Genomic DNA, 144,179 nt, shown 5'->3' on the forward strand with positions numbered 1-144,179 from the left:
CTCTTAGCACCAGAAATGTATCATCGGAGAAGGCAATGGCACCCCACTCCAGTACTCTTGCCTGGAAAATCCCGTGGACGGAGGAGCCTGGTGGGCTGCAGTCCATGGGGTCGCCAAGAGTCAGACACGACTGAGCGACTTCACTTTCACTTTTCACTTTTCACTTTCATGCATTGGAGAAGGAAATGGCAACCCACTCCAGTGTTCTTGCCTGGAGAACCCCAGGGACGGGGGAGCATGGCGGGCTGCCATCTATGGGGTCACACAGAGTCAGACACGACTGAAGTGACTTAGCAGCAGCAGCAAGGTGATTCCAGGAATCAGAGGTTGTAGTCAGTTGAGTGCTAAACAGACACGAAAGTTTGAGCAAAGTATCCTTGTAAGAAAATTGCACAAGTGTGGAGCTGGCTTTTTTCTCAGCTCATGGTTCTATCTAACTAGGGAATAAATGTGTCTATTATTGTTTTTTAAACGTAATACTTCATATTGCAGACTATAATTCCATTTTCGTTAGAGAGTTAAGTAAAAATCGATGGTGTAGTGAGGGGGTGGGTAGGGAAATAATAGACTAACAATCAGTGACAAACCTGAAAACTTTGTAAAATTTAAGCCTCTTTTTGATAAGGTTTATATCTAGGAATTGACACCTACTTAAGAAAATTAAAATTAGCAATTAGATATTACTGATATATTAGTTTTTAAAAAATTGAACCTATTCTTCAAAAATGTCTTTTTACGGCATCTCTTGGGCAACTTTTATGGATCAATACACACAAAAATGTTTAAATTTGATAATATTTTTGTAAAAACAAAATTGAAATACAATACTAAAGTTTGAGTACTAAACAAATTTTACTGTGAAGATTAGAATACAAAATATAATTTGTTATACTTGAACTATGTGTATTTTTATTTATAGCTGTCATACTCAAATTAGAATTTTAACCTTTACTATTTTAATACAGTGTTATATTAAGCATTGTGTGTCATGCATCAAACTGGAGCATTAGTGAAGTATTACCTGCATATGGAAAAAGGATTATATGTTAACACTGAAGGAAAATGGGTTTTCTTCATTGTGAAGTGTTTTCTTTTTTCTTTGCTTTTGACCAGATGCTTGCACGTACCACCCAGGCGTTCCAGTCTTTCATGATGCATTAAAGGTAGGAGCTTGATACATTTTTGTCATAACATTTATGTAGTAAATTCAGAGGTATAATACTAGATCTTTTTTTTTTTCCTCCTCAGCTTATGCTTTCTTACTGACCATTTTGGAGTGCTTTAAGCAAGTGTTCCACTAGAGTCAAAGGAGACAGTAGACGGCAATCTGAAGGGTTTTTCCAGTTAGAAAATTATTATTTTTATTCCAGCTCTAATTTTCTACGTCCCTCATTTCTTCACCTGACTCTGAGGGGAAATGAAAGCAACTGTACTGATTCTTAGTCTTTCAACATTTCGGGCAGCTGTTGGCTCATAAGAGCAGCTCTGAATGTTAGGGAGGACTGTTACAAACACTTGGCAGTGCGACTCCGGACAGACGCCTAAGTTTAGATAATACAGTGCAGAAGAGAGGTGCCGCCAGTGTTTCTTGGTGTTCTGAAGAATTAGAGACATGACAGAATATTGTTCGACGTGTTGGGTGTATTGGTCTTTTAAAATTTATGATAATGAGGTACATTTTCCATTGTGTATCTCAAAAGAAAATGTTGCAACATGGCTGCTATGGTTTTAGGTTTTCTTAGGAACATAAGCAGTACATCATGTTTGTATTTATCAATGTCCTTTGAATTTCTAATTTTACATTTCATGGAGTAATTAGACCTTGGTGTTCAGCTGTTAGCCAAGTGTAAAAAACAATGATATACAAGCAAATAACAAGCCTATGTTAATCTGGTTACCTCTAAGTGAGAGAAACAGAACAAACGTTCGATACCACAAATTGTGATCTGACTCCTTGCATCTTTGTGTTTTCTGATGATGTTTTTCCTCATATCTTCTAACCATGGGCACACTTCACTTCTCAGTTTGGGCTTCCTTTTTCCCTCTCATTCAGTTTATTTTGTCCTTACTTCACTTCTACAATGTACTTTTCATTTATGTGTGTCATTGGCAACTACAGATGAGTTCTGAAGTGACCCCTTATTCCAAAAATAACCTGCCTTTGCTGCTGCTAGTAATGATACCACTAACATTCTAGTCATTCACTCCATTGCTCCTCTGTTTATATCCAACTGTTAATTGTTCTGATTAAACTTGATGATTTTACTTGGAAGTATTTTTCTTTCTCTGTTCTAATTAGGTTCTGTTTATTATTGTTTTTATAACATTTCTTGAAGACCTAGACTTTCCAATACTACTGAATTTCACAGCCCAGTAGATTTTAAGCAAAATATCTCATCAGTAGATTGTGTACTCTTGTCAGTTTTCTGTTTAGCCAAGTAAAAAATTAAACATTGCATGAGCAAAAGAAAAAAACATTTTACTATTCAAGTTGTACATGCATGTTCCATCATGTCCAACTCTTTGCAACCCCATGGACTGTAGCCCACCAAGCTCCTCTGTCCATGGAATTTTCCAGACAAGAATACTGGAGTGGGTTGCCATTTCCTTTTCCAAATTATTCTTATTAGAAGAGGCACATTCAGGGAAAAGAACAGTTCTTAAGAAAAGACAGTTTGCAGCCCTATACTCGCAAACTTAAATTTTAATTTCCTTTTCACATTTGACTGAGGAACATCTCGGGTGGGCATTGGGAACAACTAGTCTATGTCGTGTGTATATCCCAGTATTCCCAGAATACTTAATTCTTCATATAGAATTAAGATAATAAAACTTTCTACATACAAAATAGCTTTACTGGTGACAATATTATCTATACTAACTAAACCTTTAATTTTGTACTCGTTATTTTTCATCTCAGTTCAGAGTAAAAGAAAATGAAATTTCAGAGTAAAGGAAAATATGAATTATAGAATATTTGGCACTTCTTTTTAAAAAAACTTTTAAGTGTGTATTATGAAAAAAGACACTACCAAATTCTTCATGTATATATTGAGAGAAACAGTGAGGCCCAGGTGGGTATCTGCAAAGCTGGCCTTTAGTCTGGATTTGAGACATCCCAAGCTTTGGGACTACTGCATTTTTATTTCCTTTTTCTTGTACTGTATTGGAATTATAGGTGACAACTTAAAGCAGTGTTTTGGTTAGCTACTTGATACTTTGTTTAGGAATCTCATAGTGCTTTACAGTTTCTATATTTGTATGCTTCTAACTGAAAAGCTCATGTCACCTTGAAAGATCTAAGTGCTTAAGCTGCTACATTAAGTAGTGTTTTTCTGAAAATACAATGCTTATTGTTGAGAAACAACTATGCTGAGTATCTCTTAATTTACTGGATTTTAATCTAACTCACTTTTTAAAGTAAAGCACTTCGCTTGCACCCTAGATTCCTTAAAATATCTAATTTTATAAATTATAAAATGTTTTTGTTCTAAAAGTCAAGTACTATTCTAAATCAGAAGCAATTTCTGTTTCCATATTTTAAGGTGCTTCCTTTTATGATGGATCACAGCCCCATTGGTTAATTCATTTTTTTTAGTCAAAGACTAAACATTTAAATTGATTAATTATTTACAGCACTTTAATACTATAAAATTATATATATACGGGTCACTTTGCGACTCAAGGAGGTAAGTGCAAGTGGTATTTCAGTGAGTTGCGGTTCTTTTACAAAGAGTTTTCACTTTGTTTTCTTCTTTTGGCTCTTACGTTTCCTAGGGTTGGTCTTGCTGTAAGAGAAGAACAACTGATTTTTCTGACTTTTTAAGTATCGTAGTAAGTATTAATGTGTTTTTCTCTTAGATTATCCCCCAAAACGTACATATTACGGGAATCTCCAGATTTGAGGAGTCTGATTTTGGACAGCTTTTGTCTAGTCCTTGTTAACTTACAGATAGTCCCTTTCTTTTAAAATGGAGGTCACCTCCCTTCTGTGGCACTTAAAGTAGGGAATTTATCGGTTTTAGAGATTAGAGTTTCAAGATGTTAATTAACTACTTGTCAATTTATGTTTTTGATGTTAATAGTCCTTTTTTTGTTTTCATTTCTAGTGTACTTATATACATCTAAATTACACTCTAGAATTTTTTTCCTACAGCTTATTTTTTCTTTAGCTTTTTATTTTTTATTTGAAGTATAGCTGATTTATAGTGTTCTTTTAGTTTAAGATATACAGCATAGTGATTCACTTACACATATGTGTACCTCTTCTTATTCAGATTCTTTGCCATTACAGGTTATTATAAGATATTAAATATAGTTCCCTGTGCTATGCAGTAGTTCCTTGTTATTTGATGTTAGCAGTCTTAAATAGAACTCCATGACGAGGCAACAATTTAAATCATATTCAGTTAGGAACAATAAATTATTGTTATCTCACATACCATGAAGTTGCACTATTATTCTGTGTACCCTTAAGAAAGAAGACCAAAGTTGCTAATTAAATGACATACCTTTGACCTTATGATTTCAGGGACGTTAAAATGTATGTCAATGGTATATAGAAAAGGGAGCTAGCATTTATTGACTCTATTGTATTTTTTATGTAATCCTCTCAAAAATTGCCTTAATTTTACTGATGAGGAAACAAGTTTAAAAAAATTAACTTGTTCAAGATCATATAGCTAGGAGCAGGAGAACTGAGATTCAGATTGAGGCCCTTTTGTATAAATAATTTGTAGAATTCTCTGTGAGATCTCCAGAGTTTGTAGCATAGTTTATGCTATTCCTTTAATAGAATAATTAAAGTAGATTATTTGTTAGGTCTAATTTAGAGGCCTCTTTTTAATGCATTATTCTACATGTAGGAACTCATTTACAAATATATTTAGTTTGAAGTTCTGTTTTTAGTTTCTTAAAATAAGTCAGTGTGTTAAAAGTGGAGAAAACATGGACTTGAATTTATGAATTAAGAATTGAAAATTAATATTTGTTACAGCATGTGAAATAGATAATAGGATAATTCTCAGTGAATGAATACCTTTCACCAACAGGGCTGTACGAAAGGAAGGCATAACAGTGAGAAGCCACCTGAGCCAGTCAAACCTGAAGTCAAGACTACTGAGAAGAAAGAATTATCTGAGTTGAAACCCAAATTTCAGGAGCACATCATTCAGGCCCCTAAACCAGTAGAAGCAATAAAAAGGCCAAGGTACACTTTATATAGCTATATACTCATGTTACACTTAATAACAGCATTTGTTCCTGGTATTACCTTTTACAATTTTGCATCATATCATTTGTAGCCTTTGTGTAGTTCACCAACTTTTGAACCATTCGGTTTTTCTCTCAGTTCAGTTGCTCAGTCGTGTCCAACTCTTTGCGACCCCATGGACTGTAGCACGCCAGGCTTCCTTGTCCATCACCAACTCCCAGGGCTTATTCAAACTCTTGTCCATCGAGTCGGTGATGCCATCCAACCATCTCTCATCCTCTGTTGTCCCCTTCTCCTCCTGCCTCCAGTCTTTCTCAGCATCAGGGTCTTTTCAAATGAGTCAGTTCTTCACATCAGGTGGCCAAAGTATTCTGAGTTTCAGCTTTAGCAACAGTCCTTTCCATGAACACCCAGGACTGATCTCCTTTAGGATGAACTGGTTGGATCTCCTTTCAGTCCAAGGGACTCTCAAGAGTCTTCTCCAACACCACAGTTCAAAAGCATCAATTCTTCGGTGCTCAGCTTTCTTTACAGTCCAACTCTCACATCCACACATGACAACTGGAAAAACCATAGCTTTGACTAGAAGTAAGGACTCTACTTCTTAATATGCTGTCTAGGTTTGTCATAGCTTTTCTCCTGAGGAGCAAGCGTCTTTTAATTTCATGGCTGCAGTCACCATCGGCAGTGATTTTGGAGCCCCCAAAAATAAAGTCTGTCACTATTTTCATTTTTTCCCCATCTATTTGCCATAAAGTGATGGGACTGGATGCCATGATCTTAGTTTTCTGAATGTTGAGCTTTAAGCCAACTTTTTCACTCTCCTCTTTCACTTTCATCAAGAGGTTCTTTAGTTCTTCGCTTTCTTCCATAAGGGTGGTGTCATTTGTATATCTGAGGTTATTGATATTTCTCCCAGCAATCTTGATTCCAGCTTGTGCTTCATCCAGTCTGGCATTTCTCATGATGTACTCTGCTTATAAATTCGTTTTCTCATAGATAATACCTTTTCACTTCTATTTCCTTGAGGGCATACACACAGTAAAACTCCAGGGCAGGTTTGTTCACTGTATATGCAGTTATGCTCAGGGTGAGGGAGCCACACGTCTTTCTTGTGCTTTGGCATATATCATTTTCACTGTGGCATAGTGGAATTCTCTAAGGGAATCAATCGTCCGTGTCAGTTTGAATTGAAAAAGAACTTGGTTGCTTTCCTTTCAATTCTACCACTGTTTGTTGAATATTTTTTAAGACATTCTTCACAGAAAAACATTTCCTTTCCTTTCAAAAATTCTAGTGAATTTTAAAGCAGCTCATTTTATCATTACCGAGTATATAAATTTCCCTTGTATTGGGTCAGATTCTATATATTTGTCCATATTTTGCCACTTAGAATAAGCCTAGTCATTCATCTTTTACCCCCAGTTGTCTGAAAACTGTTAGTCTCATTACTGATCAATTTTTAATCTATTTGATTTACATGGCATATCTATTAAAATACTTTAAAAATACATTTTGCTCATTTTGCAGTAGAATTGCACAGATTCTTCATACTTGCTTACCCACTGTACTCTGTTGTATAATCCCACATATGCTGGGATTGTTGGATATCACTGTTATACCAGGTCTTCTTCACATAGCCCTTGAGTACTTAGTTGTTTTAGAATCAAAATACAGGACTTAAAAAAAAAAGATGGTTTTTGGCGTCAAACATGACCTTTGTTGATATTCATACTATGGATTAATGATTTCCCCAATTTTTCTTTATTAATCTTAAATAAATAAGTTTATAGCATCTTGACTAATATCCAACAGAGAAAAAACCCTCAGGGACTTTTTGATGTTTATTTTGTTTATTTAACCAAACTACTTAGAATGATTTTATTGTATATCCACCTTATTCATAATCATGAGAAATTTTATCACATGTCTTACTGATTGGTTTGCCAGTTGTGGGGGAGGGAAGTCATAAAAAGACAAGAATTTTGACATGGATCATTATTAAATATTATAGTTGAGTCTACTGTAATTGACAGTATGAGGTAATATTTTTTAAAATAATAACTTCACTTTAATAACTTCACCTAAGAGAAAGAGAAATTAAGTGTTTTCTCCTAAATTCATTGGATGGTACTACAGAGATTATGAGGATACAAGCTTTTATGTGCTTTGTTAGTGCCTCCTGTGCAGCAGGTTTTTCATTAAGGATGGAGAATGAATAACCTAGGGTTTTTTAGCTTTCTTGTTGCATTTATTAGTATTCTTAACACTTACTGAATGTCTTAAATTCTACATACAGCACTTTACAAAGTGTTGGGGGCACTGTTGGCACTGTTTTTAGCCCTGCTACAGCTGCCTTGGGATGTAACTGCGTGAACAGGCGCGTGTAGTGGTGTCCACGTGACGGGAACTGTCTCCACCAGGAGGGATATGGATTCACTTCGTACATAATATTGCCTTAGTACATAATTATTCAGTTATGTACTGTTGTAATGATAAAATGAGCTGCTTTAAAATAAAATTCTTCTTTATTAGAATTTTTGAAAGGAAAGGAAATGTTTTTCTGTGAAGAATGTCTTAAAAAATATTCAACAAACAGTGGTAGAATGGAAAGGAAAGCCTCCAAGTTCTTTTTCAACTCAAACTGACTCCCTGACAAGGACGATTCCCTTAGAGAATTCCACTATGCCACAGTGAAAACGATACATGCCAAGGCACAAGAAAGACGTGTGGCTCCCTCACCCTGAGCATAACTGCATATACAGTGGACACACCTGCCCTGGAGTTGTGCTGTGTGCACGCCCTGCTGAGTGAATCACTTAGTGCATAATTGTTCACTTGGTCCGTACTTGCATGCTCGGGGTTTTCCTTGGGCAGTTCCTTCACAGTCCCCTCCGTGGAGTTGCTCATCTTGGCAGATTTGGATTCTTAGTCTTTTCTTCCTTCCCATTAGCACAATTTGTGTTGAAAGTAGCATGGTTATTTGATATTTAGTATCAACATTTTTCTGCTAAAACTTAGAAACGTAGCTATATTATAGCAGTTATTGTAAAATACTTTTTTAATTAGAAAGACTTGATTCACAAAGCTTTTGACTTATCATAAGTAGACTCTTAAGTATATTTATTTTTAGTAAAAGAAATGTTTTTGTACCTCAATAATGGTAATAAAGTTTCCAAAATCTCTAGCCCGGATGAACCAATGACAAATTTGGAATTAAAGATATCTGCCTCCCTAAAACAAGCACTTGATAAACTTAAACTGTCATCGGGGAATGAAGAAAATAAGAAAGGTAAGATTTTGCTTTTTATATTTTTCTGTTCAGTTAGCCAGTTATCTAAAAGAAGCAGAAGCAGTATAGTTTATAGCATATAGATATAAAAAAGTAGTACTTTGTAGTAAAGAACTTTTTTGTTTACTGAATGTGTGTTAAACCACAGAATGAATTTGTGATTAATTTCATTTTGTTTTTATTAAAAAGGAGAACCTGTTAATTTTTTTTTATTCTGTTACTCATTACTTTTTAACAGTGAATTAAGCTTTTTTGTAAATGTTTAATTATGCATGATATAAAATATATTCAGCATTCTCTGACCCATACCTGTTATCTGGGGAAAAAGAATCATGATTTCTCTTTTACATAAGATAAATATACTGGATATAGGGTGCATTATAGAATAGAAGTGCATCATGTCCTGTGCCATTTTGGGAATATAGGCAAGATTTAATCACAATAGTTGGCTTCTGATTCATTTTTATGTGTGTTACATGAAAGGTCACACAGAAAACTGTTAAGTAAAATCATGTAAAATAGCAGTTTTTTTGTATTTAGATTTTTTTTTTTAAATACTCATTTTAAGAAAAGGGTACTTTTTAAGAAAGCACTATAGTAAAAATGTTCTATTTTAATGTTTCTATTTTGTTTTTCTTTCTTTTAGAAGAAGACAGTGATGAAATTAAGATTGGAACCTCATGTAAAAATGGAGGGTGTTCAAAGGTATATATTATAAAATTTGTGTTACGTCTGGAAGTAAACTTTTTATTTTGAGAAAAGAGTAATGTACTGACTCAGTTAGATACAAACATTTACGTGCCTGTTATGTGTTGGGCACTATTCCATGGAGCAGGACTATGAGCATGCGCCTGTCCCTGAGGAGTACGTCTGATAGATCACAGGAATAAACAGGTCTAGTTCTGTCAGCATTTACTGAGCACTTCTTGTGTGCCGGAGATGGTTTTAGGGACTGGAAATGTGGTATTAAATAAACCAAAAATCCCTGTTCTTGGGGAGCTGATATTCTGATTTTGGGGAGGACAACAAATAAGTTCTTAACTGCTGTGAATTTAGGTAGACTTGAATAAAGCTGACAAGGAGATACAGAGTAAAACTATTTATGGGCACTTATCAGGGAAGTCCTTTTTGATATGGTGACACTAAGTCAGAAATCTGAATGATGTAGCAGATGAGTTGTGTAAACTTTGGAGTAGATGTGGGAGTAGTATGTTTAGAGGCTTTAGAGCTTGGCTACTCAAGAAATTATAAGAAAAGTCAGTGGAGGATTGATCAAGGGTATGAAACAGGGTATGAAAGGCAGGCAAGATTATGGAGGTCCTTGTACGTCGCAGTGAGGAGTTCGGGCTTTAGTAAGTATAATATAAAGCCGTAGTCTGTTTAAGGAGGGACTTTAAAAGGATATCTTTGGCTGATGAATGGTAAATTTAGTGGTGCAGGAGTGGAATCAAGGGAAGGAAAACCAGCTAGGGTGCTATTTTGAAAAACCAGGCATTGGCGTGTGTTTTAGAGAAGTAGTTACATGTAGGATGTCATCAGACATCTCATTGAGGCTTCTTTCTGCCCACTCTGTGTGATAGTACACCCTCACCACCATTTCCATACTGTCCTTATTTCCCCACAGCACTTACACCTTATTCCATACTACTTATTTTACAGATTTCGCCTCCCTTCTTCACTCATATAAGATTCGAAAGGAAAACATTTTCTCTTTTCTATGTTTTGAGTGCTAGAACAGTGCCAGCACATGACAAGCACGTTAGAATGAATGACACCTGGAAGTATTAGCAGGACCTGCTGATAAACCAGAAATGAAGCATCTCAGTGCACCATTAACTGAGGAGGAGACATTGGAGTTAGGGTTGGGAGCAGGTTTGCAGTCTTCTTTCATGCTGAGTTTGGGATCACCTTGTTCCTTTAGAGATGGAAATACAAATGCATTCCCATGTATTTAAAGTAGATGTAGTAGATAGAGAACGATTAATTCTTTGGGTGCGGGAGGTGCAGTGGAGGTGGTGGGGTCTGTAGGCATGTCAGAGTGAAGGTATCCCAGATGAATTTTGAGAAATGAATGACAGTTCTATAAATGGAAAAGGATATTCCAAGCAGAGAGAGCAGTCATGTACAAAAATCAAAAATGTCAATGATAATGATACAGAATTTGCTGATGTAAAGTTGAGATCAAAAGAAAAGTCGGGCTAGATCCTGAAAGGCTTGCTGCTCACAGCTTAGGCCTTCCTTTAGGTCACGGTGGCCATTGAAGTAATGTTTCTAAAGTTTTTTCACTGAAATACAACATTGAATATATATAAATACAAGTTTATTAGTCAGAGTGCATATGTTTCCTCTCATCCATTATTTCCTTTCCCAAAGGTAACTACTTTTTTCTCTCAACATAGATTAGTTTTACCCACTTCTAAAATTTACTGTAAATAAAATCATAGAACAGGTACTTAAGTCTGTCTTCCTTGCTTAACTGTTTGTGGTTATCTTGGTTTCATGTAGCTGTAATTTATTCCTTTTCATTGCTTTAAAGCATACCATTGTTTGAGTGTGCCAATCAGTTTATCCTTTCTACTGTCCTGTGAAGTTTATTGATTCATGTTATTATGGACATATTTGTGCATGACTTTGGGATACGTTTACACATTTCTTTTAGGTAGATAACTAGAAATAGTGTTGCTTCTTCAGTGTGTGAGTGTGTGTGTGTGTGTGTGTGTGTGTGTGTGTGTGTGTGTCTGCAGCTTTAGCAGGTCCTCCCACCTAATTTTACAAAGTGGTTGTGTTTACACTCTTAGCAGTGATATATGAGGCTGGGTCTATTTGTTCTACAGCTTGGTAACACTTCTGTAATATCAGTCTTTTATATTCAGCCACTCTGGTGAATGTGGAATGTTCCCATTGTGATTTTAATTTGCACTTTGCTGATGATGATGTTGACTGCGCTCTTGTATGCCTGTTGGCCATTTGGATGTCCTCCTTTGTGACACTGTCCAAAATCGGTATCTGTTTTTCTATTAAGTTGACTTTTTCTTAATGATTTTAAGGATTCTTCATCTGTTTTAGCTGCAAGTCCTTTGTCAGAGAGACTATACTTTTTCACCGCCTTAATAATGTCTTCTAATAAACAGTCTCTTTAAATTTAATGAAACTCAGTTTGTTCATCTTTTCCTTCATGATGGGCTTTCTCTATCCTCTTTAGGAAGTCTGTTTCTTTTTGGGCTTAGAGGCACATTTAAATGTGCAGACCACTGGCACTGATTATTGTATATGGTTTGAGGTAGCGGTATTTAAAGGGCTTTAAACAAGAGAGTGGTGCATGTTTAAGTAGATGGTAGAGTCCAGAAACTGAAGGCAGAGAAATTCATCAGAATCTTTTAGCAGAGTTTCATTGCCGAGAATCTGCTAGTGATCTTGAGGAAGTTTAGCAAATTAAACTGGTAAGATTTTTTTTAAAATTCAGGTTGACAGGATTTTGTGATAGACTACATGAGGGTAGAAGGTAAAGAGAACCTGAAGAGGACTTGAAGAATTTTTACTTTGAGAGATTCAGTAGATACGGTGCCATCAGATAAGGTGGGGAAGAAGAGTAGGAGGTCTGGGGAACAGTAGTGATAGAAGTTCAGAATCTTAATGCGCTGGGTTTTGGGTGCCCATGGAATATCTTCAGGAGATACACACCCCGTAATCTGAATTTACAAAAAGTAAATGTACAGAATTTTATTTTCTGTAACTGTAGGATGGTTGCTGTAAATACCAAAGTAGACAGAAAATATACTACTGGCTGCATCTATGTTTTATTAACATAACTTTTTGTGAATTCATCTGTAGAGCCTTCATCTACAGCAGCAATGGGGCCCGGATCTTCCAGACAAACCCTGGATATATATATAGGTCTGCAGCTCATTTTACCCTTTGTAGGGATAAGAAGTCATCACCCTGGACTTCAGAATTGCTTATTCGATTTTCCATTTCAATTCATAATGCTCACAGAGTTTACTGTGTGAGCACATAATCATGCTATAACTATGTTTCTGATGAGAACACTAATTTCTTGGTTTTAGTATTGGCCTGTAAATTTCTAGAACATACCTGAATATGTTTGGAATATGTTGGGATGTGTCCTCATACCCAAAAGTCTAAAAAACATCTGATACATCCTGTTGCCTACTTTAATATTTACCTTTTTCACAGGGAACTGAAATTTAAGCATATCTAAACAGGAATCTTTTTTCATTCCTTATTGGAATGGCCTGAGGTGAATTTATGAATGTTCTAGGTAATTGTTACCTCTTGGGCATTTTCATAGTTCATAGAGGTCACCAGTACTTACAAATACATGTGAAATGTAACATTGAGATATGAAACTAATTTTTTCCCTCTTTTTTTTCTCTTGTAGACATACCAGGGTCCACAGAGTCTAGAAGAAGTCTGTGTATATCATTCTGGAGTACCTATTTTCCACGAAGGGTAACTTAAACCAGACTAATGAAAACTTTATGGTAGATGTTAGAAATGTTAATATGCCTTTAAACATTATTTGCCATGTGACAATATTAGGTATTTTACTTATATTGTCATTTAAACTTTAAAATAACATAGAAATGTGAGTTTGCCTTCTTTTTACAGGTGGGAAAACTGATACAAGGTTACGGTTGAAGTGACCACTGTGATTCAAACCTCATGTGTTTTAATATTCCTTTATATTACAATAGGATACTTTTTTTCTTTAAGCTGAATAGGTGTTTTGTTGAAGAGCTGCCCTGCCCATTGGTAGGACATTTGGAATTTGGGGCCCTGGGACACTAAGACCCCAACATTGTGGCATCTTGAGAAAACCAATACTTTTCCACAGCCCTCAGCTGAGCACCTCTCTCATTATGTTACACTGTAGTTTATAGAAACACAGTACTATGAAAATCTTCCACTCTGTTTCCATATGTTCAGGACACAAACCCAAAGTTTTACTGTAATTTTTGTCTTCCAGTGTTAGATCTTTCTTGAGTAAATAGTGTTAGATTTTTCTCAAGTTAATTTTTTACTTACTTTGGGATTGCCTATCACAGGTTATGTAAACATTCGTTTTTAGATTTTTTGCATGTTCTCACTTTCCTGGTTTATTCAAATATGAAGGTCTTCAATCTTTGATCAACCATTTCATAGTAGCTTCATGAGGAAACTGAGATGCAAACTGTCAGTGAAAAGCTGATTTTGGATTTTGTGATGGTTTTAAGCATCTTCACTCAGGAATGCCAGAATTGCTATACTAAATGGCATTCTGGTTATTGGTCTTCTGGTAGTGTTAACTGTTTAGCAACTTCAGTCACTCAGTCATGTCTGACTCTTTGCAACCCCATCAATTGCAGCATGCCAGGCCTCCCTGTCCATCACCAACTCCTGGAGTTCACTCAGACTCACGTCCATCGAGTCTGTGATGCCATCCTTTAGCAACTTAGACACTTGTAAAATACTAAAGTTACATGCTTACTTTTTTAAGTTACTTATTACTATAACACTTCCAAATTTAATTGACTGTCAGATTTTATTTCTAAAATTTTTCTATGATAATTTAAAGGATGAAATACTGGAGCTGTTGTAGAAGAAAAACTTCTGATTTTAATACATTCTTAGCCCAAGAGGGCTGTACAACAGGGAAACACATGTGGACTAAAAAGGATGCTGTAAGTAATGTTTAAAAAATAGCCTATTGGAGTGTATTTATCTGAGTCATTTTGAAGACATTTGAGATTACTCTGTCTTTAGATTCAAGAAAAAAAAAAAGTTCCTTAGTTTGATGAACCTAACTAAAATCTAAAATTAATCTGAGTCAAGCTCTTAACGCACTGCTCTTTGATCAGAATAACCATTGTGTATATTGATTACAAATATGTAGATTGTTTTGAAATAGTAAGCTAGTCTAAATGGAAGCATATTTTTCTGTAATTGCATACTTTGTTTTGACTTTTTCTGTTTAAAAATCACTTTTCTGGTCATTTGAGTTACCATTGAGACCTCTGATGCTCTTTTGGCCCCTTACTGTCATTCAGCCATTTATACATGACAGACACTCCATCTAGTGGCCAAACGGTAGGATTGTAGACTTGTTTCTTTGGAATTGTTTATGTTTTTGTGTTTTTTAAATTTATTTATTTTAATTGGAGGCTAATTGCTTTACAGTATTGTGGTGGTTTTTGCCATACGTTGACATGAATCAGCCTCTGCTTGCTACCAGAAAACTTAGCAAAAGAAAAGCGAAAGCATCAGTTTCTACTTACCTAACAGCATTTTAAAAGACTTGTAGCTATGCAAATAATCTTGGAAAATCCCATTAAACTGTAAGAAGGCAAGCAACTCATTGCTAAATACATATTTGTTAGTTGTTATTAACGTGTCTTTTAATACATTAAATTAGTTTTATGTGCTGTATTGGCACTAAAAAGTCCAAGACAATGATGTTTTCAGTGTGTGTATCTTTATGTTAGATTACTTTAGGAATTCAGTGTATATTAGCATATATTATTATGTCTGCTTTTTAATAACACTTGGGTTAGATATTGTAAATGTTATCTGTTAAGTTATAATGATTTGTCTACCACAAAACTTCTATGAGTGTTTTATTAGTAAAAAGTGAAATCTCCCTGTATTTTCTCCAAGGTACGAAAATTTGAAAGTTTTGCTTTGAAGAAATAAAATGTTGTTTTGTGTGCTTAAGTTTTCATAGTATAACTCTTGATAAAAAACACGTTTTTATTATTTTTTAATGCATATAGTTGTCAACTATTGAGTGACTAAGCCAGGTGTTTAAGGGCAAAAAAATTTAAGTGGTGTAAGTAATTTAAATTCAGTTGGCGTAATTATACAAAAATATAAATACTGCTTTTTCAAATAATAGTGTCTCACAATCTCATGCATTAAATTACCCTCAGTTATAAGACACATCACACTTCATCTTTCAAGTAGTTATTGTTACAGCAGTGTATCATTCATAGGTAATAATTTATTTCCATAATAGTAATCAAAAGATTATTTCCACAAATTCTTACCTTTTATTCATGTTATTGTAAGAGGAAAATATTCAATAAGAACAGCAGACACTTAAAACTAGTCAATTATTTTTCCTCAAATTTCAGTGTGTAGAAAATAACTGGAAAGTTATTATGCATGAGATTAAGATGTTGTCTGGTTTATATTGTTGAGCAAATATCTCTACTTCAGTCTCAAAAGTATGGTCTTAAGTCATAAAGCTAGTATTTTGTTTTATTGGTCAAACTTCTTGATAGGGGCTTTAGAATTTGTTTATGCTTAAAAATATTAAGGGCTCAATTTTATGTGGTGTTTTTCTCAATTTTAATGGGTCAGATTACTCTTTTTAAGAGGTTAAGACACTTTGTAAATTCAAAGTTTCTCTTATATTGCAGGGGAAAAAGGTTGTTCCGTGTAGACATGACTGGCATCAGACTGGGGGTGAAGTCACCATTTCAGTATATGCGAAAAATTCACTTCCAGAGCTCAGCCAAGTGGTAGCAAATAGCACATTGGTGAGTACACTAGGCAGCTCTGTCCTGTGCGTTGTCCCATTGAAAGTGTGTGTGTCTTCTCTGTGTCAGGTTGCGGCTGCAGCGTGCAGGGCCCTCCATGTTGCTGTGCGGGCACTTGGTAGCCCGGGCCCTCTCCAGCTGCGGCGTGTGTGTCTTAGCTCCCCAGCCAGGGCTTGAACCTTCATCCCTGCATTGGGAGGCGGATTCTTCCAGTGGTGTTCCCTGGAACACCAGGGAAATCACTACACATTATTCTTACTGTATTGTAAAATGTTGATCTTGCTTGAGCTGTTTTAAGATTTTTAAAAGTTTCTCCAATTCAAAAAAATAATTTGAAATTACTTTCCTAGAAACTACTTTAAGTGAACGTTCTCAGCGAGATATTTCTGAAGCATCCTGAAAGTACTGTAGTGGCTTAGAAGATTTATAGATAATAATGCTACTTAGTTCTCAATATGAAATTCCATGTTAATATTTTTTTCACTGTTAACGGTTTTCTCAAAGTATAATATTGGCAGTTCCTTAAAATAACTTAAATGATTTTTATCCGTGTCTTCTTATTTTTATAATCACTGTTTTAATATCATAAATCCTTACTTTGGTTTTGATCCATTAATCTACTTTTTTTTTTTCCAGTTAAATGTACACATTGTATTTGAAGGAGAGAAGGAATTTCATCAAAATGTGAAATTATGGGGTGTAAGTATTATAAATCCAGCAGAATTTTTTCTTAGTATTTAAAATGCCATTTTATAATAAAAGACAGTACTTTAGGTAAGCATTGATGCAGAGTAGATAAATAACTTAGCATTATTTCTTACCCAGGAGTTTACATCTAAGGCTAGAGATGACCTTAGAAGCTTGGAGTTTTGACTGTTAGCAGTAGGCATAGACATGAAATCTTGTGTATCATTTAAACTTATTGCCTCTAAAATTAGTAAAGCCATCCAGAATACTGGCATTTTCTTTAATATGTTACAGGTGATTGATGTAAAGCGAAGCTACGTAACTATGACTGCAACAAAGATTGAGATCACCATGAGAAAAGCTGAACCTATGCAGTGGGCAAGCCTTGAACTGCCTGCAGCCAAAACCGAGGAAAAACAAAAGGAAGAGACAACGGAATGAGTTGGGAAGGGAAGGAAATGTTACTGGCTGTTTCAGAATTCTTGCTATGTGGTCAAGTGGTGGCTTGCCGCTGTGCTCTTGTTTTCTTGTTGTTGTTGAATCTGGCATTTCAGGGTCTGCAGTAGGTTAAAGCCAAAGTTGGTTTATCTTTTTGTGCCTCCCATATCGCTTTTGAGTTACCTAAATTAATTCTTCATTTCTCTTCACTAATAGAACTGTAGTTGTGTCCTATACTTGAAGAAGCTAGAAAATGGCTCATAACAGTTATAATATTTCTTAGCATAATATTACATTAATCAGAGAAATGTAAAGAAACATTTGTTTTTACATCTCTTTCTTTTATCCTATAATTAATCACTAAAACAAGATGGAATGTCAAATTTTTAATTAGCTTTTTCATGAATCTGTGTTCCTATGATACTTGAAAATCTTTAAGGAAGAGATGAAGCTCTGCATTGCTTTTCCACTCAACAATAACATTTTGTAGGGGGATTAACTCATGGTAGTGTCATACTTAAGTAGTAGCAAGGAAATACAAACATTGATTAACAAATCAGAATTCATTTACAACTAATTGGATTAAAAATTACATCAGTACCTGTATACTTGCCAAGCACTGTGATCTAAGAATATAGGAAACATAAATAATTAAAAGGTATCAATTTGATTAAAATTCACCATTTTATAAGACTAAACAGTAGTGTTAACATCTCTTTCCTAATTATTCATAAGGTCTTTATATGGTGTTATGACTGAATTGTACCTAACTTACAGTTTGTGCCTGCCCTCTTAGAATCTTTTATAAGTTATAAAGATAAATTATATATATTATCTGGCCTCCCTGGTGGAAAACTGTCTGTAAAATTGCAGGCTAAAAGACTTTTGGAAATACATAAGGGTATCAGAAAAGTAAATACTTAAACTTTGCTTTATGACAGCTATTACATGTGAAATAAACAAAATAGCTTATTCTTTTGAAGGTTTTTTTTTTTTTTTTAAGTTTTCACAAACAGCTTGACAATTCTAGGTGATACAGTGTTGATTATATATTGTATTGATTAAACATAGGTATCACAGAATTAGATAGTTCATGCTAATTGAACCCATTAAAGGATAATTAGTTTTTGAGGCAGTGCAGAGTTCACAAAGGAAACTGAAATTAAGACATGTTATGAAGGCAGAAACTACGGCAAAACTTAATACATGTGAGTATATATTATGTTTATGTAGATTAAAATAATTATTTCTTAAGCTTCTTGAGTGTTTTTCTTTCTTGGTATTAATGGACTTGAAAAGTTTGCGGAAGTACAGTTTTAGTTAATAGTGTTTCTCAAGTCTATTACCCTTAACAAATAAATAACTATTAGATGTAGTTAGTGTAATTATTAAATGGTTTAGCTGTGTTACGTATAAAGACAGAAAAATTGGCAGCCAGCTTTTATGACACTAAAATACCATGGCAAGAAATTTTTGCACTGGAGATTGGACCCAAACGAAATGCATATTTCTCGTACTTGGGGTTGTATTTAAATTTTTTTAACTTTTCATAATTCTGGAACCTGAGTTCATTTAGAGACATGAAATCTAGAATAAGGATTGATAATTGATTTGATTTGAGATAAGGTTACTAGGCCCTTTACTGATCATTCCTTCCTGAGGTTTTTCCCCCCTAAGCAATACGTGATATGTACCCTTGAACTATTATTTAAAGCAAGAATATTATTCATGTAAGAGTTAGTTACAAACCACTCACCTTTATATATAATGTATTATCTATACATTATATACTCACAATTTATGTATTTAGTCTGATTATACTAGGGACCATTCTATTTCCTTTGTTATTCCTATGAACCTCTGAATTTGTTGCATAAATAAAAATCTAAATATAAACAATTATCTTAGACTCATACGTACAGTTAAAATTAAGTAGAATGAGTTTTAATTATCAATCTGGGTCAAAATTCTGGGTAACTTTATTCAGTTGTTGCTCTAGAAAAGCTTCATCTATCTTAGTGTATTCATAGTAATTACTATAGCAAAATAAAGCTAGGTTTATTGTACACTTGATAACTAATCTGATGGGTAAGTCAACATTTTAGGGAAATTTAAAATAGCATTTTTCTTGCTTGGCACGTTCACTAATATAAAGGAAGAAAAGTGCTGAGAATTTGAACTTTTATTTTTAACCTCTTATTTTCATATAAGTTTAGATTTACAGAAGTTGCAAAAAAGTACAGTTTTTTTTTATGTCCTGTATTAATCTTCCCCAACTGCTAAAATCTTACATATCATTAGAACATTTACAAAACTAAGAATTAGCCTTGGTACGATACCATCAACTAACGTTGAACATTAGTTTTGATTATTTGTTTTTAGTAGAACACGATTTTCCGAGTAGCTCTTGAGACCTAGTATTTTGATAGTAATTAAAACCAGCAATTTATGAGCCATTAAAATATAAATTGAAATCAACCTATCATAGACAAACATTGTAACCAAATATTAGCAGAGTACTGCAGTGATCTATTTTATTAAAATTTATATTTTATGCCAGAGATTTTAATTCTTACTAAGTAAACTTGTTTGGTTTTCTTTAGACGGTTCTTTAGCGATCTAAGGGTGAACAGACCCTTAAGGAGCTCTTGCCAGTATCTTAAGATGACTGGGTTATTGCTCTACCGTCCCTTGCTTTGGGAAAAAAAAATCATTACCCAGATTGAAAATTCATGTTATACATACACCTGTAATAAATAAATTAACAGAAAATCTTGAAAGTGAAAATTCCCTGGTGGTCCAGTGGTTTAGGCTCTGTGTTTCTACTGCAGGGGACGGGTTTGGAGTAAAGAAAAAAAGTTGGAGTAAAGAAAAAAAGGATTAAAAGCTCACTTTATGAGGTCCGTAACCTTTCTTTTTCTTTGTAATGGCCAGGTACTTTTTATTATCAGAAAGTTAAGGAATTTTCTGTTTTGTTTCATTCAAATTATTTTGACCTGGTATTCACTTTTGATACTTATTTTCATTCTTTTGCTTATGTTATAATTCTTTAGCCTCAGTTCTATAATGCAAACTAAGTCCTACCTTGTTTCTAACTAAGTTTCCAAGTTTCATTTCTTTTGTTTTTTGGGTAGCTGGGAAGTTGGTGTTTTACTTGATTGCTTCCTTTCTGCCCAAATCTTTTACAAGTTAAACTCCTCTGGAGTTGTTGCGTGGCTTGGTTTTTTTTTTTTTAAGTACAGATGCATGGTGCTTTATACTTTATACCTTTGACATTATCTCTAAAATACTAGACTTGCAAAGGTTGCTTGTTTGTTTTTTTTTTTTTTGCATAGTTTGATTTTACTTCTTTAAGTTTTTGTATAGCTCTTAGTGTGAAGAATTCCATAAAAAAGTTACTTTTAAAGGGTATGGTTTTATTAAATGCCAGTTAATGCCTTTTCTTATTTTTCCAATTTAGTAGGCCACCTTTAATGTATACTTAAGTGAAAACTTCCAGCCTTAAACATTTTTATGTTGCTTAAAAATTATGTGGCAAAATAATTTTATTTGCTAATCCTTTTTGACTCGGCAGATAACAGTGTCCAGATGATTGTGTTGTTAAATTATGCTTTTAAGACTGCTAAGAAAGATTAAGCCTGGGAGAGGGAATTATCATTCTGTCAAAATGCTTATTACTCCCTGAAGCTGTAATACTTTCTGTTCCAAAAATGAGATTAGATGAGTGTATTAATGTTTTTTTAAAAATATTGTCATCCTTCATGTTGCTTATTTCAGTTTAGAGTTCCATATTTATTATTTATTTATTTGTGTGATTGATTTGTTAATGGTTGTATCCTCTTATAGACCACATATAGCCTTGACTGTGTCTAGGCCAACCATCATACTCCTGTTTTCTAGTGTAGTACTTGGCATGTTGGCTGGCTCTTACAAACATCAAGGCATGCAGCGCTTGTTACGGGCCAGTTTAAGGACTTATGAATATGGACTTAATCCTCATGATACCCTGTGAGGTATATTCTCTTGTTACAGGCAAGGAAACTGATTTATGGCACAAGTTTAATAACTTGCCCGATGGCAAAACTAGTGAGTTGTGGAATAGAGATTTCAAACTCAGGCACCTGGCTTTGTGTTCTGTGCTCCTGACTGTTTTATGCTGCTTGTGTCTGTCAGTTGAATTAATGGGTTCCATGAAACATTGGCGTATACTGCATGGAAAACTAGTACCATTGTGTTTAGTTACCAGGAAAAATCTTACTTTTTCATATGTTTTGTTAGAAAATAAATTTATAAAATAAAGTATGTAGTCCTTTTGTCTGTATGGTTTTGGTTCTAATAATAGCTGGGTTAAAAACGTATCATTTATGATTTAACAACTCTTAAGGATTCTAGTTTCTTTAAACAGCTTCCAAAGAAATTTCAGAGTCCTCCTCAGTTCAAAAAAGTTGCCATTGTCATTTTGATTGTCATGTATTTTGCATATAGCTTGTAGACAGGAATTTATACCTGTGTGTTGGATAAAATATGTTATGAAACCATATTAAACTTACCTTAGTTTTCTCCATTAGTATGAGAATTGGTTGAAACAGTTTAGGTCTGGAGCATAACATGTGCAGAAAAAGATAAGACTGTAAATATAGGGATAAATAGCAAAAGAATTGCTGGCTTTTGAATCTGAATTGTTGGCTTTGATCTTGTAGTCCAGGTTATTGGTCATCAAAATACCACTTCTAGGCCAGCAGTGTCGGCATCTGGGAATCTGTTACAAATGGAAATTCTTGGTCCCCAACATGTCAGACCTACTAAATCAGAGCCTCTGGGAGTGGTGTCCAAAAGTTTGTGGAAGAATTTCCATTTTATTCTATGATGGAAAAACACTAGCAGCGTGGATGTCTAATGAGGCTTGCTTTTTTTCTTTTTATCAGCTTCATTTGTTTTCAATTAACTTTTTGTTTAAGAACCATTTTGGATTTAAAAGTTGTGAAGATAGTACAGAATTCCCATATATTCCACTATTTTTAACATCTTGCATTAGTACGGTACATTTTTACAGTTAATGATCCAGTATTGATCCATTATTATGAACAAAGTCCATACTTCATTCTGATTTCCTTAGTTTCACCTAATGTCTTTCTTTCTGTTGCAGGCTCCCATCCAGGACACCACATTTCATTTAGTCATCATTTGTCCTTGGTCTTTTCTTCTTGACAGTTTCTCAAACTTTCTTGAAAACCTTACCAGTTTGGAGAAGTACTGGTCAGGTATTTTGTAGAATGTCTTATAATCGGGAATTGTCTGATGTTTTCCTTAGGATTAAACATATGTGTTTTGAGAAAGAAAACCCCAGGGGTAAAGTGCCATTCTCATTGGTGGTGTGGAATAGGTACTGTCAAGGTGGCTCACCATTGCAGTCTGGCTGAGGTGTCCGTGAGACTTGTAAGAGGGAAGTTACTCCGTGTCTGGTCTTCTTTCAGTCATGTGCAGCCCACACTTAAAAAAGGCTAGGGAGTTATGCTCCGTCTCTGAAGGGTAGAGTATCTACATACATGATTTAGGATTTTTGTGCACTGGAAGATTTGTTTCCTCCTGGTTTATTTAATCATATATATATATATATATATATATATATATATATATATACACACACACACACACACACCCAGATAGACTCGTTTTTAGACTTTGAGTTATACTCCACGTTGCTTTCTCAAGTTGTCCAGCGTTGGTTCCTGTAGCCTTTCAGTTGCCTCTGTGTTCCTTTGTCACGCCCCTGGCCTGTCACTGTGGGTTTGTTTTCGGTTTGGCTTGGTTTTGGTTTTGTGTTAGCACATTCTTTCTGGCACTTGAGCCTGCTCAAGGCAGTCATTTCTCCAAAGATTCTAGGTTCTTCTTATTGGGAAATTGTCAGGAAGCATTTAACAGGAGGCTTCCTGTGTGCTGTTTTGGATCTGTCAGGAATTCTCTGTTCCTTATTAATTCCTAAATATTCAGGAGTTAAGAGAAGAGGCAAGCCTCTCCTGGGGGCTGAGGAATCCAGATATTTAAGTACCCTCTTCCTTTTTATGAACCATATAGTAAAAGTGATTATTTACAACCCTCTCTCTTTCATATGGATGACCTCTTGTTTCCTTGTAAGTTTTGATTTTATCTCTACTGAAAATAGCTGTCTTGTAAGACAGTATAAATACCTACACAATGTTGAATAAAACACCTTTGCTCCATCAGAGCTTTGGTCCCCTTGTCTTGCTTTCTCTCTCTCTCTCCCTCTCAGGCTATTTCTTTGGAGTGCAGAGGCACTCTGAGTTCACATTCCTGCATGGGCTTCTAAGACCCTCTCAAGAAGGCGCTGTGTGCCTTCACCCCATCGAGAGGGCGCCTGAGGCCTCCGTGAACAGAGAAGCTCTGTTTCAGGGACTTGATTGGCTTTCTGCATAAACCAAGGAATATCAGCCTCTTTCTCTCTCCTTCACTTTCTTATCTGTCGACTGTGGACCACCAGGTTCCGGTCCATTAAAGGACCTCCACAGGAAATGGTGTGTGTCTCCCCACTCCTACAGTAAACAGCCCTGGCTTCTATCATCCACTGTCTGTTTACTTGTTCAGTTTCAGCATACATGTACAGCAGTATCAGAATTTGTAACCTAATCTACCGTGCAAAACAGATCTATCCCTTGGAGCAGTGCTTAGGTAGTTTTCTGTCTGTAGACTTAATCCATTTTTAGACTCCTGCAATCTCAGAGTTAGTTGGACAAATTTTTCCCCTCACTTCTTTCTTTGAGGTTTTTTCATATATTTGAGATTCTTTTTCATTAATTTGTAATAAGACATATTATTTTAGAAAGATCATTGTTAAGGAATTCCCTGGCAGTCCAGTGGTTAGGACTCCCAAGTTTCCAACTGCAGGGGACCCAGTTTTAATCCCTGGTCAGGGAACTCTGATCCCCCAGGTCTAGTGACACGGCCAATGTATATATATATAAAAATTATCTAAATAGATCATTGTAATGAAAGGTACAATTAGAAGTGGTTTAAGGAGAAAGGCCCTTTAGGATGAAGGTGTGAAATACAGCAGAATCAGTAGGAAGAGAAAATAATAGATTTAACTTCAACACAAAGGAATTAGAGATTAGAGGGTGAGATTTTTAACAATAACTCCGAGGTTTATTTCCTTCAGGGGATCTTCCCAACCCAGGGATTGAACCCACATCTCCTCCCTTGGCAGGCGCATTCTTTCCCACCGAGCCACCAGGTTAGTCCATCTAAACAAGATAGGGATTATATAAAAAAGCTTTTGGAAGAAGTGATTTTTCACATAGGACCCTTTGAGTCCAAAGCACGTATTTTTGAAGAAAGTTTTGCTGATCACAAGGAGCAGGTTCATGGTGAAGGAATTTGGTGCTTTTCTAGACAAAGGAGATGCAAAAATTGGACTCATGAAATCAGCTTCTGAACTATCTGAATACATGTACAAGTTTCCCAGAGCACAGAATGCCTCATTCCTGCTCTCTACCCTGAACTCTTTCAGGGTGTGTTGAAACTCAGCAGCTGCAGCAGAATGTAGTTTAATCGTAGTGGTAGATCAGTTCAGTCGCTCAGTCATGTCCAACTCTTTGCAACCCCATGGACTGCAGCTCACTAAGCCTCCCTGTCCGTCACCAACTCCCAAAGTTTACCCAGACTCATGTCCATTGAGTCGGTGATGCCAACCAACCATCTCATCCTCTCTTGTCCCCTTTTCCTCCCACCTTCAATCTTTCCCAGCATCGGAGTCTTTTCCAATGAGTCAGCTCTTCATATCAGGTAGCCAAAGTATTGGAGTTTCAGCTTCAGCATCAGTCCTTCCAATGAATACCCAGGACTGATTTCCTTTAGGATGGACTGGTTGGATCTCCTTGCTGTCCAAGGGACTCTAAAGGGTCTTCTCCAGACCACAGTTCAAAAGCATCAATTTCGTCAGCGCTCAGCTTTCTTTATCCAACTCTCACATCCATATGTGACTACTAGAAAAACAATAGCTTTGACTAGATGGATCTTTGTTGGCAAAGCAATGTCTCTGCATAATATGCTGTCTAGGTTGGTCATAATTTTTCTTCCAAGTAACAAGCGTCTTTTAATTTAATGGCTGCAGTCACCATCTGAAGTGATTTTGGAGCCCCCCAAAAAAAGTCTGCCATTATTTCCACTGTTATCCCATCCACTGGCCATGAACTGATGGGACCAGATGCCATGATCTTAGTTTTCTGAATGTTGAGTTTTAAGCCAGCTTTTTCACTCTTCTACTTTATCAAGAGGTTCTTTAGTAGTTCTTTGCTTTCTGCCATAACGGTGGTGTCATCTGCATATCTGAGGTTATTGATATTTCTCCCAGCAATCTTGATTCCAGCTTGTGCTTCCTCCAGTCCAGCATTTCTCATGATGTACTCTGCATATAAGTTAAATAAGCAGGGTGACAATATACAGCCATGACATACTCCTTTCCCAATTTGGAACCAGTCTGTTGTTCCATGTCCAGTTCTAACTTTCTTCTTGACTTGCACCCAGATTTCTCAGGAGGCAGGACAGGTGGCCTGATATTTTCATCTTTTGAAGAATCTTCCACAGTTTATTGTGATCCACACAAAGTTGAGTTCAGTCACTCAGTCGTGTCCAACTCTTTGCAACCCCATGAACTGCAGCACTCCAGGCCTCCCTGTCCATCATGAACTCCCGGAGTTTACTCAAACTTATGTCTACTGAGTTGGTAATGCGATCCAACCATCTCTTCCTCTGTCGTCCCCTTCTCCTCCTGCCCTCAATCTTTCCCAGCATCAGAGTCTTTTCCAGTGAGTCAACTCTTCGCATCAGGTGGCCAAAGTATTGGAGGTTCAGCTTCAGCATCAATCTTTCCAATGAACACCCAGGACTGATCTCCTTTAGGATGGACTGGTTGGATCTCCTTGCAGTCTAAGGGACTCTGAAGAGTCCTCCAGTGCCACAGTTCAAAAGCATCAGTGGCATAGTCAATAAGTAAGAAGAAGATGTTTTCCTGGAACTCTCTTGCTTTTCGATAATCCAATGGATGTTGGCAGTTTGATCTCTAGTTCCTCTGCATTTTTCTAAATCCAGCTTGAACATGTGGAAGTTCATGGTTCATGTACTTTTGAAGCCCGGCTTAGAGAATTTTGAGCATTACTTTGGTAGCATGTGAGATGAGTGCAATTGTGCGGTAGTTTGAGCATTCTTTGGCATTGCCTTTCTTTGGGATTGGAATGAAAACTGATCTTTTCCAGTCCTTTGGCCACTGCTGAGTTTTCCAAATTGGCTGGAATATTGAATGTAGCACTTTCACAGCATCATCTTTTAGGATTTGAAATAGCTCAACTGCAATTCCATTAACTCCACTAGCTTTGTTCGTCGTGATGCTTCCTAAGGCCCACTTGACTTCACATTCCGGGATGTCTGGCTCTAGGTGAGTGATCACACCATCGTGATTATCTGGGTCATGAAGATCTTTTTTACATAGTTCTGTGTATTCTTGCCACCTCTTCTTAATATCTTCTGCTTAGCTCCATACCATTTCTGTCCTTTATTGAGCCCATCTTTGCATGAAATGTTTCCTTAGTATCTCTAATTTTCTTGAAGACTTCTGTAGTCTTTCCCATTCTATTGTTTTCCTCTGTTCCTTTGCACTGATTACTGAGGAAGGCTTTCTTATCTCTCCTTGCTACTTTTCTCCTTTGCCTCTTGCTTCTCTTCTTTTCATAGCTATTGCAAGGCCTCCTCTGACAACCATTTTCCCTTGTTGCATTTCTTTTTCTTGGGAGTGGTCTTGATCACTGCCTCTTGTACCATGTCATGAACCTCCATCCATAGTTCATCAGGCACTCTGTCTAGCAGATCTAGTTCCTTGAACATATTTTCACTTCCACTGTATAACTGTAAGGTATTTGATTTAAGTCATAACCTGAATGGTCTAGTGGTTTTCCCTACTTTCTTCAATTTATGTCTGAATTTGGCAATAAGGAGTTCATGATCTGAGCCACAGTCAGTTCCCGGTCTTGTTTATGCAGACTGTATAGATCTCCATCTTTGGCTGCAAAGAATATAATCAGTCTAGTTTCGGTGTTGACCATCTGGTGATGTCCATGGGTAGCGTCTTCTCCTGTGTTGTAGGAAGAGGGTGTTTGCCATGACCAGTGCGTTCTCTTGGCAAAACTCTGTTAGCCTTTGCCCTACTTCATTCTGTACTCCAAGGCCAAATTTGCCTGTTACTCCAGATATTGACTTCCTACTCTTGCCTTCCAGTCCCCTATGTTGAAAAGGACATCTATTTTGGGTATTAGTTCTAGAAGGTCTTGTATGTCTTCATAGAACCGTTCAGCTTCTTCACCATTACTGGTCGGAGCATAGACTTGGATTATTATGATTATGAGTGGTTTGCTTTGGAAATGAACAGAAATCATTCTGTCATTTTTGACAGTGTACCCAAGTACTGCATTTTGGACTCTTGTTGACTATGAGGGCTACTCCATTTCTTCTAAGGGATTCTTGCCCACAGCAGTAGATACAATGGTCATCTGAGTTAAATTCACCCATTCCAGTCCATTTTAGTTCACTGATTCCTAAAATGTCACTGTTCACTCTTGCCATCTCCTGTTGACCACTTCGAATTTGCCTTGATTCACGGACCTAACATTCCAGGTTCCTATGCAATATTGCTCTTTCCAGCATCAGACTTGACTTCCATCACCAGTTACATACACAGCTGGGTGTTGTTTTTGCTTTGGCTCCATCTTCATTCTTTCTGGAGTTATTTCTCCACTGATCTCCAGTACCATATTGGGCACCTACCGACCTGGGGAGTTCATCTTTCAGTGTCCTGTCTTTTTGGTTTTTCATACTGTTCATGGGGTTCTCAAGGCAAGAATACTGAAGTGGTTTGCCATTCCTTCTCCAGTGGACCACGTTTTGTCAGAACTCTCCACCATGACCCATCTGTCTTGGGTGGCCTACACAGCATGGCTCATGGTTTTATTGAGTTAGACAAGGCTCTGACCATGTGATGAGATTGGTTAGTTTTCTGTGATAGTGGTTTTCATTCTGCTTGCCCTCTGATGGAGAAGGATAAGAAGCTTATGGAAGCTTCCTGATGGGAGAGACTGACTGAGGGGGAAACTGGGTCTTGTTCTCATGGGTGGGGCCGAGCTCAGTAAATCTTAATCCAGTTTTCTGTTTATGGACAGGGCTGTGTTCCCTCTCTGTTATTTAACCTGAGGCCAAACTATGGTGGAGGTAATGAAGATAATGGCAATCTCCTTCCAAAGATCCCATGCATGTACTGCTACACTCAGTGCCCCCAACCCTGCAGCAGGCCACCTCCGACCCACACCTCTGCCAGAGACTCCTGGACACTCACAGGTAAATCCGGGAGAGTCTTGTGGGGTCACTGCTCCTTTCTCTTGGGTCCTGGTGCACACAGGGTTCTGTTATGCCCTCTAAGAATCTATTTCCCAGTCCAGTGTATGTTCTGACAGCTCTATGATGGGGTTAATGGTGACCTCCTCCTGAGGGCTTATGTCATACCCAGGTCTGCTGCACCCAGAGCTACTGACCCGTACCTCCACAGGAGATGCTCAAACACAGTTCTGGCTCAGGCTCCATGGGGTTCCTGGGTCCTGGTCTGCACAAGGTTTGTTTGAGCCCTCTGAGCGTCTCTGGCAGAAATGGGGTTTGATTCTAAACATGAATTAGCCCCTCCTACCGTCTTGCTGGGGCTTCTCCTTTGCCCTTGAACATTGGGTATCTCCTCACAGCCGCTCTAGCACCACGCAGCCGCTGCTCTAGAGCCTAAAGTCTTGCTGGGGCTTCTCTGCCCTTGGACGGTGGTAGTGCTAGATGGCAACTGCCAATTTGTAGTTGACAAAATCTAAAATTGGCACTGCCATTTCTCTATTAGTGTTTAGTGTTTTCTTTCTTAGTATCAAGTGTATTCATTATTGTGAAAAGATAAATGTAGTTAGTTGAGCTATGAACTTTCTTGATAAGGACCTCTGTAGGGCTGATGGGCTATTAATAAGAATCTGCAGAGCTCAATGAAAGTAAAAGCCCCTTGGCAATTAATTTGTACTTTGTTGGCCTTATTTGGCATCTAGAATCTGGCCTTATCATTTGGGAGTTTTCTAAATCTGTATTCTTAGGTATAAATCATTGGAAAACAATGTTCATCAGCAAATAACATTACTGTAACGGGGTGTCCAGGAGCTTCCGGTGGAGGCATGGGTCAGCGGTGGCCTGCTCCAGCATTGGGTGCTGAGTGTAGCAGTGCATGCATGGGACCTTGTTCATTACCTCCACCATAGTTTGGTGTCAGGTCAAACAACAGGGAGGGAACACAGCCCTGCCCATCAACAGAAAATTGGATTAAAGATTTACTGAGCATGGCCCTGCCCATGAGAACAAGACCCATTTTCCCCCTCACTCAGTCTCTCCCATCAGGAAGATTCCATAAGCCTCTTATCCTTCTCCATCAGACAGTAGACAGAATGAAAACCACAATCACAGAAAACTAACCAATCTGATCACATGGACCACAGGCTTGTCTAACTCAGTGAAACTATGAGCCATCCCGTGCAGGGCCACCCAAGATGGACAGGTCATGCTGGAGAGTTCTGACAAAATGTGGTCCACTGGAGAAGGGAATGGCGAAAGTCGAGTGATACATGGAGTAGCAAGCAAATTTGTCCTCGGAGTACAGAATGAAGCAGGGCAAAGGCTAACAATTTTTCCCAGAAAATGCACTGGTCATAGCAAACAGCCTCTTCCTACAACACAAGAGAAGACTCTACCCATGGACATCACCAGATGGTCAAGACTAAAATCAGACTGATTATATTCTTTGCAGCCAAAGATGGAGAAGTTCTATACAGTCAGCAAAAAGAAGACCAGGAGCTGACTGTGGCTCAGATCACGAACTCCTTATTGCCAAATTCAGGCTTAAGTTGAAGAAAGCAGGGAAAACCACTAGAGCATCTGGGTAATGACCTAAATCAAATCCCTTATGATTATACAGTGGAAGTAACAAATAGATACAAGGGATTAGATCTGACACAGTGCCTGAAGAACTATGGATGGAGGTTCATGACATTGTATAGGAGGCAGGGATCAAGACCATCCTCAAGGAAAAGAAATGCAAAAAGGCCAAATGGTTGTCTGAGGCGGCTTTACAAATAGCTGAGAAAAGAAGAGAAGCTAAAGGCAAAGGAGAAGAGGAAAGATATACCTATTTGAATGCAGAGTTCCAAAGAAGAGCAAAGAGAGATAAGAAAGCCTTCCTCAGAGATCAGTGCAAAGAAACAGAGGAAAACAATAGAATGGGAAAGATTAGCGATCTCTTCAAGAAAATTAGGGATACCAACTGAACATTTCATGCAAAGATGGGCTCATTAAAGGACAAATGGTATGGACCTAACAAACAGAAGATATTAAGAAGAGGTGGCAAGAATACACAGAAGAACTATATGAAAAAGATCTTAATGACCCAAATCACACCCATGGTGTGATCACTCACCTAGAGCCAGACATCCCAGAATGTGAAGTCAAGTGGGCCTTAGGAAGCATCATGATGAACAAAGCTAGTGGAGGTGATAGAATTCCAGTTGAGCTATTTCAAATCCTGAAAGATGATGCTGTGAAAGTGCTGCACTCAATATGCCAGCAAATTTGGAAAACTCAGCAGTGGCCAAAGGACTGGAAAAAATCAGTTTTCATTTCAATCCCAAAGAAAGGCAATGCCAAAGAACGCTCAAACTACCGCACAATTGCACTCATCTCACATGCTACCAAAGTAATGCTCAAAATCCTCCAAGCTAGGCTTCAACAGTACATGAACCGTAAACTTCCAGGTGTTCAAGCTGGATTTAGAAAAGGCAGAGGAAGCGGAGATCAAATTGCCAACATCTGTTGGATCATCAAAAAAGCAAAGAGAGTTCCAGAAAATCATCTGTTTCTGCTTCATTGACTATGCCAAAGCCTTTGACTGTGTGGATCACAATGAACTGTGGAAAATTCTTCAAGAGGTAGAATACCAGACTACCTTACCTCTCTCTTGAGAAATCTGTATGCAGGTCAAGAAGCAACAGTTAGAACTGGACATGGAAGAACAGACTGGTTCCACATTGGGAAAGTACTACGTCAAGGCTGTATATTGTCACCCTGCTTATTTAACTTAAATGCAGAATACATCATGCGAGATGCCAGGCTGGATGAAACACAAACTGGAATAAAGATTGCCAGTAGCAATATCAATAACCTTATATATGCAGATAATACCACCTTTATGGCAGAAAGTGAAGAACTAAAGAGACTCTTAACGAAAGTGAAAAAGAAAAGTGAAAAAGTTGGCTTAAAACTCAACATTTAGAAAACTGAGATCATGGCATCTTGTCCCATCACTTCATGGCTAGTGGATGGGGAAACAGTGGAAACAGTTACAGACATTATTTTGGGGGGCTCCAAAATCACTGCAGATGGTGACTAGCCATGAAATATTTAAAAGACGCTTGCTCCTTGGAAGAAAAGTTATGACCAAACTAGAGAGCAAACTAAAAAGCAGAGACATTATTTTGCCAAGAAAGGTCCGTCTAGTCAAAACTATGGTTTTTCCAGTAGTCACGTATGGATGTGAGAGTTGGACTATAAAGAAAGCTGAAGAATTGATTCTTTTGAACTGTGGTGTTAGAGAAGACTCCTGAGAGTCTCTTGGACTGCAAGGAGATCTAACCAGTCCATCCTAAAGGAAATTAGTCCTTTTTGTTCATTGGAAGGACTGATGCTGAAGCTGAAACTTCTTTGGAAAATACTTTGAAACTTCTTTGAAAATACTTTGGCCACCTGATGCGAAGAAGTGACTCATTGGAAAAGACCCTGATGCTGGGAAAGATTGAAGGTGGGAGGAGAAGGGGGCGACAGAGGATCAGATGGTTGGATGGCATCACCAACTCGATGGACATGAGTTTGAGAAAGCTCCAGAAGTTAGTGATGGACAGAGAGGCCTGGCGTGCTGCAGTCCATGGGGTCGCAAAGAGTCAGACCTGACTGAGTGACTAAACTGTAATGGGATGAAAGAAACCATAAGTTAAAAAGAATTATTAGTGCATTAGGCAAATAAATTCACTCATTTCAGTCATGTAAAGCTAAGATTCTTTGTGAAAAGAGTGCCTGTCTCATCAAATACAGGGAGAAACACTTAAACCTGAGCTTTAGTGTTTTAATGAATCAAGGACCACATGTAAAATTATTGTGTTATAAATTATAGGTCGCTTCTTCCAAACAGAGATCTGTTGCCATGCATGCGTGATCTTTTGTATATTACTATGCTTTGTCAGGTCATCTTAAGGCTAGGTGTCTTAATATTTCTTTCTCCCAAGGAATTGTTCTGTGTTGGTAGTTAATGAAATTTGTAGATTTTATTAAAATTTTTGATAAGATACAAAAGTTTGTGACCACCTTTAAGTATTGTAGCCATTCCTTTGCTTATTTTATTTCATTTAAGGAGGCATTTTTTTAGCCACTTCTTATGTGCTGGGGATAATTGACTAAACACGTGGGCCTCTGCTTCCAGAGAAATTTCCATCAAGGAAAGCAAAAGGTCATCAAATAAAAACTATGCTAAAGATAATACTGTAAAAGAGTGCTTGTGAGAGCATATTTGGTAGATTTTATACATAGATTTTTGGGGGGGCAGACACCAGCGTCCTGAAAAAATGGGCAGGATTTAACCAAATAGAAGAGGGAGGAGAAAGAGATGAAAAGACCTGGAATTGAGGGATAACGATGGTCTCAAGAAAACTCTTGTTAGTCTGCTGAGCCCTCAAGTTTTCTGTCTTGTCCTCACCCCTGAGCAAACATCCCAGCCTTTGGTTTTAGGTTACTCTAGATTCTAGTACATTGTGGTGGTACTAGAATACGATCATTAGAAGCTCTGCTGATGTTCCCTTGTAAAGTGCTTTAATCTAGGCCAAATCTGATCATTAGCTCATAACTAGAATTGGCAAATGCCCCCAGGGAAGTAATCAGTAGTTGTCAGCAGTACTTGGAGAGTTTTAGTATTGAATACATTTAGTCTTCACTGCTTCCACAGCATTTTGATATTTCTAAAAACGTGCATTCAATGAATTTTTTTCTAGTTGTTCGAACTGCAGTGATTGCCTACCAATACCTACTACCTATATCATTCCTGGGAGTGTGGAAGTCCATATTGAAAGGTTTGCTGAGTGCAGCATGATCACATTTAGGAAGTTCACTTGGGCTGAAGTTACTGTAATTGTAGTACAATAGGGGAAAGGAAGTGGGTGATTTGAAAGGAAGTTGTTACATCATTTAAGGGAAAGATATTGTTGGCCTGAATTCAGAATAACTGCCCTTGGTATTGACAGAAGTGGATGAATATAGGAGTTACTGAAATGAGAGGAAACAGAGCAGATGACGCACTCACATTAAAAAGCAACGACAGCACAATGATTAAAATCTATTATAGTACTGTAATTATTTCTGACATTATTGTTTTACTAAACCCATTTCTATACTTTGAAAGTTGACTAGAGGAGAAATAATTGTTTTCTTGTATCTCATTTCCATGTATAAACTTGAAAGTTTGAAAGTCAATTGATAGTTTTAAAATTCTGAGCTAATAAACACCAAAATAGCCCATGTATGCTTCTGTAAATTAGTGTTATTTATGTCCTCAGAATAGAAAAAGTAGTAAATTCCTAAGATACAAAAAAAGTTTCTATCTTTGAACTTCATTGCATCCTGAACGTTACGGACTTTTCTTCAAAATGAGAACAGCATTACTGTAGTTCTTATTATAAGAAATTCTTAAAGCAATACAGAAAGGTGCAAAGAGTAAAAGCCCAGAACCCCAGTGTGAGCTCTGTGGGTATTCAGTGTGGCGTCTTAGCCTTTACTTTTCTCAAGATTTCATTTCCTAACTCAAAAATAACTCATGGACAACTTACAGTAAAAAGGAAAACTGTTTCAGTCTTACGGTTATTATACTGGAAGTTAACCAGTTTCCCATTGATGAATATTTAGTTTACAGTTTTAATATGATGAAATGTTGTAGTACGTATCCTGGTCACATATATTGGCATTCTTTACAATTTTCCCTAGAATAAATTTTTAGAATTTCTAAATTAAACCATATCCCTACCTTTCACATGCTTTTTATTGGTTTACTTCTATGTCATTCAACATAAAAACATGTTTAAATGATGAAATTATTGTAATAGAAATTCATGGCTTTTCTAAGTTTGAATTTAAAAGTCAATAATAGGGTTTGCAAATGATGTGACTCATAAGGGATTAGTCTGCACAATTTATGAGCAGCTATGTCACTTATTAGCATCAAAACAAACAACACTCTCAAAAAATGGGCAGAAGACTTGAATAGACATTTCTCTAAAGAAGAGACATGAAAAGGCACATAAAAAAATGATCAAAACTGCTAGTTATTAGAGAAACGGAAATCAAATGAGATAGTGACCTCATACCACTCAGAATGGCTATCACCAAAAAATTCACAAACGACAAATGCTGGAGAGGGTGTGGAGACAAGGGAACCCTCCTTCACTGTTCGTGGGAATATAGGTTGGTGCAGCCACTGTGAGAGAGCAGCATGGAGGTTTCTTAAAAAACTAAAAATAGAGCTACCCTATGGCCGTGTAATCCCACTCCTGGGCATGTATCCAGAGAAAAACATGTCCCCGAAAGATACTACACCCCAATGTTCATTGCAGCACTGTTTACAATAGCCAACACATGGAAACAACCTAAATGTTCATCAATAGAGGAATGATTTAAGAAGATGTGGTGTATACACACATAGGCACACACCCTGAAATATCACACAGCCGTTAAAAAGAATGAAATAAGGCCATTTGCAACAATATGGATGGACCTAGAGGGGGTCAAACTGAGTGAAGTCAGACAGAAGAGAAATAGCCTATGACATCCCTTAACTGTGGAATCGAAAAAGAAATACAAATGAACTTACAAAACAGAGACTCACAGACTTAGAAAACGGATTTGGCGGATGCTGAGGGGGGAGGGACAGTTAAGGGCTCTGGGAAGGTCATGTACACACTGCTATATTTAAAATGGATAACCAAGAAAAACATATTGGATAGCGCATGGAACTCTGCTCAGGGTCATGTGCCAGCCTGGATGGGAGGGGGTTGGGGGGAGAATGGATGCATGTGTACGTGTGGCTGAGTCACTTCACTGCACACCTGAAACTATCACAATATTGCTAATTGGCTACATCCCAATGCAAGATGTTTTTGGTGTTGGAAAAAAATAATAAAAACCAAAATTTTTTAAGTCAGTAATAGATTCCCTGGCAGTTCAATGGTTTGAATTCAGCACTTTCACTGTCAGGGCTCAGTCTTGATCCCTGGTCCTGGTTGGGGGAACTTAGATCCCACTACCCCCACAGCAAGGCCTTAAAAATATATATAATAATAAAACAGGCAGAATCCCTGCAGATGGTGACGGCAGTCATGAAAGTAAAAAATGCTTACTCCTTGGAAGAAAATTTATGACCAACCTAGACAGACAGAATATTAAAAAGCAGAGACATTACTTTGCCAACACAGGTCCATCTAGTCAAACCTATGGTTTTTCCAGGAGTCAGGTATGGATGTGAGAGTTGGACTACAAAGAAAGTTGAGCGCCGAAGAATTGATGCTTTTGAACTGTGGTGTTGGAGAAGACTCTTGAGAGTCCCTTGGACTGCAAGGAGATCCAACCAGTCCATTCTAAAGGAGATCAGTCCTTTTTGTTCATTGGAAGGACTGATGCTGAAGCTGAAACTCCAATACTTCAGCCACCTGATGTGAAGAGCTGACTCATTGGAAAAGACTTTGATGCTGGGAAAGATTGAAGGCAGGAGGAGAAGGGGACGACAGAGGATGAGATGGTTGGATGGCATCACCGAGTCAATGGACATGAGTTTGAGTAAACTCCAGGAGTTGGTGATGGACAGGGAGGCCTGGTGTGCTGCAGTCCATGGGGTCGCAAAGAGTCGGACACAACTGAGTGACTGAACTGAACTGAATAAAACAGGCAAAACATTTGTAACTAGCAAAATATTTCCTTGCTATTTCAAAAGTATTCTTATGAGAATCTCTTAGCATGTGGACCACTGAATAGGATATGCTTAGGGAAAAAACTTTTTTTTTTCTTTTTGCAGGGGGATGATTCTTTGAGCTGGGAGATAGATAAATGGGAGTTTATTGTATGTTCTTTATGACAGTGTAAGTCTGACAAGGAAGTGCTGTTCTGGGTGTAAAGTACTCAAATCAGGCACTATCCTCTTCTAGAGTGTTTTGTTGTTGTTTTGCTTTTGTTTTTTTAAAACATATCTGAAATGTAACATGTAAATTTAAAGTGTAAAATGTTAATTTGATACATATTGACATTCTAACATGATTGCCATTGTAGTGATAGTTAACACCTCTATCACCTTAGTATCCTTTTTTTTGGAAGTTGGAATAAATTCTCTAACAATTTTGATGATTGTATTATACTGTCAGTTCAGTTGAATTGCTCAGTCATGTCTGACTCTTTATGACCCATGGACTGCACCATGCCAGGCTTCCTTGTCCATCACTAACTTGCGGAGTTTACTCAAAGTCATGTCCATGGGGTCGATGATACCATCCAACCTCTCATCCTCTGTCATCCCCTTCTCCTCCCACCTTCAATCTTTCCTAGCATCAGTGTCTTTTCAAATGAGTCAGTTCTTCGCATCAGGTGGCCAAAGTATTGGAGTTTCCACTTCAGCATCAGTCCTTCCAATGAATATTCAGGACTGATTTCCTTTAGGATGGACTGGTTGGATCTCCTTGCAGCCCAACAGACTCTCAAGTGTCTTCTCCAACACCACAGTTCAAAAGCATCAATTCTTTGACGCTCAGCTTTCCTTATAGTCCAACTCTCACATCCATACATGACTACTGGAAAAACCATAGCCTTGACTAGATAGAGTTTTGTTGGCAAAGTAATGTCTCTGCTTTTGAATATGCTGTCTAAGTTGGTCATAACTTTCCTTCTAAAGAGTAAGTGTCTTTTAATTTTATGGCTGAAATCACCATCTGCAGTGATTTTGGAGCCCAAAAAAATAAAGTCTGTCACTGTTTCTCCATCTATTTGCCATGAAATGATGGGACCAGATGCCATGATATTAGTTTTCTGAATGTTGAGCTTTAAGCCAACTTTTTCACTCTCCTCTTTCACTTTCATCAAGAGGCTCTTTTAGTTCTTCCTCACTTTCTGCCATAAAAGTTGTGTCATCTACATATCTGAGGTTATTGATATCTCTCCTGGCAATCTTTATTCTAGCTTGTGTTTCCTCCAGCCCAGCATTTCTCATGATGTACTCTGCATATAAGTTAAATAAGCAGGGTGACAATATACAGCCTTGACATACTCCTTTTTCTATTTGGAATCAGTCTGTTGTTCCATGTCCAGTTCTAACTGTTGCTTCCTGACCTGCATATAGGTTTCTCAAGAGGCAGGTGAGGTGGTCTGGTATTCCCATCTCTTTCAGAATGTTTCACAATTTATTGTAATCATCACAATTTTGATGATTGTATTGTAATATACTGTAGCATGCATTATATCTCGAGATTTTTGACTATTTATTGTAAATTTGTACCATTGCTTTAACTTGTTGAGTTAATCACCATTTTATTGTGTTTCTGCAAGTTTGACTTTTAAACTTACAAACGTGAGTGATAACATATAGTACTCATCTTTTTCTGTCTGACGTCTCAGGTAGCATAATGTGCCTAGGCCATCCGTGTTTTCACAAATAGCAGTATGCCCTCCTCTTTTGTGGCTGAATAATATTCCATTATATGTGTATTAAATAGCATGTTTTCTTTATTCATCCATTGATGGACACTAAGTTTTTTCCATATCTTGGCTGTTATAATCTGGCCATAACCTTTGGAGTACACATATCTTTTCAAGTTATTGGTTTCACTTTGTTCCCAGAAGTGGAACTGCTGAGTCATGTTAGTCCTTCCTTTAATTTTGGGGGGGAAGCTCCATACTGTATAGGGGCTTCCTTGGTGGCTCAGAGGTTAAAGCGTCTGCCTGCAATGCAGAGACCCAGGTTCAATCCCTGGGTTGGGAAGATCCCCTGGAGAAGGAAATGGCAACCCACTCCAATAATCTTGCCTGGAGAATCCCATGGATGGAGGAGCCTGCTAGGCAACAGTCCACAGGGTTGCAAAGAGTTGGACACGACTGAGTGACTTCACTTTCACTTTTCCATACTGTATGCCAAGGATTCCCTTTTCTCCACATTCTCACCAGCACTTGTTATCTCGTTTTTTTTAATAATAGCCATTTTAACAGATATGAGATGATACCTCATTGTAGTTTAATTTGCATTTCCCTGATGATTATTGATATTGAGCGTCTTTTCACGTACCTGTTGGCCATCTGTATGTCTTTGGGAAAATGTCTGTGTAGGTCTTCAGCCTACTTTTATTTATTTTTTTTAGTTTATTAATTTTTTAATTGGTGGATAGTTGCTTTACAAATTTCTGTTGGTTTCTGCTCTACAATAACACAAATCAGTCATAATTATATAAATATATATATATATATATAAATACACACATAAATACACACATATATCCCTTCCTTCCTGAACCTCCCTTCCCTCCCCTCATCCCACCCCTGTAGGTCATCACAGAGTACTAGGCTGGGCTTCTGTGTTATTTGGCAACTTCCTACTATCTGTTTATACATAATAATGTATATATGTGCCTTTTCATGGGATCCTGCCCATTTTTAAGTCAGATTATTTGCATTTTTGTTCCTTAGTTATGTGAGGTCTCTCTATATTTTGGATATTAACCCCTTATCATAAATTGATTTGCAAAAACGTTCCCTCATTCTGTAGGTTGCCTTTTCATTTGGTTGTTTTTATTATTCTTTTCTGTGTAAAATCTTTTAAATTTGATGGAGTCCTATTTGTTTATTGTTGTCACATCCAAAAAAATCATTGCTAACACCAGTGTTGAGGAGTTTCCTTCCTATGTTTTCTTCTAAGAATTTTAAATTATCAGAACTTATGTTTAGATCTTTGACATATTTCAAGTTACAAGTGGTATAAGATAATGGCTCATTCTCATCATCTTTTCATTTTATGGTTTCCATTGCTGTGCAGCAGCTTTTAAGTTTAATCCATGTCTTTATTTTAGTTTTTATTTTCATTACTCTAGGTCGTGGACTGATAAAGGTCTTGCTGTGATTTATGTCAGTGTTCTGCCTGTATTTTCCTAAGAATCTTATGGTATCCAGCCTTACATTTGGGTCTTTAATGCAAAGAGTTTGAATTTATTCTTGAGTAAATTTGAGTTTATTTTTATGTATGACATTGCTGCTCCTGCTAAGTCGCTTCAGTCGTGTCCGACTCTGTGCGACCCCATAGACGGCAGCCCACCAGGCCCCCCATCCCTGGGATTCTCCAGGCAAGAATACTGGAGTGGGTTGCCATTTCCTTCTCCAATGCATGAAGGGGAAAAATGAAAGTCAAGTCACTCAGTTGTGTCTGACTCTTAGCGACCTCATGGACTGTAGCCTACTAGGTTCCTCCATCCATGGGATTTTCCAGGCAAGAGTACTGGAGTGGGGTGCCATTGCCTTCTCTGATGTATGACATTAGAGTGTTCTAATTGCATTCTTTTACATGTAGCTGTCCAATTTTCCCAGCACCATTTATTGAAGAGACTATCTTTTCTCCATTGTATATGCTTGCCTCCCTTGTCATAGATTAATTGACCATAAGAACATGGGTTTATTTCTGGGGTTTCTATGCTGTTCCACTGACCTGTGTGTTTTGTCTGTTTTTTTGATACTACCATACTATTTTGGTTACTGTAGCTTTGTAATATAGCCTGAAGTCAGGGGATGTGATTGTTCCTGCTCTGTTCTTCTTTCTCAGATTGTTTTGACTATTCAGGTTCTTATGTGTCCGTACAAACTTTCAAATGATCTGTTCTAGCCAGAGCAGGAAACCCTGGGTTATAGAAACAGGATGGTGAAAGTGGGCCTCCTTGCCTTGTTTCCCTGATCTTAGAGGAATGGCTTTCAGCTTTTCTTCACTGAGTATCTGTTAACTGTGGGTTTGTTATCTATTGCCTTTATTATGTTGAGGTATGTACCTCTATACCCAGTCTGCCTAGGGAGTTTTAATCATTAAAGGATGTTGTATTTTATCACATGCTTTTCTGCATCTACTGAAATAATAATGCAGTTTTTATCTTTTATTAATGTTATGTATTACATTTATTGATTTGCATGTTGAACCATCTTTGGATACAAGGAATAAATCCCATCTGATCATGATGTGTAACCCCTTTGTGTCTTAAGATTTTGTTGAATGTTTTTGTAGCTAAACTCCTTAGGGATATTGCTCTATTGTTTTCTTTAAGTGTTCTTTTCTAGCTTTAGAATCAGGGTAATTAGAGGCCTCAAAAAATGAATTTGGAAGTGTTTCCTTCTCTTCACTTTTTGAAAGACTTTGAGAAGGACTGATATTAATTTTCTTTTGAATGTTTGGTAGAATTTGCTAATGGAGCCATCCAGTCCCGGGAGTGTGTTGGGAGGCTTTTGATCACTGATTTAACCTCTTTGCTTGTTACTAGTCTGTTCACATTTTCCACTTCGTCCTGATGCAGTCTTGGTAGTTTGTGTTTATAGTTTATCCATTTCTTCAAGGCTCTCTTGTGGGCATATAGTTGTTCATAATAGTCTAATATGGTCTTTAATATTTCTGTAGTGTCTTCCTTTTCATTTCTGAGTTGTTTTTTTTTTTTTCTAGTCTGGTAAAAGGTTTTGTTGGTTTTGTTTATCTATCAAAGAGTCAGCTCTAATTTTGTTAATTCTATTTTTCCCCCCTCTGGTCTCTATTTCATGTATTTCCACTTTGATCTTGACTATTTCCTTCCTTCCTCCTGATAACTTTTTCTAGATCTTTGAGGTATAAAGTTAGGGTTTTTTTGTTTTTGTTTTTTTTTTTTTTTTTTTTAATTAATATATGAACTTATTTGCTATAGTCTGTCCTCTTAGAACTGCTTTACCTGCATCCCATGATAGGTTATATTTCCATTTTCATTTGTTGTGAGATAATTTTTTTTCCCCTCTGACTCACTGGTTGTTTAGTAGGAGTGTCTTGTTTGTTTTCCATGTATGTGTAGATTTTCCAGCTTTCCTCTTGTGGATTTCTAGTTTCACACCATTGCTATCCAAAAAGACAGTTGTCATGATTTCAGTATTTATTGAGATGTGTTTTTGCTTTCATTTCTTTTCATATCATATGATCTATCCTAGATAATGTTCTGTGTGCACTTGAGATGTATATTCTGCTGCTCATTTCAAATCTTATATGTCTATTAAGGTCATTTGTTACAGGTATGGTTAAATTTCAGTATTTGTTATTGATTTTATGTGGATTATCAGTGGTCACTTATCAGTGTGATATTGAAAGCCTCTAGTACTATTGCATTATCTATCTCTCCCTTTTGCTCTGTTAGAATTTGCTTAACAAGTTTCATTGTACCAATTTGGGGTTTATATTTATGACTGCTGTATCTTCTGGATATTTTGACCTTTTTATCATTATACAGTGACCTTTTGTCTTTTACTATTTTTGGCATCAAGTCTGTTTTGTCTGGCTGTACCTGCTTTCTTTTGCTTTCCAATTGCACGGAATATCCTCTTACACTCAAATCTTTACCCTGAGCCTATGTGTATCTTTAGAGCTGAAAAAGTTAGGTCTTTGTAATACATCCAGCCACTCCATGCCTTGACTAAAGAACTGAATTTATTATAAGTAGAGTGATTATTGCTATGTAAGTACTCCTTCGGAGAAGGCAGTGGCAACCCACTCCAGTACTCTTGCCTGGAAAATCCCATGGATGGAGGAGCCTGGTAGGCTGCAGTCCATGGGGTCACTAAGAGTCAGACACGACTGAGCGACTTCACTTTCACTTTTCCCTTTCATGCATTGGAGAAGGTAATGGCAACCCAATCCAGTGTTCTTGCCTGGAGAATCCCAGGGACGGGGGAGCCTGGTAGGCCGCTGTCTATGGAGTCACACAGAGTCAGACACGACGGAAGTGACTTAGCAGCAGCAGCAATATGATTTATAAATTTTTATTTCATAAGTAATACCTTTTATTGCCCTTTAAAGCTTCTGATTGTAGTCAGTGTGCCTGCCTGCCTATGAGGGTTCATCTGATTTTGATTCTCTTTTTGGCAAAATAATTGAATAACTAAGCTTTAGGAAGCTTTCATCTTAGATTACCCACAATTCTGAATCATTAGGCCCTTCATGAAAGTTTATACAAGCTAGTATGATTCTGTTCAACAGGACTGAGTATGAAGATTTGTGGCAAATACAGCAGACCTGTGGACAACATAGGTTTCAACTGCACAGGTCTGTTTACCTGATTTCACTAAATACATGCAACAGTCCTTCATGAATGCATGAAGTTGGTTGAATGCATGCATGCAGAAACAAGGATATGGAGTGACCAAACTGGCAAGTTACACATGGATTTCCAATTGCACAGAGTCAGCACCCTTAACCCTCATGTTCTTGAAGGGTCAACTATTTTCACCTGTCAGACATATTATTCAGTAGGGTTGAAGCTATCAAAAGCATGGCTATTACACTTTTCTTTACCATTTGTACTCCATAATGATTTCACAGAAGGTGAGGCAGCAGGAGAAAAGCAGGGAGGGTGTAAATTTAGCCACAAACTCTCCATTCACAGAAGGATTTTTAAAGCTTAAAAATGTATATATTTATATATGTGTATATACATATATATCAGTATTACATGCATATTTATATAATTTTATTTTTAAATGTTAAGATAAAGAGAAAGCAAGCTAGGAGACAATTCAATCACTTTGCTTTTAGGAAAAAAATTGATGTATTCTGCTAAATTTTAAGGTATTTGTTAGATCTGGTAATGCAGAGAGAAAGGTAGAATCCCAATGTTTTTTTTTCAATAACTGACTTACTAAAAATTATGAGAAAAGATGGAAAATGAAGCTATTCCAATTTGCTTGCCAGATTTTGTTTATTGGTAATAACATTTATCATTGTTATACATTTTAAGTGTACAATTTGATGAGGTTTGACAAATGTGTATACCTGTGTAAACATCACCCAGATCATGATAGAGAGAACTCCCATAATGCCAGAAACTTCCCTCTGTGCCACAAACCTCCCTGACCCTTATTTGACCCATGCAGTCAATGATCTAATTTCTAATACCATAGATTAGTTTTGCTTCTTCGTGTATTAAGAAGAATCTCATGCTAAGCATTCTTTTGCGTCTGGCTTCTTGCCCTCGACAATGTCTGCCAATAATGTTACGTGGACTGGCAGTTCTTTCATTTTATTGCTGAGTCGGTGATGCCATCCATCCGTCTCATCCTCTGTCGTCCCCTTCTCTTCATGCGTTCAATCTTTCCTTACAGTTATTTGCACATTAAGCTGCAACGAACATGCTAAGAGTCTTGGTGATCATGTTTTTACTTTTCCTTAGTAAATATCTAGAAGTAGAATTTGAGCTATAAGTATATATTTAACTTTATAAAAAAGTGCCAGACTGTTTTCTGAAGTGGCTGAACTGTTTTACATTCTAGCCAACAATGTCTGAAGAGTTCAAGTTCCTTGCCATATTTTATTTTAGGGAATTTTCATTTACTTTGTCTCTTTTTCCATATGCATGCATGTCCATGCTCAGTCATGTCCTTGGATTGTAGTCAGCCAGCCTTCCCTGTCCATGGTACTTTCCAGGCAGGGATACTGGAGTGGGTTGCCATTTCTTACTCCATTCTACTACAAATGATGAAGTTCTTTGGTTTGTTTTATTGGATTAGCACTTTGATGATGAAGTTTTAAATTTTCAGAGCCAAAAATCTCTTTACAGATGAACAAGCTGGAAGTCTAAAGTCAAAACATGACATGAAAAGCAAAATTTTAGCATGCTCTGGCTTCATGTGTTAACAGAAAGATGGATTTTATCCTCAGACTTTTAACGGCAGCCAGTTACCTGAGACTTTACTATAAGAATTCTTTCAGAGTCCCTGCCGCTGCTTGGATTGTAAAGGCTGCAATAGAAATGTATTTCTTCACTTCTTTCCAGGCTGAATGCGGATCTGCTTTATTTTCAATATCAAACATAGCATCAAAGATGCCAGGAAATGATTCACCAGCATATTTGTTGCGGCTGCTTGGAGCAAAGATGATGTGCCTAGCAGAAAAAAACACAGAGAACAGGCTGAGCTAAAGAGTACTCGTACATTACATTTCACATGCTTTTCCTTTCTCTTTTTGTGGTGTCTTTGTTAGATCTCATTCATAATGAAATATTGTGTCTCCTCCTGATATCTACTTTTGTTACTCCAAAGTAAAACCTTATGTTGTTGTTTGAGACACTTAGGCAATGGGACAATTTTAAGCAAAGAAAGGAGTTGATAAGATCGGTCTAGTGAATCATATCACGTTATCAACCCAAGCAGCTGGAAATAAGCAGATATTTTCCTGTAAATTACAGGCATTAGTTGTCTAACTGCCTACACATCCACAAAGCATGGATAATTTATGGATATTTTTTAATAAGAGATTAAAAAAATAATTACATTTGTGTTGCCTTTTTTAAAGATTCCACAAGAAGGACAGTTATTCCCAATACTCTTCAGAATTAAAAAGAAACAAGCAAAGTAGCGTGTATTTCAAAAATATCATAATTAGTAAGGATAACGAAGCCCCTTCCACAAAGGCAAAGCAGCTATATATGGGTTGCCAACAAAGACACACTTATTTCTGATCTAGAAGGAAAGTCTGCACCTGATTTCCTGCTTCATCTCATAAGTAACTCAGGAGATCAAGCCACTTCTCTCCCCACTGCATGTAATTCTACCTTGCAGAAAGGGACATATTGGATTAATCACTTATCAGGAATTAGGCCTGGACTTCCCTGGTGGTCCGGTAATTAAGGAAATCCAGGGGACATGGGTTCAAGCCCTGGTCCAGGAAGACACCACATGCTGCGGGACAACCCAGCCCGTGTGCCACACCTACTGAGCCCACACTCACTCCTGAGCTTGCACAGCCCAGAGGCCACGCTCCACAACGAGAGAGGCCGCCGCAGCAAGCCCAGGCACTGCAACCAGAGTGGCCCCCCTCACCACAAGCAGAGAAAGACTGCTCGCAGCAATGATGACCCAGCGCAGACAAAGTAAATTAAAGGCAGCTGTGGGCAGCCGAGGGCAGTGCTTCAGATCCCTTCTTTTTTTTTAAAAAAAAAAAAAAGGAATTAGGCCTAACAGTCAAACCCTAGAGATACTTCAGAATGTAAAGCTACTATATGACAAAATATAGAAGTCTCTGTAAGTATTAATGATCGAAGACATTTATAATGTCATCATTTAGATTTCCCAGAGTATATTAGGATTTATTGCTTTGGCTCTTGAATTTTAGTATGGCCTTAAGTGGATCGTCCTTAATGAAACAAGTATACATGCTGAACTGTTTATAAATATTAATAGTCTGACCTATATGTAAGCTGAGATACTAGAGATACAGGTCACAGATATTACTTAGTACATATGCCATCTTCTGGAGAACTGTAGAGGGAGAGTATTGTACAATATTATTGATTCAGGAATCAAGAAAACCTGATAAAATTGTAAATGAGGTGTTTCCTTAATTTTTCTTCTTATCATCAGTATATAGAAACACCATAGGTTCCTGTACATGGATTTTTGTGTCCTATAACTTTACAGATTTCATTTATTCTAACATTGGGTTGGCCAAAAAGTACATTTGAGTTTTTCCATAGACCTTGCAGAAAAACCTGAATGAACTTTTTGGCCAACCCAACAGTTTATTTGTGGAATCATTAGGATTTTCTTCTGCAATAGTGACAGTTACTTCTTCCTGATTTGGATGTCTTTGTTTATTTTTCCAAACTGCTACAGCCAGGACTTCCAATACCACATTGAATAAAAATGGTGAGAGTGGGCATACTTGCCTTGTTCCTGATCTTAAAGGAAATGCTTTGGGGTTCTCACCATTGAGCATAAAGGCAGCTGTGGTTTTGTCATATATGGGCTATGTTATATTGACACACATTGCCTCTGTATCCAGTTTGTTGAGACTTTTTTTTTTAAATCAGCCTTGCCATGGCACGCAGAATCTAAGTTCCCTGATGAGAGATCGAACACATGCCCCCTGTAGAGGGAGCATGAAGTTTTCACCACTGGGCCACCAGGGGAGTTCCATGGTTCCTGTTAACACCTTTCCTGACATGTTAATGACAGCTTGTCTTAGGGTGGGTATCTTTTGAGTTCATCTTATTCGCACTCTCTGGGTTTCCTGATCTGGATGTCTGTTTCCTTCCCCAGGTTAGGGATGTTTTCAGTTCCTTCTGGAACCTCTATAAGACACACATTGCTTCACCTGATGTTGTCCCAGAGGTCCCTTCAACGGTCATCACTTTTAAAAAACCCTTCTTACTTTTTGTTGCTCTGTGAGTTCCACTGCCTGTGTTCCAAGTCACTGATTCTTCTGCTTTGTCTAGTCTGCTAGTGAACCCGTCCAGTGCATTTCTCAGTTGCATTAAGGTATTCTTTCTTTTAACTCCGTGCCTTCTATTTGGTGCCTGTGTGCCAAGTTACTTCAGTCGTGTCAAGCTCTTCGCGACACTATGGACTGTAGCCTGCCAGGCACCTCTGTCCGTGGAATTCTCCAGGCAAGAATCCTGGACTGTTACTGTGCCCTCCTCCAAGGGATCTTCCTGACCCAGAGACTGAACCCACATCTCTTGCATCTCCTGCCCTGGCAGGCAGGTTCTTTACCACTAGCGCCACTGGGAAGCCTAAAACCCTGTGCTTTGGGATGAAGCTCTAAGACAAGCCAACAGGCCTCTTTTACAGAAAGACGGGCTGTGTTTCAGTCTGCCATCTGTGCAGTGACTGCAGGCGGTAGCCTCCCGCGCACTGACTCTGAGATCATCGTAACCCTGTGGGACCAAGGAAAGCAATCCTGTCTGGCCACCAGAGCCACGGGATCAGGGCACCCCTCGGGCAGCAGCCACAGAAGCTGAGGCACCAGACATCTCTAAGAGCTCCCCCAAGAGATGCTGGCTTCCCGGACCATGGCAGAGAGAGAGTGTGAAGACAGCACCGCCCTCCTGGGTCTCTCTCTGCTTTACAGCCAGCACTTACATGGGTGGAATCAGAGTCCTGCCCCTCAACCTGGAGCTGTGCTTACAGGATTATGGGCCTCCTTCCCCAGAAGACAGCCCCTGGGTCTGTTGCCTCTCTTTTCCTATCTATCCCCTTGAGAGCTGCAAGCATACTTCTCTCTGGTCACCAGAGTCAGAAAATGTAGAGGCGTCCCCAGTAGGAGCTTCAAAAATTGGAGGACCAGAAAAGGGTATAAGCTCCCTTCTGAGAGAGGGTCAAGCTGGAGTGAGGCAGAGGAGAAGCAGAGAGCGCTTCCACCAGCCTTCACTACCCAAGGGCAGCCCTGCAGACTTCTAGAAGCATGTTGGAGTGAAACCCTGCCCTTCAGGCTGAAGCTCTTGGCCAGGCAAAGGAGCCTCTTCCTCAGAAAGACCTGGGGTGTGTTTCAGTCTGCTCTGTGGCAAGAACTGGCTCTCCAATTGTTACAGCCCCATGGGATTCAGGAATGCAAGCCCCCCTCACCCTCCCAACCTCGAGCCAAGCAATCAAGGAGTGTCTGCCGGCGACAGCTGGAAAAACCAGGACACCAGGTGCAGAAGCCAGAGTACCACCACATGCAGATAAAAGCTTCCCTCTGGAGATACTGGTGCTCTGGAGCTCAGCAGAGGGATTGCATGAAGACCATCGCCTTCAGGAAAGAAGAGGGGAAAGATGGTGCCCCCAGCCTCAGCAAGGCAGAGGAAAGCAGAGTACCCACCAGCCTCCACCCCAGAGAGGGTTCTAACCAGTCCCTGTCCCTTGAGCCAGTGCTTTAAGATCAACAAATGAACCTCTTTCACGTAGAATCTGGGGGATACTCAAGGGCTGCTTCTGTGCTGGGGCTGGTGATCTAGCAGAGTTCTTTTGGCCCAAGCTATTTCTAGCTTCTGTGCATCCCTTTGGTCTCATGGATGCAGCCTCGTTGGTTCTCAAAGCCAGATATTGGGGAGGCTCACCCTCAGGCACAGGTGAGGTGGCTCATTTGGGGACAAACCCTTTGCTCCCCAGAGGGAAGCTCTGGGTCTGTGAGCTCCCTCCTGATGGCTGGTTGCTACAACCACACAGTGGAGTGGGATTTGTGGTGAGACTGGTCAGGAGCCTCCTCTACCCCTTTCACACCCACACGCCTTCTCCTTCACCTGATATGGAGGACTTGCTCACTTAGTTTTCAGGGTTTTGTTTTCTTTTTTCCCAGAGGAAACCATTCCATCTGTGGCTGTCGATTCTGTGTCTGGGAGCAGTGAGGTCTGCATCTCCTCGTCTTGAACTGCCTCTCCCTCACTTTAGAATATAGCCTTCGTGTTCAATGAGCAGTTCCCAATACATATTTTAAGTTGGAGGACAGTTTGTCAGCTACTTAATCAAATTTAAAATGTGTTTAGCCTTTTGACCCTGAAATCCCAGGTACTGATTATAGAGATATTAAATGTTCAAGTAGGTCTTGGGGACTTTTTATAGCAGTACTTTTCTAATAGTAAGTAATTGAGGGAAAAAACTAATTAAAAACTCAATAAGGAAAAATAAATAAAAAATAAAAACTCAATAAGGACTAAAAATTTACACATGCAAGCCATATAATGGAAAACAATGAAACAGATGAGAATAGCTAAAAGTATATATACTGACACAGAAAAACCTCTAAGATAAATTGTTACCCAAAAAGGCAGTTGCAAGGTGATATATGATTCCATTTATGTAAATATAAATGAATAAATAAACAACCAAATGTGTACATAACTGCATTCAAAATTTAACACCAAACTCTCATCTCTGATTTTCTCTGAAGGAAATAACAGACACATCTAGGTGTTAGAACTGCCCCTTTTTATTCTGTGGAACTCCATAGAGCCTGAATTTGAAAATGAGATATTCTGCTTATAAATCATATAAATTGAAAATATATATATAAAGATGGACTCATAGGCAAAAAAAGATTAATCTATAAATTGGCTTTCAATCTTTGTTTTATGTAAATACTTAACTGATGGCTGCTATTTTATTTGTATCAATAAACATTTATCTTTACAATATGTAAGGTTTTATAAAAACAGCAACTATTGTGCTCACTTCCGCAACACACATACTAAAAACAGCAAGTATGTACCCAGTGTATCCCTCTCTGAGCTAAATCCTCTGCAGGCCTTAAATCTATAAACCTATGGGGTATAAGCACAGTAATCTCCATCTACGGCTGAGGAATCTGAGTCTTGGAGAAGTAATTTGCCCAGCTGACACTTGGTATTTGGCAGAGATGGGTTCTAAATGCCTAGGATTATAATCAATTAAATGTTAACACTAATTACTAATATTTATAAGAAATGCAATATGTAGAGCTATCTTTTGTTTGTGTCACTTGACTATAAACAGCCTTGTAGAATAGCTTGTTATCACCCTCTTAATTCAGATGAGCAAGCCCTAGATATGACTTGCTGTAAATCACACATGTGCCAAGTGAACTAGAACATAGTTTTCTGACTCTAGGGCCTTTCTAATTTTTACCAAGGAACCACAGCTTAAAAGGCACTTTGACAAACTGGAGACTATCCAAAAGCAGCCAAGACACTGGGAAAAAATACAATTCGTTACGAGAAACTATGGCACCCATCTTCTGAAACCCTAAACGCTATATGGAAATAGATCGAGACTATTCTACTTGACTTGGAGAGCAGTACAAGGTCAGAGGGAGAAAATTATGGGGAAATATATCTTCATGATGAAAACTTTCTATTAAGTAGATCTTTCTTATAATTGAATGAACTTTCTCATGTGGTAGCAAGTCTCCCATCATTGGAAGATTCAAACAGCGGCTGGATAACCACTTTCCTGAAATCCTACAGAAAAGATTCATGTAGAAAGTTGAACCACATGAGCTATAAGATCCCCTTTAAGATTCTGTCTTTTAGATTTTGTCACAAAGAGTCTTTTTCAACTATCATTTGCCATTTATATCTGTAGCAAAGCAATACAGGATATGAAATTAATTTTTCTGATATTACAGATTACCCTGTTAAGGGACTTCCCTGGTGGCCCAGTGGTTAAGAATTAGCCTTGCAATGAAGGGGACAGGAGTTCAATTCCTGGTGGGGGAACTAAGACCCCACGTGTTGTGGAGCAACGAAGCCTACGCACCCCAACTACAGCGCCCATGTGCTTCTGAGCCTGTGTGGCACAAATGGAAAGCCCGTGTGCACAGACAAAGGGCCCGCATGATGGAACTGAGACCCGGCCCAGCCGAATAAATTAAAAAAAAAGTATACTGTCTTGCATGCACACTAAGTCACTTCCGATGTGTCCAACTCTTTGCAATGCTATAGACTGTAGCCTGCCAGGCTCCTCTGTCCATGGGATTCTCCAGGCAAGAACACTGGAGGGGGCTGCTGTGCCCTCGTCCAGGGGATCTTCCCGACCCAGGGATCGAACCCCTGTCTCCTACGTCTACCTGCACTGGCAGGCGGGTTCCTCACCACTAACGCCACCTGCATAATCTCACCCGTGTTTCCTTCAGTACACATATCCACTTTCCACTCATCTCACAGTAGTTTAAAGCAGACCTCCAGGAACGCTGGTTTGGGTCAGAGTGACATGCTTGGTGTCCTTTAGTGCAATACCTGTTACCTCCTTACCTATAGAACGGCCTTCCTGGTAAACCAAGAGGATCAATGAATGCTCTTTCAAGAAACATCAGCTGGTCATTCATGATTCTCACTACAATGGGGCTTTGAGAATACAAAAATAGATAATTAAAATCCTTACCATGAAGCCACATTTCAAACTATTAAATAAGGATAAGGCATGGGGAAAATAAACTTCTAAATCACAGACTTCTAAGAAAATGAATATTAAATACCCAGGCTCATATGGTAAGCTGCATATAACAGCAGGCACATCTTTCTATTATTTATAATAGACAGACTGATTAGGAAATGGTTTGATTTCTTTTTCAAGACCACAGACTTTCCCTAAAGAAGTGAAAGACATTTTTAATTGTTTGCAGGAGAGCCAGGACCCCTGCAAAGATAGACAGTGTGGACTGCCAAGCTATTCTTGATAAGTCATTCAGTTCCACCATGGAGGAAAGTAGCAGAGTAAAGGCTGAACAACACAGAATGAAGGGAGTTTGCAGGAGTCTCCAAGCAGGGAGACAGACAGCTGTACCTCGTGGGCAGGGAGCCCCTCCATACTTGGAATCTGCCAACTTAATCTTTTGGGGTGCTGCACAAGTTCCCTAGGTTGTCCTACAACCCCAGGGAGAGAGAAAGGCCCCTCACAATGATTGACACAGCTTTCTGCCTGCATGGGAGGTGGGAAACCTTGTTTGAATGAATTTTAAAAATATTAAGAAAAGTGATATGAAGTGTGAGGTGGTACAGTTTACGCTTGTTAAATAATGCTTTGAGTATAATTCAAATTATTTTTCAACTTTCAAGTGGTAAGAGGTTAAAGGACATGCAAAAAAAAAGTATAAGAAAGAATTTCTACACTGTTCACAGGACTATTTGGGACTGTAGTAAAATGCGTTATGAATGCACTTAAACCCTCAGAATTATGAATTACCAGCAGCAGTCAGAATTCTTACTATGCAAACTTCCAAAGACATGTCTCCTTAGCCCCCGCCATGGGATGAGTTTTTTATCTTTCAGTAGCAACGTGCCTCAAACTTTAATGTGAATACAAACTACTTGGAGAGTCTACTGCAGAATTCCAACTCAGCGGGTCTGGCACGAGCTCTGATATTCTGTCTTTCTAACAAGCTCCTGGGTGAGGCTGATGCTGCTGGTTGGAAGACCATAATCTGAGTAGCAGTGATTCTGAATTGAATGCTTCTTTGAGGGCACACAGTTCATTCCACTAACCACATTGCTTTTAAAAACAGTAGATAGCTTTACATTTGAAACTTACTTATTCAGATCAACTTGTGAAAGTCTTCTGTGGAAATCTGAAGCGGCTTCTGAGAAGTTTTTCACAGCAGAGAATAAGGACTCTTTAAAAAATAGAAGAATAGAGGTGAAATTATTAACCACAAGTGCTTCACATTTCAGTTTCACTTTCCCGCCGTCCCCATGCTAGCTTGCTATGACTCAATAGGTATTGAAACTATTTTTCTACTGAGTCTTCTTGTAGATCCTTGGAATGTATTAGGATATCTTGTAACAAAGAAATAATGTATAAAATTCAAAATGGCAAAATTGGTTCTGAAGGAAATAACAAATTTCAAGAGTCTAGGACATAAAAACTCAATTTATCAGAAACTCAGCATTCATTTATTTATTCTTTCAGTACTTTTTTATTGGGACAACTGTATGCCAGACACTATAAATGAGCTTCATTCCTATAATTATTACAGAATAAAATAATGTCATTTTTAGTTTTTAAGTAGTACATTTAAGATCTTATTTAAGGTAACCTGTGACAGACAAGCTGATACATTCAAACTCTGAGAACTGGGATCCAGTTTGGTCTGATCAATCTTTAGTTCACAAAATTTCTAAGAAAAGAGATTAGGAAAGTGTATCATTTTTATAACAACCTGTTCATCATTTTCCATCTTTTCAAAACTGGATACTACCATACATTATTGATTTGCTTCTTGCATTAATCCTATAATGCAGGGGATTCAATATTCATTTTATAGATAAAGTATTACAGCTCCAAACATGGGATCTCTGTGAGACTACAAAGCTAGTAAGTAATGCATTCAGTATAAGTACATTCAATAGAAGAAATAAGGTCCTCTTTTGGCCTTCAATTATTGTTGCTGCTTTTAATATTATGTACAAATCAAACAATCTAATAGTAGCTATTATGAAAGCTAAGGGAAAAGAGTGTTGAAGAAACTTTAAATTTCAAATGAAACACAAAAGTCAAAATATTAATAGAGAAAAATCGAAACGTGTCCCTAGGATTCAGTGGCATAAGTAAATGAAACCTTTGGAAACAGCAGTTTTAGTAGAGTCTTAGGAATATAAGACAATGCAATGAGTTGATAAGCAGGATGTAGAGAACTGTATATCCATCTATCCATCAACTTTGTACACAGTCCTTCTGCTGCAACTGTTTAATCTGTCTCTCAGTTGGACCCTCCATAATAAAAATTAGTAAAGGCTAATTCACCAGAAAGAAATTGGGGCATTTATGAAGAGAAACAGATGCTGGACAGCCACAGGACTCCGCACACCCATCCTGCTTCAGGCTCTGCTTGCTTCTTCGTTTCATCTCTCTTCATTTTCCCCATCACTGCAGTGACTGTAGAGTCATAATGATGTAAGCACCATTTTCTAAATTTTTCTTTGCTTCAGTTTCTAGATCTTAGTATTGCTGCTAATCCTCTTTCTGAAGATTACTAATTGCTATGTGACTATATTCAGAAACCATTACTGACCATCCAGTACTCATTTTCAGGGCCCTTAGAGTACTCTCCATGTATCCCTCTAACAGCTTATCTCCTGTGTCTGGTCTTCTCCTTCTCCATGAGAATATAAGCTCTGTGAGGACAATGACTATTTCTTAAACTTCTTTCTATTTTCCAGGAAATAACAGAGCACTTGGTACACAGCAGACACTCAGTACATGTTTGTTAACTTTATATATACAAAGAAGATGTACTCCCAGAATAGTAAAAGAGAATGGTTACAATAAAACAGTAATAATAGCTAACATTATGAGCACTGTCAGTCACCATTATTTCTATGTACCAACCAACTGAATCTCCACAACAATCTTGGAAACATATTTTCCTATTTTATTCACAATAAAATGGACAGTAAAGGTGTTAAGTAACTTTCCCAAGATCTGACAGTGACTAAATATTAGAGCCAGGATCTGAGCCAGGAAACTACTTTAAGATACAATGCTTAATGCTCCTACACTACTCTGTGCTATAATAAATTTCATCACTGCTTCCCAAGAGAGACTTGGTGTGAAACAGCAACCACAAAAAGGCAAGATAGAAAAGGAAGGAATGCTGAAAACTATGTAAAAATCCTCCATGTAGGAAAACACTAATAGGTAAATGCTGTAATAATAATGGTAGTAATTATAATACATATATGTAGTGGAATTTGTGGCTTTCTCTACTTCCCCATCTTTCTGTAATATTGTTACACTATAATAGTATTGTACTTATAACAATAAAAGCATTTTTAAAGGCAGCAATATAGGGAAAATATTTATCAGCCCAATGTTTGCAGCACAAACTTAGCACAATGGATTCATCCTACACATATCAAACTAAATGGCACTGTGTAATAGGTGTTTAAAGTTCTTTGTCTAGAAGGCAGAATGGTGAAATGAAGTGGGGATAAATTCTTGGATGAAACTGTATGCATTGATGACAGGAGAGGATATTTTAAAGCTCTAACTTGACGACTGTAAAATACCTGCCCAACCATTTCTTACCGAATGATACTCCATGGCCTCTACATGCTTGCTCATGTTTCCTGGATGAATTATAGATACTCCTTGCATAGTTTTCCAAAGTTTTTGCATAGTCTTGAATATTGAAAGGAATGATTTTAGCGTCTGCAAGCTCATAAACCAATGCTCCTCGTAGCTGAGCCACAGCAAGCTGCTTTTTAAATGTGGGGTCATAAAACTTCTCTACCAACTCAAATGTCTCATAAATTGTATGGTATATTGGATAGCTGCTGTAAGTATCTGTTTTCTGGAGGAAAAAAAGGTGGAGAGGGATCAAGTATAGAAAAATATTAAATATTCAAATTATATTTTATGGAATTATAAAATGCTTCCATTAAAAAACATAACCATATGGTACGCTGAGTTTCATCACAATAAAGGAGAAACTTAAGGCTAATTCACTAAGAGTTCACCATGAAATGTTCACCAACTTAAAATTTTACCATTATTCACTTAGTAATTCATATAATCTTCATTTAAAATACTGCTTCTTGAAAATTTTCCTCATTGCTTTGCTGACAATTAAGGAGTACATACTCGAATATCAGCACAGTTAGAAATCAATTGATTGAGAATGAAAGGTTCTGTGCAGCTCAGTAATTGATAATAACTGGAGGGTTATTCAGGTGACGCTTTAACAACATGGGTTTGAACTGCAGGGATTCACTTATACACAGATTTTTTTTTTATAATAAATACATACTATAGGATCCCAAATGTAAAGTTACACATGATTTTCAACTTCTCCAGGGGTTAACACCTCTGTCTCCTGAGTTGTTTAAAGGTCAGCTGTACCTTTAAGCCCTTCGCCTGCATTCCCAAGTAATGTATATCCACATGCCACCTAATCTTTGTTACAAAATTAAGGATTATCATTATAAACAAATTGTTACAGGATGGTACCCCATGTAAATATTTTTGACTACTTAGATCTGCTTTTCTTAACATTAGTTTACCTGTTCCTTTGATATAAACCTATCATTTTTATTGCTTTTCATATCACTGAAAGAAATCTTTGTATCTATCTCCTTCCATTTATCTAACATTCTGCTTTTAATCTGCATTGTCTTAAAAACTAGATCACTTTGTTCAGAATGATGACAGAATACAAAAGTGAACAGGCTTTGAAAGAGAGTAAAGTGCCTCTCTTTTCTTTTTTTAAAGGCAGCTTTAATGAGGTGTAATTTAATAACATTCATCAGCATTAAGTGTACAGTGTGGTGAGTTTTTGTCTTTTTATTTTTTTTAATTTAAATATTTATTTTAATTGGAGGCGAATTACTTTACAATATTGTATTGGTTTTGCCATACATCAACATGAGTCTGCCACGGGTGTACACGTGTTCCCCATCCTGAACCCTCCTCCCTCCTCCCTCCCCATACCATCCCTCTGGGTCATCCCAGTGCACCAGCCCCAAGCTTCCTGTATCCTGCATTGAACCTGGACTGGCGATTTGTTTCTTATATGATATTATACATGTTTCAATGCCATTCTCCCAAATCATCCCACCCTATCCCTCTCCCACAGAGTCCAAAAGACTGTTCTATACATCTGAGTTTCTTTTGCTGTCTTGCATACAGGGTTATCGTTACCATCTTTCTAAATTCCATATATATGCGTTAGTATACTGTATTGGTGTTTTTCTTTCTGGATTATTTCACTCTGTATAATAGGCTCCAGTTTCATCCACCTCAGTTGAACTGATTCAAATGTATTCTTTTTAATGGCTGAGTAATACTCCATTGTGTATATGTCTTTTGATATTTAAAAGAAAATTTTTGGCTGTGCCACATGGCACGTGGGACCTTTATTCCCCGACCAAGGATCTAACCTGTGCCCCCTGCAGGGGAAGCATGGAGTCTGATTGATGGGAATTCCCAAAAGTACATCTCTTACGAATGAAGTGTAATGAGTAGCAGTATACTGATTTATGCACTTATTTTGGGTTATTCTGCAGCTGTTTTTGCTTACTTCCCTGTTCTTAGTTGTATTCTGGATAGTCAAATTTGCAAGGGATATGTATTCTAGACAAGCATGTTGTTGGCATATTGCACTTATCAGAAAATTAGTAAAATTTTTGACAAACCTAAGTGTACTGATGTAATCTTCAATATGACTTATGACATAACTTATAACATAGACAAAAATGGTATAGGTTTGCCTAACCCATATACTTACATCCCATCAATGTGCTTGAGATGCAATGGGGCAGACCAGAAAAGAACTAAATTTTCCAACAACACCTGCATCAGAAGAAGGATGCAAACCTCTTGGCAGTGATAACCAGCTAAGCACCTGGCATTACTCTGTCAATTACCACTTCACTGAATAACCCTGGCAGTGAACATTCACAAAATAACACAAATTATTTCTCAGTCTATCTACAGTAGGACCTACAGTCTTAGCTCTATCCCTGGCATTCTTCCCAGGGCACAGTGCCCAGTGCCCAACCACTAAATGACAGAATTCCTAACAAAAAGAAAGTGGATTAAGTGCTATGTATCCAAAATAAAGAAGATGGCTTACCCTATTCTTAGTGTAACGGACTCTTCCTGAAGCAATCCCAAGTCTCTGAAAATAAGCTTCAAAATCACTTCCAGATCCCAGCTTGTTGATTCTAAATGTAAAATATAACACACACACATGAATAAATAAATGCAAAAATAGATAATATAAATAGATGGGACAATGAATCCTGTCCCAACAACTGCAAGGAACTGTATGGTACCTTTGCAAAAATTAAAAAAGGTATACCAACCTCAAGAAAACTTTCCTATGAAGATCCCCTGCAGTAGGAAATGGCAACCCACAACCAGTACTCTTGCATGGAAAATCTCATGGACAGAGGTGCCTGGCAGGCTACAGTTCATGGGGTTGCAAAGAGTTGGACCAGACTTAGCAACTAAACAACAACACCCTGACGATATGCTGATTTTAAACAATGAAAACTTTTTTTATTACTTAAAATAACAAACTTTAATTTATTTTAAAATTTATTTTTAAACTTTAGAAAATAAAGTTGATTAAAATGTGGAAAAAAAGGAACTTCCCTATTACATCTGTTTATACCTATGATAAAACTATAAATCTGTACTGACTACAACCAGAGTTGGGCAGTGACACCAAATTTGGCAACCTGGTAACTATCAAATCAGATCAGATCAGTCGCTCAGTCGTGTCCGACTCTTTACGACCCCATGAATCGCAGCACGCCAGGCCTCCCTGTCCATCACAAACTCCCGGAGTTCACTCAGACTCACGTCCATTGAGATGGTGATGCCATCCAGCCATCTCATCCTCTGTCATCCCCTTCTCCTCTTGCCCCCAATCCCTCCCAGCATCAGAGTCTTTTCCAATGAGTCAACTCTTCACATGAGGTGGCCAAAGTACTGGAGTTTCAGCTTTAGTATCATTCCTTTCAAAGAAATCCCAGGGCTGATCTCCTTTAGAATGGACTGGTTGGATCTCCTTGCAGTCCAAGGGACTCTCAAGAGTCTTCTCCAACACCACAGTTCAAAAGCATCAATTCTTTGGCGCTCAGCCTTCTTCACAGTCCAACTCTCACATCCATACATGACCACAGGAAAAACCATAGCCTTGACTAGACGAACCTTTGTTGGCAAAGTAACGTCTCTGCTTTTGAATATGCTATCTAGGTTGGTCATAACTTTGCTTCCAAGGAGTAAGCGTCTTTTAATTTCATGGCTGCAGTCACCATCTGTAGTGATTTTGGAGCCCAGAAAAATAGTCTGACACTGTTTCCACTGTTTCCCCATCTATTTCCCATGAAGTGGTGGGACCGGATGCCATGATCTTCGTTTTCTGAATGTTGAGCTTTAAGCCAACTTTTTCACTCTCCTCTTTCACTTTCATCAAGAGGCTTTTTAGTTCCTCTTCACTTTCTGCCATAAGGGTGGTGTCATCTGCATATCTGAGGTTATTGATATTTCTCCCGGCAATCTTGATTCCAGCTTGTGCTTCTTCCAGTCCAGCATTTCTCATGATGTACTCTGCATAGAAGTTAAATAAGCAGGGTGACAATATACAGCCTTGACGTATTCCTTTTCCTATTTGGAACTAGTCTGTTGTTCCATGTCCAGTTCTAACAGTTGCTTCCTGACCTGCAAATTCTCAAATACAAATTTCTCAAGAGGCAGATGAGGTGGTCTGGTATTCCCATCTCTTTCAGAATTTTCCACAGTTTATTGTGATCCACACAGTCAAAGGCTTTGGCATGGTCAATAAAGCAGAAATGGATGTTTTTCTGGAACTCTCTTGCTTTTTCCATGATCCAGCGGATGTTGGCAATTTGATCTCTGGTTCCTCTGCCTTTTCTAAAACCAGCTGGAACATCAGGAAGTTCACGGGTAACTATGGCCTCAGCATTTATGGTATTTTTTGAGGGAAAAACAAATAATAAGATATGATCTCTCCCCTCAGAGAACTGTGGTCTAGTATGAAAACTGTCATGAGAAAGTCTACATTTAAGATCACGAAGACTCTAAATGTGCCCTGGTATATTTCAGAAATAAATCTAATTTATTTCTTTGCATATAATTAAGAAGCCAGTGTATACATACATATATATTTATATATAATGTAATGACATAGAAGATTTTCACTCAAAATGATGTCAGTAAAACAGAATATAAAATTATGTAGACATTAAGAACCTAACTATATACTTCCAAACTATTAGATGTGTTTTTGAGATTGAGACCTTGGGATGTTTTTTAATCTTTTACTCTAGTGTTTTTCTTATTTCTGGATAAGTAAATAAAACATAATGAAGATACATTTAAACTCTCACAAGCCTTATTTGCTATGAATTGTTACCAACAGCTGGTTTTAGAAATAGCATAGCAGTTGAAAACAAATATAAATACAAAATAAGTGCAAGACAGCTGTTGTACAAATGAGAAGTAAAAATTAATTCTTGCACAAATTCTAAACTAACCACAGGTAAAGACATAACTTGGCGGATGCTGATAATGCACCTTAATAAATTTAGAAAGAAATAACCCATCATTTTTTTTTACTTCATCATTACCATTTGAAGTTATATTTATTAATATATTTAATACATATAATTCATGTGCTGAGCCATACCTGACTCTTTGTGACCCTATGGACTGTAGCTCGCCAGACTCCTCTGTTCATGGAATTTTCCAATCAAGAATACTGGAGTGGGCTGTTGTTTCCTCCTCTAGGGGATCTTCCCAACTCAGAGATCAAACTTGCATCTCGTGTGTCTCCTACATTGGCAGGGTGTCTACCTGGGAAGCCCTTATTTAATACATATCTGAATGTAATTTTATACAAGAATGCAAAGTAATACCTAATAATCTTTTACTAAATATTTGCAAAAATATTCTCAAACCATTGAGACATCTGAGAATTGCATGTCTGGAGAAACAATTGCATGTCTGGGAACTCAACTGATCCTGTGGTAGAAAACGTGCATACAAATGATTTACCTAGGCAAAGTTTTACTTTCTGACGAAGGGTCCTTTGCTAACCAGCTTTCATAAAGAGATTTACTCTCAAAACCATCATCAGGGCTGGAGATCTGAAAAGATAAGTCAAATATTAAGAAAAGAGACAGAACAATTACATTTTTGCCAATATTAAAGCACATGTTATTTCACATCAACGTCTCTTTTTATCTACATGAACATTTGTGTTTTATACTCTTTATAGAAAAATATGCTTTTACAAATGGCAGGGGAAAAAAATCCCAGCCCAAACTCCTATTCATTTATAATTTGTACTTGTTAGTAACCTGGCCATGTACTTAGGAGATCGTCCAAGATGATCTACAATGAGGCCTTAGAACAGCAGACAGACATTAAAGAGCTGACCTTGAAACTGTCAATGAGTCCTGGTTTTGCAGGGCAGGTGGGGTGAAAAGGAGCAGTTAATTTCAGAAAGTCTGTTTAAACAATGTTGGAATTTAATGGGTTTTAATAAGCTACATGACCTCAGGTTTCTAGTTGGGACCTATAAGAACTTATGTAGGGATACACACACAAACATTTTTTATTACCCTCATTAAACATATACTTACAAACATATACTCTCCGTTCCTTTCTCCACTCTAAGTATCACCAACTTAGAAAACAAGAGTTATTTACTGTCCATCAGAAAAAATTAAGACACATCTACTACATACCTCTTTTGTTAGTTTATACACCAATTGATGAAGAAGGGGTGTACAGTCAACTCTGAGAGTGTAATTGCCTGAAAAATACACAAGACACATAAAGTATTTTAATACTTCCAAATGAAACTCCAATCTATATTTAATTCTAACTTTATTTTCCAAGTACAAACAAGATACTATAAACTTCAAATTGAATGCATCATTCCCAGAGAATTAAAAATAGGGTGGAAACATGGAGGAGGAAACGGCAACCCACACCAGTGTTCTTGTCTGGAGAATTCCATGGAGAGGAGACTGGTAGGCTACAGTCTATGGGGTTGCAAAGAGTTGGACACAACTGAGCGACTAACACTTACACACTCCGGATGGAATTTCTAGCTCCAAGTCACCCTTGGGGAACTGCCTCGTTTTGCAGCACTTTGTGTAAAAATAAAGACTATTATTTAAGACAACAACAACAAAAATAGGATGGAAATAATTCTTCAGTGGCGAGAGAGGCTGCAGGACACACTTAGGACACTGGAGTTTGCTAAGGCGGCAGCTCCCACAGTACCAGTGAGTCATTCTTCACTAAGGCAGTATCACTCAGGGGGACTTCGGCAAAGGAAGGGGTAAGGCCACAGTATTCATTCTCTTCATTCATAGTTTCCCAACCAGGGATCAAACCCAGGCCCACAGCAGTGTAAGCGTGGCATCCTAACCACTGGACCACCCCAGGGAATTCCCTCACTCATTTAATACAATAGTATACAGCAGACATTAGACCAGAGCATGTCAGTGGCTAGTAAGTGCGCTCTGACATGTATCTAGAAATAATAATACAAAGCCTGGAGATACAAATGTCACATATTAGAGTCAAAGGAAGTGTGTAGATTTTGCTCCCTTCAAATCTGTTTCATTACATTCAGGAGGTATTTCTGTATAAAATATTCTGTAAAATATTTCTTCTGAAATATTTTAGTCCAATCCTTTTACTATCTCCACATGAAGAATGTAATGACATACTAGAGATTTTCTTTTCCTCTTTTTGGCACCTCAGGTAGTTCAATGTTATTCAATACAAAGTTTAACCACCCTCTAAAATATCTCGAATAATCGTCAAAACACATAGTGTGTTTAATAAAAATATTCTTTTTAAAAAAAAAAAACTTATTTTAAAGCCAAGTAACAATGTTGTGACAGTTTCAGGTGGACAGCAAATGCTGTCAGCCATACATATACATTTATCCATTCTCCCCCAAACTCCCCTCCCATCAAGGCTGCTAAAGACTAGTAATTCAAAATAGGCAAATATAAAGAAATTAGGATCAATCATTTAGTTACGAATCACATTGATTCATTTGAATTATAATGATTTTCTCTCTAGTAAAATGGAAAATGAAGGTATTGAGGTATCACATAGGAAGAGGAAAACCTTGGTTTACAAACTGAATGTACAGACTTAAATGATGGTATACTATTTAATAACAATCAAAAATAAAATTTACCTTCTATAGATGAATCTGAGTTGATATAAGCAACACTTCGCTCCTGGAGTGTTTTTACATTCTCCTATAGTTGAAGCAAAGTTGTTACTTCACTCACAGCATTTTGTGGGAATATAAACAAAATAGATTAATTGGGTATAAGAGGGGTCTACAAATACCTCTATAAAACCCATACCTTTGACAATAATTTCTGAGAAAATGCTGTTAACTGCTTGGTTGACAACACTGATACATTTAAACAAGAAAAACATTATGATGCTTAGTTACTGTTCATAGCAATAGCAGTGAGCCCTGAGGCAAAAGTATTATCAGAGTGCAGTTCCCATGCCCTGTGAGTGAATAAAAGAAGGGCAATGCCAAAGAATGCTCAATCTACTTCACAATTGCACTCATCTCACATGCTAGTACATAATGCTTAAAATTCTCCAAGCCAGGCTTCAACAATACGTGAACCGTGAACTTCCAGATGTTCAAGCTAGTTTTAGAAAAGGCAGAAGAACCAGAGATCAAATTGCCAACATCCGCTGGATCATCAAAAAAGCAAGAGAGTTCCAGAAAAATATCTATTTCTACTTTATTGACTATGCCAAAGCCTTTGACTGTGTGGATCACAATAAACTGTGGAAAATTCTGAAAGAGATGGGAATACCAGACCACCTCATCTGCCTCTTGAGAAACCTGTATGCAGGTCAGGAAGCAACAGTTAGAACTGGACATGGAACAACAGACTGGTTCCAAATAGGAAAAGGAGTACATCAAGGCTATACATTGTCACCCTACTTATTTAACTTGTATGCAGAGTATATCATGAGAAACGCTGGGCTGGAAGAAGCACAAGCTGGAATCAAGATTGCTGGGAGAAATATCAATAACCTGCATCTCAGATATGCAGATGACATTACCCTTATGGCAGAAAGTGAAGAAGAACTAAAGAGCCTCTTGATGAAAGTGAAAGAGGAGAGTGAAAAAGTTGGCTTAAAGCTCAACATTCAGAAAACTAAGATCATGGCACCTGGTCCCATCCCATCACTTCATGGCAGATAGATAGGGAAACAGAGGAAACAGTGTCAGACTTTATTTTTCTGGGCTCCAAAATCACTGCAGATGGTGACTGCAGCCATGAAATTAAAAGACGCTTACTCCTTGGAAGTAAAGCTATCACCAAGCTAGGCAGCATATTACAAAGCAGAGATATATAATTTTGCTAACAATGGTCCATCTAGTCAAGGCTATGGTTTCTCCAGTAGTCATGTATGGATGTGAGAGTTGGACTATAAAGAAGGCTGAGTGCTGAAATACTGATGGTTTTGAACTGTGGTGTTGGAGAAGACTCTTGAGAGTCCCTTGGACTGCAAGGAGATCCAACCAGTCCATCCTAAAGGAAATCAGTCTTGAATTATTCACTGGAAAGACTGATGCTGAAGTTGAAGCTCCAATACTTTGGTCAAATGATGTGAAGAACTGACTCATTTGAAAAGACCCTGATGCTGGGAAAGATTGAAGGCAGGAGGAGAAAGGGACAACAGAGGATGATATGGTTGGATGGCATCACCGACTCGATGGACATGGCTTTGGGTGGACTCTGGGAGTTGGTGATGGCAGGGAGGCCTGGCCTGCAGTCCATAGGGTCGCAATGAGTCAGACTGAACTGAACTGAATCTCTAGCAATCATTACATATACATAGAAGTGTGAGATCCACTGAAACTGGATATACCCATGTAAATTTATCATTTAAAGTGAATAGTTGAAAATTTGCATTTATCTAAAACTTTTTTAAGGTATGATGAAGAAAAAGAACAAAAAAAAAGCAGAGAATAGAGAAAAACACTAGAGGGAGAGAGGATGGACAACAGGACTGAGAAGACATTCTTTCTCTCTGTCTGACACACTCACCCTATAAGATAAAGCAGAGGAAGGCTAGTGTCACACACATATGTGAATATGCTGAGACCTCTCTACTCTCTCTAGCTTGCTACCATATAAGAATACGTCACAATAAAAACATTTAAAGCTGTGAGTGGTTATTACACAAATGAGGATTCTTATCTCTGCAGCTGCCCCCACAGGTCAGGTGACAGCTGACTTTGCTATAGATAAATAGAGTCAGAGTCCCCATTATAACATACTTACAGTAGAAATAAAGAAGATTCCTAAGCTATATTTAAGAAGGTAAGGATGCTGTGGAATGTGATCAAGAATCTGGCAGAAAACTAGAAACAGTATCGAAACTGTCTTTTAACCCACATGTATTTAAATTAATGCAAGGCATATTATATCTTGGATTTGTTTTATCTTCATTTTAAGCTGCTGAAATTATAGGAACTGAAATATATATTTATACATGCATGTATTCCTAAGAAATTATTCATCTACAGTTAAGTCTATTCCAAAATGCATATTCACAATATCAGCGTAATAATAAAACTTTGCAATATAAATGGAACAAAGCATAAGTGATACAAGTAACTGTGTGTGATTTTACTTCCGTATTTATCTAATTCATATTTTGTTTAAGTAAAGTAAGAGGAAAGGAGTCAGAAGGAAACAATAGATGGCAAGAAATACATGACATGCTTTAAAGCAATTCTACAAAATCTGGACTTATAAAGTAGACGATGGTGAGGGAAATTGTTTTCGGCACACTTGCCTTCTGAGCTTACCTTGCACATTTAAGAACTTAGAGATACTGGACAGAGAGGCTAAGGGAAGAAGATGACAGAGGGGAGCCTAGGAGAGACACTTAAAGCATCAAGAGTCAGCGACAGAATTAATCATAGCTGAAGCAAAAATTAAGTCAATTTACAAAATTATCATCTTATACTCCACAATCAGGCACTTTCATGAATGGTAAAATAAACCCATGTTTACAATTATGTATCAAATCTATAAATGTGAAATTATAATAGAGTATAGTCACCATAATAGAACATCTGATGTTTTCTTAGATAGAAGAAATCCAAAGAAACTTCAAAAGCTTGAAAAGTAACTCCAAGGATCTGTATCAGTTTTTAGACAAGTTAAGTCATTTGTCAGAAACAGCCTGCTAGTTTTAACTACTTTCTGAACATACAGATTTTTTACAAAACAAATAATACAAACTAAAATATTTTGACAATAATAAATTTGTTCACAGTCCAGTAATTAAGAGGATATTCTGTTTTGCCAATCTGCTATGAAAGTAAAAACAAACTCTAATTCCTAAATTCTCTTGACTATTTATCAAAATTAAAACCATATTAGGTAATGGAACCTATTTGTGACTATCCTGCTGCTGCTGCTAAGTCACTTCAGTCGTGTCTGACTCTCTGCGACCCCATAGCCGGCAGCCCACCAGGCGCCCCCGTCCCTGGGATTCTCCAGGCAAGAACACTGGAGTGGGTTGCCATTTCCTTCTCTGATGCATGCATGCAGGCTAAGTCACTTCAGTCATGAGATATAAATACTTGTTGCCTGTTGACCAAGAAAACAAGAACTCTTCTGTCTTATTTACCTCAGCCCATTCTGTAGAACCCAGAAGTCCAAATTCTTCTGCATCCCAGCTGGCAAAAATGATAGTTCTTCTTGGTCTCCAGCCTGTAATCATTGTTAACACACATAACTAGGTATATCTGCCGAAAAGCAAAGGAAATTTCAGTTTTTCACTTTTTGTCACCACCTACCACAGAAACACTACTTACCACTTCTGAGCAGTTTCCCAAAACTCTGGGCAACTTCTTGCAAAGTAGCAGCCCCACTGGTTGGGTCAATGCCTCCAAATACCCAGGAGTCCCGATGACCTCCCAGAATAACATACCTGTCTGGGAAAAAATGTGTTCAAAAGAACTTCAACTTTGAATACATTTATAAAGAGTACAACTTATGATTTTAAATTAAACTTCCTCTAATAAATGTACCACCACAGTACAAGATGTTACACATGGGGTTTGAGGGGAGCAAGGGTTACATGTGAGCTCTCTGTACCTAGTACTCAATTTTATTCTGAAACTAAAATCACACTAAAAATAAAGCATATTAAAAATGTTATGTTCTAATCAGAAAAAAAAAAAAAAACTTCCTCTTGAGTTTCCCCATAGAAATGAACACCATAAAGTAGAGTCTTCTTTTAGAATTATACTTTTTTCTTCCAAAGTTAGTCATTTCACATCAGCCAGGAAAAAATTAGCCATGGACTAACACCTTCTTGCAATCTTATAAAGCCAAACAACTACAATAATCCATCAACTTACCAGGTTCCACAGATCCTCTGATAGTTCCGATTACATTGTAAATCCGTGTAATTTTATTGATATTATAAACATGCATTCTAACCTTCCTAGAATTTCAAAGGGGACAAATTACTTCACATGGAGCATTATGTCTAGCAGCTTTCTTCCACTGTTTTATTATAAGAAATATCAAAAGTACAGAAAATTGTATAACAGGGCAATAACTTCCCAAATACCCACCATGCAAACTGAAATAACTGTAATATTGTTGAGCCATTTGCATGTAAGTTGCAGATATCATGACATCTTACTCCTGTGTACTGAAGCATGCACATTAAATTCAAATTTTAAAAATCAAACATCAATATATTTTTCCTCCTTCATAGCTCTATTGTTGATATTTAAAGTTCAAAATATTCTATTATTAAACACAGCTTGTATATTCATTCTAAAATTTTTAAATACATGCTACACAATTACAAAAATAAGGGAGAGAACCTATTATCTACTAAAGGTCAAAGAAGCCTAATTTTTTAAATATGTATTTATTCATTTGGCTGCACCAGATCTTAGTGGTGGCATGTGAGATCTGATCAGGACCCGGGCCCCCTGCATTGTGAGCTCAGAGTCTTAGCCACTGACCCCCAGGGAAGTCTCCAGAGAAGCTTATTTTTTATTTGTTTTATAGTAATATTAATTCCTGATATTCAGTTAATGTTTTCCAAGATTATCAAAACGGTCCATCAGTATACTGTTAAAGAGCTGATTGAGTGCTGCCTACAAGAAACATGATAAACTTTATTGTTAAATGGCAGTTTGAGAAACACCCGCTAAAGTGTATAAGATAGCTATATGATGAAACTGTTCCAGGCCATCACTGTTGATTCTGATCTGGGTCTTCCTTTTAAATATTCATTCATCAATTGTAATTAACCAAATCAGAATTCACAGGAAAGTACAATCAAGATCAGAAAATGATAAAAAAAAAAAAAATGCTATTTACATTTTATAAAGCCAAACTGACATGGGAAAATGTTGAGCCTCTTTATCAGAGGGGAACAAAAATTTTTAACCTATGGCAGGCTCATAGGAAGTGCACAGGGAACCCCAGAACTTTCTACTTTTTAGTTCATTTTTGAATGCAAGAACTAATACATCAAATCCTGTATATTGTTAAGTGTAGATTCTGGTGTTTCTCACCCTAAAAGTACATTGTGATTCTGAATGTGTATATAATTCATGAATAGTATTCAACTAAAAAGTGCCTTTAGGGGAAAACTAATCAGTGGGTGTTGTTCTGCATTTTAAGATATTTAGTAAAAGATTTTATTTTTGCTTCTGAATGATAGAAATTAATAGCAAAAAGCAAAAGTATTCTTTAGCATGTTTCTAAATATATGAGCCTAAGATCTATTAGTAAGAAACCCAACTTCACTGACATATGTAATTAAATGAAGAAAATAAAAGAATGCTGCAACAATGAGGAATGAGAGAAGACAATCTATTTTAATCTAAACGGAAAATAAACTAGCTATCTGCTCAGATTCTCAAAGAAACTCATCTACATCTTTAATCTTTATATTTTTCTAGTTTTTAGTATCACTGACTCCAGAAGTACCTAAAAGAATTACCTAGAGAAATACTGCTATGGTTTCCAGTGGGTCAGCAAGAACGTTGTGGGCTCTGCAAATGAAGTTCCTGAAATTCTGGACAACTGGGGAGATTGACTTTGGGGCATCTCCTGCTTTACCATTGACAGAAATGATTTCCAGAGGAATTTGATCTTCAATTTGGGATTCTATGCTGAGGGAATTTGACTTGCCAGGAACCTGAATGACAATGACATCAGCCAGGGATGTAGCCATACAGACACAAGGAACCCCTGTGCTCTATCTGAGCCTTCCAAAACCTGAGCCTCCAATCTGGCACCATCACAAGACCTGCCCTGGGGGCAATTTGACTCAGATGGGCCTTCACCTTCCCCGCCTTGCAACAGGGAAGAACATGTTGCATTTTATTACAAGTTAATTCCTAAAGGGATGTTGCCTATAAGATTAAATTACACATAATGGCCCATAATGTCCTGCTATCACTTCAAATTCATTACGTTCCAAATAAACTGAATTCAAGAATATAGACTCCAGATGGCAGGGGTTTTTGCCTGTTTTGTACACTGCTGAATCCCCAGTGCCCAGAATGGTGCCAGGGTACAGTAAATGCTCAATAAATATTTGTGAAAGGAATGAATATCCTCCTATATAGGGAAATACTGGAGAAATCTGAGAACAAACTCAGCTCACATATCAGAGTTACTTCTGCCTATCAAAGTCTTTGATAAGACTATTTAAAAACTCTACAGAGACAGAATTTAACTTGTGGAAATCTGGTAATACAAATAACTCATGTCCACTGAAATGCACAATTTCTCTCATAAACTTTCCTTTCCTAATGTGGAAGAAATCAGTTTTTCAGCTATTAAGCATACTCATTGCAGCATTCCTAAGGAGCTCATTTTTTGTATCATCTTTGAATTCTCCTTTGAACCAGCTTTTAACTCCTTTCAGGTTCCCTTGTTGCATTAAATAAAATTTTTACACAAACTCATTTTATATTCGTACGAGAATTATGGTTTTACTTAAAAAAAATAATCCTTTATCATTTCTGGAAGTCCCACCAAGATGTACAATGGATTCTTCTTGGAGAGCCAAGAATGGGTAGCTTAAACCCAGACACGTCTTCCTTGACTTTCAGATGTACATTCCAAGCAGCAATAAAATTTTAACTTGCCTGAATCTCTGTATCTCCAACTTATTTTTTCCTACTGATTCTGTGTTTTGTTTATGTTTCTAGTTTGCTTATAGCAGATAAGTTACATCCCATTTGTGGTGGCAATGGTAAAGAATTTGGTTTCAGGTCTTACCATTTGGTAATCTCTATAAGTTGATCAATGCATTATTATGAAGATCTCTTAGATAAGAAATGATACCGAGTCTTGTTTTTAGCAATTATTTTTTTTTAAATAGTGTATTTGCCCACTTTGAGTTCAAATCAAATAGGGATTTTTGCTCATGGTGAAGATGGACAGCTTTTTGATGTCTGTCTGTTTCTGAGCTTACTCTTGAACTGTGACTGTAGCCATGTGTTTATTGATTTCTCCGTGTTTGTATGTTTCTGTTTATAAATCAGAAAGGCATATATCTTTCATTGTGTACCTCGAAAGTATTAATAATTAGATAATGAAGTCTCTTATATTAAAAGAAGTCCATTCTAATTGAGAGAGATAAACACTTACATAAAAATATTTCTAAAATTCCTATAAAATAAAACAGAACTCCTAATACTTTAAAGGGCTTCCCAGGTGGTGCTAATGGTAAAGAATCTGTCTGCCAATGTAGCAGATGCAAGAGACACAGGTTCTATCCTTGTGTTGGGAAGATCCCCTGGAGAAGGAAATGGCAACTCACTCCAGTATTCTTGCCTGGAAAAATCCCATGGACAGAGGAGGTTGGCAGGGTACAGTCCATGGGGTTGCAAAAAGTCAGACTTGGCTGAACACTTGTCAGCAGCAATAATTTAAAAGTTCTGAAATAAAACTTTTAATAGAAATTAAAAGACATTCTCAAAATATAATTTCATATTGTTAAGTAAATTTCTAGCAAACAAGACTGACTTAATAATTTTGTCTCAATAAAAACAGCTATATTTTCTGCAATTCATCAATTTTTAAGTTTCCCTTCCTCTCTACCTTTCAAGCAAATCAAAGTACTTAAAGTTCTGATCATGCCATGATGTTGTACAACTTTGGACAAGCTGTTCTCTGCCACTGACATTTCCTGCCTAACTTGATCCACTGGAAAACTTATTCTTTCTGTAAAATTAAGCTCAATGAAACATATTCTGTGATCATGCCTCCTCAAAAGTGCTATCATGGGTTGATAACAATAATAATTAAAATAAGTGTATTGAGCCTTATAACAGTTATGTGCATACCCATTTTAACTTATTTAACCCACACACAGGAAGTGATCACTAAAAAGGCTGGAACCTGTCTGTCTTCTCTTTTACTCCTTCCCTTAGGTTAAGCTAGTGCTTCACATGCATAGCATTTTGACAGCTATCTGAAGAGCTCTTTAAAAACGTTAGGTAAAGAGGGAAGTTAAGGGACTCCCCTGGTGGTCCAGTGGCTGAGACTCCACGCTCCCAGTGGAGGGAGCCCAGCTCAGCCCCTCGTCAGAGACGATACCACGTGCTACAACCAAGACCTGCCACAGCCAAATAAATACTTTAGAAAAAAGAGAGGAGACTTAAAATGTTAAACCTGTAACTCAGATGTAGCAATTTTTGAGATGTAAAAAACAAATGTTGTGATATCCCTGTTGGAAGAAGAATTTAATACATCATTCCATAAGTAATTCTTTTGCTTAGTCACACAGTCGTGTCCAACTCTTTGCAGACCTCTTAGACTGGAGGCTGCCAGCCTCCTGTGTCCATGGGGTTTTCCAGACAAGAACACTGGAGTGGGTTGCCATTTCCTTCTCCAGGGGATCTTCCCAGCCCAGGGATTGAACCCAGGTGTTCTGCATTGCCATCTGAGCCATCAGGGAAGCTCTAAGTATTTCTAAACGATAATTATTCACTATGAAAAATGAGAAAAAAAATATAAGCAAAGCAAAACTGGCAGAACACTTATCTTGACATTTTTCCACTAAATATGTAAACTTTTAGTAGGATACTAAAGTAACATAAAACTACCTGAAAGAATCGTGTCCTACAAAGCCAGGCCCAATGTTGTAACTCACGTTAAGACCTCCCTTCCAGCTCTCATCTGGTGAAGCAATTCCTCCCAAATAACTGTCAAGAGAAAATGAAAATGACAGAAAAAAAAAAGGCTGAGCATCACAATTTCTAAAAGAAATCACAAAGTAAGTCGATGAGGTTTTATTCAAACATTTAACAAATATATATTGAGGATTTACTAAGTGCTGGGAACTGTAAAATTTCCTTCCCTTGCAGAGCTTACATCCTAGCAAGAGAACCATAACTGAGAAACATAAGTAAAATGTTGCTATGCTAGTGGTAAGAGCTAAGGAGAGGAATTCCATGGCGGTCCAGAGGTTATGAGTTGGCCTTTCACTGCCTGGGTCTGCGTTCAAGCCCTGGTTGAGGAACTAAGATCCCATGTGCTTCACAGCACAGCCTCCCACCAAAAAAAGAGCTAAGGAAAAAACAACCAAAATAGTGAGGGGAAATGGGAAACATCAGTGCATCAGCCTCTCTGCTTCTGACTTTAATTATTTACATAGGAAAGCATTAGGTTCAAGAAATCCTAAACATATGAAATTAAGGAGAAGAAGAAATTAATTTCTAGAAAAGCTGCTGGTTACATAGTAGCCACTCAAAAAACATTACTGAATGGCATTTGCACATACATTAAACAAAAAATAGACATTAGGAAATCTGAAAAAGAACCAACAGTTACATAATACGGTAATAGCAAACACTGACTGAATGTTTTTCCTATGATATTTATATAATGATTTCACCTACTCATGACCACTCTATCAGGCAGAAACTAGTTCTGTCTTCATTTCAGAGAAGGAACCTGAATTGGAGAAAGATTGGGTAACTGGTATAAGTTTACAAATCCAGTGAGTTGTGGGTATCAGCACATTTTTGAAATGCAGGTCAAATACAAATACCTAAGATAACCTAACTACTTCAAAAATTGCAAGTCAATATTTTTATCTTTAGACATAGTTTTTCCTTTTGAGACTTTCATTTGTAGCAAATACAGGACTGTTTTCTTATTATTTCTTAGTTAATAAACTGCTCTTTCCTTACAGAAAAAAAGATGTGTTCTATATTCCCTACTTTAGGAGTCAATTCTGATACAAGACTTCACTTTTAACATAGGTAGGTTTTAGAACAGAAAATAGATGTTTAGTGTAATAGATCTTATTCTCAAATACAACTGGAAAACTATACCGTAAAAATATTTCTGCATCATTATATCCAATGGGATGTACAGGGATTTGGGGAATTCCCACTCCATCTTCAACATCAAGTCTGAAGGTGTACTCTGCAGAAATCAATTGCATAAGAGGAAAACAACTGAAGAATCGAGCAAAGGGTATAAAAGAATTCCTGTTATTACTAATGCAGATTTGCTATATGTTTGATATTATATCCAAACTTTTAAAGTTCCCCCAAAGCGATTGACTGTTTTATCTAATATGGTCTATTTAAATTTGACAGTAAGAAATTAAATCATTTGCATTTTAATATAAAATCAATTACAGGGATTACAGATTCCTATATTTGCTTTGACATTTCATGTAATTCTCTTGAATTTCCCAAGAATATTTTATTTCCTTAAGGATATCTTGAATCCTTTTTAGAGAAGCTTCAGTTAACTAAATACCTGGAAAATGTGTCCCAGATTCTGAAACTAGAAAGAACTGTAAAATAAGAACTGAAGGAAATGCAAAATGCTGGGCTGGATGAAGCATAAAAGGGAATCAAGATTGCCAGGAGACATATCAATAACCTCAGATATGCAGATGACACCACGCTTATGGCAGATAGTGAAGAGGAACTAAAGAGCCTCTTGATGAAAGTGAAAGAGGAGAGTCAAAAATCTGGCTTAAAGCTCAACATTCAGAAAACTAAGATCATGGCATTCTGTCCCATCACTTCTTGGCAAATAGATGGGGAAACAGTGGAAACAGTGGCTGACTTTATTTTGGGGGGCTCCAAAATCACTGCAGATGGTGACTGCAGCCGTGAAATTAAAAGACGCTTACTCCTTGGAAGGAAAGTTATGACCAACCTAGACAGCATATTGAAAAGCAGAGACATTTCTCTCCCAACAAAGGTCCATCTAGTCAAGGCTATGGTTTTTCTGGTAGACAAATATGGATGTGAGAGTTGGATTATAAAGAAAGCTGAGCACCGAAGAATTGATGCTCTTGAATTGTGGTTTTGGAGAAGACTCTTGAGAGTCCCTTGATCTGCAAGGATATCCAACCAGTCCATCCTAAAGGAAATCAGTCCTGAATATTCATTGGAAGGACTGATGCTGAAGCTGGAGCGCCAACACTTTGGCCACCTGATGCAAAGAACTGACTCATTGAGAAAGACCCTGATGCTGGGAAAGACTGAAGGCAGAGGGAGAAGGGGAGGACAGAGGATGAGATGGTTGGATGGCATCACTGACTTGACAGACATGAATTTGAGTAAACTCTGGATTGATGATGGACAGGGAAACCTGGTGTGCTACAGTCCATGGAGTTGCAAAGAGTCAGACACAACTGAGTGACTGAACTAAGTGGTATTGGGAATAAGTGAAAATTTCTTACTCAAATAATAACAATATTCTCCTTAAAGGAAGATGAAAAGTATTGTCAGGCTTAAATTCTAATTGAGACTTGTGGTTTCAGCCAAAATAGAGTTTTCTAGAGCATTAAAACAACTATCTTAGAAAAAAGAGAGGTTTCAAACAAGTTACATCAAATTCTACTTTAAGAAACTGAAAAAATAAGAGCAAATAAAGCAAAAATGAGCAGAAGAAAGGATATATCCTACTAAAGACCAGAGCAGAAATGTTAGAAATAGAAAACAGACAAATGATAGAAATTATCAACGAAATCCAAAGCTGGTTCTCTGAGTGGATTAACAAAATTGATAAATTCCTTGCAAGCCAAATCAAGAAAAGAAAAGAGATATAAACCATCAATATCAGAAATAAAGAAGAGAATAGCACTCCAGTACCTGGAGAAAAGAAAGAAAGAGAGAGAAGAAAGGAAGAATATTACAAAGAACTATATGCCCATAAATTTAACAACTTAGATGAAATGGACAAAATCTTAAACTAGCAAATCTCACTCAAGATTAAATACATAATGTAAACAACCATATACCTACTGAAGAAATTTAATTTGCAATTAAAAACATTCCTACCAACAAAATACCAGGCCCATATCGATTCACTGAAGGATTCTACATCATGCCATGTCATACTCAGTTGCTCAGTCACATCTGACTCTTTGCAACCCCATGGACTACAGCCCACCAGGCTTCTCTCTCCATGGGATTCTCCAGGCAAGAATACTGGAGTGGGTTGCCATCTCCTCCTCCAGGGGATCTTCCTGACCCAGGAATCAAACCTGCATCTCTGGCATCTCTTACATTAGTAGGTGGAGTCTTTACCACTGAGCCACGTTTTCAGATAAAATCAAACTCATTCTACATAAACACTTGCAGAAAAATGAAGAAGATGAAGTAATTTTTTTTTTTTGCCTTTTATTTATTTATTTATTCAGATTGCTTTTTTTTCTTCTTTTTTTAAAATTTAATTTTATTTTTATTTTATTTATTTTTTTCCTTATTGCATTTTTTTAAATTTTATTTTATTTTTAAACTTTACATAATTGTATTAGTTTTGCCAAATGTCAAAATGAATCAGCCACAGGTATACATGTGTTCCCCATCCTGAACCCTCCTCCCTCCTCCCTCCCCATACCATCCCTCTGGGTCGTCCCAGTGCACTAGCCCCAATCATCCAGTATCGTGCATCGAACCTGGACTGGCAACTCGTTTCTTACGTGATATTTTACATGTTTCAATGTCATTCTCCCAAATCTTCCCACCCTCTCCCTCTCCCACAGAGTCCAGTGTGGAGATTCCTTAAAAAACTGGAAATAGAACTGCCTTATGATCCAGCAATCCCACTGCTGGGCATACACACTGAGGAAACCAGAAGGGAAAGAGACACGTGTACCCCAATGTTCATCGCAGCACTGTTTATAATAGCCAGGACATGGAAGCAACCTAGATGTCCATCAGCAGATGAATGGATAAGAAAGTGATGGTACATATACTCAATGGAGTATTACTCAGCCATTAAAAAGAATACATTTGAATCAGTTCTAATGAGGTGGATGAAACTGGAGCCTATTATACAGAGTGAAGTAAGCCAGAAGGAAAAACATAAATACAGTATACTAACGCATATATATGGAATTTAGAAAGATGGTAACAATAACCTGGTGTATGAGACAGCAAAAGAGACACTGATGTATAGAACAGTCTTATGAAGTAATTTTTAATTCATTCCATGAAGTCAATGTTACTACTACCAAAACGAGACAGAGATATTACAAGACAGTAAATTGATAGGAGAATATCCGTTATTATTAAAGACAGATTCTTAGCAAAATTGTTAGCACAATTCCAGTAATATACCATTATTACATAGAAGAATAATACAATGAGGACTTCCCTGGCGGTCCAGTGGTTAAGAATCCACCTGCCAGTGCAGCAGCAAGGGTTCGGTGCCTGGTCCAGGAAGTTCGCAAATGCTGCAGCTACACCCCTGTGTCACCACTACTGAGCCCAAGTGCCGCGACTGCTAAAGCTCGTGCACCTAGAGTCTGTGCTCTGCAACGAGAAGGCGCTGCAGTGTGAAGCTTGTGCACTGCAACTTGAGAGAACCCCCCACTCACTGCAACTAGAGAAAGCCTGCACACAGCCATGAAGACTGTAGTCATAAATAATTTGAAAAAAAAAAAAAGAATGTTCCATTAGAGTTTATCCCAGGTTGTTTTGGTTTAACACTCAAAAATCAATCTGGGGAATTTCCTGGTAGCCTAGTGATTAGGATTCTGTCTTTACAAGCATGGCCTGCCTTTAATACCTTATTCGAGAACATCCAGTAAGCTTCACGGGGTGCACCCCCACCCCACCAAATCAATATGTATAATTGAAGAAAAACATAGATAAGAACAATTTAAGATCATTTTATTAGGTACAGTAAAAGAATCTGACAACATTCACTACACATTGCTAGTCAAATGAGAAAAATGTGCTAAGATAAAAATTCATAGTACTTTTAGAAGTGAACTTCCTCAATCTTTATCAGATTTAAAAGAATCTATAAAATCTGAAAGAAAAAAAAAAAAACCCTATGGCTAAGATCCTACTTAACAGAGAAAGACAGGGACAGTCTTTGGGGGCAGGAACATGGCAAGGATATCTGCTCTAACAACTTTTTACAGCAATTTCTAGAAGTACCAGATACTACAATAAGGAAAGAAAAAGAAAAGGCATCCAGAACAGAAACAAAGAAATAAAACTCTCTTTATGTGCATATGACATGATCACCTATACAAAAGCTGATGGAATCCAAAAAAACCTAGCAGAACTAATTATTGATAAGTTTACAGAATACAAGATCAATACACAAGATCAGTATGTTTCCTCTAGAAACAACATTTCCATTTACTAACAACGGTCAACTGGAAATTGAAATTTAAAATGTAATTAAAAAAAGAATAACACTATGAAATTATTATGGATAAATGTGAAAAAAGATACACATGGTCTGTACAGTGAAACAACAAATGGGCTGAGAGAAAGTTACAGATACCTAAGTAAATTGAGAGCTGTACCATGTTTATGGCTCAGAAGATCCCATATTTTAAAATATCAATTTTCCCAAAACTGACTTATAGGTTTAATTCAACCTCAATCAACCTCCCAGGAGACTTTTTGGTAGAAATTGATAAGCCAGTTCTAAAATTCACATGGGAAGGAACCAGAATAGCTACCAAAACTTTAAAAAAGAATTGTAACCTGGAGACTTTCGTATCGATTAGAATGTAAAGTTAAAAAGATCAACCATACTAAGCGCTGGCAAGGATGCAGCAAATGGAACACTCACACACTGCTGCTAGAATGCAAAATGGTACAAGCACTTTGGAAAACAATTTGAAAATCATCTATCATGTTATCCAGCCATGCCATTTCTATTCATTTACTCAAGAGAGACAAAAGTATATATACATATAAAGACTTGCATACAACTGTTCGTAGAAGTTTTATGTGTAATATCTCCAAAACTTAAAGCAATCTAAATTCCCAAGAAAAAGTAAACAAACAAATTGTAGAGTATCCACTCAATGGAATACCATTCAACAACCATGACAAAAAGAACTGAAATATTGACACAGACATCAACATAGCTGAAGCTCAAAATTATTATACTAGACAGAAGGCAAATCAATGGTTCCTAGGGATTGGCAGGGAGGGAGTGGGGTTGAGAGGAAGGCATCACAAAAAGATGAGATGAAACTTTTCAGGGTAATGGACACGTTCATTATCTTGATTGTGGATATGGTTACACAAATGTGAAAACCTTTCACATTTTACATATTAAATCACACAAAAAAACTCATTGATATTTTCAAAAATAAAAATATGTGATCTGTAGAAATATAAAATCATTACACAGTTCAGAAACCCTAAGTTCTAGTTTGGTAAGAATAGTATTACCCTGGACATGTGTTCTTCAACCTCTACTAAAGGCAGAAGGGAACTGAACTGTCTACTACCCGCTCCACGTCCACACCTCATGGAAACTTAAAGCTGAAATAATAAAAGGGAAATTCTTTTAAATTCCTAGCAGTAGCAATCCAAAATACAATTGTGCACAATTTTAATGGTATTCTATAGATGCTTACTTTTACACCTTCTGTAAGGACAAGTAATATTTTTGCAAAAATGAGTGGGCCATAACAGGCTCATCTATTACCTTTAGCTGGATAGCCTGGAGTGAGGGGGTCACCAGCACCGTCCAGGTTTAACACATTCCCTCTCTGGGCTACAGTTCCAGGAAGGTTCCACCCTTTGGGATATGGCTGCACCCCAGGAGCAGAGTAGTCAGCTGGATCTGAGTACAAGATGATTCCCTTGGCTCCTGCCAACATGGCATTTTTAACCTGCAGGGGCAATAAGCAATCCATAATGTAGAAATGGCAAAAGACTGACTTATCCTTGTAAGATAAAACCAATTTAATAACATAAGGAAACTTACGCACTTTTATTATCACACTGGTAACAATCAGTTCTTTTAGGCTTCAATACGATTTCTGCCCAGGTAGACTTAACAACTCACATTTATTCAACATAACTCCAAACAAGTTATTACCTTTTCTGTGAAGCATTCCTAGTATACCTAAAACTGCAAAATTAATGTCTCTCTTTTCTACACATCTTCCATGTTTTATATATGACTATATTACAAGATGGATCAAAGCATTGTAAAATAACTGTTAAACATCTTTCTTCTCTACTACTATTTTTTGAGAACAAGGACCTTGTCTAACTCACTTTAACTATCTATCCCGCAGTGTTTGGGGCTTCCCAGGTGGCTCAATGATAAAGAATCTGCCTGCAATGGAGGCAACACAGATGTGGGTTCTATTTCTGGGTTGGGAAGATCCCCTGGAGGAGAGCATGGCAACCCACTCCAGTATTCTTACCTGGAAACTCCCATGGACAGAGAAGCTTGCTGGGCTACAGTCCATTGGATCACAAAGAGTTGGACATGACCAAGGCGAATGAGCATGCATACTCTCCAACATTTAGAAAAACAGACTTCAGTTCAGTTCAGTCGCTCAGTCGTGTCTGACTCTTTGTGACCCCATAAACTGCAGCACGCCAGGCCTCCCTGTCCATCACCAACTCCGGGAGTCCGCCCAAACCCATGTCCATCGAGTTGGTGATGCCACCCAACCATCTCATCCTCTGTTGTCCCCTTCTTCTCCTGCCCTCAATCTTTCCCAGCATCAGGGTCTTTTCAAATGAGTCAGCTCTTCACATCAGGTGGCCAAAGTATTGGAGTTTCAGCTTCAACATCAGTTCTACCAATGAACACCCAGGATTGATCTCCTTTAAGATGGACTGGTTGGATCTCCTTGCAGTCCAAGGGACTCTCAAGAGCCTTATTCAACACCACAGTTCAAAAGCATCAATTCTTCAGTGCTCAGCTTTCTTTATTAGTCCAACTCTCACATCCATACATGACCACTGGAAAAACCACAGCCTTGACTAGACGGACCTTGGTTGGAAAAGTAATGTCTCTGCTTTTCAATATGCTATCTAGCTTGGTCATAACTTTCCTTCCAAGGAGTAAGCGTCTTTTAATTTCATGGCTGCAATCACCATCTGCAGTGATTTTGGAGCCCAGAAAAATAAAGTCAGCCATTGTTTCCCCATCTATTTGCCATGAAGTGATGGGACTGGATGCCATGATCTTCGTTTTCTGAATGTTGAGCTTTAAGCCAACTTTTTCACTCTCCTCTTTCATTTTCCTCAAGAGGCTCTTTAGTTCTTCTTCACTTTCTGCCATAAAGGTGGTGTCATCTGCATATCTGAGATTACTGATATTTCTCCCGGCAATCTTGACTCCATCTTGTGCTTCCTCCAGACCACACACTTAAGATGATGTAAATGTCTGTGGAGCTAAAAAAGCTAATTTAAAATTTTACACAGGTGAAGTCCCTGGTGGTCCAATGGTTAACACTCCATCATCTCACTGCAGAGAGCCAGGGCAGAAGAGGAGAAGAGAAAGAAAAGAAGAAAAGCTACCCAGAACTTAGTGTCTGAAACATCGCCCAGTGTTTTTTAAATATTTTTCTAACAATTCAAACTGACCACAAATAGGAAAATGTATCCTGTAAGATACTGAATTCTTGATTACCAGAAGTAGTATAATGAAAGATAGATAACCATCAATCAGCTAAAACACTTCCCAGTATTCAGACAAAGATTAGAAAAAGTAAAATCTGATACAACTTTTTTGAAGTACAAATCTATGATGCCCATCAAACTTTTGAAATAATGTACAAATGATCCTTGAACAATGCAGGGTTAATCCAAGAATAACTTAGGCTTGGCCCTCTGTATTCTCCGTTTGTCTGCATCTGTGGTTTCAACCAACCTCTGACCTTGTAGAAACTGAATATGTGCATAGTTCCCCATTCCTGTTCAACTCTTTGCAACCCTATGGACCGCAGCCTGCCAAGCTCCTTTGTCCATGGGACTTTTTAGGCAAGAATACTGGAGTTGGTTGCCCTTTTCTACTCCAGGAGATCTTGACCCAGAGACTGAACCCATACCTCCTGTGTGTCTCCTGCATTAGCAGGCCGCTGTGCCACCTGGGAAGCCCATGTAGTAACTGTATAATACTATTATTAACCATTGAAAATACCCCTGAACAAGTGGACTCACACAGTTCAAATCTATGTTGCCATAGATTTGATTCAACTGTACACTATGATTTAGCCATTCAGCTTCTAGGAGTGAATCTATATTACCAAAATCCTCATACAAATGTTCAAGTACATATGGACAATGATGCTCACAATATAAATATTTGTAACAGTAACAAATTTAAGACAAGTGGAATAGTTAAATAAATTGCTTAATAATTCTGTAAAATATTACATAGCCATCTACAATGATGAGGGAGGAACTTCCCTAATGGTCCAGTGGCCAAGACTTGGAGCTCCCAATGCAGGGAGCCCAGGCGTGATCCCTGGTCAGGGAACTAGATCCCACATGCTGGTTATGAGCTCAAGCACCATGACTAGAGATCCTGTGTGCTGCAACTAAAACTCAGTACAGCCAAACAAAGAGTTTTACAAAATGAAGTTTTACTTAATAAGCAGTTACAAGAAATTACTCAGTACTTGTAACTATCCTAAATGCTTTCAAATGTAAGGTTGATAAATCCTACTGTGGATTCTAGGAGATTAATGTTATTATTAGCATTTCTATTTCACGTAAGAAGAGATACTGGCACAGAGAGGTTAAGTAACTTGCTCACAGGAAAAGATCTAGAGCATAGGGAACCCGCACCAAACAAGAAGCCAGGTTACACAGATCTAGCACCCTATACTCTTAACCATCTTATTATATAACTCTCAATGTGCTGACCTCTGAGTTATTATTGAGTGAAAAAAATAAATTTATACAATATGTAGTATCTGATGCCCTCTTTGTTAAGAAAAAAGAAGAAATTACGTAAAATGAGTATATGAAGACATGCATTCATATTTCACAAAATTAGGCCTGAAAAGACCTATTAAGAATTGATTACATCTGGGCAATGAATGAATTGAGTAATATATGGATTTTCATTTTTTAGTTTATATAAAATTTCATCATTTTAATAAAAAAACAACATAGCTTTGGTAGTAAAACTAAGAAGAATAATTTCCCTTTCCAGATAGACAAGGTAGCAAAAACAACAATGACAAAAGACAAGCAAACAAATAAAACCCCAGGATTTTTCTGTGCAACCATGAAAATAACAAATTTATAAATATATATATATATGGCAATTTTGGAGAAGGAAATGGCAACCCGCTCCAGTATTCCTGCCTGGAGAATCCCATGGACAGAGGAGCCTGGTGGGCTGCAGTCCATAAGGGTTGCACAGAGTCAGACACTGCTCAGTGACTAAACCAACCAATGGCAATTTTTGGAAACCATAATGCAAATGATGTAAATCATTTATATTTACTGGTTATATATTATTTTTCCCTTTAGAAAAGCAAATAACAAAGTACTTTGTTTCCTCTGAAGATTCTCCCGTATCTGGCAATAACAATCTTTCCAGTGCAGTTGATGTTCATCTCTCTTTCTAGTTTGAAAAAGTCTTCAGTGCGAGCGTAGTTCACATATACAAGCTCCCCCTGTTGAAAATAAAAACAAACAACAACAGCAAAAATACAAAACACTGCTAAAGAGAAAACCAAAGTATAAGTTTGCTCCATAATGCTGCTGCTGCTGCTGCTAAGTCGCTTCAGTCGTGTCCGACTCTGTTCGACCCCATAGACAGCAGCCCACCAGGCTCCCCCATCCCTGGGATTCTCCAGGCAAGAACACTGGAGTGGGCTGCCATTTCCTTCTGCAATGCATGAAAGTGAAAAGTGAAAGTGAAGTTGCTCAGTCGTGTCCGACTCTAGCGACCCCATGGACTGCAGCCCACCAGGCTCCTCCGTCCATGGGATTTTTCAGGCAAGAGTACTGGAGTGGGGTGCCATTGCCTTCTCCGATTAAAGTTTAATAAATAAAAGTAGATGATGGAAGATATATGTATATGTCAAACAGATTCATTTTGCTGTACACCTGAAACTAACACAACATTGTAAATCAACTGCTGCTAAGTCGCTTCAGTCGTGTCCAACTCTGTGCGACCCCATGGACTGCAGCCTACCAGGCTCCTCCGTCCATGGGATTTTCTAGGCAAGAGTACTGTAGTGGGGTGCCATTGCCTTCTCCTTGCTCCATAATACTGCATCATAATAAAAAGTTATCTTTCTTGTCTTGGGCTTAATAAACACACCCATGCTAATTCTGGAGAAGTCTTTTAAAATATTTCAGTATCCTGAAAGTTTAAAAAAAAGAGAGATAATATGTAAAATATTTAAACAGTGTTTAAATGTTTGAAGAAATTACTAGTGTACACTGAGTATGGGGAATACTGTAAATAAAAGTAGCTACGTTATTTCCAACCATGGTATTTATGGGTGGAGTTATTATTAGAACTTCTGTGGTATGATTTATCAATTCAGATCTACAAATCTATAACAAAGTCAGACAATGGACAAAGGAAAAAAGTTTGAAAACTATCTACTGCCCTTACTGAATTAAGACATGTGCAGCAGTTTCTGAGTTATTTCAAAGAATGGCATGTGCTTATCAGGGTCTGGTTCTCAAGTATTTCTTTTCTAAAAATTGTTTTTAGGGAGGTTATGTAGAGGATGGAGTCTCAAAGTATGAATTAACATGTATGATCCACCTAGTTTTCTTGGTTTTATTCCTTTACATAGGTATTTTTAAATAAAGGCTTAAAGAACTGAGTGTCTTTTATTTTACCTCTGGCACGCCCGCGGGTGAAAAGGCATTATAGGGTGGTACAATATTCTTAACATTCTCATATCCATCTGGTGGTGGCTCAATGTATGATGTATTGAAAATCTAGCAAGAATTGAAACACATAAAGTTAGAAACATTTCATATTGCTATTAAAGAATAATACATTTTGTGGGCAAAAGGCCTAAATGGATATTTCTTTAAAGAAGATATACAGATGGTGAACAGGCACATGAAAAGATGCTCAACATCGCTAAGCATCAGAGAAATCTAAGACAAATGCCAGAAAAGGTGTAGAGAAAAAGGAACTCTCCTGCACTGTTAGTGGGAGTGTAAATTGGTACAGCCACTATCCTAACAGTATGCTGCTACTGCTGCTGCTAAGTCGCTTCAGTCATGTCCGACTCTGTGCGACCCCATAGACGGAAGCCCACCAGGCTCCCCCGTCCCTGGGATTCTCCAGGCAAGAACACTGGAGTGGGTTGCCATTTCCTTCTCCAATGCATGAAAGTGAAAAGTGAAAGGGAAGTCGCTCAGTCGTGTCCGACTCTTAGCAACCCCATGGACTACAGCCCACCAGGCTCCTCCATCCATGGGATTTTCCAGGCAAGTGTACTGGAGTGGAGTGCCATTGCCTTCTCCGACCTAACAGTATGGAGGCACCTTAAAAAACTAAAAATAGAGCTACTGTATGATCTAGCAATTCTACTTGTGGGCATATATACAGAAATGACAAAAGCTCTGATTTGAAAAGGTACATGCACCCAAATATTTGAAACAGCACTATTTGCAATAGCTAAGACATGGAAACAAGCCACGTGCCCATTAACAGACAACTGGTTTAATAAGATTTGGTTTACATATACAATGCAATGTTACTCAGCCATAAAAGCATATTAAATATTGCCATTTGCAAGCAAGAGGGGTAGACCTAGAGAATATCATACTAAGTGAAGTAAGTCAGAGACACAAATACATCACTTTTATTTGGAATCTAAAAAATAACATGGATCCATCTATATACAAAAGAGAAAGTTTACAGACATAGAAAATAACTTATCATTACTAAAGAAGAAAGGGATGTGCTGTGCTCAGTCGTGTCCAACTCTTTGTGACCCCATGGACTGTAACCCGCCAAGCTCCTCTGTCCATGGGATTCTCCAGATAAGAACACTGGAGTGGGTTGCCACGCCCTCCTCCAGGGAATCTTCCTAACCCAGGGATCGAACCCAGGTCTCCCGTGTTGCAAGCAGATTCTTTACCATCTGAGCCACCAGGGAAGTAATGGGGGAAGGAATAAAATAGGAGTATAGGATTAACAATTCCCAGGTGGCTCAAGTGGTAAAGAATCTACCTGACAACGCAAGAGACTTAGGCAGGAGACACAGGTTCAATCCCTGGGTTGGGAGGATCCCCTTAAGAATGAAATGGAGACCTACTCCAGTATTCTGGGGCTTCCCAAGTGGTGCTAGTGGTGAAGAACCTCCTGCCAAGGCAGGAGACATAAGAGGCTCGGGTTCGATCCCTGGGTCGGGAAGATCCCCTGAAGGAGGAAATGGCAATCCACTCCAGTGTTCTTGCCTGGAGAATCCCATGGCCAGAGCATCCTCCCAGGGTATGATCCATGGGGTCAAAAAGAGTCAGACACAGCTGAACCAACTTAGCATGCACTATAGGATTAACAGATACACTAACAGATACATTAACAGATATTAACAGATACATTAAGTAGGGAAGTAACGAAGTTTTACTATGTAACACAGGGAACAATATTCAATAACTTATAATAATCTATAATGGGAAATAATCTGAAAAAAATTTACATAAAACAGAATCACTTTGCGGTACACCTGAAACTAATACAATATTGTAAATCAGTCACCTCAATTCCATGTTCATCCGTGACTGATATGTAGTTGGCATTTGTCTCATTAGGGTAAGACAGGAGAACATCATAGTGCACCAACTCAGCTGAATCCAGTCCAAACTTCTTCCACTGGTTTTGGATTTTCTTGGCAAGCAATAAATTTTGTTCCGTTCCTGCCAGATGAGGTAGCTTTGTAAACGAACTGAAATGAAAATAAAATTAAAGTGGGATTCAAAGACTATATTCAGAAAATGTCCTAAGAACTCTTCTAGATGCATAACTCATATTTTAGATGTTAAGTATCATTTCTATAACCGAGATATAAAAAACACAGCTAGGGATTTCTAGATATGCCAGTTTTTAAATATTTGTGTGTAACTGCAGTTTTCACATGTGCTTGTAGGGAATATACTATGCACAGGCCTGTACTATAATTAACAGGTGTTCTTTGAATAATAAGAATGACTTTCTTATTTTCTTATATCTTATATATATATATATATATATATATATATATAATATATATATATTTTCTTATATCTTATATATATTCTTATATCACCCCCAGGTGAAGGGCTGGGAGCAGTAAAATGTACAACATGGAAAGATATCTTGAAAACAAGATGCTGAAGTACTGATGTGACTGATGGAAAACCAGTCACCAGAGCCTTGAGGGGGTTGCTGAGAAAGGGAGTCACTAGCCGAAGGGCTAAACAGAAGCATGAAAGGCCTGAAGGTTTGACATCTGAGACTAAAGAACAGATATCTCTAGAGCACAAGCAAGGAAGGAGAAGTTAATAAAAGGCCTGCAAGGGTTAGGATCTGGGCTTTTGCCTGCGAATGGCATCAGCCTCCTGATCCCCACTTCATTTCTGAGTCTTCTTTTTCCTTATTCTTCTGTGGCTCTGCTCCCTCGGGTCAGTTCGTTGTTGAGCTGGTCCGGACAGTGCTTCCTCAGAAAAGAACACATCTGGTGCTGAACACAGTCAGCAGGGATTCGGGGATGAGCAAACATGAGGGAAGGATGGCACATCCCTACGCCACCGGTGCTAACTTCTTGCTGCTTATCAGGAAGTAAAGATATTCTCAAACTAAGATCATCATGTTTGCCAGACACCAGCCGGGCAGCTGTGCTAGCCTGCACTTTTGGCACTGTTTTCACCCTACTGTATACAGTTGTTTATTTATCCCATTGAAGTTCAAGTTCATGCATCTTTATGTTTTTATTTCCAAATGCTCAGTACTTGCCTGTTATCCAGGAATTACATAATTCAGATTTGCTGAACTGAGTTTGGGCAATGATCTCTTGGTTCTGAGTCTAAATGATTTGCAACAGTTAAGTAACTTCAGAAACATAGTTTCAAATGAAATTCACTTTGCTTGAGGTAAATATTTTAAAAGTTTCCCAAACCCCCTCCCTCCGTAAGTAGCCCAATTATACTTCTATACACTGGTGTTTTAGTCAATCATAGAACAACCAAAAAAGACAGAGAGTAAAGCAAAATCAGTACTTACTGAAAACTTACTATATGCCAGTAACCTGATGAGGTATTTCACATGGGCTTTCTGATTTAATCCTAACCACCTTTTTTCCATTATCTGCATTTTGCAAATACATTAACAGAGAGCAGTTAAATAAGTTGCTTATAATTTAGTAGGGCTTCACTCATAGCTCAGTTGGTAAAGAATCTGCCTGCAATGCAGGAGACCTGGGTTTGATTCCTGGGTCCAGAAGATCCATTGTGGAATTAAATCATTCGTCTGATCATACTGATCAACTGCTTAAAATCCTTCTATGGCTCCTTATATTCTGCATTATAAAGTTCACATTGGACATAGCATTTGGACCCTTTTTTTAATCTGATCCACTTTCCAGGTTCATTTCTTACCACTCACCTTATAAACTTCTTCACTCTTATCATTTAATATGCTAATTGGTCTCCTAAAATCACCACCCTTTCTGGCCTCTGCACAAGATCTTCTCTTAGACAAAAGTATCATCCTACTTACATAAATATCCCTGTACACCACTCCTAGTTATTTACATTCCCCAGCTGTAAGCTATTAACTATTCATTACGATACTTCAATCATTTTCTTTTCTGTGAAGCTTTCCACATCTATTATCATTAAATCAAAGCTGCAAGTTACTGACATTTAATACTATACAATATTTGGGGGCGGAGGGAAGTATCAGGACTTCCCTTTTAGTCCAGTGATTAATAATCCACCTTCCCACACGTGCATTTTGACTTAAAGCATTCCTGATAGGAAGCCTCAAAGGGCCAAGCCAGATGCTGACAATCCAAAACAAAGGTCTTAAATAGACAGACCCATGAAGGGAAAGCCAAGAAAACTAAAAAGAATCCACTTTGCAATGCAGTAATGCCGGTTTGATTCCTGGTCAGGGAACTAAGATCCCACATGCCACGGGGCAACTAAGCCCACACACCCCAACTAGAGAAGCCCCCATGCCACAAAAAGAGCCTGTGGGCTGCAACTGAGACCCGATGCAATCAAACAAAATAAACTAACTTTTTTAAAGAAGTATTAATGTGTTTGTAGACAGAAGTTTTTGCGTGCACAAGAAAACCACCAGGGCTTGGGGATATTTAAAATTTTACTTCACATAATTCATTATTGTTTTATTTCCTTTAGTGAATAAACAATATTCTTACAGTGGGGGGGGAGGGTAAGGTAAGTATATTCCCTTCATTTAAGGTGAAGGATTAATCATTAAGGTTTGCCTCCCACCTTTTCATCAACCCACCAAAATGAAAGAAGTGCAAAAAAAAAAAAAGCATCAGGGAACAACTTTACTGAATTTCTCCTTATGGTCCCAAGATAGGCATTGCAGCTCCAACATCATATATTCAGGCTACAATGTTCAGGAGAAGTTATTTCCTCTTTTGTGTTTCTTTTAACAGGGGAAAACTTTGTAGTGGATCTCAACTAAATTTTTCTCCTGTTTTATCAGTCATAATACGGTCATATGCACGTGTGTGTGTGCTTGCTCAGTTGTGTCCAACTCTTTGCAAGCCGGTGGACTGCAGCCCACCAGGTTCCTCTGACCATGGAATTTTCCAGGCAAGAATACTGGAATGGGTTGCCATTTCGTCCTCCAGAGGATCTTCCTGACCCAGAGAATGAACCCGCTTCCCTTGTGTCTCCTGCATTGGCAGGTGGATCTACTGAGTAAACTGTAGTGCATCCCTAAGGCTTTCCTGTTTGCTCAGATAGTAAAGAATCCACCTGCAAAGCAGGAGACCTGGGTTTGATCCCTGGATTGGGAAGCTCGCCAGGGGAAGGAATTGGCAACCCACTCCAGTATTCTTGCTTGGAGGGTTTCATAGACAAAGGAGCCTAGCAGGGACTGGACCACAGTCCACAAGGTCACAAAGAGCTGGACACGACTGAGCGACTAACACACACAGTACATCCCTACAATGAATGAAGAGATTAAATTACTCTTTCTAATTGGTTCACAAATTCAATGCAATTTTAATCAAAGTTCCAGCAGGTATTTTTTTCTTTGGTAGGAATTGAGAAGTTGATTTTAAAATTTATTTGATGCCAGTCCAGGTTCAATGCACAATACTGGATGCTTGGGGCTAGTGCACTGGGACGACCCAGAGGGATGGTATGGGGAGGGAGGAGGGAGGAGGGTTCAGGATGGGGAGCACATGTATACCTGTGATGGATTCATTTTGATATTTGGCAAAACTAATACAATTATGTAAAGTTTAAAAATAAAATTAAAAAAAAATTTATTTGAAAATGCAAATAAAATAGTCAAAGCAATTTTTAAAAAGCAAAATATGTAGGATTAACTCTATCTCATTTTACTCAACTTACTATTAAGCTATACCAAACAAGACAACATGGTACTGAGATTAATAGATCAACAGAAGAAAATATTTTGCTGACAAAGGTCCATGTAGTCCAAGCTGTGGTTTTTGCAGTCATGTACCAACATGAGAGTTGGACCATAAAGAAGGCTGACAATGAAGAATTGATGCTTTCAGACTGTGGTGCTGGAGAAGACTCTTGAGAGCCCCTTGGACAGCAAGACTAAAAGGAAATCTTAAAGGAAATCAACCCTGAATATCCACTGGAAGGACTGATGCTGAAGCTGAAGCTACAATATTTTGGCCACCTAATGCAAAGAGCCGACTCATTGGAAAAGACCGTGATGCTGGAAAAGATTGAAGGCAGGAGGAGAAGTGGGTGACAGAGGATAAAATGGTTGGATGGCATAATCGACTCAATGGACACAAGTCTGAGCAAACTCCAGGAGATAGTGAAGGACAGGGAAGCATGGTGTGCTGTAGTACGTGGGTTGGAAAGAGTCAGACATGACTGAGTGACACAATGACAGAAGAAAATATAATATCCAAAAACAAGCCATTATGGTCAAGTGATTTTAGTCAAATCTATCAAAGCTATTCAAAAGGGAAAGGAAATTTTTAAAAAAATCTTGTAAGAATAATTACATATTTGTATTTAGAAAATCATCAACTCATATCAAACTACACATAAAAATTACCTTGAAGTGGACCACTGACCTAAATACACAAGCTACAATCATAAAACTTCAAAAATAATCTTCACAACTTCTCATAGGCTAAATTAGATAGAACACAAAAGTACGAAACAAAAGACAACTGAACTTTATCAAAATTTTAAATTCCTGCCCTATATAAAGCCCATTTCTGCTTTATTGACTATGCCAAAGCCTTTAACTGTGTGGATCACAATAAACTGTGGAAAATTCTGAAAGAGATGAGAATACCAGACAACTTCACCTGCATCTTGAGAAACCTATATGCAAGTCAGGAAGCAACAGTTAGAACTGGACATGAAACAACAGACTTGTTCCAAATAGGAAAAGGAGTACGTCAAGGCTGTATATTGTCACCCTGCTTATTTAACTTATATGCAGAGTACATCATGAGAAATGCTGGACTGGAAGAAGCACAAGCTGGAATCAAGATTGCCTGGAGAAATATCAATCACCTCAGATATGCAGATGACACCACCCTTGTGGCAGAAAGTGAAGAGGAACTAAAAAGCCTCTTGTTGCAAGTGAAAAAGGAGAGTAAAAAAATTGGCTTAAAGCTCAACATTCAGAAAACGAAGATCATGGCATCTGATCCCATCACTTCATGGCAAATAGATGGGGAAACAGTGGAAACAGTGGCTGACTTTATTTTTTTGGGCTCCAAAATCACTGAAGATGGTGATTGCAGCTATGAAATTAAAAGACGCTTACTCCTTGGAAGAAAAGTTATGACCAACCTAGATAGTATATTCAAAAGCAGAGACATTACTTTGCCAACAAAGGTCCATCTAGTCAAGGCTATGATTTTTCCAGTAGTCATGTATGGATGTGAGAGTTGGACTGTAAAGGAAGCTGAGCACCGAAGAATTGATGCTTTTGAACTGTGGTGTTGGAGAAGACTCTTGAGAGTCCCTTGGACTGCAAGGAGATCCAACCAGTCCATTCTAAAGGAGATCAGTCCTGTGGGTTCATTGGAAGGACTGATGTTGAAGCTGAAACTCCAATACTTTGGCCACCTGATTTGAAAAGTTGACTCATTGGAAAAGACTCTGATGCTGGGAGGGATTGGGGGCAGGAGGAGAAGGGGACGACGGAGGATGAGATGGCTGGATGGTATCACTGACTCGATGGACATGAGTTTGAGTAGACTCCAGGAGTTGTTGATGGACAGGGAGGCCTGGCGTGCAGCAGTCCATAGGGTCACAGTGTTGGACACAAGTGAGCGACTGAACTGAATTGATCCATCCATACAACAGAATGCTGCTGCTGCTAAGTCGCCTCAGTCATGTCCGACTCTGTGAGACCCCATAGACGGCAGCCCACCAGGCTCCCCCATCCCTGGGATTCTCCAGGCAAGAACACTGGAGTGGGTTGCCATTGCCTTCTCCAATGCATGAAAGGGAAGAGCGAGAGTGAAGTTGCTCAGTCATGTCCGACTCTTTGAGACCCCATGGACTGCAGCCTATCAGGCTCCTCTGCCCCTGGGATTTTCCAGGCAAGAGTACTGGAGTGGGGTGCCATTGCCTTCTCTGATACAACAGAATAATACTCAACAATAAAAAGCAATGTACTCCACAGATACAATCAACAACCTGGCTGAATTCCAAAATCATTCATTATGCTGAGTGAAAGACATAAAAGAGCACATATTGTATGATTCTATTTAAATAAAATATTAGACAATAAAAAGGAACCCATAGAGAGTGAAGGAGGAATAAACTGCAAAGCCATGATATAATTTTTCTGTCTTTTGATTGAGGAGGAGGTTGGCTGAGTGTATTATTCATATGTCAACACTCTCAAATTATAAGCTTTATATGGATGCCGTATATTCTATGGAAATTCAGCTCAGTTCAGTTCAGTCGCTCAGTTGTGTCCAGCTCTTTGAGACCCCATGGACAACAGCATGCCAGGCCTCCCTGTCCATCACCAACTCCTGGAGTTTACCTAAACTCATGTCCATTGAGTTGGTGATATCATCCAACCATCTCATCCTCTGTCATCCCCTTCTTCTCCTGCTCTCAACCTTTCCCAGCATAAGAGTCTTTTCCAATGAGTCAGCTCTTTGCATCAGGTAGCCAAAGTATTGGAGTTTCAGCTTCAGCATCAGCCCTTCCAATGAATATTCCGGACTGATTTCCTTTAGAATGGACTGGTTGGCTCTCCTTGCAGTCCAAGGGACTCTCAAGAGTCTTCTCCAACACCACAGTTCAAAAGTATCAATTCTTCAGCGCTCAGCTTTCTTTATAGTCCAACTCTCATATCCATACATGACTACTGGAAAAACCATAGCCTTGACTAGATGGATCTTTGTTGGCAAAGTAATGTCTCTGCTTTTTAATATGCTGTCTAGGTTGGTCATAACTTTCCTTTCAAGGAGTAAGCATCTTTTAGTTTCATGGCTGCAGTCACCACCTGCAATGATTTTGGAGCCCCCCAAAAATAAAGTCAGCCACTGTTTCCACTGTTTCCCCATCTATTTGCCATGAAGTGATGGGACTGGATGCCATGATCTTAGTTTTTTGAATGTTCAGTTTTAAGCCAACTTTTTCACTCTCTTCTTTCACTTTCATCAAGAGGCTCTTCAGTTCTTCTTCACTTTCGGCCACAAGGGTGGTGTCATCTGCATATCTGAGGTGATTTATATTTCTCCTGGCAATCTTGATTCCAGCTTGTGCTTCTTCCAGTCCAGCGTTTCTCATGATGTACTCTGCATATAAGTTAAATAAGCAGGGTGATAATATACAGCCTTGACGTACTCCTTTTCCTATTAGGAATCAGTCTATTGTTCCATGTCCAGTTCTAACTGTTACTTCCTGACCTGCATACAGATTTCTCAAGAGGCAGGTCAGGTGGTCTGATAGTCCCATCTCTTTCAGAATTCTCCACAGTTTATTGTGATCCACACAGTCAAAGGCTTTGGCACAGTCAATAAAGCAGAAATAGATGTTATTCTGGAACTCTCTTGCTTTTTCCATGATCCAGCAGATGTTGGCAATTTGATCTCTGGTTCCTCTGCCTTTTCTAAAGTTAGCTTGAACATCTGGAAGTTCACAGTTCACATATTACTGAAGCCTGGCTTGGAGAATTTTGAGCATTACTTTACTAGTGTGTGAGATGAGTACAATTGTGCGGTAGTTTGAGCATTCTTTGGCATTGCCTTTCTTTGGGATTGGAATGAAAACTGATCTTTTCCAGTCCTGTGGCCACTGCTGAGTCTTCTAAATTTGCTGGCATATTGCGTACAGCACTTTCACAGCATCATCTTTTAGTATCTGAAATAGCTCAACTGGAATTCCATCACCTCCACTAGCTTTGTAGTGATGCTTCCTAACGCCCACTTGACTTCATATTCCAGGATGTCTGGCTCCAGATGAGTGATCACACCATCGTGATTATCTGGTCGTGAAGATATTTTTTGTATAGTTCTTCTGTGTATTCTTGCCATCTCTTCTTAATATCTTCTGCTTCTGTTAGGTCCATACCATTTCTGTCCTTTATCGAGCCCATCTTTGCTTGAAATGTTCCCTTGGTGTCTCTAATTTTCTTATACCTCAATAAAACTGTTTTTTTTTTTTTCTTTAGTGAAATAAATGTCACAATAGCTGTCTTCAAGAACTTCATAATCACTCCCCTGAATGTCATTCTTTCTCTTGCTAAGACACTGGGGGTTTTGCACTGATCCTTCTGCTTTCTTTCTGTCCTCTTTATGTCCCTTAAGTTTGTAGATGGGACAAAGGTTTAATCTTTGGTGAACGGAATCTGAAACTTTAATCTCTTTCTCTCTAAATCAAAGTTTACCACCATCTGAGTCTTCCTGATAGAATGTGACATTTAAATAAATTCCCTGATTAGACCCAGGCCTGGGGAACAGAGAGTAACGTTCAGCTGCCCTTCAAAGTGCATGAAGTTGGAACATCTCTTAATAAAGAAACCAAAGACTTTTTTTGCACACGAGTCAGGGAAGAAAGACTTCGGCATCATTCAAATAGATTTTACTCTAAGAGTGGTATAAAGGGACATTTAAACTACCAGGAATTAATATGATATTATATCATTTCACACAAAGGTTACCCACATCAATATAATCAGTTTTCAAACAGTTTTCACTCTGCATTGTGTCAAAATTCTTATTTTTAAGATCACTTATTCAAAACAAACTTACCGAAGAAATGATTTTATATTATCAGCTTTCATCTCAGATATCAGTTTCCACCTTAAATTCTGGTGACTGTCTGCTGAAGTGGCCGTATCTTTGAGGGGCTTACTAAGCCAACCTGTGGGGGGTGGGGGTGGGGACATATGCATATTACATACACAATAAGTGCTTTTGACTTTTATAAAAACTAAAAGTCCCCCCACCCCAAAAGTCAAAAAACAGCAACAACACAAAGAGCCCTCAGCAGAGAAACAGATCACCGGCGGCGGTGCGAAGAATTCAAACTAAATGCAGAAAACCTTCAAATTCCGCTGTGTAATTCTGAGTTGGTTAAAGGAGTTTTAGATGAGAGAGAATCTTGTCATTTTCCTCGTGTTATGTATTAGAGCACGGGCCTCTATCTTTCTTGTTCTCCCAAGGAGGTCTGCTTCACAGCGCAGCGGCTGACACACGGGGAGGATTCCCCAGAGATTTTTGCAATAAATGATCACAGAAGGGCAGTTACAAGTTTCGACTCTTGGAAACGAAACAATCTCTTTGACCCCTGCGAATAATGGCAACTCTAAATTTTCTTTACAACGGCTCTTAACAGTAACCTGAGTAAGCGAAAGGCTCTCAGTCGTGTCCGACTCTTTGAGACCCCATAGACTGTCCAGTCCATGGAGTTCTCCAGGCCAGGAACCTGGAGTGGGTAGCCGTTCCCTTCTAAAGGGGATCTTCCCAACCCAGGGATCGAACCCAGGTCTCCCACATGCAGGTGGATTCCTTACCGTCTGAGCCACCAGGGAAGCCCAAGAATCCTGGAGTGGGTAGCCTATCCCTTCTCCAGCAGATCTTCCCAACCCAGGGATGGAACCGGTCTCCTGCATTGCAGGCGGATTCCTTACCAGCTGAGCCACCAGGGAAGCCCAAGAATACTGGAGTGGGTAGCTTATCCCTTCTCCAGAGGATCTTCCCGACCCAGGAATCAAATGGGATCTCCTGAATTGCAGGCGGATTCTTTATCCGCTGAGCCACCAGGGAAGCCCCGAGCTCGGCATGCCGGAATGCATCGCGTTCGGCTTCCAGTCGGGCTGGGACGCGGCGCCGCGGCCGTTCCCGCAGGCTGTCGTTCTTCTCTCCACGCAGGCCGCAGAGTGGAGGGGCGCCTGGCGCCCGGGGCAGCGGTCAGCACACTTACCCACCGTAAATCCAGCCAGGAAGGACGCCAGCGCTGCGGCCAGGAATATCCACAGGTACGGTCGGCGCCCGCTGGTGGCCATGGCTTCCTCGGACTGCAGCGGGAGGGGCCGGACGCGGGGGCGCGCCGCGGGGGCGCGGGCGAGCCGGCGGCGCGCGGCCGGGCGCGCGCGGGCCGCCCAGGCGGCCGCCCAGCGCGGTCCCCTGGGCGGGTCCTCAGGGCCCCGCCAGCCTCCGCGCGGCTCCGAAGGCGGAGGGACGCCGGCCCCGAGCTGCCGGTCCCTGCGGTCGCCCGGAGGCCTCGACGAGGCAGAGACGACCCTGCCGGGGGAGGAGACATGCTTCTTGGTGGCAGGCTCCGTCCACCTTGTCCACCCCGGGCAAAGTCTGCGTTCGCGGGCAGGCCGCTGAAAAATGCCCCTAATCAACTCTACTTACCAACCTCTTTCCAGGAACTGCCAAATTTCCGCAGTCAATAATATTTAACCACAGCTCTGTCTTCCCTGTTGATTACCCCCTGCCGAAATCTAATTTCTAACTGCTCACGCTTGGGAAGCATCTCTGGTTCTGCCTGCTCCGTGATAACGCATCAATTTCTTTCTTTTTTTTTTTTAATGCTTATATTTTGTATTTATTCATTCGAATATTGTATATAGGCACCACTGTACTAACATGAGTGATCACACCATCGTGATTGTCTGGGTCGTGAAAATATTTTTTGTACAGTTCTTCTGTGTATTCTTGCCATCTCTTCTTAATATCTTCTGCTTCTGTTAAGTCCATACCATTTCTGTCCTTTATCGAGCTCATCTTTGCATGAAATGTCCCCTTGGTATCTCTAATTTTCTTGAAGAGATCTCTAGTCTTTCCCATTCTGTTGTTTTCCTCTATTTCTTTGCATTGATTGCTGAAGAAAGCTTTCTTATCTCTTCTTGCTATTCTTTGCAACTCTGCATTCAGATGCTTATATCCTTCCTTTTCTCCTTTGCTTTTCACTTCTCTTCTTTTCACAGCTATTTGTAAGGCCTCCCCAGACAGCCATTTTGCTTTTTTGCATTTCTTTCCCATGGGGATGGTCTTGATCCCTGTCTCCTGAACAGTGTCACGAATCTCATTCCATAGTTCATCAGGTACTCTATCTATCAGATTTAGGCCCTTAAATCTATTTCTCACTTCCACTGTATAATCATAAAGGATTTGATTTAGGTCATACCTGAATGGTCTAGTGGTTTTCCCTACTTTCTTCAATTTCAGTCTGAATTTGGCAATAAGGAGTTCATAATCTGAGCCACAGTCAGCTCCTGGTCTTGTTTTTGTTGACTCTATAGAGCTTCTCCATCTTTGGCTGCAAAGAATATAATTAATCTGATTTTGGTGTTGACCATCTGGTGATGTCCATGGGTAGAGTCTTCTCTTGTGTTGTTGGGAGAGGGTGTTTGCTATGACCAGTGCATTTTCTTGGCAAAACTCTATTAGTCTTTGCCCTGCTTCATTCGGTATTCCAAGGCCAAATTTGCCTGTTACTCCAGGTGTTTCTTGACTTCCTACTTTTGCATTCCAGTCCCCTATAATGAAAAGGACATCTTTTTTGGGTGTTAGTTCTAAAAGGTCTTGTACGTCTTCATAGAACCATTCAACTTCAGCTTCTTCAGCATTACTGGATGGGGCATAGACTTGGATTACTGTGATATTGAATGGTTTGCCTTAGAAACGAACAGAGATCATTCTGTCGTTTTTGAGATTGCATCCAAGTGCTGCATTTTGGACTCTTTTGTTGACCAAGATGGCTACTCCATTTCTTCCGAGGGATTCCTGCCCACAGTAGTAGATATAATGGTCATCTGAGTTAAATTCACCCATTCCAGTCCATTTTAGTTCACTGATTCCTAGAATGTTAACATTGACTTGTGCCATCTCTTGTTTGACCACTTCCAATTTGCCTTGATTCATGGACCTGACATTCCAGGTTCCTATGCAATATTGCTCTTTACAGCATCAGACCTTGCTTCTATCACCAGTCACATCCACAGCTGGGTATTGTTTTTGCTTTGGCTCCAGCCCTTCATTCTTTCTGCAGTTATTTCTCCACTAATCTCCAGTAGCATATTGGGCCCCTAATGACCTGGGGAGTTCCTCTTTCAGTATCCCATCATTTTACCTTTTCATACTGTTCATGGGGTTCTCAAGGCAAGAATACTGAAATGGTTTGCCATTCCCTTCTCCAGTGGACCAGATTCTGTCAGATCTCTCCACCATGACTCACCCGTCTTGGGTTGCCCCACAGGCATGGCTTAGTTTCATTGACTTAGACAAGGCTGTGGTCCTAGTGTGATTAGATTGACTAGTTTTCTGTGAGTATGGTTTGAGTGTGTCTCCCCTCTGATGCCCTCGTGCAACACCTACAATCTTACTTGCAACACCTACCATCTTATTTGCAACACCAATCACATCTTACAAGAATACACAGAAGAACTGTACAAAAAAGATCTTCACGACCCAGACAATCAAAATGTTGTGATAACTCATCTAGAGCCAGACATCCTGGAATGTGAAGTCAAGTGGGCCTTAGAAAGCATCACTACGAACAAAGCTAGTGGAGGTGATGGAATTTCAGTTGAGCTATTTCAAATCCTGAAAGATGATGCTGTGAAAGTGCTGCACTCAATATGCCAGCAAATCTGGAAAACTCAGCAGTGGCCACAGGACTGGAAAAGGTCAGTTTTCATTCCAATCCCAAAGAAAGGCAATGCCAAAGAATGCTCAAACTACCGCACAATTGCACTCATCTCGCATGCTAGTAAAGTAATGCTCAAAATTCTCCAAGCCAGGCTTCAGCAATATGTGAACCGTGAACTTCCTGATGTTCAAGCTGGTTTTAGAAAAGGCAGAGGAACCAGAGATCAAATTGCCAACATCTGCTGGATCATGGAAAAAGCAAGAGAGTTCCAGAAAAACATCTATTTCTGCTTTATTGACTATGCCAAAGCCTTTGACTGTGCAGATCACAATAAACTGTGGAAAATTCTGAAAGAGATGGGAATACCAGACCACCTGATCTGCCTCTTGAGAAATTTGTATGCAGGTCAGGAAGCAACAGTTAGAACTGGACATGGAACAACAGACTGGTTCCAAATAGGAAAACGAGTACGTCAAGGCTGTATATTATCACCCTGCTTATTTAACTTCTATGCAGAGTACATCATGAGAAATGCTGGACTGGAAGAAACACAAGCTGGAATCAAGATTGCCAGGAGAAATATCAATCATCTCAGATATGCAGATGACACCACCCTTATGGCAGAAAGTGAAGAAGAACTAAAGAACTTCTTGATGAAAGTGAAAGAGGAGAGTGAAAAAGTTGGCTGAAAGCTCAACATTCAGAAAACGAAGATCATGGCATCCGGTCCCATCACTTCATGGGAAATAGATGGGCAAACAGTGGAAACAGTGTCAGACTTTATTTTTCTGGGCTCCAAAATCACTGAAGATGGTGACTGCAGCCATGAAATTAAAAGACGCTTACTCCTTGGAAAGAAAGTTATGTCCAACCTAGATAGCATATTCAAAAGCAGAGACATCACTTTGCCAACAAAGATCCGTCTAGTCAAGGCTATGGTTTTTCCTGTGGTCATGTATGGATGTGAGAGTTGGACTGTGAAGAAGGCTGAGCGCCGAAGAATTGATGCTTTTGAACTGTGGTGTTGGAGAAGACTCTTGAGAGTCCCTTGGACTGCAAGGAGATCCAACCAGTCCATTCTGAAGGAGATCAGCCCTGGGATTTCTTTGGAAGGAATGATGCTGAAGCTGAAACTCCAGTACTTTGACCACCTCATGTGAAGAGTTGACTCATTGGAAAAAACTCTGATGCTGGGAGTGATTGGGGACAGGAGGAGAAGGGGACGACAGAGGATGAGATGGCTGGATGGCATCACTGACTTGATGGATGTGAGTTTGAGTGAACTCTGGGAGTTGGTGATGGACAAGGAGCCCTGACGTGCTGTGATTCATGGGGTCGCAAAGAGTCGGACACGACTGAGCGACTGAACTGAACTGTACTAACGTGTATATGGTAACACATTCAGAAAAATAAACATTTTTTAAAATTTTAATTTGGGTTTCCCTGGTGGCTCAGAGATTAAAGCGTCTGCCTCCAATGTAGGAGACACAGGTTCGATCCCTGGGTTGGGAAAATCCCCTGGAGAAGGAAATGGTAACCCACTTCAGTGTTCTTGCCTGGAGAATCCCGTGGATGGAGAAGCCTGGTAGGCTACAGTCCAAGGATGAGGTAAATTTAAACAAAAATAAAAGTCCTACTATTTTTTTCCTTATAGGCTAATTGACTATGATGTGCTTTGTTTGGTATTCGTATTTTCCATTTTGATAACATTTATCTGTTATCTTCCCGATGGCTCAGTGGATAAAGAATCTGCCTGCAATGTTGGAGACACAGGATATACAGGTTCAGTCCCTGGGTCAGGAAGCTCCCCTGGAGAAGGGAATTGCAACCCACTCCAGTATACTTCAGAGTAGGTGATGGCACCCCACTCCAGTACTCTTGCCTGGAAAATCCCATGGATGGAGGAGCCTGGTGGGCTGCAGTCCATGGGGTCACAAAGAGTCGGACACAACTGAGCGACTTCACTTTCACACTTCACTTTCATGCATTGGAGAAGGAAATGGCAATCCACTCCAGTGTTCTTGCCTGGAGAATCCCAGGGACGGGGGAGCCTGGTGGGCTGCCATCTATGGGGTCGCACAGAGTCAGACAGGACTGAAGCGACTTAGCAGGAGTAACAACCAGTATACTTCCCTGAAAAATCCCATGGACAGAGGAACCTGGCAGGCTACAGTCCAAAGAGTGACAAAGAGTCGCACACAACTAGGCACTCTCACTCCTATAGGCTTTCATGCAGAATGCCTTTTTGGGCTTCCCTTGCAGTTCAACTTTTCCAGTCCTGTGGCCACTGCTCAGTTTTCCAAATTTGCTGGCATATTGAGTGCAGCACTTTCACAGCATCATCTTTCAGGATTTGAAATAGCTCAGCTGGAATTCCATCACCTCCACTAGCTTTGTTCGTAGTGATGCTTTCCAGGATGTCTGGCTCTACAGTGATCACACCATCATGATTATCTGGGTCATGAAGATATTTTTTGTACACTTCTTCTGTGTATTCTTGCCATCTCTTCTTAATATCTTCTGCTTCTGTTAGGTCCATACCATTTCTGTCCTTTATTGAGCTCATCTTTGCATGAAATGTTCCCTTGGTAGCTCTGATTTTCTTGAAGAGATCTCTAGTCTTTCCCATTCTGTTGTTTTCCTCTATTTCTTTGCATTGATCGCTTAAGAAGGCTTTCTTATCTCTTCTTGCTATTCTTTGGAACTCTGCATTCAGATGTTTATATCTTTCCTTTTCTCCTTTGCTTTTCACTTCTCTTCTTTTCACAGGGCAAGAGGAGAAGGGGACGACAGAGGATGAGATGGCTGGATGGCATCACTGACTCAATGGACGTGAGTCTGAGTGAACTCCGGGAGTTGATGATGGATAGGGAGGCCTGGCGTGCTGCGATTCATGGGGTCGCAAAGAGTCGGACATGACTGAGCGACTGATCTGATCTGCGGTTCAACTGGTAAAGATCCACCTGTAATGTGGGAGGCCTGGTTTCGATCCCAGGATTGGGAAGATCCCCTGGAGCAGGAAAAGGCTACCCACTCCAGTATTCTGGCCTGGAGAATTCCATGGACTACAGTTCTTAGGGGCTCAAAGAGTCGAACATGACTGAGCGACTTTCACTTTTACTTTCATCTATATTGAGGCCTTAGTTGATATTCACATTCTGCACAAACTAGCAATTTTCAAGTAATTTTAACACATTAGTTTCTTAACCACATACGACATGGAAACTGGTGGGATTTTCTTTTCTTTTCCTTTACCAGAACAAGTCTCCAAATGTTTGTAACTGTCAGTTTCTTCTTCTGCAACTGCGGGTGTCCCCCATCTCACTAGAATGTTGCTGTTTAGTTGCTAAATCCTGTCTGGCTCTTTCACGACCCCATGGGCTGTAGCCTGTTAGGCTCCTCTGTCCAAGGGATTTCCCAGGCAAGAATACCGGAGTGGGTTGTCAAGAATGTTATAGGTTCAAATTAATAAGATTAACCACCGAAAGTGCCTTGTACCCTAACTGATGCTAGTTTTTTGTCATCCTCCCTAACCTCTCCCTCCAGTCCTGTTTACCCTAGCTTATCTCTTTAAACGGAGAAGGCAATGGCACCCCATTCCAGTACTCTTCCCTGGAAAATCCCATGGACGGAGGAGCCGGGTAGGCTGCAGTCCTTGGGGTCGCTAGGAGTTGGACACGACTGAGCGACTTCACTTTCACTTTTCACTTTCATGCACTGGAGAAGGAAATGGCAACCCACTCCAGTGTTCTTGCCTGGAGAATCCCAGGGACAGGGGAGCCTGGTGGGCCGTCTATGGGGTCTCACAGAGTCGGACATGACTGAAGTGACTTAGCATAGCATAAAAAAATGATATCAAGGTTTGCAAAACAGCCTTCCTTGTAATCAGGATGCCTGAATCCACCCTTTTTTATTCTTGAGGCAATCTTTAGCAATTCATGACTGGATTCCTCCTATCCAAAGCAGTTTTGCTGTCAGAGCAAAGGTGTCCACTGAGTAGAACATTAAAAGGATAGTATATCTCCTGTTATGAAACAGAGCAGGATGCTGTGGGGCTTCGGGGTACAAACCCTTTCTGTGGCCCCCATTTCTTATTTGTAGGAAGTCGGTTTCATTCAGCCTCTGTGACCTTCCCTGAGTTCCAAAGGGCAGGTTCAAACTGTTGGCTCCAATACTTTGGCCATCTGATGCGAAAAGCAGACTCATTGGGAAAGACCATCATGCTGGGAAAGATTGAGGGCAGGAGGAGAAGGGGACGACAGAGGATGAGATGGTTGGATGGCATCACCGACTTGATGGACATGAGTTTGAACAAGCTCTGGGAGATAGTGGAGAACAGGGAAGCCTGGCGTGCTGCAGTCCAGGGGGTTGCAAAGAGTCTAAAACTCAAGGACTAAACAACAGCAATCTAAGGAAGGGAGGGAATACAGAAACAAGGGAGGACAGTCTAGAAACAACAGTGCTGCCTTGGGGTAGGTTCCTGGTTCCTCTGGAACCTATGTTATATACATAACAATACCTTTACATTCTTCTGAGACCCCCACCTGGGTGGAGGAGGGTAACTCCTGGAACCTATGTTATATACATAACAATACCTTTACATTCTTCTGAGACCCCCACCTGGGTGGAGGAGGGTAACTCCTGGAACCTATGTTATATACATAACAATACCTTTACATTCTTCTGAGACCCCCACCCAGGTGGAGGATGGTAACTCCTGGAACCTATGTTATATACATAACAATACCTTTACATTCTTCTGAGACCCTCACCCAGGTGGAGGATGGAAACTCCTGGAACCTATGTTATACACATAACAATACCTTTACATTCTTCTGAGACCCTCACCCAGGTGGAGGATGGTAACTCCTGGAACCTATGTTATATACATAACAATACCTTTACATTCTTCTGAGACCCTCACCCAGGTGGAGGATGGAAACTCCTGGAACCTATGTTATACACATAACAATACCTTTACATTCTTCTGAGACCCTCACCCAGGTGGAGGATGGAAACTCCTGGAACCTATGTTATACACATAACAATACCTTTACATTCTTCTGAGACCCTCACCCAGGTGGAGGATGGAAACTCCTGGAACCTATGTTATACACATAACAATACCTTTACATTCTTCTGAGACCCTCACCCAGGTGGAGGAGGGTAACTCCTGGAACCTATGTTATATACATAACAATACCTTTACATTCTTCTGAGACCCCCCCACCCTGGTGGAGGTTGGCAACTTCTGGCCGAGGGCCAGATTTCTGCAGCCCACCCTGTTACCTCACCACCAACCGATCAGCACAAAGCCACACACCTGTAGCCCTCACCGCAAATGTTATCCATACAAACTTCTTCCCCAGATAAATGGGGAATTTGGTGTTTCTGAGCGTGAGCTGCCTATTCGCCTTGCTTTTGTTGTTGTTCAGTTACTCAGTCATGTCCAGCTTTTTGCGACTGTATGGACTGCAGCATGCCAGGCTTCCCTGTCCAAATCTTCTCAAGTAGAAACTCTCAAGACTCAGATATTGAGTTTATAATTTGCTCCAATCATTCCCTCACAGTGCAGTCGGTAAAGAATCTGCCTACAATGCAGGAGACCCGGGTTTGATTCCTGGGTAGGGAAGATACCCTGGAGAAGAAAATGGCAACCGACTCCAGTGTTTTTGCCTGGAGAATCCCATGGACAGAGGAACCTGGCGGGGTACAGTCCATGGGGTTGTAAGAGTCGAACATGACTGAGTGACTAAACCACCTCCCACTAATCACTAAACCACCTCCCGCTAATCACTAAACCTTGTTTTACTTTTGTCTCCATAGAAATGCATCTTATTAAATACTTGATTGCCTATATCCTATAGGCCTAACTTTAAGAGCCTGCTTGCATCAGTGCTTCCTGAAATGAGTAACTGACATGACTTTATTGTCAAAACTAAGAAACTGACTCAGTGAGATAAAGCAATCTATCGACTTCTGGACTGTGAAATGTCTTTAAAAATATTTCGAAGGTAGGACTGTAGGAGAGCAAAATTTGCCACTTATGAAGAAGGAAATGGCAACACATTCCAGTACTCTTGCCTGGAAAATCCCATGGATGGAGGACCTTGGTAGGCTGCAGTCCATGGGGTCGCTAAGAGTCGGACACGACTGAGCAACTTCACTTTGACTTTCACATTGACCCCTACACTATTTCTAGATGAATATCAAGGCCCCCAAAGGCTCAGGAATAAGCTTTGATCTTCCCCTAACTTCCTAAAAGAATGTAAACAGAGGAGCTGACCCAGGAATGCAGCCATCACCATAGATAACCATAGGATGAACTCCTTGGTATGGTAGACAGGGAGAGGCTGTTAAAATTCCTCTCTATATCCCATTGTCTCTGCCCTACATTTTTTTTTTTTTTTTTACTAATCTTTTGCTTTCTATCTCCATGTGAGTGGCCTTCCCCCCTCCCCAACTCTGAGGTCCCCAAACCACTGCCCCCAATGGCTTTAGCTAAGGATGGTATTCAAGGTGAGGGTTTTGACCATTTTGGGGAGTTACTGAATTCCTCTGGGTCTCTCTTATCTATGCATGTTAGCTAGGCTGCTTAGGTGTGTCTGACTCTTTGCAACCCCGTGGACTAGACCACCAGGCTCCTCTGTCCATGGGATTCTACAGGCAAGAATACTGGAGTGAGTTGCCATTTCATCTTCCAGGGGATCTTTGCAACCCAGGGATCGAAAATATCATGCGTCTCCTGCATCTCCTGCATTAGCAGGCAGATTCTTTACCACTGAGCCCCCTGGGAAGCCCTCTCCCATATATACATGTTATTAAATTTTGTTTGGTTTTCTCATTTTTAAGAAAAAAAATTACTAGGTTATTTGTGAAAATTGTTTTTTCCTACTCATATCCCAATTTTTATAGCTAATTAAATGTTGACTAATAAAAGAGATCAGTGTGTTAATTAACAGTTTCCCAATTTAATTAATCTTCCCAAATTAAAATTAGATTATTCACTCATTTGATGAGCCTACAGCATTTCAGATATTGTGAAAATTCTAAATATGGTCCTTGCCTTTAGAAAGCCTACAACAGTGAGAAGGCAAATATTGAATACGTAATTAAACATAAAAAGTTCTAAGAAGGAGCAGTGTTACCTTAAATATGAAGGTTGTCGATGCCTTAAGTGGTGGCATCTGCCTGCTTTATCTTGGCAATTCATTGTATAAAGTCCAGTTATCTAGTTCAGCAGGGCTTTGGCCTTTTCTAAAATATAGATAGAGATTCATTATTCCATCTTCTTAATTAAGCATATAAAAGAATGTTTCTATCACCGTTTCTAATTATTAGCAACTTAGATGATATTTGCTTCTTACAAAGCACACTTAACAAAGCAACACTGTTGGTGTATGCTAACCCCTTTTGGTCTTTCCTGCAGCTAAAAAATGGAGAAAAAAATATAGAAAATTTTAAATATTGAAAAATCAATCTCTCAGTAAAACCATTATCACATTTGTTCTGCTCAGTATTCAGGGGCTCTAACAAGGCAGAACTCAGTATCCTTTTCATTCATAAAGTTTAATTACTCCTGTGTTCTCAGTCATGTCCAGCTGTTTGTAACCCCATGGACTATGGCTGGCCAGGCTCCTCTGTCCATGGGATTTCCCAGGCAAGAATACTGGAGTGGGTCACCATTTCCTTCTTAAGGGTATCTTCTCAACCCAGGGATTGAACCTGTGTCTCCTGCCTGTGTCTCTTACTTTGGCAGGTGGATTTTTTACCATTTGAGCTACCTGTAAATTGTTCCTATGTAATATTTTTCCTCCTCTTCTACCAACCTAGAAGAGGTAATCTTGTAACTTCAAAGTCCAAATCCCATCAAATGGGTCACAGCAAGGTTTGAAAAAGTGTGACTTGTGTATTAATAAAACACTATACGTAAATTTCTTAAGAAACACGCCAATAATTAGGATTCTATAGAAAATAAATAATTTTTAGCATCAAATTATATGTTTTGTCTGAAGATGTTGCTTTATCTTTCATAAAAGAGGGATCACCAAGATGCTCACTGTACAAATATCCGTTCAGTTCGATGAATCGTGTCTCTGACTCTTTACAACCCCATGGACTGTAGCACGCCAGGCCTCCCTGTCCATTACCAACTTCCGAAGTTTACTCAAACTCGTGTCCGTTGAGTCAGTGATGCTATCCAACCATCTCACCCTGTATTGTCCCCTTCTCCTCCCACCTTCAATCTTTCTCAGCATCAGGGTTTTTTCCAATGAGTCAGTTCTTCTCATCAGGTGGCCAAAGTATTGGAGCTTCAGCTTCAGCATCAGTCCTTTAATGAATATTCAGGACTGATTTCCTTTAGGATGGACTGGTTGGATCTCCTTGCATTCCAAGGGACTCTCAAGAGTCTTCTCCAACACCACAGTTCAAAAGCATCAAATCTTCAGTGTTCAGCTTTCTTTATATTCATATACATATATATTTTATACATTCATACATGACTACTGGAAAGACCATAGCCTTAACTAGACAGACCTTTCTTTGCAAAGTAATGTCTCAGCTTTTTAATATGCTGTCTAGGTTGGTCATAACTTTCCTTCCAAAGAGTAAGCATCTTTTAATTTCACAGCTGCAGTCACCATCTGCCGTGATTTTGGAGCCCAGAAAAATAAAGTCTGTCACTGTTTCTCCATCTATTGGCCATGAAGTGATGGGACTGGATGCCATGATCTTAGTTTTCTGAATATTGAGATTTAAGCCAACTTTTTCACTCTCATCTTTCACTTTCATCAAGAAGTTCTTTAGTTCTTCTTCACTTTCTGCCATAAGGGTGGTGTCATCTGCATATCTGAGGTTATTGATATTTCTCCTGGCAATCTTGATTCCAGCTTGTGCTTCTTCCAGCCCAGCGTTTCTCATCATGTACTCTGCATAGAAGTTAAATAAGCAGGGTGACAATATACAGCCTTGACGAACCAGTCTGTTCTTTTCTTATTTGGAACCAGTCTGTTCCTTGTCCAGTTCTAACTGTTGCTTCCTGACCTGCATACAGATTTCTCAAGAGGCAAGTCAGGTGGTCTGGTATTCCCATCTCTTTCAGAATTTTCCACAGTTTGTTGTAATCCACACAGTCAAAGGCTTTGGCATAATCAATAAAGCAGAAATAGATGTTTTTCTGGAACTCTCTTGCTTTTTTGATGATCCAGCAGATGTTGACAATTTCATCTCTGGTTCCTTTGCCTTTTCTAATCCAACTTCAACATCTCGAAGTTCATGGTTCATGTATTGTTGAAGCCTGGCTTGGAGAATTTTGAGCATTACTTTGCTAGCATGTGAGATGAGTGCAATTGTGCAGTAGTTTGAACATTATTTGGCATTGCCTTTCTTTGGGATTGGAATGAAAACTGACCTTTTCCAGTCCTGTGGCCACTGCTGAGTTTTCCAGATTTGCTGGCATATTGAGTGCAGCACTTTCACAGCATCATCTTCCAGGATTTGAAAGAGCTCTCTAGAATTCCATCACCTCCACTAGCTTTGTTCATAGTGATGCTTCCTAAGGCCCACTTGACTTCACATTCCAGGTTGTCTGGCTCTAGGTGAGTGATTGCACCATGGTGATTATCTGGGCTGTGAATATCTTTTTTTTTTGTAGAGTTTTTCTGTGTGTTCTTGCCACCTTTTCTTAATATCTTCTGCTTCTGTTAGGTCCATACTATTTCTGTCCTTTATTGAGCCCATATGATGACATCACAGGGTGATATGTTAATCTGGTCATCCAGATAGCAACATTCCCTTTCTAAAAATGTGGTAAGTTGATGTCACAATGGCTGAGATTCTTGATAAGAGATGTATTCCTATTGATAATTTCTAAAATTCTGGGTCAAAAAACTGCCCTAAAGTAGATTAAAACTTAAAGTAAAATTTGAGAATGCTAATATTTTGTACAGTATACCATAACCTGTAGAATGGGTAAGAAGTGAGACAAGAATATAGTATGAAAAGTATAAAAGATTCATATAAATAAGTGAGAAGAAATTTAAAAAGAAAAGCAGAAAACCATGATTGGATGATTTCCTCCTGATGTCACAATTACTGTACTTAGCAGTAAATGCAGAATCCAGAAAAGACCCAAGTTAAAGTGTAAAACAGAGCGGACCACCACCCACGCCATCCTGTCAGTAGAGAGTGTGTGTACCACAATGCTAACATTCCAGGTGGAATCCTCACACTGGTAAGTTATATTATTTGGCCCTTAAGCCATGCTTTCCTTTTCTCATTCCTTATCATTAACATGCACCTTAGCCTATTTTCTATGGAAGCATTCACATAACAGTGCTAGAATCAGAGGACCCCTCATGCTTTTTCTTCCAACATGCTCATCCTCTGTCCTCACTTACATCCTCAGTCCCTGTGTGGCTTCAGTATCTTTACATCATGAACAAAGCTCTCTAGACATTTGATCTTCCTTCTAACAGCACTTTCTCTATTCCATTTTACCAGATATCTGTTTTTACTTGATGACACCCGTTGTCATAAAACCATAAAAAAATGCACTTCATGGGAAGTAGGAATGGCCTCGTAGGTACTCATCAGAGAAGAAGGATGGGCCTTTGCTCTGACATCATTATTCAGCACAAGCTCTCTTTGGACGTTGCTGCCCTGTGATTGTATCGTTTGCTGATTATTCACATCCTTGTCCCCAAGTGAACACCACAGTTCTCTCCCAGCTTTCTGCAGTTGTTTTAATGGCTGTCTTATAGATTTTTGGCATACCTCTGGCCCAAATCATGGCATACCTCTGGCATACTCTTCTTTCACACCTTTTTCCAAATCCACCACTAGGTTCTATGGGTTCTGCAATCAAAATATATCATGAATCAGCTGCTTCACTAGTATTTGTCTAATCCCAGCCATAGTCATCTCTCATCTGGACTTCTGCAATAGCCCCCATATAACTGTTGTTCCTGTACCAACACTCTTTGCTACTTTATGAAGAAGGCTCTACAGAGTCAATCAGATCAGGTTATCATTAAAATCCTTCAAAGCTTTCTCATGAAACTTAAAAACAAAATTCAGACCCCTTAGAGTGGCAATTAAACCTACTTGATCTAACTTTTGGATCTTGCCTCACTTTAAGGGAAGACAGCTCTAAGGAAACATACATGGACCACATGCAGAGAGACCAGGAAACAACCACATCAACAGAGACTGCAGCATCACAAAGGTCCAGGCCATCCCAAAGGGGGGCCTGTGGTACTGTGCTCTCCCAGTGCTAGTGTCGCATGGCCTAGGCCTACAGATGAAGGCGTTGGTCAATGGCCGGAGGCTAAGAGCATCCCTTGCCTTCTTCCACAGTACTGCCCAAGGTTTGCTAACAAGACAAAACAGCAGAAAAGGGGGTAGTCAACAATTTTATAATTGGAAAAACTAAAATTATTTCATGTTTTTCCTTCAGTGAACTGATACTTCTTGACCAGCTAGAGTGACCAAGGACAAATTATAATAATTGCAGTATAATTCATATTCTGCAAACCCTATCCTTAATAAAGATCAACTCGATATTTTTCTAAACGGCATTGACAGTATTGATGATATAGTGCTTATTCTCTGCTCTCTAAATCTCAGACCACCCTGAGAAAGGCTGTCGGGCACTACTATTATTACTTTTAATAATACTACTATTAATACTTCCCCAATGGCTCAGTGGGTAAAGAATCTGCCTGCAATGCAGGAGACACAGGATACAGGTTCAATCCCTGGGTTAGGAAGCTCCCCTGGAGAAGGGCATGGCAACCTACTCCAGTATTCTTGCCTGGAGAATCCCATGGACAGAGGAGCCTGGCAGACTACAGTCCATGGGGTCACAAAGAGTCAGACCTGACTAAACCTTGATCTTTTTCACCCTCTTTCTATGTTTGAACCAGAGTCTGCAATAACTTCACCACTCAATCATCTGAAAACCTCTTTCACTTATTCATGAATAGCCTTACTATGAGAAAAAAAGGCATTCTACATGAAAGCTCATAGTAGTGAGATCAAGGGAAGAGCCACAGGTCCAAGGGGACATGAAATAATGTTCAGTGAATACTTTCTGGTTTTCAGAAAGACCAAAATTTTAACAGTCCATCTATCCCATTTCTTAAAACACGGGTTGTCCTTCCACAGCAAAAATAAATATCCAACTAACACTGAAAATTAAAAAAATTCCTTTAAGCTGGATCAAAATATTTTAGTGTAGCTTCCATATTGAAAATAGGATAAAAGGCCCTAAAACTAAATAAAAAAGTAAAGATGGACTTTGAATGTGTTAAAAAAATATTGAAGGATGATTATAGCCAACTGTACATTGTTACAAGTTTTTCTTCAAAAGTATTAAAAAACATCAACTTAGAAGATAGCTAGATCCCAGGGCCATAATTCTGAAATTGCTGTTGTCTTTTTTGTGTGGTAAGCAAGAATACTGTAAAACCAGTATCCTAACATCAGTATGTTGCGTTTTTGGTATTGCTTAGGAAAGAAAGATTCTGACCTTGCAATTTATTGGCCTGAAGAGACACCACTCCACCCCTACTTCATGAGAAGTAGGAATGGCCTCATAGGTACTCATCAGAGAAGAAGGATGGGCCTTTGCTCTGACATCATTATTCAGCACAAGCTCTCTTTGGACATTGCTGCCCTATGATTGTATCGTTTGCTGCTTATTCTCATCTGGACTTCTGCAATAGCCCCGATATAACTGTTGTTCCTGCACCAACACTCTTTTGCTACTTTACGAAGAAGACTCTACAGAGTCAGTCAGATCAGGTTATCATTAAAATCTTTCAAAGCTTTCTCATGAAACTTAAAAACAAAATTCAGACTCCTTAGAGTGGCAATTAAACCTACTTGCAAAGGCCCTAAAACTAAATAAAGTAGTTTTAGGGCCTTAGGTAATAGCCCCCATATAGCAGCCCCCATAAAGTAGTTTTAGGGCCTCAGGTAATAGACCCCATAGGCTATTGCAGAAGTCCAGATGAGAGATGAGCAAAATATAATCAAGCAGAAAAACTCAACTTTCATGGCCAATCAACTCTCCTAAATGTTATACCTTTCCTTATTGTATTAGTTTTGAGGAAATCAAATTTAAAACTGATATAAAAATACAGAGTTTAGAGTGAGGTGATTCCTGTTTACCTTCTACTTTAAAATTTGCTTTGTGGACTTCCCTGGTGATACAGTGGATAAGAATCTGCCTGCCAATGAAGGGGACACAGGTTTGATCCCTGGTCCAGGAGGATCCCACATGCCATGGGTCAGCTAAATCGGTGAGCCATAGAGCCACAACTGGAGAATCCCTGCCTCACAGCGAAAGATTCCTCTCTCAGCAGAGATCCCACATGCTGCAACTAAGACCTGATGCAGCCAAGCAAATAGATAAATATTTTGAAAAAAAAGAATGATAATGGACACACATCAAAAGGACAGGGAGGAGGACATCTTGAAGGGATGCTATTGATCAAACCTGGGACAGACTAACAAGAAAAAATAATACTTGTAGCTAATTATAACTTACTGAATAGAACTGGAAATCATGAGTCCAAACAGTTATAAGTGAATGAATAAATTGAAATGATATAAATGCATAGATTTAATGTTTGATGAGGAATATGCTTTTTGCATACGTTCCAAGAACCTAGGCATAAATATATTTAAAAGGGGAAAAGTAACTTTTTATTTTTTTGGTTCTGCCAAAAGGCTTTTAGGATCTCTGTTACCCTACCAGGGATTGAGCCCTGTCAGTGAAAGCCTGAAATCTAAACACTAGGCCACCAGGGAACTCCCTAGGTGGGAAAAAGCAACTTTCATGTGAGACAAGCTGGCAGACACCACCTTAAATAAGTGATATAACTGTTAGGGACTGGGCCATACAGCAAAAGGTGAGCAGCCAGAGAGGGAGTGAAGTTTTATCTGTGGCTCACCACTGCTCCCCATCACTCCCATCGTCACCTGAACCGTCTCCAGCCCCTCTTCCCCCAGGGTCCATGGAAAAATTGTCTTCTCTGAGACCGGTCCCTGGTGCCAAAAAGCTGGGAATCCCTGATCATTATCAACAGAGGGTCCACCATCAAAATCAGGCAACATTAAGTAGAACGCAATAAAAACAGTATCACTTTTGTGATTTTTCTGGTCAAAGATGCATAACTTATTTCTAATCCTGAGGAAACAGACTAAATTACTTTAAGAGATATTCTACAGAATATCCAACCATGGTGTTTGCCTGGTTGTTCAGTGGTTAAAACTCTGAGCTCTTAATGCAGGGGGCACGGTTTTGATATCTGGCCAAGGAACTAAGATCCCTCATGCCCAATGGTGTGGCCAAAAAAAGAAAAAAAAAGTCCAGTCTTTCATCATCAAAAGTATCAAGGGCATGAAAGCTAAGACTGAGGAGCTGTTACAAAATAAAGGAACAAAAGACACATGGCAAATAAATGCAGCTTGAGATTCTGAATCAAATGCTTTTGTTATAAAGGACATTATTGGGATAATGGGCAACTCTTGATGGAGCTCAACTAAAATGACAGTAATGCATCACTGCGTCTGATTTTGATGGTTGTATTGTATTGTTATGTAGGAGAACATCCTTATTTGTAGGAAATATATGCTATAGTATTCAAAGGTAATGCGGTCCACAGCTTACTCTTCAATGATTCTGGAAAAAAGAAATAATTGTTGCATTAGATTGCAACTTTTTGTATGTTTGTAAGTCTTTCAAATCCAATCAAATAGTTTTAAGTGAAGTTTCTGTTATAGTCATCTCTGCAGTTAGTGTATCAGCTCTGATACTGCGTTATCTCCAGTTTAGGATGCGCATGTCATAGGACACAGAAGCAGATCAGAATCTGAGGATAAGCAAAGGAAGAGAAGGGCTTCCCTGATGGTCCCGTAGCTAAGACTACTTGTTCCCTTGGTCAGGGAACTAGATCCCACATGTAAGACAAGACATGCTGCAACTAAGATCGCATGCTGCAACTAAAGATCCTGCACGTAGCAACTAAGACCCGGTGCAGCCAAATAAATACAGCTTTTTAATAAAGCCTTTGTTAAAAAAGAAAGAAAGAGGGCCTAAACAAGACTCTCTGAAGACAAGACAGTACTAGAGACACTCTGAACTAAGGTTTTTTTCTACTAACACCCTAATAGATAGGGATTTGTACTTACTAGCATTTGTCCTATAAGAATATAGTTTAGTAAACTGTTCAAAATTCATGTAATGTGAGGGTTCATTCTTCTCAATTTATTCTTTTTGTTGATTTTTTTTGTTGTTGTTGCCCCCATGACAGCATGAGGGGATCTTAGTTCCCTTGGCCTGGGATGAACGTGTGTCCCCTGGAGTGGAAGCACAGGGCCTTAACCACTGAACTGCCAGTAAAGTTTTTTGTTGAATTTTTGAAATCCTGTGTTTAGAAGAAGATATCAACTTACAGGAATTCAGTGGTTTTTTTGAGCAACAGATAGCATGCTTCTATGGAAAGACCTCTGGATAAGGAAAATTATTGTCAAGGGCTCAAGCCTTGAATTTGATGGAATCCCAATCTGCCTTATTCACAAAGCCTGTGTGACAAACTCTAAACAGGAGTTTAAGAGAAGTGCAACTTTATTCATATTGAAGAGATAAAGCAATTCACTTCCAACTCAGTCTATTTTTAATCAAAGGAAATTGCACAAAACACACACTCATACATATCCAATAATATACAGAAGAAAAGTACAGGCGAGAGATTTCTGAGTTACTCAAATCTGTCCAATTTAAGTCAAAAAATGTTAACTGACAATTTTGCAAATTCCTCCATATCAAATTTGCAAATATTTACAAACTTAAAGTAATAATAATTTTATATAATTTTATTTCTAATGTGGAAAACTTCAGATGTCTTAGAAGTTGATTTTTCTCTATTCTGCATTTTTGAACCATTAAAAGTCTTTTAAAAGTTGATTTCCCAACACTTCCCGGTGATCCAGTGGTTAAGAATCCGCCTGCTAATGTGGGGGACACACGTTCCATCCCCGGTACCGGAAGATCCCGCGTGCTACGCGGGACCTAAGCCCGTGATCCAGACTGCAGAGTCCGAGCCCGCCTGCTGCACTTACTGATGCCTGAGACCTCTAGAGCCTGTGCTCCGCACGGAGAAACGCCCGCGCAATGAGCCGCAGGCGCTGCAAGGAGAGCAACCCCCGCCTGTCACAAGGAGAGAAAGCTTGTGCGCAGCAACCAAGACCCAGTGCATCAGTGAAGGGAAGGGAAGGGAAGCGAAAGTCGGTTGGTCGTGTTCCACTCTTTGCAATCCCATGGATATACAGCCCATGGAATTCTCTACGCCAGAATACTGGGGTGAGGGACCGAACCCAGGTCTCCCACATTACAGGCAGATTCTTTACCAGCTGAGTCACAAAGGAAGCCCAAGAATTCTGGAGTGAGTACCCTTTCCCTTCTCCAGCGGATCTTCCCGATCCAGGAATGGAACCGGGGTCTCCTGCATTGCAGGTGGATTCTTTAGTGCAAAAATGAACAAATATTTTTAAAAAGTTGATTTGCCTTTTTATTTTTTTCATTTCCAAATTTCTTCTCTATAAAAGTAGGCTTCATCGCTGTTGTGCCTGGACTTTCTTCAGGTGTGGCTTCTGTGTGTGGGCTTCTTGTTTTGGAGCCTCTCCTGTTAAGGAGAGGCTCCAGGCCTGCTGGTAGCGGGTGGTGCAGCCTGTGGGCTCAGTTCTGTGACTGTAGGGCCCTACAGAGCAGGGTCAGCAGTTGTGCACAGGCTTAGTTGCTCCTCAGCAGGTGGAAGATTGAACCGGTGTCCCCCGCCCTGGTCCCCCGCCCTGGTCCCCCGCGAGGCAAAGTGGATACCCATCCACTGGGCTACAAGGGAAATCCAAAAACTAGACCTTTAAAGTACTTTTGAAGGCACCTGTGTGTGAGTTTTGCTATTTATATCTCTTCTTTCACACTCTCAACAATGCCCATTGTAGGCTGTATGTTTTTGTATTGTTTGACTATTTTTGTTTTCTAAATTATTTTAATACGATGTTTCCTCAGTTTGCAGGTTTTTTAAAAGTTAATCAAATAGAATTGTACTTTCTAAATAGTTTCCTTTTTTGAATAAAATCATTCTCTTGTAATTCTTCTGTTGTTGTTTGTATTTTACTCATGTTTTCTAGCTGTATACTATTCTTGGGCTCCAAAATCACTGCAGATGGTGACTGCAACCACGAATTAAAAGATGCTTGCTCCTTGAAAGGAAAGCTATGATCAACCTAGACAGCATATTAACAAGCAGACACATTACTTTGCTGAAAAAGGTCCATCTAGTCAAAGCTATGATTTTTCCAGTAGTCGCATATGAATGGAGAGTTGGACTGTAAAGAAGGCTCAGTGCCGAAGAACTGATGCTTTCAAACTATGGCTCTGGAGAAGACTCTTGAGAGTCCCTTGGGCAGCAAGGAGATCAAACCAGTCCATCCTAAAGGAAACCAATCCTGAATATTCATTGGAAGGACTGATGCTGAAGCTCCAATATTTTGGCCATCTGATATGAAGAGCCAACTCATTAGAAAAGATCCTGAAGCTGGGAAAGATTGATGGCAGGAGGAGAAGGGGGCAACAGAGGATGAGATGGCTGGATGGCGTCACCGACTGGATGGAGATGAGTTTAGGCAAACTCCGGGAGATGGTGAAGGACAGGGGAGCCTGGCATGCTGCAGTCCTTAGGGTTGCAGAGGTGGACATGACTTAGCAACTGAACAACAGCAACACCACTTGTCCAAGCTGAGGAGACAGAGCTGAGGGTCTGGTGCTGATGCCGGAGCAGACAGGATGTGAACCTCAGGCTTCTCACTGTCCTGCCAGGGTTCCTGGCTTGATTTCTTCCTGTCATTAGAAGCCGGACCAGGGACCACACCCTGAGTGGCAGGGGCGCCACATTCCCTGTGATGTGGCAGGGGGCTCCTGGATGAGTCCCCAGCTGCCCATGCAGACCCGGACTTCTGTTTGTGGCTTTTGAAAACAATTTTATTGATAAAATTAATTAACATACAGATAATTAACATACAGTAAAACTGCACAGATTTAGAGTGTATAATATAAAATTTTTGAAAAAGTTAAAAAAAATTTTTTTTATTAAAAAAAAGTTAAAATGAGGATATTAACTATAGAGGAATAAATTAATAGAAGTAAAGAGAAGAGAAATTTTGAACCTCGTCTAACAGGTAAGTGGGAGAAAGGTTTCCCGCTAACTGCTGCAGAATCTGTGAAGACTTGTGAGAAAGGGTGGATATTTTTGTTGTGTCTCCATAGTTTTTGTTTCTTTTCTCCTTTCCTATTATGTTTTCTTCTCGTTCCATTCTCTCTCCCACCCTGTCTTTGTGAGAGCTGCAGCACTTTGCCAAGGCGGTGAAAATTCCAGCCCTCGAGATGTATTTTAACATAGTTGAGCAGCTCCCGGGAAGATGCCAGTAATGTCAGAAGCCACATTGCCCTGGCTCCTGAACCCCATATCTTGGACAAGCAGTCTGTTTTCCTTTTCCTGTTTGGTCAATTTATTATTTTCTCTGTGACTGAGAGGTGGCTTCCCAGGTGGTACTAGTAGCAGAGAACTCACCTGCCCATGTAGGTAGACATAAGAGATCCAGGTTCGGTTCCAGGGTTAGGAAGATCCCCTGGAGGAGGAAATGGCGACCCATTCCAGTATTCTTGCCCGGAGAATCCCATGGACAGAGGATCCTGGCGGGATATAGTCCATGGGGTCTTAAACAGTAGGACACAAATGAATCAGTACTTTTCTCCCTTGTATGAAAACTTGCATGAAAAATGTTTCTTGAGGGAAAATTGTCTGTCTACTTCTCTTTGTCTGTTCATTCGTCTATCCTCTTCCCAGTTACTGCTACTGCTGCTAAGTCACTTCAGTCGTGTCCGACTCTGTGCGACCCCATAGATGGCAGCCCACTAGGGTCCCCCATCCCTGGGATTCTCCAGACAAGAACACTGGAGTGGGTTGCCATTTCCTTCTCCAATGCATGAAAGTGAAAAGTGAAAGTGAAGTCGCTCAGTCATGTCTGACTCTTAGCGACCCCATTGACTGCAGCCTTCCAGGCTCCTCCATCCATGAGATTTTCCAGGCAAGAGTACTGGAGTGGGGTGTCATTGCCTTCTCCGCCTCCTCCCAGTACCCAGAATTAAATGCCCAAAGGTCCCAGACTGACGAGAAATCCTTCGGAATGCATTTTCATATAAAATCGGATGTGTTGTCATTACCATTAAGAGAAATTCATAATTACCTGGAATGGATGAGGATCGGAGGGAGCTGGTGCTTCTTGGCCATCCATTTTACCAAGCCTGAGAAATCCTGAGGAAAGGTTGGCGAGGTGTTGACCCTAGTTAGGCCTTTGAGCTGTGAATTTTGGTTTTGTTTTTAACATACACCCACCCTGAGTTGTGTTTGAGTTAGGTCCTTAGATAGATCCCAGGTTGGTTTTCAGATGTGTGTGCTGTGCTAAGAGTCTTCAGTGTGTCCGACTCAACTCTGTAGCCCACCAGGCTCCTTCGTCCATGGGATTCTCCAGGCAAGAATACATTGGAGTGGGTTGCCATGCCCTCCTCCAGGGGATCTTCCCAACCCAGGGATCGAACCCACGTCTCTTACGTCTTCTGCATTGGCAAGTGGGTTCTCTACCACCAATGCCACCCGGGAAGCCCTTGCTTTTGGATACCGGACAGCAATCAGTATCAGCACACTCATTTTTTTCTATGCCATCACTAACTTCGACATTCGACGTCCAGGAAGGGTCCCTGGACGGCTGGGCTGGGAAGACCCTTCCTTCCCCCAATGAAGATCCACCGAGCCAGGTGGGGTCACCCGAAGCTCAAAGCTATGGCCACCTGTCTGCCTGCCCATTCCTCTCCCTGGCTCTCTAGCGGTCCCTCATTTTCTGCTTTGGTGAGAGATGAGCTCCAAGGTCCTCTCCTGGCTCTTCTTTTGTTGTTGTTGTTTTTAAATTTTACTCAGCCTGTGAAGTTGGCCAGCAAATATACCACTCCTCCTCTCTCTACAGATTTTTGAAAGTCAGAGAGTTCTTGTGCAAATGGCCTTCTGTTGCAGGGCGAATTGGGGCTGTCTAGTCAAAGCAATGGGAGAAGGCAACGGCAACCCACTCCAGTACTCTTGCCTGGAAAATCCCATGGATGGAGGAGCCTGGTAGGCTGCAGTCCATGGAGTCGCTAAGAGTTGGGCACGACTGAGGGATTTCACTTTGACTTTTCACTTTCATGCATTGGAGAAGGAAATGGCAACCCACTCCAGTATTCTTGCCTGGAGAATCCCAGGGACAGAGGAGCCTAATGGGCTGCCCTCTATGGGGTTGCACAGAGTCGGACACAGCTGAAGCGACTTTGAGCTTAAAGAAAGCTGGGCCCTAAAAATTGATATTTTCCAGCTGTGGCACTGGAGAAGACCTTTGAGAGTCCCTTGGACAGCAAGGAGATCAAACCAGTCAACCTAAAAGGAAATCAGTCCTGAATATTCATTGGAAGGACTGAGGCTGAAGCTGAAGCTCCAATACTTTGGCCACCTGATGTGAAGAACTGACTCATTGGAAAAGACCCTTATGATGAGAAAGATTGAAGGCAGGAGGAAAAGGGGACAACAGAGGATGAGATGGTTGGATGGCATCACCAAATCTACAGACATGAGTTTGAACAAACTCTGAGAGATAGTAAAGGACAGGGAAGCCTGGCGTGCTGTAGTCCGTGGGGTTGCAAAGAGTCAAGAAAGACATGACTGAGTGACTGAGCAACAGCTGGTTTTCTCTAAGTATAGGTGTGGCATTGCTGGGTGATATGTTGGTTCTATTTTTAGTTTTTTAAGGAGCTTTCATACTGTTCTCCATAGTGGCTGTAATAATTTACATTCCTGCTAACAGTGTAAGAGAGTTCCCTTTTCTCCACACCCGCTCCAGCATTTATTGCGCATAGATTTTGTGATGATGGCCATTTTGATCAGTGTGAGGTGATACCTCATTGTAGTTTTGATTTGCATTTCTCTAATAATTAGTGATGTTGAGCATCCTTTTATGTGTTTGTTGGACATCTGTATGTCTTCTTTGGAGAAATGTCTATTCAGGTCTTTTGGGCATTTATTTTTTATTGAAGGATATTGCTTTACAGAATTTTGCGGTTTTCTGTCAAACTTCAACATGAATCAGCCATAGGTATACATATATCCCCTCCCTTTTGAACCTCCCTCCCATCTCCCTCCCCACCCCACCACTCTAGGTTGATACAGAGCCCCTGTTTGAGTTTCCTGAGCCATACAGCAAATTCCCGTTGGCTATCTATTTTACATATGGTAATGTAAGTTTCCATGTTACTCTTTCCATACATCTTACCCTCTCTTCCCCTCTCCCCAGGCCCATAAGTCTATTCTCTCTGTGTGTTTCTCCACTGTTGCCCTGTAAATAAATTCTTCAGTACCAGTTTTCTGGATTCCGTATATATATGTGTTAGAATATAATATTTATCTTTCTCTTTCTGCCTTAATTCACTCTGTATAATAGGTTCTAGGTTCATCCACCTCATCAGAACTGACTCAAATGCCTTCTTTTTTATGGCTGAGTAATATTCCATTGTGTATATGTACCACAACTTCATTATCCATTCATCTGTCAATGGACATCTAGGTTGCTTCCATGCTCTAGCTATTGTAAATAGAGCTGTGATGAACAATGGGATACTTGTGTCTCTTTCAATTTTGGTTTCCTCAGGGTATATGCCTAGGAGTGGGATTGCTGGGTCATATGGTGGTTTTATTCCTAGTTTTTAAAGGAATCTCCACACTGTCTTCCATAGTGGCTGTATCAATTTACATTCCCACCAATAGTGCAAGAGGGTTCCCTTTTCCCCACACCCTCTCCAGCATTTATTGTTTGTTGACTTTTTGATGTTGGCCATTCTGACTGGTGTGAGATGATATCTCATTGTAGTTTTGATCTGCATTTCTCTAATAACGAGTAGTGTTGAGCATCTTTTCATGTGTTTGTTAGCCATCTGTAGGTTTTCTTTGGAGAAATGTCTGTTAAGGTCTTTTCTCACTTTTTGATTGGGTTGTTTGTTTTTCTGGCATGGAGTTGTATGAGCTGCTTGTATATTTTGGAAATTAATCTGTTGTCAGTTGTTTCATTTGCTATTATTTTCTCCCATTCTGAGGGTTGTCTTTTCACCTTGCTTCTAGTTTCCTTTGCTGTGCAAAAGCTTTTAAGTTTAATCAGGTTCCACCTGTTTACTTTTTATTTCTGTTACTCTAGGAGGTGGGTCATAGAGGATCTTGCTTTGATTTATGTCATCAAGTGTTCTGCCTATGTTTTCCTCTAAGAGTTTTATTGTTTCTGAGCTTCCATTTAGGTCTTTAATTCATGTTGAGTTTATCTTTGTTTATGGTGTTAAGAAGTGTTCTAATTTCAATCTTTTACATGGAGCTGTCCAGTTTCCCCAGCACCATTTATTGAAGAGGCTGTCTTTGCCGCATTGTATATTCTTGCCTCCTTTGTCAAAAATAAGGTACCCATAGGGGCATGGGTATATTTCTGGGCTTTCTATCTTGTTCCATTGGTCTATATTTCTGTTTTTGTGCCAGCACCATACTGTCTAGATGACTGTGGCTTAGTAGTATAACCTGAAGTCAGGAAGGTTGATTCCTCCAGCTCCAGTCTTCTTTCTTGAGACTGCTTTGGGTATTCGAGGTCTTTTGTGCTTCCATATGAATTGTGAAATGTTTTGTTCTAGTTCTGTGAAAAATGCCACTGGTAATTTGATAGGGGTCACATTGAATCTGTAGATTGCATTTGGTGGCATAGTCATTTTCACAATATTGATTCTTCCTACCTAGGAACATGGAATATCTGTTCATCTGTTCATGTCATCTTTGATTTATTTCATCAGTGTCTTATAAATTTTCTGTGTACAGTTCTTTTGTCTCCTTAGGTAAGTTTATTCCTAGATATTTAATTCTTTTTGTTGCAATGGTGAATGGGATTTATTTCTTAATTTCTCTTTCCGATTTTTCATTGTGAGTATATAGAAATGCAAGCTATTTCTGTGTATTGATTTTGTATCCTGCAACTTTGCTAAATTCACTGATTAGCTCTTGTAATTTTCTGATACTATCTTTAGGGTTTTCTATGTACAGTATCATGTCATCTGCAAACAGTGAGAGCTTTACTTCTTTTTTCCCTATCTGGATTGATTTTATTTCTTTTTCTGCTCTGGCTGCTGTAGCTAGGACATCCAGAACTATGTTGAGTAATGGTGGCAAAAGTGGACACCTTTGTTTTGCTCCTGGTCTTAGAGGGAATGCATTCAGGTTTTCACCATTGAGAATAATGTTTGCTGTAGGCTTAACATATATGGCCTTTACTATGTTGAGGTAGGTTCCCTCTATGCCCATTTTTTGAAGAGTTTTAATCATTAATGGGTGCTGAATTTTGTCAAAGGTTTTTTCTTTATCTGTTGAGATGACCATATGGTTTTTATCTTTCAGTTTGTTAATATGGTGTATCACATTGATTGATTTGCATATATTGAAGAATCCTTGCATCCCTGGAATAAACCAAACTTGATCATAGTGTATGAGCTTTTTGATGTGTTGCTGAATTCTTTTTGCTAAAATTTTGTTGAGGATTTTTGCATCTTTGTTCATCAGTGATATTGGCCTGTAGTTTTCTTTTCTGTGTGTTGTCTTTGTCTGGTTTTGGTATCAGGGTGATGGCGGCCTCGTAGAATGAATTTTGAAGTGTTCCTTCCTCTGCAGTTTTTTGAAAGAGTTTTAGAATGATAGGCATTAGCTCTTCTTTAAATGTTTGATAGAATTCTCCTGTGAAGCCATCTAGTCCTGGGCTTTTGTTTGTTGGGAGATTTTTGATCACAGCTTCAATTTCAGTGCTTGCAATTGGGTTGTTCATAATTTCTATTTCTTCCTGGCTCAGTCTTAGAAGATAGAACTTTTCTAAGAATCTGTCCATTTCTTCCAGGTTATCCATTTTATTGCCATATAGTTGTTCATAATAGTCTCTTATAACCCTTTGTATTTCTGCATTGTCTGTTGTAACCTCTTCTTTTTCATTTCTAATTTTGTTGATTTGATTCTTCTCTGTTTTGTTCTTGATGAGTCTGGCTAAGGGTTTGTCAATTTTGTTTATCTTCTCAAAGAACCAGCTGTTAGTTTTATTAATCTTTACTACTGTTTCTTTCATTTTTTTTTATTTTTTTCTGCTCAGATCTTTATGATTTCTTTTCTTCTACTAATTTTGGGGTTTTTTTGTTCTTCTCTTTCCAGTTGCTTTAGATGTAAAGTTACGTTGTCTATTCGATGTTTTTCTTGTTTCTTGAGGTAGGATTGTATTGCTGTAAAGTTTTTGCTGCATCCCATAGGTTTGAGTTGTCATGTTTTCATTGTCATTTGTTTCTAGAAATTGTTTGATTTCCCTTTTTATTTCTTCAGGAACCTGTTGGTTATTTAGAAACGTGTTGTTTAATCTCCATGTATTTGTGTTTCTTATGGGTTTTTTTTCTTGTAATTGATATCTAGTCCATAGCATTGTGGTCAGAGAAGATGCTTGATACGATTTCCATTTTTTTTTTAATTTACTGAAGTTTGATTTGTGACCCAAGATGTGGTCTATGCTGGAGAATGTTCCATGTGACTTGAGAAGAAGGTGTATTCTTCTGCATTTGGAGGGAATGTCCTGAAGATATGAATGAGACCCATTTCATCTAATGTATTATTGAAGACTTGTGTTTCCTTATTAATTTCCATTTTGATGATCTGTCCATTAGTGTGAGTGGGTGTTAAAGTCTCCTCCTATTATTGTGTTACTATTAATTTCTCCTTTTATGTCTGTTAGTTTTTGTCTTATATAATGGGGTGCTCCTATGTTGGGGCATAGATATGTACCATTGCTATCTCTTCCTCTTGGATTGATCCCTTGATCATTATGTAGTGTCTTTCCTTATCTCTTATAATCTTCCGTATTTTAGGGTCTATTTCATCTGATATGAGGATTGCTGGTCCAGCTTTCTTTTGCTTCCTGTTTGCATGGAATATGTTTTTCCATCCTCTCACTTTCAAACTATATGTGTCTTTAGGTCTGAAGTGGATTTCTTGTAGACAGCATGTATATGGGTCTTGTTTTTGTATCCATTCAGCCAGTCTGTGTCTTTAGGTTGGAGCATGTCATTTATTTACATTTAAAGTAATTATTGATATATATGTTCCTATTGCCATTTTATTAATTATTTTGGGTTGATTTTGTAGATCTTTTTTCTTCTCTTGTATTTCTTGACTATATAAGTCCCTTTAACATTTGTTGTAAAGCTCATATGGTGGTACTGAATTCTCTTAATTTTTGCTTGTCTGAAAAGCATCTTAGTTCTCCATCAATTTTGAATGTGATCCTTGCTGTGTACAGTAATCTTGGTTATAGATTTTTCCCTTTCAGTACTTTAAATATATCCTGCCATTCCCTTCTGTCCTGCAGAGTTTCTGCTTAAAGATCAGCTGTTAAGCATATGGGGTTTCACTTGCATGTTACTTGTTGCTGCTCCCTTGCTGCTTTTAATATTCTTTCTTTGTGTTTAATCTTTGTTAGTTTGATTAGTATGTGTCTTGATGTGTTTCTCCTTGGGTTTATCCTGTATGGGACTCTCTGTGCCTCTTTGACTTGACTGACTATTTCCTTTTCCATGTTGGGGAAATTTTCAACTATAATCTCTTCAAAAATTTTTTCAGACCCTTTAATTTTCTCTTCTTCTTCTGGGACCCCTATGATTCAAATGTTGGTGCATTTGATATTGTCCCAGAGGTCTGTGAGACTGTCCTCAGTTTTTTTCATTCTTTTTACTTTATTCTGCTCTCCAGAGTTAGTTCCACCATTTATCTTCCAGCTCACTGATTTGTTCTTCTGCTTCATATATTTTGCTATTGATTCCTTCTAGAGGATTTTTATTTCTTGTAATTGTGTTGTTTGTTTTGTATGTTTATTCTTTAATTCTTCTAGGTCTTTGTTAATTGATTCTCACATTTTCTCCATTTTGTTTTCGGGGTTTTTGATTATCTTTACTATCATTATTCTGAATTCTTTTTCAGGTAGTTTGCCTATTTCCTCTTCATGTATTTGGAGTTCTGTGTTTCTAGTTTGTTCCTTCATTTGTGTAGTATTTCTCTGCCTTTTCATTATTTTTTTATAAGTTATTGTGTTTGAGGTCTCCTTTTCCCAGGCTTCAAGGAAAGTTGAAATCTTTCTTTGAAGAAAATTGAATGCTTCCTTTTGGTTTCTGCCCTCCTAAGATTGGTCCAGTGGTTGGTGTGATCTTCATATAGGGTGAGATTTGTGCTGAGTTTTTGTTTGCTTGTTTGTTTTTCCTCTGATGGGCAAGGCTGAGTGGGGTTTGTAATTCTGCCTGCTGATGATTGGGTTTGCATTTTTATTTTGTTTGTTGTTTAGATTAGGCATCCTGCACAGGGTGGTACTGGTGGTTGGGTGATGCTGGGTTCTGTATTCAAGTGGTTTCCTTTGTGTGGGTTCTCACTATTGGGTACTCCCTAGGGTTAGTTCTTCACATGAGGTGGCCAAAGTACTGGAGTTTCAGCTTTAGCATCATTCCTTCCAAAGAAATCCCAGGGCTGATCTCCTTCAGAATGGACTGGTTGGATCTCCTTGCAGTCCAAGGCATTCTCAAGAGTCTTCTCCAACACCACAGTTCAAAAGCATCAATTCTTCAGCGCTCAGCCTGAAGAGTTGACTCACTGGAAAAGACTCTGATGCTGGGAGGGATTGGGGGCAGGAGGAGAAGGGGAAGACAGAGGATGAGATGGCTGGATGGCATCACTGACTCGATGGACGTGAGTCTGAGTGAACTCTGGGAGTTGGTGATGGACAGGGAGGCCTGATGTGCTGAGATTCATGGGGTTGCAAAGAGTCAGACACGACTGAGTGACTGATCTGATCTGATCTGAGGGTTAGTTCTCTGGTAGTCTAGGGTCTTGGAGTCAGTGCTCCCACTCCAAAGGCTCAGGGCTTGATCTCTGGTCAGGAACGAAGGTTTCACAAGTGGTTTGTTATGGCATTAAGTGAGATTAAAACAAATACCCAAGAACAAGAAACCAAAGATGAACCCCAAGCAAATGGCAGTTACAAAATAATAATTAAAATAATGGATTATACACATATACACCCATAAGCAAAGTCAAAATAGTCCAACTAAAATAAAGTACAGTAGATTGACCCAGCAAACAAAGGAAACCAAAAATTATACTTACCAGTTAAGAACAAAACTAACCTAAGCACAAACTGGAAAACAGAACTAAAGCAAGTGGGGAATAAAGCAATGAAAACAAGACTAACAGATATGTTGAGAGGAAAGGAAAGAAAGAAAAGAAGGAAAGAATAGATATGTAACTTAAATGGATGTAGATAAAGAAGATTTATATATGTTAAAGTTTAACTGCAAAGGGAAAAGAACAGTAGGAAAGGCAAACAAAGGAATAAATGTAGAAAAATATAATAGGTTTAAAAAATTAAAATTATAAGAAAGAAAAGAAAAAAAAAAGAAGAAAAAAAAAAAAGGAAATAAAAGGAAAACTCCACAGTACTGCAAAAGCCCAACATAAAGGCAGAGGTGTATAACAACAATAAAAAATGTGACTGAATATAGACATATACATATATACCCATAATCAAAATCAAACCAGTTCAACAAAAATAAAGTACAATAGATTGACCTAGTGAACAAAGGAAACCAAAAATTATACCCACCAGAACAAAATTAACTAAAACACAAACTGGAAAACAAAACTAAAGCAAGGTGCCAATTGGGGAATAAGGCAATGAAAATAAAACTAACAAATATGTTGAGAGTAAAGGGGAGAAAGAAAAGAAAGAAAGAATAGATATGCAAAGTTAAATAGAGATAGATAAAGAAGATTTATATATATAAAGATTAACTCCAAGGAGAAAAGAACAGTAGGAAAAGAAAACAAAGGAATAAATGTAGAAAAAATAATAATAGGTTTTAAAAATTAAAAATGAGAAAAATTAAAAAAAAAAAAAAAAGATGGGGGAAAACTCAACAGAACTGCAAAAGCCCAACGTAGAGGCAGAGGTTTATAACAACAATAAAAAAATATGACTGAAAAAAAAAAAAAGCAAAAAATCTTAACTGGATTTCTTAGTGTCAAAAATATAGACAACTACAACAGAGTGGGGGTGAGGGGAAGAGAAAGGAAAAAAAAAATACAAAAGAATCTACAGAATAAGTAAAAAAATAAGAATAATAAATGTTTTTCTTGAGTCGCTGCTGTAAGCACCCTTTCCCTCGCTGGGAGTCACAGCCCACCTCACCTCCCTAGGATGCCTTCCAACACTGTGCTGATCTCTGGACCTGCTGTGGGGGCAGGTCAGAGTCTAATCTGGTCCTACCCCTGTGTGTTCTTGCCTCCAATGTCCAAAGCTATCTGAAGTAGTTCATTTTCTTTTGTGGGAACTCTCAAAGGCCTTTTATATATTCCATAGACACAGAGTCTGCCTAGTTGATCATGTGTATTTAATCTGCAGCTTGTACAGCTGGTGGGAGGGTTTTGGGTCTTCTTCCTTAGCCACACTGCCCCTGGGTTTCAATTGTGGTTTTATTTTCACCTCTGCATATGGGTCTTCCACTGGGGTTTGCTCCTGAGGCTGCCCTGGAGGACTTGGGTTTGTTCCTGTGAGGGCCAGGTGTGGAGGTAGTGCAGCTGCTTGGGTCCCAGGGGTTCTGGCAGCACCAGGTACTCAGGGGAATTGGAGGCTAGGGCAACAGGAAATACAGTGCTCTATAAGAGTGTGGCAACCAGTATTGGCCAATACACTCCAGTATTCTTGCCTGGAGAACCCCCCCGACAAAGAAGGCTGCCAAGCCACAGTCTACAGGGTTGCAAAGAGTTGGACATGAGAGAAACAACCCTGAGCGCATAGACACAAGAGTTTTTTTTTTTTGCCTGTGGTAGCTCTGCTCCACTGAGGGTTGAGCATGAAGTTGGCACAGCTACTTGGCTTGCAGGGACCCTGGTGACACCAAGTGTGCAGGGACATGGACTGCCTCCACCGCAGGAGTTGTGGCCTGATCAGAGTCTTTTTTCCAGCCTCTTGTAGCTGGTGATTAGAAGGCCTCTTTGGCCAGTCTTTCTCCATAGCTCCGCCCGTTCAGTCACTTAGAGGGCCCCTTGCTTGGGGTCCTTCTCTGTTGTTTGCTGTGTCAGGCACATAGAGGGGCTCCCCTGGCTGGGGTCCTATTCTGTAGATTGGTGCATCAGGCATTTGATGGGCCAGCCTGTCTATTGTTCTGCTGCCTATGCTGGCATGTGAAGAGAGAGAGGCTATGGTGATGGCTCCACCCCTGCGCCCCCCCCCTCCCCCGCCCCCATGCATGACTCACATTATCACCTTGCTTCCATGGTTCCTGGCTTTCCTCCACAGGCATTTCCCACCACGATCTCCTCCCTCACATCCCCTCAACCCATGTCTCCACAGTCAACAGCAGCGCATGCCCTGGGATTTTTCCATAACCCCAAACTCCAGCTCCCAGTCACTGCGCCTTCCAGAGGACCAGAGTTCCTGCCTGCTCTATGTATGGCAAGAAGAGGTGGCAAGAATACACAGAAGAACTATACAAAAAAAAAAAAAACAAAACAACTTCAGGACCCAGATAATCACAATGTATGATCATTCACCTAGAGCCAGACATCCTGGAATGCGAAGTCAAGTGGGCCTTAGGAAGCATCACAAAGAACAAAACTAGTGGAGGTGATGAAATTCCAGTTGAGCTATTTCAAATCCTAAAAGATGATGCTGTGAAAGTGCTACACTCAATACACCAGCAAATTTGGAAAACTCAGCAGTGGCTACAGGACTGGAAAAGGTTAGTTTTCATTCCAGTCAGAAAGGCAGTGCCAAAGAATGCTCAAATGACTGCATAATAGCACTCATCTCACATGCTAGTCGGAGAAGGCGATGGAACCCTACTCTAGTACTCTTTCCTGGAAAATCCCATGGACGGAGGAACCTGGTAGGCTGCAGTCCATGGGGTCACGAAGAGTCAAGCACGACTGAAGTGACTTAGCAGCAGCAGCAGGAGCACACGCTAGTAAAGTAATGCTCAAAATTATCCAAGTCAGTCTTCAACAGTACGTGAACCGTGAACTTCCAGATGTTCAAGCTGGTTTTAGAAAAGGCAGAGGAACCACAGATCAAATTGTCAACATCTGTAGGATCATAAAAAAAAAAAAAAAAAAAAAACAACCCACACACAAGACAGTTCCAGAAAAATATCTATTTCTGCTTTACTGACTATGCCAAAGCCTTTGACTGTGTGGATCACAATAAACTGTGGAAAATTCTGAAAGAGATAGGAATACCAGACCACCTGACCTGCCTCTTGAGGAATCTGTATGCAGGTCAGGAAGCAACAGTTAGAACTGGACATGGAACAACAGACTGGTTCCAAATAGGAAAAGGAGTATGTTAAGGCTGTATATTGTCACCCTGCTTATTTAACTTATATGCAGAGTATATCATGAGAAATTCTAGGCTTGATGGAGCACAAACTGGAATCGAGATTGCTGGGAGAAATATCAATAATGTCAGATATACAGATGACACCACCCTTATGGCAGAAAGTGAAGAAGAACTAAAGAGACTCTTGATGAAAGTGAAAGAGGAGAGTGAAAAAATTAGCTTAAAACTTAACATTCAGAAAACTAAGATCATGGCATCTGGTCTCATCACTTCATGGCAAATAGATGGGGAAACAGTGGAAATAGTGACACTGTTTGGGGCTCCAAAATCACTGCAGATGGTGACTGCAGCCATGAAATTAAAAGACACTTGCTCCTTGGAAGAAAAGTTATGACCAACATATAATATGACAGCATATTAAAAAGCAGAGACATTACTTTGCCCACACAGGTCCATCTAGTCAAGGCTATGGTTTTTCCAGTAGTCATGTATGGATATGAAAGTTGGATTATAAAGAAAACTGAGCACTGAAGAATTGATGCTTTTGAACTGTAGTGTTGGAGAAGACTCTTGAGAGTCCCTTGTACTGCAAGGAGATCCACCCAGTCTATCCTGAAGGAAATCAGTCCTGAATATTCATTGGAAGGACTTATATCAAAGCTGAAACTCCAATACTTTGGCCACCTGGTGAGAAGAATGGACACATTTGAAAAGACCCTGATTCTGGGAAAGATTGAAGGCAGCAGAAGGGGACGACAGAGGATGAGATGGTTGGATGGCATCAGCGACTCAATGGACATGAGTTTGAGTAAACTCCAGGAGTTGGTGATGGACAGGGAGGCCTGGCGTGCTGCAGTCTATGGGGTCGCAAAGAGTCGGACACGACAGTGACTGAACTGAACTGACTGTATGGCTGTGGCAAGCAGCCATATGTCTGATTCTCATTCCATTTAGGCTGCCACAGATCAGCTGTTTCACTCTCATACTTAAATGTTTCTCCTCTGACTCAGACAATTGCCCCGATGTGGGGATTTGGACCCCTGCATTGAAATGCCCCGACCTGCTGAGGGCAGGTCTAGTCCTACTAACACTCCTGTTTTCCCCCTAGTTCCTTTATCCTACTAAGTTTTGTGTGTTCTATATATTCTTTTCCACTGGTCAGGTCCTCCTGTCTGCTCTCAGCTGGTGTTCTGCATGCCCTTTTGTGTCTAAGCTGTATTCCTGATGTATCCGTGGAGACAGACATACTCCATGTCCACCTACTCCTCGGCCATTTTTGCATCTGCCCATTATTTGACTGGATTGTTCATTTCTTTGATATTGAGCTGCATGAGCTGCTTGTATATTTCAGAGATTAATCCTTTGTCAGTTGCTTCACTTGCAAATATTTTCTCCTATTCTGAGGGTTGCACTTTGAATTTTGAACATGCTGCTTCCTCCATCTGGACGTCACTTCCACCATCCCTTTCCCTACTTGCTCTCTATTCAAGTCTAATGTTTCTTGTGTGTTTTGGTTCTGGAGTGATTTTTAACATATTTTTAAGCTTCCAGGACTAATTCGGTCAAAGAGCAAAACTTTCTCAAGTTATAAGTCTAAGTATTTAAGTTTGCACAGTTGTTCAGAAAAAAAATTTAAAGCTATTTCCCCCCCATTCCCTCAATGACTGGGTAGACTTGAACAAGTGGTTGTCATTGGGTGGAAGATTATTCTCCTTATATACTAATGACTTTATAATGTCTTCTTCAGAGCACTGGTCTTGGCCATTAGACTTTATCTTTAGGTCTTTGGGCCACTTGTAAGATCCCAGTTATGCAGACATTTCAGTAAGAGCTCAAACTTCTTCATTCTCAAGACCAGCAGGTGAATTATTTTTGGAAGTGTGTAAGTGTTATTACATATTTCTGAGGAGAAAGAGAGGAAATTCATGAGAAGATCACAAACCCACTTGGGATATGTCCCTTGTATAATTAAATCTCCTTAACAATATAAGTGGAATATTGCCTATTCTGAATTGAAATTGATGTTCAGTTTCATATGCCACATTTGTACTTTTCCAAAAGTGTCACCCTCCACTCCAGCCTACCTTCTGCCAAACCTCACCAAGTTCTGTCTTAAATACAAAGAAGTAGACCGAAAACTGGCTGCTCTCTTAAGAAGCTCAGTTCAGTTCAATTCAGCCACTCAGTCGTGTCCGACTCTGTGATCCCATGGATGGCAGCACATCAGGCCTCCCTGTCCATCACCAACTCCTGAAGTTTGCTCAAACTCACTTCCATTGAATCAGTGATGCCATCAACCACCTCATCCTCTGTCGTCCCCTTCTCCTGCTGCCTTCAATCTTTTCTAGCATCAGGGTCTTTTCCAATGAGTCAACTCTTCGCATGAGGTAGCCAAAGTACTGGATTTTCAGCTCCAGCATCAGTTCTTCCAATGAACACCCAGGACTGATCTCTTTTAGGATGGACTGGTTTGATTTCCTTGCAGTCCAAGGGACTCTCAAGAGTCTTCTCCAACACCACAGTTCAAAAGCATCAATTCTTCGGTGCTTACTTTTCTTTATAGTCCAATTCTCATATCCATACGTGACTACTGGAAAAACCATAGCTTTGACTAGATGGACCTTTGTTGGCAAAGTAATGTCTCTGCTGCACAAAAAGACTTGGGGAAGAAGTATAAGAATATACAATGAAAAGAGAAAGAGCTAAAAGGGAAAAGACCTTTGTTCTCTAGTACTTTGAGTATGGCCACTTTCTAAGTGCTGCCTAGGTGTCCATGGCTGATGGTGTGAGTTAGAAATAAAATGTGACAAGCCAAGGAGCTCCTCCACAGATGCATCCCACCGTAGTCTTCTTATGACTGATATATAGATTATTCAGTATATATATATACACATATATATATACACACATATATATACATACTGATATATATAGGATCTTGTGCAGGAGAATGAATGCTTTCTATTGAACTGTACTTCTCCCTTCAAATGTCAAGGCCCAAATGAGAATTATAGAACATTTATAATTTTATTTGGTTTAACTGTTCCTCATTTAACAATTAACTTTTAGGTTTCAATGCTAAATACAAAACTACACAAAACCTAGAACTTTTCTCTAGATATCAAAATTAAATTAAAGAAAACATATAAATTTGTAAATGTCAAAACAATAATGTAAAAATCTATAGTTCAGAGTTAAGTGAAAGTAATTACATAAGTTTTAACTCTCTCTCTCCTGTTATCTTCTAAATAAAATAGAGCTGTAACGCTGATTTGCCTAAGAGCTATAACACGATTTGTCCAAGACCCGAGAGCTGTGACGCGCTGAGGGCTTTAATGTCTGTCGCTCCAAATCTTTGTTGTGACGAGACAAAGAACCGAGGAACATACACTCGCGTGACATCTATGGTGCTGTGACTCAGGTTTAACCTGGCTGAAACAACCTCCGCATGGAAGAGGCCAAGCACAGCAGGAGCCCAGCTCAGCGAAGCTCCCGCACTAGAAGCAGAATGTGAAGAAACCCAGTGCAGGGGAAGGCCCATCGTGCTGGAAACCAGGACAGCGAAAAACGAACTCAGCAGAAAGCTCACGCGGCCCAGTCTCAGAGTCCAGAAGACCTCCGGTTAAGGTAAGAGGTCCTCGCTCCTATGGCTGGAGGGACCTTTACAATCTCTTGTTTCTTGTTTCCTCAAACCTCCCGTGAACAGGCGGGTGGCAGGGGCACAACTGAGGGACTCTGGAGAGGCTACTCCTCAGCATGTCCCAAAGGCGTTATCTGCTGAGCCCCAGTAGCTGTTACCCAAGCCGGTGGGGGTTCTGTCCTTTCTATTCTCTGTGCCAAGGATCAGACCAATGAAACTGCGAGCACTGGTCAGTTATTTAGCAAATTTTCCAGTGGGCTATGAAGGGGATTCCTTGGCACGTTTTTCCCACTGCTTTTTCCTCCTGTCCTTCAGCTCTCTCCCGGGACTCAAGCCTGGCTAAAACTAATGAAACTCAGGCTCTGATGTCTCATTGCAAAAATTCATTGAGAGACAAAGGGGTAAGAGGTAGATTTGTTTAGGATCCAGAGAGAAGCCAACTCTTCAGGGTGTGAACCATTGCCGGGGGCAAGGGCTGGGGCCATGGTATTAGGCCTGGCTAGGTTATGTAACATTTGATTTAGGAGAAGGCAGTGGCAACCCACTTCAGTACTCTTGCCTGGAAAATCCCATGGACGGAGGAGCCTGGTATGCTGCAGTCCATGGGGTCGCGAAGAGTCGGACACGACTGAGCGACTTCACTTTCACTTTACTAACTAAGCATATAAATCTGCTTAGGAAAGTCTTAAGCCTGCTGACAGTTAAACTAAATTCCTTTTTTAATTTTTAAAGGAAAGAAGTAAAAAATCATTTAATTGCAAGTGTGTGCTCACTTGTTAAATTCCTATAATTGGTCTCATCATTTGTAGGAAAATTCAATTAGGTCAGGGATTCTGGGTTCTCTGGACTCTGTAAAAATGATATGTTAATAAATTATTAAAATCATTGTGGAATACAAAAGTCCTAATGTGCTCAAAATATTTTTCAAAAATAACAAAGTTAGAAGATTTACATTACCCAGCTTAAAAATGTATAGTACATTTACTGTAATGAAGACTATAATGAACACAGAATGTGGTGTTAGCATAAAGTGAAATATATAAATATGTACAACAATGAAGCAGAGTTAGAATCCAGAAATAGATAACACCGTGGTCAATTAATTTTCAACAAAGATACCAAGATAAATAAAAAAATGGAAAGGACAAATATTTTCCACAAATAGAGCTTAAACACTGAGACTATATGCAAAATGAACCTCATCCTCACATTATACCATATAAAAATTTAACTAAAAGTGGATCATTGATCTAATTGTATTTATAAAAAAGAAAAATTAGTGACCTCGTGTTAACAAAGATTTCTTGCACATGGCACCAAAATGAAACAAAATAAAAAGCTGCTAGATTGTATTCATCAATATTAAAATTTTCATTCTTCAAATGAGATATTTAACAAAATTAAAAGATAAGCTATAGATTGAAAGAAAAAAATTTGTGAAACATGTATCAGCTAAGGGTTTTGCATCCAAAAGAGCACTTACAATTCAATAAGACCAATAATCCAAAGGAAACCATGGTACGAACTAGAAGACTTGAGTAGACACTTCACCAAAGAAAGTATTAATATCTCCATGGCAAATAATGACCTTGCCTTTGTCTGTTCTAGCTTCTAGGACAAAAATACCATAGACTGGATGGCTTTTAAGCCCCAGAAACTTATATCTCATAGTTCTAGAGGCTGAAAAGTCAAAGGTCAAGATGCTGGCAGATGTGCCGTCTGCTGAAGGCCTGCCTCCTGGTTCGGTGTCTCCTGGTGCCCTCACAGGTTAGAGTGAGTAAGGGTGCTCTCTCTAATAGGACTCTAATTCTATTCATGATGGCTTCACCCTTATAACCTAGTCATCTCCAGAAGTCCTACCTCCAAACATTATTACAATGTTGATTAGCCTGTTAGCCTCCTCTGTCCTGGGAATTCTCCAGGCAAGATACTGGAGTGGATAGCCATTCCCTTCTCCAGGGGATCTTCCCAGCCCAGGGATTAAATCTAGGTCTCCTTCATTGCAGGCAGATTCTTTACTGTCTGAGCCACCATGTAAACCTGATTAGGCTTTAACATATGAGTTTTGAGGGAAACAGACATCTAGTCTAGCATACATAAAACGATGCTCAACATCCTTAGTTATTAGTAATACATGTGCATATTAAAACTACGATGAGATACCACTACACAGTAAAAAGTGAAATGGCTTAAGTAATGAAGGCAAACAATACTAAATGCTGGTGAGAATGTGGAGGAATTAGAACTCTTGTAAATAGCTGGTAACAAAATAAAATGGTCCAAAAATAAACAAAATGGTCCAGCTATCCTGAACAACAGTTTTACAGACTCTTAAATGATTAAATATATAAAACAAGTAACTCAGCACTTCCACACATCAATATCTACCCACAATAAATGAAAGACACATGAAATTTCATAGCAGTGTTATTCATATTAGATAAAAACTCACAATAATCCAAATGCCCATTATTTAATGGATAATTATGTAAATTACAATATATTCATAAAATGCAATGCTATTCAGCTAAAATGGAATAAACTACATTGACGAAAAAGGCATAATAAACTCAAAATATTTTGTTAAGTGAAGGGGGCCAGACACAAAGGACTATGTGCCGGGAGCCGGCGAGAGACATTTCACTCGTGACAAAGGTCATGAGGAAGGAGGCTCGGCATATGCAAAGGCGGGATCGAGCCTCGGGAGTCCCCCCGGATATTCTCGAGCATCTACCCCCAACAAACCAGAGTCTGCCTACTTTATTGCTTTGTGCTCTCACCTCTGACTTCACTGGGGGCTGTTGCCCACCACCATCTCGCTCTCTCTGTCAAAGAGTTAACTTACAGCTCCAATTAATATAGTTCCTGGGCAACTAGGACTGTTTAAATCCAAACCCCTCAGATGGCTCTCTAAATCGCCTGACAAGTTTACCCGGACTCCTACAGCTATGCATACGATTGTTTACAGTCTCCCAGCCTCGAGGGGCACAGGAAGCTGAAGATATTCAAATAGCTTAGAACCTCTCAGAGAGTTAGAAACCGTCAGAATAAAACTAGTAAAAGATTTCATTGATGAGCCAATGCTTGCTGCCAAGTTTCCACATCCCCTGTATTGTATCCTTGAATGTGTATTAATTAATATAGTTGGTATGTAGAAAAAATAAGTAGTGGCCTTGGTGTTAGTAACTTTAGACCCTTAAGGTAATAAATTTTTTCCTTTGTTGTAAACCCATTACACATCCGCCCTATAGGAATGTAATTTTATCTTCGGAAGATGGCGCCAAACCTTAAAATAATTATTCTTAGAGAAAATAAGTCTTTGTTGATAAGTTTTTGTCAAGAGTCATAAAATGTTAATAGGCCTTCTGGCCAGAAGATGATGTAAATCACCTAAACCATTTGTATACGATAAATTTGTAGGATAGAAACCCTGGTTTTTGATAAGGATCAAAGACTGCTGACTTTGCATCCCCTATTATCCTCTATGTATAACTTAGGATATAAAAACCCCTGTTGAAAATAAAGCTACGGGCCTTGCTCACCAAAGCTTGGTCTCCCCATGTCATTCTTCCCCTCAATTTCCAGCTGAGTCTCCATCTGGAGCGCGGATATCCTCTGTGACCATTTATTTGCCTGGGCTTCTAAGACGCACTCGAGAAGATGTCTAAGGTGGGGCACCTTCCGCTATTTGAGAGGGCACCTGCGGCCTCCGTGGTCAGAGCTAACCCGGTGTCATGGGTTATATTGATTTTCCGCGTAAACCAAGCTACTCAGCTTCTTTTCTCCACTGAATTTTCCTACTGAGCTATCCTCATTCTATTATTCTTTACATCTTTGATAAATAAACAAATAAATAGGTCGCCTACGCCGTCTCTCCTTCGAATACCCTGGATCAGCTGGGGCTGGACCCCGGCAACTATGTGTAATATGATTTCATACATGTGATGATTCTAAAAAAATAAAACTAGAGAGACAGAAAGGTATCTGGTTGCATGGAGCTGAGGATAGGAGTAGGGACTGACTGTGATAGATCAGGAGGGATCTTTTGGAAAGACAGATGTATACTAGAAGTGGACGTGATGATGGTTGAATAAAATAAACTTAACAAACATTTATTAGAAGTCATTAAACTGTACATATTTGGTGGGTGAATTTTATGGTATATACATTGCACCTCAGTTAAACTAATAAATTATTGTACAGTCCCACAAGCTTTTTGTTAACTGGGCTTTTTTTTTTTTTTTTAATATCAGAATATGCCATATCCCCTGGAGAAGGGAATAGCAACCCACTCCAGTATTCTCGCCTGGAAAATTCCATGAACAGAGGAGCCTGGTGGGCTACAGTCCATGGGGTTGCAAAGAGTCAGACACAACAGAGACTAACACACACACACACACACACACCATATTAGAAATTAAACCTAAAAATAATTAAATATTTATTTACTAAATAATTTTATAAAATTAATTACTAAATAATTTTATAAAATAAAATTAATTTTATAAAATTAATTACTAAATAATTTTATAAAATAATTATAAAATAATATTTATAAAGCCATCTAGGCCACAGGACAAATATTCTCTAAATATTATTTTAAATATAATTTTGACCTCACAGACTCCCACAATTCTCAAAAACACACTTTGAGAACTGATGTAATAAGGACATATTTCCTGTGAAGTTGGGATAGGGAAAGGAATGATCCAGAGGTGGGGCTGCCTGGGCCCCTGGACGAGAGGCCTGTACCTTGTTGCTAGATTTTCTGGGCCCTGCAAGCTAAGGATGCATGGTGGTACTCCTGAATTCCTCTCAAGGCCCTGTAGCTATATAGGAGAAAGAGCCAGCATTTTCAGCCACTTTATGCTTTCCACCACAGACTATAAAAGGCGATAGTAGCAAGGTCAGCAGCAGCAGCAAGGTCACAGTGTGCTTCCAGCCTGTTTTTGGCAATAAGATTCTTTATAAACTATCCTTCCTGTACAACCTAAAAGTATCACCTGTAATAGACATAGTCTCAGTCGGAGATTCTCAAATTATGGTCCAGGAAACAGCACCTTGTGAACTATGCAAACTCGCCTCTCATTAGATATGCAAACTCGCCTCTCACTAGACGTGCAAACTCTGTGACCCCAGACCTACTGAATCAAGAATCGTTGTGGCTGAAGCCTAGCAGCCTGTGGTCTACCAAGCCCTGCAGGTGATTCTGATGTACCTACTAGGCTACGTCGGCCTTGACAATTAACATCAAATGGGCCTAACATCCCTTTTAAGAAGGGAAACAGCACAGCTGGGAAGGGGAGCTTCTTTTGCTCTCTCTCATCTCCTCACCTTCCTGAATGTGGACAGCGGGCAAAGACAGAGAATCAGTCCCTGGTGTTGGGGACAAACAAAATCAGGCCACAGAGGTTCCTTGAGAAGAAGCACCAACTGAAAGGTGAGAAATGTGAGTTGTATAAAACAAGATTGCCTTGCTTTTGGTTAGTGTTTGTCTTTCCTTGTAGTTTTAATTGAGCCTTTAAGAAAGCCTGTAATCAAAGTTCCAGCTTCCTCTCTGACCCTTGTTTGAATAAAAATGAAACCAGGACCATATTATGTGGAAAAACCCCACCTGTGGTCCCCTCGAGGGTTATCCAGAAAATCTTCAAAGAAGTGGAGTTGTGGTGAGAGCTGCTCTCTGCACCTGGAGACTCCCTTCTGGATACCTTGGTGGTTCTGAGTTTGCTTCCATTAAAGGAGGCTTTATTACAGTTCATTCCAAGGTCTGTGGATACTGCAGAGACAGCCATCTACATCCTCTTTCCTAACACAGTCTTGCACTAATATTTTTGCTACTTGCAAATTTGTAAAGTACCAAATAACAAAAATAAACTACTTTAACTCATAATACATAATTAGCATCTATTAGTGATTTTGTTAATATTTGTTAATATTTTTGGTATGAGTATTTTCTTTATTTTAATTTTGTGTTTCACTGGAGAAAGTTTTATTAAAAAAAATTAGCCAGCAAAATTTATTGAGATGGACTGGTAAGGTTGCTTTCATAAATATTGAAATAAGGATTGAGGGGAAGATAAATAGAAAAGATCCTCATGGTGTGAAATCAGTTATAGGGTTGATATCCTTTTTGGGAAAAATTCTGAGCACATATCATTTCAGTTCAGTCGCTCAGTCGTGTCCCACTCTTTGCCACCCCATGAACCGCAGCATGTCAGGCCTCCCTGTCCATCATCAACTCCCAGAGTCCACCCAACTCATGTCCATTGAGTCGGTGATGCCATCCAACCATCTCATCTTCTGTCGTCCCTTTCTCTTCCTGCCTTCAATCTTTCCCAGCATAAGGGTCTTTTCAAATGAGTCAGCTCTTTGCATCAGGTGGCCAAAGTATTGGAGTTTCAGCTTCAACGTCAGTCCTTCCAATGAACACCCAAGCACATATTCTAGGGATTAAATAATGTTTTAAAATGTATCTCACAAATCACAGCAATCTCTGCATTTTTGAAAAACTCTTGAATGTTAGTGTTTGGTGGCAGGCACAAATTCACATGAGAAGGGTAGAAAAGAAAGTCTGATATTCCCACTTTTCCAAAAGATTTTGTCATCTTTGAGGGGAATCTTGTCTCTGGAGAATAATAGCCTGGTGGGCTATAGTCCATGGGCTCACAGAGTTGGACACGATTGAGTGACCAAGTATAGCACAAGTTCCTCTTTTTCCCCAAAGACCCAACTCAGCCCACAATCAGAATTCAACTTTCCTTTTGTTTGATAAGACCCATCGTCCATCAATTGTCCCTGAATACAGGGAACTTAGAACCCTGAGTTTGGAAAACAAATGAAATCCCCAACCTGGATTATAAACATAGATATATGTTTTCCTACATCATTCTTCTATAATAAATTTTAAAAGTTTCAAAAATCTTTTAAATGCTTTTCCTGAACTCAGCTACCTTTTGACAAGGGTGTTTTCCTTTCATCAACTACCATCTCAAATTTGGTTTTTCTTTTCTCTCTTTGCTTTATTTTTATTAGCTTTTCCTTAAGACTCTCTACTTTTCTTCCAATTCTTACATTGTTGTCTTTCTCGTGACTGAGCTCCCTTTCTCTTTTGTTGTCATTTTTACTTGATAATTAGTAGAAATTAACTCTTCTACAAGATGCTGATCCAATTATCCCTCTTTCAAATAGGTACCTGGTTTGTTTTGCAAGTGGAGATACAGAATCGTCTCAAGATGGCAGGGTCTAGAGAACAACGGGTCTAACTCAGCAATTTAGCTTCAGGATCTGTACTCTTATCCACAGACCATAGTGGTCTCCAATGTCTTTTTCACTTTGGGTGTTAAACTGCAGAAGCTTCATGCCAACTTCTTGAAATGGGAGTTTTCTACCACCAAGAATTGGAGAAGGAAATGGCTACCCACTCCAGTATTCTTGCCTGCGAAATCCCATGGACAGAGGAGTCTGGTGGGCTATAGCCCATGGCGTCACAAAAGAGTTGGACGCAACTCAGCAACTAAACATTAACCACCAAGAATAGTTTTGAAATGTGCAGAAAATTTTGCCTGTTGCCTCCTTTATCAGTATCTCATATTCTCTACAATTTTGCTGATATTGCCCAAGGGTTATCTTTCTCTTGGGTTCATCAATTAAAGCAAGGGTAGTTTACTTTGGACCAGGCACTGTTTGAACTTTTTCTCTATAACTGCCCACAAGGTCACGTAACCCTGTTATCCAATTTTCTCTACAATTACATTTCTTTTCTTTTTTCATACTGCTTTCTCTAAGTGCCTCTCTACTCCTGGTATCTCTTGTTTCCCTCTCATCTCTGATCCGTTGGACGTTACTTTCTTCTTCCTCTCTTCCTATGATATAATACCCCAAATCCCTTGTCCTGTAAGTCACGACCTTCTCACGTTTGTGGAATCAGTCAAAACAAGAGAAACGTCACTCCAGTTTCTTGAAGTCACATCATAGGAAAAAGACTGAACATTCTGGAAAGCTTCACCTTTTGCCACCTCCTCTTTGCTGCTGCTGCTGCTAAGTCGCTTCATTCGTGTCCGACTCTATGCGACCCCATAGACGGCAGCCCACCAGGCTCCCCTGTCCCTGGGATACTCCAGGCAAGAACACTGGAGCAGGTTGCCATTTCCTTCTCCAATGCATGAAAGTGAAAATGAAGTCGCTCAGTCATGACTGACTCTAGCGACCCCATGGACTGCAGCCTACCAGGCTCCTCCTTCCATGGGATTTTCTAGGCAAAAGTACTGGAGTGGGGTGCCATTGCCTTCTCCGCACCTCCTCTTTAGGATCCTATATATTTATTGCTGGTTCTCAGGGAAGAACTGGCAGCCCTGACTCTTCATTCTGGGATATTTTGATGATCAACACACCTTATGTTACGAAAGCGAACAGCAAGAGCAGAGCCCTGGAATGTGGCTTTGTGCTGAGATCTGGGCCAGACAGAGAATGAAGGAGAAGGGAAAGGATTTCAGGGTGGCTTTGTCAGACATCCTGATTCAGTAGGCCCAGAGTAGAGATACACACAGGAACACTCAAAACTGTGTGGCAAGGACGGGGCCTATTCCTTCACAGCAGAATGACAGTACAGACACTAGATGTTAGCAAAGAGATGCCATGTCTCAGAGACCGCATCAGAAATTTCCAGAGTCCAGAAGAGTGGGAGGTCAGAAGAACTTGCCTGACTGTCCTTCAGAGTATGGGAGGCACAGAGACTGTGCAAACAGAGCAGTTTCTAAAGATGGGGCCATGTTTCAAGCTCTGCAGGCTGCACTTAGTGGTAAGGTCTAGGGGATGGCTCAGCTACAGATTTTGAACATCTGTCTACTACAGGCTGGATATGCTACCCTCTCCTCAGGAAGACACACATGGACACAAGTCCACAAGGCCTGCCTTTTTATTTTTTATCATTTTATTTACTTATTTCTGTCTGTGCTGTGTCTTCATTATAGTGCATGGCTTCTTAGAGTGGTGGCTTCCTTTGCTGCTGAGCATGAGCTCCAGTAGTTTCAGCGTTTGGGCTCAGGAGTTGCTGTTCCCCAGGTCCAGAGCCCAGCTTCCACAGTTGTGGCACCTGGCCTTAGTCGCTCCTCGGCATATGGGATCTTCTTGGGCCAGAGACTGAACATGTGTCTTCCACATTGACAGGCAGGTTCTTTTACCACTAAGCTCCCAGGGAAGCCCCAAGACCTATACTGATGAGACTTTTCAGTGAAATATGGAGACATCAGAAGGGGCTTCCTGCTGAAGAGAGGTTCTGACCTTCTTCACTCCGTTGGCCTGGAATTATCAAGTCTGTTCCTGGTGCCCTGTGAGGAAACGAACATCTCTCCCATTCAGAATTGTGCATATCTGTATCAATATGCCTTTTACTATGTTGTATTCAGAGTGATTGTCCAGTTGACACCAAACCCTTAAAGGGCCCTCTCACATTAAAAATATTTATTGTACCAAATTTCCAGAGAGCTAGAGAACCATTTAATAGAAATCTGGAGCTTGAAAGGTAGATCTATAAAAGACTCATTGAATCCAGGGCCTTCACTCTCTGGATCCAGATCCCTGAGGTCAACTTATCAGGAAGAGCAGGTATAGCAAGATTTATTCCTCTCCTCTTCATCCCCAAAGAGATTCAACAATATCCCATTTCCCATTCTTGTCCTATAATGTAACTTCAAAACTGCTCACAATTCAAAGTGTTCCATCCCTTTGAATCTGGGTAGGGTTATGACCATAACAGGTGAGATATGTTGTGTTGCACAATTCCTCCTGACAATATTGGGATGGAAATAACTAGGAAACTAATTACCAGGCTGTGAGGAAGCCCATGAAGCTACATGAGTGATTAGGTGAAGATATTCTGGGCAGCAGCCCCAGCAGAGGTAACCCAGACAGTGTCATCTGCCAGACTTGTGAGTGAGGTCTTTTGTGTCCAGTACATATTCAGCTTCCAAGAGAATGCTATTAGGTGAGTCTATAGACCCAAGAGACTCAGGATACTCGGGAGTCTTCCAGAGCTGCTTTTGTTAAATGATTCTCATTTGTTTTTAGTCTAACATGAGATGAGGATTATGCTTCAGGTCTTCAAGTGTCAATTAAAACTCCTACCTTGTTTGAAGTCAAACTGAATGCATTTTCCTAAGTCATTTTCCTAAGTCACTTTGGTTATTGACCATAGGTCCCTTTGGATAAGGACTGGGTAATCTCTACAGTACATACTTTTCATGATGTCACAGAGAACTTATTCCAAGGGATGTGGTCACCTTGTCAATCAAGGAGCTCTAAGTCTGAAAATAAGGAAAGTCTGGAAAGAAGGATCATTAACTAGAGAAAAAACCCCTCTGCCTCTTGATAATACTTTCTTGCCTTCTTCTGTTCGTATCTTACAGCAGTATTATTGGCTTCTCTTGTATCTATTCTGCCCCTGGGGGTGCTATTCATTTTATTAACTATCTCTGCAATTCCATGTGGGTCAAGTCATCTTGGTTCCTGCTCAACCCTTGCTAGTCATTACACAGATTCAGTCTGCTGGCACCTGGTAGTTAAACATCCTATCATCTGATTGAGATCAGTAGCCAAGCTACCTAAACACTCTTTATCACTGTCCTAATCCTGGAGAGGACAGCTACCATTGAACTGCATTCTGATGCTATATCTCTCTCGGCAGCACATTTGTGATAATCTTGGTGGATAGTGTGGCTTTATTGATAAACACAATGCTGTGATTGATCTTCTGATTTCATAACATATTCACTTTAACATGAAAATGCCCTTTGGCTTTTTAATCCTGTCCAGTCCCATCTTACACAGCAGTTCTTGCATTTCATTGTTAAGCATGGGCCATCATTTTCCTAGGGTTGTAGGAGCCTGCAAGCATCAAATGTGCCCCATCTTCTAATGTCCTTGTCAAACTATTATATTCTGTATCCTGAGGAAGTGTCCCCATCCAGTAAACTCTCTCTTATCCTGTTTTATGTCCCAGCCCTTTGATCAAGTATTTCAAAATCTAGTCCTAAGGGAACTCTCACAATCTCTGCCAGTGCACACTGGATAATTATCCCAGCTTCTTTGGGATACAGTCCCTTAATTCTCAGTTAGACCCAATGTCTTCATGGTTAGGTTTTGCTGAGGATTAAATAAGCCAGGAGAGAATCTGAAGGGCTCCCCATTGACTCATAGGGGAGAAACTTCTACTGTGTTTACATAGCAGCTCCAGGTTTAATAGGAAGAGTGAGATATCTCTGTAATCTTTGTGGATCCAGAGAAGTCTTATCTTGTCTTGTCAGTCTTTTCAGTTCATTTGGATAAATACTTTGGAGTGAAATAGAATCTGCCTGCAATACAGGAGACCCAGGTTTGATCCCTGGATCAGGAAGATCCCCAGGAGAAGGGAATGGCAACCCACTCTCCAGTATGCTTGCCTGGAGAATTCCCTGGACAGAGGAGCCTAGTGTGTTAATTTCTTTCATGGATTGTGCTTTTGGTGTTTTATCTGGATAAAGGCTATTCTTTCTCCAGTGAAGTGCTGATGAAAGTTAAAGTGAAAGTCTCTCAGTCGTGTCCAACTCTTTGCGACCCCATGGACTATACCATGGAGTTCTCCAGGCCAGAATACTGGAGTGGGTAGCCTTTCCCTTCTCCAGGGGATCTTCCCAACCCAGGGATCGAACCCAGGTCTCCCATATTGTAGGCAGATTCTTTACCAGCTGAGCCACAACGGAAGCCCAAGAATACTGGCTACAGTTAAACACTTGTAAAAAAAAAAAAAAATCAGCTGACTATATCTTTGCAGGTCTCTACTTTCAGTTTCGTTCTAATAATCAGTATGTCTTTCCTTTTCCCAATACTGTGTGTTTTTAGTACTATAGAATTCTACTAACTTTTAAAATCAAGTAATGTGAGTATTCTGATTTTATTTCTTAGGATTGTTTTGGCTATTCTATTTGTTTGGTATGCCATAAAACATTTCAAAACCAGTTCGTATATACCTATAAAATTTTTCTAGAGTTTTATCAGAGATTATGTTAAATTTATATATCATATAG

General features: G+C 39.3%; 2 protein-coding genes across 5 annotated transcripts in view; one reads left to right on the top strand and one right to left on the bottom strand.

Moving 5' to 3' along the window:
* The window catches only part of CHORDC1 (cysteine and histidine rich domain containing 1), a 24,391-nt gene extending 2,925 nt beyond the window's left edge, over positions 1-21,466 (top strand). The window contains exons 2-11 of the mRNA XM_019954861.2: positions 1,114-1,163; positions 3,778-3,834; positions 5,052-5,209; positions 8,401-8,504; positions 9,151-9,209; positions 12,904-12,974; positions 14,080-14,185; positions 15,923-16,042; positions 16,679-16,741; positions 17,024-21,466. Of these exons, the coding sequence (XP_019810420.1) occupies positions 1,114-1,163; positions 3,778-3,834; positions 5,052-5,209; positions 8,401-8,504; positions 9,151-9,209; positions 12,904-12,974; positions 14,080-14,185; positions 15,923-16,042; positions 16,679-16,741; positions 17,024-17,170 (935 nt within the window). The 3' untranslated portion in view covers positions 17,171-21,466. The remainder of the gene's footprint in view (positions 1-1,113; positions 1,164-3,777; positions 3,835-5,051; positions 5,210-8,400; positions 8,505-9,150; positions 9,210-12,903; positions 12,975-14,079; positions 14,186-15,922; positions 16,043-16,678; positions 16,742-17,023) is intronic.
* Positions 21,467-43,295: 21,829 nt separating this feature from the next.
* Positions 43,296-95,354, bottom strand: NAALAD2 (N-acetylated alpha-linked acidic dipeptidase 2). Of its 4 annotated transcripts, XM_019955299.2 has the most exons (20): positions 95,232-95,351; positions 94,058-94,169; positions 85,348-85,534; positions 83,469-83,570; positions 82,157-82,282; positions 78,334-78,520; positions 72,729-72,822; positions 71,496-71,594; positions 66,765-66,850; positions 66,216-66,335; positions 66,029-66,111; positions 62,538-62,601; positions 61,060-61,127; positions 60,365-60,456; positions 57,414-57,504; positions 54,869-55,133; positions 52,373-52,454; positions 51,097-51,189; positions 44,296-44,496; positions 43,296-44,189 (listed from the first exon to the last, which is right to left on the bottom strand). In XM_019955299.2, exons 1-19 carry the CDS (start codon positions 95,311-95,313, stop codon positions 44,307-44,309), a joined length of 2,223 nt encoding a protein of 740 aa, XP_019810858.2. In that variant the 5' UTR covers positions 95,314-95,351; the 3' UTR covers positions 43,296-44,189; positions 44,296-44,306. The 4 variants fall into 4 exon arrangements, with proteins under 4 accessions (XP_019810858.2, XP_019810860.2, XP_019810857.2 ...); XM_019955301.2 differs by having other exon boundaries at positions 43,296-44,496; positions 95,236-95,354; XM_019955298.2 differs by having other exon boundaries at positions 43,296-44,496.
* Between the last annotated feature and the right edge of the window lie 48,825 nt (positions 95,355-144,179).

This window comes from Bos indicus, chromosome 29, assembly GCF_029378745.1.
Source record: "Bos indicus isolate NIAB-ARS_2022 breed Sahiwal x Tharparkar chromosome 29, NIAB-ARS_B.indTharparkar_mat_pri_1.0, whole genome shotgun sequence".
NCBI lineage: Eukaryota > Metazoa > Chordata > Mammalia > Artiodactyla > Bovidae > Bos > Bos indicus.

Coding starts and splice junctions, on each gene's coding strand:
- NAALAD2 (XM_019955299.2), bottom strand. CDS start 95,313: ATGGCCACCAGCGGGCGCCGACCGTACCTGTGGATATTCCTGGCCGCA. Junction 94,170..95,231: donor CCTGGCTGGATTTACGGTGG/GTAAGTGTGCTG, acceptor CACCCCCCACAG/GTTGGCTTAGTAAGCCCCTC. Junction 66,112..66,215: donor TGGGAAACTGCTCAGAAGTG/GTAAGTAGTGTT, acceptor CAATGATTACAG/GCTGGAGACCAAGAAGAACT.